The sequence below is a fragment of the Corylus avellana genome, chromosome 1 (genome assembly GCF_965113065.1).
Source record: "Corylus avellana chromosome 1, dhCorAvel1.hap1.2, whole genome shotgun sequence".
NCBI classification, from domain to species: domain Eukaryota; kingdom Viridiplantae; phylum Streptophyta; class Magnoliopsida; order Fagales; family Betulaceae; genus Corylus; species Corylus avellana.
In genome coordinates this window covers 21,183,713-21,327,250 of record NC_142490.1, presented here as the reverse complement: position 1 = coordinate 21,327,250, position 143,538 = coordinate 21,183,713, and the positions used below count along the sequence as shown (strand labels likewise).

Below are 143,538 nucleotides of genomic sequence, written 5' to 3'. Positions count from 1 at the left end.
AAAGAGGCAGACACAGATATTTTGGTTACGAAGAGGAAACCTTTTAGAAACCGATCTAAAAGTAAAACCTCTCCGGGGCAGCCAAACCCAGGAAATCACTATCAAAAGATTATCCAGAGATTACAGACACTAGGAACACTTACAACCCTTTGCAAGACCTTGGCACTGTAAGATCGACAAGCCTACAACTCGTCTCCTTGCTCACAATCTTCTTCAACGTGATTCTCCTGACCCTTCCGATAGACTTTTCAACCGTAGATTTATCAAAGGAATAACTAAAACTCTAAGAGATTTAATTTAACGCTCACCACATATGATCTCTCTTAGCACAGCCTCCGACGAACTTTCTGGGGGTAAAAATTCGTGTCTCTCTCTTCTATATTGATGTATATATACCCCCGACAAAACCCTAGACCTAACCCACTTAAAATCACGTTTTTGGGCCTAAAACTTACGGGGTGTCTGGACATGTTAATGGGCGGTCCGGACACGGCTTTGCGGAGCAAGATTTTAGTTTCTGGAAATGAGGTCCGGACCCGGGGAATTGCGGTCCGGACCCGGCCTGTCCAGTCTTGATCAACAGCTCTGATCGATGGGCGTTTGTGGTCCGATTGAGTTGAAATTTTGCAGTGACGTTCATAACACATGAATCTACATTATGAACGGTGGAGATTGGATTCTGAGCATTCTATATCAGTGTTTGAGCCTGTGAACAGTAGCATCTGCATTTTGGAACTGAATTAAGCCAACACAAGAACTAACAAACTCCCCCTTTGGCAATTCAGTGACAAAACCAAAATGTCGAGCCAATCCCATCATCTCCCCATATTTACTCCCCCTTTTTGTCACAGAATGACAAAAGGTCTTCATGTTTCCTGAAACACTTCACAAAATACATCAAGGCATATGTGGAACAAGAAGACATAAATAAAACTCATGATAAAAAAATGACGTAGAATGCGTGATCATAAAGAAACATCAGCAAAACTCCCCCTCTATATATGACTCAATTAACAACAGGAAACTGGAAATGCAAAGCATGTTTCTCCCCCTTAAAAGTTAAATGAACACACATGATAACACATCAATGACTCATGTATTGCACAATGAATATCCAAACATGCTCCAAATATGCAAAATATACATGAGACTAGAAATGGCTAGAACTCATATTGCTTAACCCAAGCCAAGAAAATGTTTCATTCAGCCTATGCTTGTGTGGTGTGTGGGTAAGCCATCCAAAGAGAAAAATTTTCAATTTCCAAAATGAGGAGAAAGTTTCACCACCATGAGGTTTTGACAAGTATATCAAATCAAAAGTCAAACCTTATCATACTAGGGCCTAGCCACTCTCATCCTATACAATTCTCTTTGTAAAATATTTTGCACAAGTTTGACACAGTGAAATAAATTCCTTTTGGAATATGATCTTTTTATTTTATTTGTTTCATTATTTTGTTTATTTTTCTCCTTGAGAAAGTGTCTTTAGACTTTTGGTGCTTATCACAAAAGAGAAAGCAGAAATTTTTAAGCCTTAGGTTCAACTAGCATCTGGTCAATTTGAAGAATATGACTAGTCAAAAACCTCATATGGTTACCTAACAGACCTCACAAATAAAGTGAAATAAAACCTCAATTTAAGCTTAAATGTGCACAAAAGATAAAGCATAGGCAAAATGTACCACATAAGCTCAGGCTTTAGGTAACTACAAAAACAAGTCCATTGACACAAATTTTCATCTCATGCATATTAAGAACATTCCAAGATGTAAGGAATTAAATCCATAAAAAGCAACATGAGAAATTAATGGACTATCTAGGTGCATAAGACAAAAGAAAGAAAAGGAAACAATCAAAGTAACATATTTTTGTCTTTTTGAAATTTTTCACAAAAGAAATGCACACAAAAGAAAAACAAATGCAAAACAAAGAAAAATGCAATGCAAAACAAAACAACATGCTTGAATTGAGATTACAATAGGCAAGACATGAATGTCCTTTAGTATTAAACTTTCATCACATCTTATAGGTCCCACTACAAAATAATGATTTGGTTTAATAACTACTTCTAGGTCTTCACAAGACATTACACATTCCTGAACATTTGATTAGCAAGTAGACAAAAATCTTGGTGGTCCGCACACAACATCTCATCTATAAGCCTTTCAAAGATCATGATATATGAATTTCTTGAAAAATCCTTTATGAATATGCCTCAAAACATGAATCTCAAAACAATAATGTATATACTCTTCATACAGAAAGTGTAACAACAAAAACAATGCAGTGCATAAACAATAAAGCAAAAACAAAAAAAATGCAATGCAAAAAAAAAAACAACATACTCTAGGATATTACAAAATAAGCAAAACAATTAATCCTAGGCATGTTATTGACTCACCTAACTTTAGGTGAGATCACTACCACTCCCCCTCAATGGGTGAATAGTATCATCCTTCCTAACCCACACTTGAGAAATCTTTGGTCTAGACTTATGACTTTGCTCAAACTTATCTAGCCTAGATAGCACTTCTCTCATCATTATGACCAAACCCTCACTTTCTTTCCTAGAATAAGAATTTTCACTTTTATGCTTATGGGATTTCTAATCAAAACACTTTGGTCGAATATGACCAACCTTTCCACAATGATGACAAGTGGGCACAAACCTTTTAGAAGGTAATTTTCTATGAGGATGCATGACTCTAAGCTTAGGGTAAGATGCATGATGCTTAACATAAATTTTCTTACCTTTCTTACCATGGAGAGTCGGAGCAGCTGCATGATTTTCTTTCTTTGGAGCAGCTTTGAATTTCCAACAGTTTGGTCTAATGTGACCAACAATCCCATAATGATGGCATGTAGGAAAAAACTTACCTTGAGTTTGTTTAACTGAAGGAGTCTTAGACAAATTAGCCTTGGTTTCTTTAACATTCACAGGCTCAACATTCAAGGACTCATTAGAAACATGTGAAGTAGATGCACCAACATTATCAACAATCATACTAGGCTTGTTAGGAACAAATTCTTCAGTACAAATAAAACTTTTCAAATTATCACTAGAGAAATTTCGTGAGAGTTCCTTAGAAACATTCAATTCATTCTCAAGTGATAAAGACTTTTCAACAAGCACAGAAATCTCAGATTTCAAAGAATCAATCAAGATATGTGATTTAGACAAATCATTCGCCAAAGATTCTTTATCAGATTTCAAAGAATCAATTAGGACATGTGATTCAGACAATTCATTAACAATAAATTCATTCACATGTTTAAGATCTTGTAAATCCCCCAAACAATTTGTGTATTGATGTCTCAAAAGAGTGAATTTTTCCAACAAATTGTTGAAGGAGTTTATAAGATCATATTCCCCTTGAGAAGTATTCATAGCAAACAGGAGTCAACAGATCTCACTCAAGAATTTAATCCAAACAGAGTGAACCCGCTCTGATACCAATTGAAAAACACTATGCCGACTCTAAAAACTTGTTTATCACAATTTATGCGGAATTAATATTATGAAGCAATAAACAATTCAATCACCCAAAATATATAAAGCAATAAAGAGGCAGACACAGATATTTTGGTTACGAAGATGAAACCTTTTAGAAACCGATCTAAAAGTAAAACTTCTCCAGGGCAGCCAAACCTAGGAAATCATTATCAAAAGATTATCCACAGATTACAGACACTAGGAACACTTACAACCCTTTGCAAGACCTTGGCTCTGTAAGATCGACAAGCTTACAACTCGTCTCCTTGCTCACAATCTTCTTCAACGTGATTCTCCTTTACCGGACCCTTCCGATAGACTTTTCAACCGTAGATTTATCAAAGGAATAACTAAAACTCTAAGAGATTTAATTTAACGCTCACCACATATGATCTCTCTTAGCACAGCCTCCGACGAACTCTCTGGGGGTAAAAATTCGTGCCTCTCTCTTCTATATTGATGTATATATACCCCCGATAAAACCCTAGACCTAACCCACTTAAAATCACGTTTTTGGGCCTAAAACTTACGGGGTGTCTGGACATGTTAATGGGCGGTCCGGACACGGCTTTGCGGAGCAAGATTTTAGTCTCTGGAAATGAGGTCCGGACCCGGGGAATTGCGGTCCGGACCCGGCCTGTCCAGTCTTGATCAACAGCTCCGATCGATGGGCGTTTGTGGTCCGATTGAGCTGAAATTTTGCAGGGACGTTCATAACACATGAATCTACATTATGAACGGTGGAGATTGGATTCTGAGCATTCTATATCAGTGTTTGAGCCTGTGAACAGTAGCATCTGCATTTTGGAATTGAATTAAGCCAACACAAGAACTAACAAGTTGAATTCCTCCAAAACAAGCTGATCATTTTCATATCGAAAGTGCTCACAATTTTAATACAAATTCTGAAACTAAAATTGCATTAAAGGGTACAAAAGGGAAAATATGAAACATGGGGTTCCTTACTTCTTAGGTCTTAGGAGGATCATTCTGCAAAAATTCCTCTATACTTGAAGGGAACTCCAGGCCTCCAACGCCACAATCAGCACCCTCATAAACAAAAGCAGCCTTACCCAAAAGCAAATATGCCAGTCTCAAAGGCTCCCTCCTCTCCTCCACGCCACACCCATTCATAAAATACTCAATCCACCCCCCCAACCTCTCCACTTCCTTTCTACACTTTGGGCCCTTAAACCCAACAATCTTTGCATAAAACCCATCTTCCCAATCACAAGAATTTCCACCACTGCCATCACCCAAACCACCTCTCTCCCTCTCTGCCTCTTCTTCTTTCTCCTCACAATCTGATAAACCCAAGAGCTGCATTAACCGTTGGATATCGTCAACTGCGTCGTTTTCAGCTTCAACTACGGTTTTGGGGTGGTCTAGGCCGTCGGATTGAAGTTGGGTTTGTGGGGAACTTGAGAGGAATGCTTGAGGGGGTTCACTGTTGTCTTGGAGGGTTGAGGTGTGGGAAGCGGATTGGTCAAAGTGGAGGTATATTGGTGAGCCTAGAGATTTTGTTGACAAGTCTTCAGTCTCTGGTAGTGGGTGTGGTGAGAGGGTGTGGGGTTGTGATGGTTCTTCTAATTTCAATCTCTTCTCAACCTGTGAACTGGGAAACCAATGCAAAGCAAAAGCAGCAAAACTGAGAATATATGTATTTACAAAGCAAATGAGAAAGAAAGAAAGAGATACAGAGAGGGGTGGGTACGATTTACCTGCTTGAGAGAAGAGAAAAAATTGGAGTGAAGAGAAGGTGGTGGTCGCATATTTTTTTTTTTTTCAGTATCGATTGATTACGATGATTGTGGGTTATATAAGAGTATTCAAAATGGGCTCCTTAAATACTATTTTCATTCAAATTTGAGCTAATTTACAAGAAAAATATGTTCCGTTAAGAATAATCATATTCAACCGGCCTGTTAAATCCTGGGTTTCAAGGCCATTGCCCGGATGGGAAGATTCCGGGGAAAAAACAAAACATGGAAACGCGAGGTATCGATCCTCGTTCCTTTCGCTCAGCACTGGCGAAGGCTCTACCAATTGAGCTACGTTCCCATGCAGTGAAAATGGACATGATTATTTTTGAAATAACATTTTCTGGTACTCTCTGCAAAGATAGGTAAAACCTTTTTTTGGCAAATAAAAGAAATCATTCAAATCCACTATGGACAGGTGGCTGAACTTGACCATGTCCAAGGGTTAGATTCTCTCCAAATAACAAATAAAAATATAATATTTACATTACTCAAATTATATATCCACTACCAACCAAATATATATATATATGGGGATAAATGCATAATAAGTCCCTCTTTGTGGTTGGCCTAAATCACAAAAAGTTTCTTATGGTTTTAAAATGAACACAGAGGTCTTTTGAATATGTCAAAAAAACGATTTAGTCCTGGTAGCTAAATTCGGTTCAAAAATTTGACAGATTTCGTTAGTTGTCACATCAGCACTAATGAAATGGTGACAAGTGTTGCTCTTAATAAAATATATATATATATATATATATATAAACAAAAAAATATTTTAAAAAAAAAAAAACTGTATAGTGTTCTCTCCTCCCCCATTTCATCGTTCTCTCCTCCCCGTTTTCATCTCTGTCTCTTCCCCCATTTCATCTCTCTTCCCTCTCCCCTCACCGACGGCCGGCAACAAAGACCATGATGCCGAGCACCGCTAACGACAAGCCAGCCACATCTCCAATGACGAGTTACAACCGCTGACAACTGAAGCAGTGAAGCTCATCAATTCTCATATATTGCCACGAACTAGAACCACTTTTTTTGGATGAATTAAACCCACTTCTTTTCTTCTTTAACAAAGGTGAGAGGATAAGAAGAGTTAAGGAAATTGAACTGGTTGGGCAGCCACCCCTTTGCTTCTTTTTTCTTTTTTTTTTAAAAAAAACAATTTTATATGTTTAATATATTTATATTCTTTTTTATTAAGAGCAACACGTGTCACGATTTTATTGGTGTTTACATGGCAACTAACGGAATCTGTTAAATTTTTTAACGAAATTTGACTACAGGAACTAAATTGTTTTTTTGGCATACCTCAAAGAACTCTAAGTTCATTTTGATACCACATAGAGTGTTTTGTAATTTAGGCCAACTACAAGGATTGATTATGCATTTATCCCTAAAATATAAAACCTATAATATCTTAATGACATATCATGACACCGCCACATAGGGGCAGAATCTGAATAATAAGAGAAAAAACACAATTGGGTATGTTTATTAATGTGTTTTGGGAGCATTTTTTTGTTTTTGGTCTGAAAAAGTGTTAGGACATAACATAAAGACCAAAATTATTTTTTGTTTTTACCAAAGATATTGGAATCATGATAATAAGAGAAAAAATAATAGAAAACTTGATTAAAGAAAAGTTTCTAGAAATCAATTGTTGAACACCAGATTGCTTAAAAGAGATTTACGCAACAATTATTTGCAGAATTAACCTCCTGGCTGAGTAACCTGATATATAAATCTATACAAAGTAAAGTTTGCATCAGTGGTATATAAGGCCAAATGAATTTATATGTAGCATCATCTTATGAACAAAACAAACAAGGAAAAAAAATACTTGCATAACATGTCCTGATCCAAAATTCAACAATCACCATAAGAGTTGAATTCCTCCAAAACAAGCTGATCATTTTCATATCGAAAGTGCTCACAATTTTTATACAAATTCTGAAACTAAAATTGCATTATAGGGTACAAAAGGGAAAATATGAAACATGAGGGTCCTTACTGCTTAGGTCTTAGGAGGATCATTCTGCAAAAATTTTCTTTATAAACGTTGATCTAAGCACAAGGCCTAGCAAGACAATTAACAATCAAACGAAGTCCTTAATTTCAATTGTTTGTCTTTCTTTGAGGAGTAATGTTAAATGACATTCTCATGTCCTCTCAAAATTTATATGACTTTTAAAATTATCGTTAGATTTGTGATATATTACTATTAGATTTTGATCAAATGGTAATTTTAAAAGTCACATTAATTTTGAAAATGTATATGCATGTCTTCCTTTTAACATTACTCCTAGTAAAATTTTAAATACCGCAGCAGCCAACCCTCCTGATTGTTATTCTTACCCATAGCACAACTCAAAAGCCAACCAATCTCTTTAGCTGTCAATTACAATATTTGTTAGACCGAGAGATTAATTCTCGAACTAGGAATTCCGAATCCTGTTAGTATTAGTCGCCTTGAGTTCATTGATGTTCTAATAGGACTGAGTCAAGTTATGGTTCAATCGGACTTAAGGGAACACATGCAGTTCTCACCGTATAGGCCCTTCTTGTACGGTCCCCGTGAGTAGATATTACTTTGGTCATGTACAGGTAAAATAGCTACAGTTTGCTTCCTCTGCCTGCTCTTTTGAATAAAAAAAATGAGAAAGTCCACATACCCCCCTCAAACTGCTATCTAATTGACAATATTCTTTCCAAACACTCAATTGCGACAATGTCCCCTTCAAACTACCAAAAAATTGACAATCAATAACAAAATACCCTTAATAAAATAATAAAACAAATTAAAACAACTTTTTTTTTAAAATACAAAATATAAACTAGGATGTGAAAATTTAAAATTTTCTCATTTTCTTCTTTTTTTTAAAAAAAAAAAAATTATGATCATTTTTATCTTTTTGCTAGTCTTAAGGGAGACATTATCAATTTTTTGGTAGTTTAGGAAGATATTATCATAATTAAAAGTTTAAAAGAAATATTATCAATTAAGTGATAGTTTGAGCGGGTACGTGAACTTTTTGCTTAAAAAAATAAAAAATATATATATAAATTGCAACTTGTTTATGCTAGATTGGTCAAAACCGCGTCGACCACGCCACAGAAAGAAAGTGATAGACTTCCCAGTTCCCACATCTTTTCGTGCTACATTAATCAACCGGTGAATAGCACTAATTCTGGGGCAAAGACGAGGACTTTGTATTTACGTATTGGTGTGCGGGTAGGAAGGCATTTGGATTGCCAATTGGGCAGGGGGAAATTTCCTCCAGTCGAATTTAATAAATTAACTCGTGTCTTTTAAGATATGAGAGATATTTTTAAGGAAAAAATTTACATACTTCAATCAAACTACCACTCAATTAATAATGTCTCCTCAACCTTTCAATTATAATAATATTTTCCAAATTACTAAAAAATTGACAATGTCTCCAAGGCAAAAAAAAAAATAAAAATGTTGTCTCCAAGGGATAACTCAATCGGCTGTGAACCACACCTAATGAAGCGGAGGTCACTAGTTCGAATCCCCTATCTCCCTTCCCTTATGTGGACATGTCAAAAAAAAAAAATGCTAAGTGTTCTTCTAGTTCTAAGTGAATATTATTTTTTAAAAATTGGGTGACAAAAATAAAGAACTGATGGGACCAATTCCTAACTTTTTACTTTTTTATAAAATAATATCCACGTATGACCAGAACAACATCTAACATTCTTAAAATGTAATTATAGCCTACCCGACACATACCCGACACTAAGTTCCAAACAAATTTCTCTCGTAAATACCAGGTTTTGTGGTGGGGTTAGGGACAGTTATGTGATGGCGGGGGTTTAAGGGACCGTTGGAGAGCAAGTTACAGGAGATTTATTTGAACAATTCAACTAAAGTAGTCATTTTGGTAGAAAACGCTTTTGTTGAGATTAAATTCTCAGTCAAAGAAAGAGAGATAAATCTAGGTTTGCTATGTGTTAAAGAAAGAGAAGAAAGATGAACAGATGAGGAAGAAAGAGACTCTTGGACTTTCTCAAACACACAGAATGAATTTTTGACGTTAGTGCAGAAGGATTTAACAGTAAAGGGATTCTGTTAATTCTATTAAAAAACATGTATCTTTCACGAGTAATAATATAAGAAAGATTAGAGTTTTCCTAAAGTCATCCAAATGTGATGTAACATTTAAAATCATCATTCAATTTGAGAAGATCATTATTGAATTTTAATCTATTAGTAATTTTAAATGACACGTCACATTTGGGATGACTCTAGCTCTCCTTATATCATTACTTGTCTTTCACATGATATATAGAGTTTTCTGTCATGACCTCAAAGTCCTTTTTGACCTCAAGTCAAATTAAGATTTCTTGTTATGATTAAAAACAGCAAATTTTTATTCCCTGATATGATAAATTATTGGTAGGATTTTGTTTATAAAATGCACCATTCAATTCAGCAGCACAGCCACCAGTGTCTGGCATTTCTACAACAATGGTAGCTAAAAGAGTCAGTTTGATTGTAGTCATAGTCTGCTCTATCAGAAGAATCGTGCTTAGAAGTTCAGATTGAGACCTTGAAGGCTTTCAATAATTCCACCACAGATGGCCCTTTTGGAGCACTTGCAAATTGGACAGACAGGAACCACCACTGCAACTGGTCTGGTATTTCTTGTGACCCTTTCTCAAATGTCATTTCGATTTCTCTGGTTGACAAGCAGCTCAAAGGTGTAATTACACCGTTTCTTGGAAACCTTTCAAGCCTCCGGGTTCTTGATTTAAGTTTCAACTCGTTCACTGGCCGCATTCCGGCTCAGCTGGGACTTTGCTCTCAGCTCACTGAGCTGACTCTTTATGAAAATTCTCTTTCCGGTCCAATTCCAACAGAACTAGGAAACCTCAAAAAACTGCTGGCACTAGATTTAGGTGATAACTCTTTAAGTGGAAGCATCCCTGAAAGCATTTGCAACTGCACATCATTGTTACAATTTGGTATCGTTTATAACAATCTCACAGGCAGAGTCCCAACAAACATAGGCAATTTAGCTAACCTTCAACTTTTGATAGTGCATGGGAACAATTTGGCAGGTTCTATACCTGTGTCCATTGGTAGGTTGGAATCTTTGCAAGCTTTAGACCTGAGTAAAAACCAACTCTCTGGAGCAATACCTCGACACGTAGGGAACTTGTCAAATTTAGAGTATCTTATCTTGTATGAGAATTCGCTAGTTGGGAGAATACCCTCAGAACTAGGTCGCTGTAACAAGCTTGTATATCTTGAACTAAACAGCAATCAGTTCACTGGAAGCATTCCCTTTGAGCTTGGAAACTTAGTTAACCTAAAACAGTTGCAGTTGTTCAAGAATAGGTTAAATTCTACCATTCCCGCTGCCTTGTTCCAATTGAACTCATTAACCCATCTAGGACTGTCAAGGAATGAGTTAACTGGAACAGTACCCTCTGAGCTAGGATCATTGAGATCATTAGAAGTTTTGACCCTACATTCAAATAAGTTCACCGGGGAGATTCCCTCGTCCTTGACAGACTTGACAAATCTAACTCAGTTGTCAATGAGCTTCAAACTCCTCACAGGGAAGCTTCCATCAGATATTAGTTTGCTTTACAAACTGGAGAACCTAACCATGAACGCCAACCTTCTCGAGGAATCCATTCCCGCTAGCATCACCAATTGCACCCATCTTCTAACCATAAGCTTATCATTTAACAGATTAACAGGCAGAATTCCTCAGGGTTTGGGGCAGTTGCGAAATCTTACTTTCCTATTTCTTGCATCCAATAAAATTTTAGGAGAAATCCCAGACGTCCTCTTCAATTGCTCGAATCTTCGTACTTTAGACTTGTCACAGAACAGTTTTAGTGGAGTGCTAAAGCCTGGTATTGGAAAACTTTCCAGTCTCCAGATTTTGCGAGCCCATACAAATTCATTCGTAGGACCAATTCCTCCTGAGATTGGCAATTTGACCCAACTTATCTCCTTATCACTTGGTAAAAATAGTCTTTCAGGCCATGTTCCATCAGAATTATCTAAACTTTCTCTACTCCAAGGGCTGTACCTGAATGACAATGCTCTAGAGAGTGCAATACCTGAGGAAGTATCTGAACTGAAACAGCTCAGTGAGCTCGCGTTGCAACACAATAGGTTCAAGGGTCCAATTCCAGATGGAGTATCAAAACTCAAGCAACTTTCACATTTAGACCTCCATGGTAACATGCTTAACGGGTCCATTACAAGAAGCATGGGGCATCTTATTCAGCTGATGACCTTGGATCTCTCCCACAACAATCTCACGTGATCAATACCTGCATTTGTGGTCGTAAGTATGAAAAGCATGCAGATATATCTGAGCTTCTCATACAATTTCTTGGCTGGAACTGTTCCAGATGAGCTCGGCATGTTAGAAATGGTACAGGAGATTGACATCTCAAACAATAATCTTACGGGGATCATTCCTGAAACGCTTGGCGGCTGCAGAAATTTGTTCTCTCTTGATCTGTCAGGGAACAAACTTTCTGGTCCAATTCCAGCTGAAGCTCTTACTCAAATGGATATGCTTTCTCTCTTGAATCTTTCAAGGAACAATTTAGATGGTGGGCTCCCTGAAGAACTAGCAAGTCTGAGGCGGCTTAGCTCCCTTGATCTTTCTCAGAATCAGTTGAAGGGCATTATCCCTGAGAGCTTTTCCAATCTTTCCACCTTGAAACGTCTCAACCTTTCTTTCAATCAACTTGAAGGGCATGTTCCAGAGTCAGGCATATTTAGACACATGAACTCATCTAATTTGTTGGGCAACCCAGATCTATGTGGAACTGAATTCCTCAGGCCCTGCAGCAAAAAGAGTTCACATCAGCTATCCAGGAACAAGGTGTTGGTTTTTCTGGTACTTGGATCTATTTTTGTACTTCTATTGCTAGTGTTAGTAAGTGTTATCCTTCACCAGCGTACCAAGTTACGTAAATCAGAAGGGGTTGAGCATCCTGAATCCGATTACACTCTGCCGGCATTGACCCTCAAGAGGTTTGAACCAAACAAACTAGAAAATGCTACAGGTTTCTTCAGCAAAGACAACATTATCGGTGCCAGCAGTTTGAGCACCGTGTATAAGGGCCTACTGGAAGATGGGTAGACCGTAGCTGTAAAATAGTTGAATTTGCATCAGTTCTCTGAAGAGTCTGATAAGTGCTTTAATCGAGAGATCAACACCCTGAAACAACTGAGGCATAGGAATTTGGTGAAGGTTCTTGGGTATGCTTGGGAGAGTAGAAAACTGAAGGCTTTAGTTCTGGAATACATGGAGAATGGGAACTTGGATAGCATTATACATGACCCCGAGGTGGACCAGTCAAGGTGGACATTGTCTGAGAGACTCAAAATTTTCATTTCCATTGCAACTGGGTTGGAGTACTTGCATTCTGGATATGGTTTCCCCATTGTTCATTGTGACATGAAGCCTTCTAACATCCTTCTGGATGAAGACTGGGTGGCTCATGTGAGTGACTTTGGAACAGCTCGAATACTTGGTGTTCATCTTCAAGATGGAAGCAGCCTTTCAGCATCATCAGCATTTGAAGGCACTATTGGCTTCTCGGCACCAGGTAACTCATTACTAGCCCTTCTCAGTTATCAAGTTTATCTCACATAATTCTTGCTGTCTTACTGTCTGTCGAATTTTCACTTTTTCTTTGCCATTTGTCCATCCTCAATGTGCTAAAACATGTTTGTTCTCTTATCAGAGTTTGCATATATGACGAAAATCACAACAAAAGTGGACATATTCAGCTTTGGTACAATAGTCATGGAGTTTCTATCGAAACGAAGGCCAACAGGACTCACAGATCAAAAAGATGGGCTGCCTACCAGTTTGCGTCAACTTGTGGAGAAAGCTCTTGCAAATGGAATGAACAGTCTTCCTCAAATTCTGGACCCTATGCTGGTGCTGAATATCTCCAAGAAGCATGAAGAAGTATTGGAAGAGCTACTAAAACTAGCATTGTTTTGCACCCACCCAAATCGTGAGGATCGACCCGACACAGATGAAGTGTTGTCTGTACTTTTGAAGCTAAGCAAGCGCATATAGTACCAAACTCATGCTATATTTTCCCTCAGCGAAGATTATGGTAATGAGTTATAGCCATACTTTGATGCTGTCGTCGAGATGGGAAAAAGTCTGCAGACTAAATTGATTGTGGGCCAGTGTGCCTATATTGGCATCATAACTTGATCTATGAAATAGTTTGATTTTGTTGGAAACCCTGAAGAATGTTTCGCAGTGACAATCAAATTCTCACTTATTGTTTTTCCATTTCGTTTTACAAAGTTTTGTGTGCATCAACATTTTGAGGGTTTCTCGGAAAGGGCATGAAAATTGAAGAAGCACTCTAGAAAAAGGCAATTGGGTATGTTTGTTAATTTGTTTTGGGAGCATTTTTTTGTTTTTGGTTTGAAAAAGTGTTGTGCCGTAGCATAAAGACGAAAATTATTTTTTGTTTTTACCAAAGAAATTGGAATGAAGATAATAAGAGAAAAAATAATGCAAAACTTGATTAAAGAAAAGTTTCTAGAAATCAATTGTTGAACACCAAATTGCTTAAAAGAGATTTACACAACAATTATTTGCAGAATTAACCTCCTGGCTGAGTAACCTGATATATAAATCTATACAAGTAAAGTTTGCATCAGTGGTATATAAGGCCAAATGAATTTATATGTAGCATCATCTTATGAACAAAACAAACAAGGAAAAAAAATACTTGCATAACATGTCCTGATCCAAAATTCAACAATCACCATAAGAGTTGAATTCCTCCTAAACAAGCTGATCATTTTCATATCGAAAGTGCTCACAATTTTTATAAAAATTCTGAAACTAAAATTGCATTAAAGGGTACAAAAGGGAAAATATGAAACATGGGGTTCCTTACTTCTTAGGTCTTAGGAGGATCATTCTGCAAAAATTCCACTATACTTGAAGGGAACTCCAGGCCTCCAACGCCACAATCAGCACCCTCAGAAACAAAAGCAGCCTTACCCAAAAGCAAATATGCCAATCTCAAAGGCTCCCTCCTCTCCTCCACGCCACACCCATTCATAAAATACTCAATCCACCCCTCCAACCTCTCCACTTCCTTTCTACACTTTGGGCCCTTAAACCCAACAATCTTTGCATAAAACCCATCTTCCCAATCACAAGAATTTCCACCACTGCCATCACCCAAACCTCCTCTCTCCCTCTCTGCCTCTTCTTCTTTCTCCTCACAATCTGATAAATCCAAGAGCTGTATTAACCGTTGGATATCGTCAACGGCGTCGTTTTCAGTTTCAACTACGGTTTTGGGGTGGTCTAGGCCGTCGGGTTGAAGTTGGGTTTGTGGGGAACTTGAGAGGAATGCTTGAGGGGGTTCACTGTTGTCTTGGAGGGTTGAGGTGTGGGAAGCGGATTGATCAAAGTGGAGGTATATGGGTGAGCCTAGAGATTCTGTTGACAAGTCTTCAGTCTCTGGTAGTGGGTGTGGTAAGAGGGTGTGGGGTTGTGATGGTTCTTCTAATTTCAATCTCTTCTCAACCTGTGAATTGTGAAACCAATGCAAAGCAAAAGCAGCAAAACTGAGAATATATGTATTTACAAAACAAATGAGAAAGAAAGAAAGAGATACAGAGAGGGGTGGGTACGATTTACCTGCTTGAGAGAGGAGAAGAAATTGGAGTGAAGAGAAGGTGGTGGTCGCATTTTTTTATTTTATTTTTTTCAGTATCGATTGATTACGATGATTGTGGGTTATATAAGAGTATTCAAAATGGGCTCCTTAAATACTATTTTCAGTCAAATTTGAGCTAATTTACAAAAAAAATATGTTCCGTTAAGAATAATCATATTCAACCTTCCTGTTAAATCCTGGATTTCAAGGCCATTGCCCGGATAGGAAGATTCCGGGAAAAAACAAGACATGGAAACGCGAGGTATCGATCCGCGTTCCTTTCACCCAAGCACTGGTGAAGGCTCTACCAATCCTCTACCAAAAAAAACAAAAAAAATATATATATATATATATATATGCCAAAAAAATAATATAATCCCAATAGTCAAATTCGGTTAAAAAATTAAGCAGATTCTGTTAGTTGCCACTTCAGCACTAATGAAATGATGACACACGTTGTTCTTAATAAAAAAAATATAAATATATAAAAGTAAAAAAAAAAAACTAAAAAATATTTTTTTATATAAAAAATAAAAAAATAAAACTGTATAGTGTTTTCTCTTCCCCCATTTCATCGTTCTCTCCTCCCCGTTTTCATCTCGGTCTCCTCCCTCATTTCATCTCTCTTCTCTCTCCCCTCACCGACGGCCGGCAACAAAGATCACAACGCTAAGCAACGCTGACTATGAGCCAACCACATCTCCGACGATGACTTACAACCGCTGACGACTGAATCATTGAAACTCATCAAAAATAGTTCTTTATTTTTTATATTCAAAAGTTTCATTTATTTTTTCTTCAAAAAAAAAAAAATGGAAACACGAGGTATTGATCCGTGTCCCTTCAACCAAGCACTGGCAAAGGCTCTACCAATTGAACTACATTCCCATGCTGTGAAAGTAGACATGATTACTCAATAAATAATATTTGCTAGTCCTCTTTGCAAAAATAGGTAAAAGTTCTTTTTAGCAAATAAAAGAATTATAAAAATATGATGATTTTTATCCAAATCCACTAGGGACAGGTGGCTGAACTTGACCATGTCCAACTATTAGATTCTCTCCGAATAACAAATAAAAATATAATATTTACATTAATCAAATTATATATCCGCTACCAACAAATATATATATATATATATATATATATATATATATATATATATTGGGATAAATGCATAATCAGTACCTCCTTGTTGTTGGCCTAAATTACAAAAAGTTCCTTGTTGTATCAAAATGAACTCCAGAAGTCTTTTGGGTATGCCAAAAAAACAATTTAGTCTCTGTAGTCAAAATCCGTTAAAAAAAATTGACAAATTCCGTTAGTTGCCACATCAGCACTAACGAAATGGTGACACGTGTTGCTCTTAATAAAAATATATATATAAATATATAAAACTAAAAAATATTTTTTTCTTTTTTTTAAAAAAAAAAAAAAAAAATTGTATAGTGTTCTCTCTTCGCCCATTTCATCGTTCTCTCCTCCTTGTTTTCATCTCGGTCTCTTCCCCCATTTCATCTCTCTTCCCTCTCCCCTCACCAACGGCCAGCAACAAAGACCACAACGCTGAGCACCGCTGACGACGAGCCAGCCACATCTCCAACGATGAGTTACAAACGTTGACGACTGAATTAGTGAAACTCATCAAAAATACTTCTTTATTTTTTTATTCAAAAGTCTCATTTGTTTTTTCTTCAAAAATAAAACAAGCAAAATAAAAAAACATTGAAACGCAAGGTATCAATCCCCATTCCTTTCACAAAGCATCGGTGAAGGCTCTACCAATTGAGCTACGTTCCCATACTGTGAAAGTAGACATGATTATTCAATAAATAACGTTTGCTGGTACTCTCTGCAAAAATAGGTAAAACATCTTTTTGGCAAATAAAAGAATTATAAAAATAGGATAATTTTTATCCAAATCCACTATGGACAAGTGGCTGAACTTGACCATGTCCAAGGGTTAGATTCTCTCCAAATAACAAATAAAAGTAGAATATTTACAATACTCAAATTATATATTCGCTACCAACAAAAAAAAAAAATATATATATATATATATATATATATATATATATAGCGTTACATGCATAATCAGCCCCTCCCTGTAAAAAAAATATAAATATATAAAACTAAAAAATATTTTTTTTGGATTGAAATAATAATAAAAAAAAACTAGAAATTGGTCTCTCTTTCCCCATTTCATCGTTCTCTCCTCCCCGTTTTCATCTCGGTCTTTGCCCCCATTTCATCTCTCCTCGCTCTCCCCTCACCGACGGCCGGCAACAAAGACCATAACGCTGAGCACCGCTGACGACGAGCTAGCCACATCTCCGACGACGAGTTACAACCGTTGACGACTGAATTAGTGAAGCTCATCAAAATACTTCTTTATTTTTTATATTCAAAAGTTTCATTTATTTTTTCTTCAAAAAAAAAAAAAAAAACATGGAAACACGAGGTATCGATCCCCGTTCCTTTCACAAAGCACTGGCAAAGGCTCTACCAATTCAGCTACATTTCCATGCTGTGAAAGTAGACATGATTATTCAATAAATAACATTCGCTGGTACTCTCTGAAAAAATAGGTAAAAGTTCTTTTTGGCAAATAAAAGAATTATAAAAATAGGATGATTTTTATCCAAATCTACTATGGACAGGTGGCTGACCTTGACCATGTCCAAGGGTTAGATTCTCTCCAAATAACAAATAAAAATATAATATTTACATTACTCAAAATATGTATGTGCTACCAACAAAAAAAAATTATATAGGGATAAATGCATAATCAGTCCCTCCCTGTTGTTGGCCTAAATTACAAAAAGTTCATTGTGGTATCAAAATAAACTAAGAGGTCTTTTGGGTATGCCAAAAAAACAATTTAGTCCATGTAGTCGAATTCCGTGAAAAAATTTGACAGATTCTGTTAGTTGCCACATCCAAACTAACGAAATGGTGACATGTGTTACTCTTAATAAAAAAAAATATCAAACTAAAAAATATTTTTTTCCTTTTAAAATTAAAAAAAAAAAAAAAAAAACTATAAATTGTTCTCTATTCCCCCATTTCATCGTTCTCTCCTCCCAGTTTTCATCTCGGTCTTTGCCCCCATTTCATCTCTCATCCCTTTCCCCTCACCGACGGCCAGCAACAAAGATCACAACACTGAGCACCGTTGACGACGAGCCAGCCACATCTCCGACGACAAGTTGCAACCGCTGACAACTGAATTACTGAACCTCATCAAAATACTTCTTTATTTTTTATATTCAAAAGTTTATTTGTTTTTTCTTCAAAAAAAAAGCACTAGCGAAGGCTCTACCAATTGAGCTACGTTCCCATGCTATGAAAGTAGACATGATTATTGAATAAATAAGATTTGCTGGTACTCTCTGCAAAAATAGGTAAAAGTTCTTTTTAGCAAATAAAAGAATAATAAAAATAAGATGATTTTTATCCAAATCCACTATGGAGTATGGACAGGTGGCTAAACTTGACCATGTCCAGGGGTTAGATTCTCTCCAAATAACAAATAAAAATATAATATTTACAATGCTCAAATTATATATCCGCTACGAACAATATATATATATATATATATATAGCGTTAGATGCATAATCAGTCCCTCCCTATTGTTGGCCTAAATTACAAAAAGTTCCTTGTGGTATCAAAATGAATTCCGAAGTCTTTTGGGCATGCCCAAAAAAACAATTTAATCCTTATAGTCAAATTCAGTTAAAAAATTTGGCAGATTCCGATAGTTGCCACATCAGCACTAATGAAATAGTGACATGTGTTGCTCTTAATAAAAAAAAATATAAATATATAAAACTAAAAAAAAAAAAAAAAATTGTTTTAAAATAATAAAAAAAAAACCTATAAATTTTTCTCTCTTTCCCCAATTCATGGTTCTCTCCTCCCTGTTTTCATCTCGGTCTCTTCCCCCATTTCATCTCTCTTTGCTCTCCCCTCACCGACGGCCGGCAATGTAGACCACAACGCTGAGCACCGTTGACGACGAGCCAGCCACATCTCCGACGACGAGTTACAACCACTGACGACTGAATCAATGAAGCTCATCAAAAATACTTCATTATTTTTTATATTCAAAATTTCATTTATTTTTTCTTCAAAAAAAAAAAAAAACATGGAAACGCGAGGTATCGATCCCCGTTCCATTCACAAAGCATCGGTGAAGGCTCTACCAATTGAGCTACGTTCCCATGCTGTGAAAGTAGACATGATTATTCAATAAATAACGTTTGCTGGTACTCTCTGCAAAAATAGGTAAAAGTTCTTTTTAGCAAATAAAAGAATTATAAAAATAGGATGATTTTTATCCAAATCCACTATGGAGTATGGACAGGTGGCTAAACTTGACCATGTCCAAGGGTTAGATTCTCTCCAAATAACAAATAAAAATATAATATTTACAATGCTCAAATTATATATCCGCTACGAACAAAAAATATATATATATATAGCGTTAGATGCATAATCAGTCCCTCCCTATTGTTGGCCTAAATTACAAAAAGTTCCTTGTGGTATCAAAATGAATTCCGAAGTCTTTTGGACATGCCCAAAAAACAATTTAATCCTTATAGTCAAATTCAGTTAAAAAATTTGACAGATTCCGATAGTTGCCACATCAGCACTAATGAAATAGTGACATGTGTTGCTCTTAATAAAAAAAATATAAATATATAAAACTAAAAAAAAAAAAAAAATTGTTTTAAAATAATAAAAAAAAAACCTATAAATTTTTCTCTCTTTCCCCAATTCATGGTTCTCTCCTCCCTGTTTTCATCTCGGTCTCTTCCCCCATTTCATCTCTCTTTGCTCTCCCCTCACCGACGGCCGGCAATGTAGACCACAACGCTGAGCACCGTTGACGACGAGCCAGCCACATCTCCGACGACGAGTTACAACCACTGACGACTGAATCAATGAAGCTCATCAAAAATACTTCATTATTTTTTATATTCAAAATTTCATTTATTTTTTCTTCAAAAAAAAAAAAAACATGGAAACGCGAGGTATCGATCCCCGTTCCTTTCACAAAGCATTGGTGAAGGCTCTACCAATTGAGCTACGTTCCCATGCTGTGAAAGTAGACATGATTATTCAATAAATAACGTTTGCTGGTACTCTCTCCAAAAATAGGTAAAAGTTCTTTTTAGCAAATAAAAGAATTATAAAAATAGGATGATTTTTATCCAAATCCACTATGGAGTATGGACAGGTGGCTAAACTTGACCATGTCCAAGGGTTAGATTCTCTCCAAATAACAAATAAAAATATAATATTTACAATGCTCAAATTATATATCCGATACGAACAAAATATATATATATATATATATATATATATATAGCGTTAGATGCATAATCAGTCCCTCCCTATTGTTGGCCTAAATTACAAAAAGTTCCTTGTGGTATCAAAATGAATTCCGAAGTCTTTTGGGCATGCCCAAAAAACAATTTAATCCTTATAGTCAAATTCAGTTAAAAAATTTGACAGATTCCGATAGTTGCCACATCAGCACTAATGAAATAGTGACATGTGTTGCTCTTAATAAAAAAAATATAAATATATAAAACTAAAAAAAAAAAAAAAAATTGTTTTAAAATAATAAAAAAAAAACCTATAAATTTTTCTCTCTTTCCCCAATTCATGGTTCTCTCCTCCCTGTTTTCATCTCGGTCTCTTCCCCCATTTCATCTCTCTTTGCTCTCCCCTCACCGACGGCCGGCAATGTAGACCACAACGCTGAGCACCGTTGACGACGAGCCAGCCACATCTCCGACGACGAGTTACAACCACTGACGACTGAATCAATGAAGCTCATCAAAAAATACTTCATTATTTTTTATATTCAAAATTTCATTTATTTTTTCTTCAAAAAAAAAAAAACATGGAAACGCGAGGTATCGATCCCCGTTCCTTTCACAAAGCATTGGTGAAGGCTCTACCAATTGAGCTACGTTCCCATGCTGTGAAAGTAGACATGATTATTCAATAAATAACGTTTGCTGGTACTCTCTCCAAAAATAGGTAAAAGTTCTTTTTAGCAAATAAAAGAATTATAAAAATAGGATGATTTTTATCCAAATCCACTATGGAGTATGGACAGGTGGCTAAACTTGACCATGTCCAAGGGTTAGATTCTCTCCAAATAACAAATAAAAATATAATATTTACAATGCTCAAATTATATATCCGCTACGAACAAAAAATATATATATATATATATAGCGTTAGATGCATAATCAGTCCCTCCCTATTGTTGGCCTAAATTACAAAAAGTTCCTTGTGGTATCAAAATGAATTCCGAAGTCTTTTGGGCATGCCCAAAAAACAATTTAATCCTTATAGTCAAATTCAGTTAAAAAATTTGACAGATTCCGATAGTTGCCACATCAGCACTAATGAAATAGTGACATGTGTTGCTCTTAATAAAAAAAATATAAATATATAAAACTAAAAAAAAAAAAATTGTTTTAAAATAATAAAAAAAAAACCTATAAATTTTTCTCTCTTTCCCCAATTCATGGTTCTCTCCTCCCTGTTTTCATCTCGGTCTCTTCCCCCATTTCATCTCTCTTTGATCTCCCATCACCGACGGCCGGCAATGTAGACCACAACGCTGAGCACCGTTGACGACGAGCCAGCCACATCTCCGACGACGAGTTACAACCACTGACGACTGAATCAATGAAGCTCATCAAAAATACTTCATTATTTTTTATATTCAAAATTTCATTTATTTTTTCTTCAAAAAAGAAAAAACATGGAAACGCGAGATATCGATCCCCGTTCCTTTCACAAAGCATTGGTGAAGGCTCTACCAATTGATCTACGTTCCCATGCTGTGAAAGTAGACATGATTATTCAATAAATAACGTTTGCTGGTACTCTCTCCAAAAATAGGTAAAAGTTCTTTTTAGCAAAAAAGAATTATAAAAATAGGATGATTTTTATCCAAATCCATTATGGAGTATGGACAGGTGGCTAAACTTGACCATGTCCAAGGGTTAGATTCTCTCCAAATAACAAATAAAAATATAATATTTACAATGCTCAAATTATATATCCGCTACGAACAAAAAATATATATATATATAGCGTTAGATGCATAATCAGTCCCTCCCTATTGTTGGCCTAAATTACAAAAAGTTCCTTGTGGTATCAAAATGAATTCCGAAGTCTTTTGGGCATGCCCAAAAAACAATTTAATCCTTATAGTCAAATTCAGTTAAAAAATTTGACAGATTCCGATAGTTGCCACATCAGCACTAATGAAATAGTGACATGTGTTGCTCTTAATAAAAAAAATATAAATATATAAAACTAAAAAAAAAAAAAAAAAATTGTTTTAAAATAATAAAAAAAAAACCTATAAATTTTTCTCTCTTTCCCCAATTCAAGGTTCTCTCCTCCCTGTTTTCATCTCGGTCTCTTCCCCCATTTCATCTCTCTTTGCTCTCCTCTCACCGACGGCCGGCAATGTAGACCACAACGCTGAGCACCGTTGACGACGAGCCAGCCACATCTCCGACGACGAGTTACAACCACTGACGACTGAATCAATGAAGCTCATCAAAAAATACTTCATTATTTTTTATATTCAAAATTTCATTTATTTTTTCTTCAAAAAAAAAAAACATGGAAACGCGAGGTATCGATCCCCGTTCCTTTCACAAAGCATTGGTGAAGGCTCTACCAATTGAGCTACGTTCCCATGCTGTGAAAGTAGACATGATTATTCAATAAATAACGTTTGCTGGTACTCTCTCCAAAAATAGGTAAAAGTTCTTTTTACCAAATAAAAGAATTATAAAAATAGGATGATTTTTATCCAAATCCACTATGGAGTATGGACAGGTGGCTAAACTTGACCATGTCCAAGGGTTAGATTCTCTCCAAATAACAAATAAAAATATAATATTTACAATGCTCAAATTATATATCCGCTACGAACAAAAAATATATATATATATATAGCGTTAGATGCATAATCAGTCCCTCCCTATTGTTGGCCTAAATTACAAAAAGTTCCTTGTGGTATCAAAATGAATTCCGAAGTCTTTTGGGCATGCCCAAAAAACAATTTAATCCTTATAGTCAAATTCAGTTAAAAAATTTGACAGATTCCGATAGTTGCCACATCAGCACTAATGAAATAGTGACATGTGTTGCTCTTAATAAAAAAAATATAAATATATAAAACTAAAAAAAAAAAAATTGTTTTAAAATAATAAAAAAAAAACCTATAAATTTTTCTCTCTTTCCCCAATTCATGGTTCTCTCCTCCCTGTTTTCATCTCGGTCTCTTCCCCCATTTCATCTCTCTTTGATCTCCCCTCACCGACGGCCGGCAATGTAGACCACAACGCTGAGCACCGTTGACGACGAGCCAGCCACATCTCCGACGACGAGTTACAACCACTGACGACTGAATCAATGAAGCTCATCAAAAATACTTCATTATTTTTTATATTCAAAATTTCATTTATTTTTTCTTCAAAAAAGAAAAAACATGGAAACGCGAGGTATCGATCCCCGTTCCTTTCACAAAGCATTGGTGAAGGCTCTACCAATTGATCTACGTTCCCATGCTGTGAAAGTAGACATGATTATTCAATAAATAACGTTTGCTGGTACTCTCTCCAAAAATAGGTAAAAGTTCTTTTTAGCAAAAAAGAATTATAAAAATAGGATGATTTTTATCCAAATCCATTATGGAGTATGGACAGGTGGCTAAACTTGACCATGTCCAAGGGTTAGATTCTCTCCAAATAACAAATAAAAATATAATATTTACAATGCTCAAATTATATATCCGCTACGAACAAAAAATATATATATATATAGCGTTAGATGCATAATCAGTCCCTCCCTATTGTTGGCCTAAATTACAAAAAGTTCCTTGTGGTATCAAAATGAATTCCGAAGTCTTTTGGGCATGCCCAAAAAACAATTTAATCCTTATAGTCAAATTCAGTTAAAAAATTTGACAGATTCCGATAGTTGCCACATCAGCACTAATGAAATAGTGACATGTGTTGCTCTTAATAAAAAAAATATAAATATATAAAACTAAAAAAAAAAAAAAAAAAATTGTTTTAAAATAATAAAAAAAAAACCTATAAATTTTTCTCTCTTTCCCCAATTCAAGGTTCTCTCCTCCCTGTTTTCATCTCGGTCTCTTCCCCCATTTCATCTCTCTTTGCTCTCCCCTCACCGACGGCCGGCAATGTAGACCACAACGCTGAGCACCGTTGACGACGAGCCAGCCACATCTCCGACGACGAGTTACAACCACTGACGACTGAATCAATGAAGCTCATCAAAAATACTTCATTATTTTTTATATTCAAAATTTCATTTATTTTTTCTTCAAAAAAGAAAAAACATGGAAACGCGAGGTATCGATCCCCGTTCCTTTCACAAAGCATTGGTGAAGGCTCTACCAATTGATCTACGTTCCCATGCTATGAAAGTAGACATGATTATTCAATAAATAACGTTTGCTGGTACTCTCTCCAAAAATAGGTAAAAGTTCTTTTTAGCAAAAAAGAATTATAAAAATAGGATGATTTTTATCCAAATCCATTATGGAGTATGGACAGGTGGCTAAACTTGACCATGTCCAAGGGTTAGATTCTCTCCAAATAACAAATAAAAATATAATATTTACAATGCTCAAATTATATATTCGCTACGAACAAAAAATATATATATATATAGCGTTAGATGCATAATCAGTCCCTCCCTATTGTTGGCCTAAATTACAAAAAGTTCCTTGTGGTATCAAAATGAATTCCGAAGTCTTTTGGGCATGCCCAAAAAACAATTTAATCCTTATAGTCAAATTCAGTTAAAAAATTTGACAGATTCCGATAGTTGCCACATCAGCACTAATGAAATAGTGACATGTGTTGCTCTTAATAAAAAAAATATAAATATATAAAACTAAAAAAAAAAAAAAAAAAAAAAAATTGTTTTAAAATAATAAAAAAAAAACCTATAAATTTTTCTCTCTTTCCCCAATTCAAGGTTCTCTCCTCCCTGTTTTCATCTCGGTCTCTTCCCCCATTTCATCTCTCTTTGCTCTCCCCTCACCGACGGCCGGCAATGTAGACCCCAACGCTGAGCACCGTTGACGACGAGCCAGCCACATCTCCGACGACGAGTTACAACCACTGACGACTGAATCAATGAAGCTCATCAAAAATACTTCATTATTTTTTATATTCAAAATTTCATTTATTTTTTCTTCAAAAAAAAAAAAACATGGAAACGCGAGGTATCGATCCCCGTTCCTTTCACAAAGCATTGGTGAAGGCTCTACCAATTGAGCTACGTTCCCATGCTGTGAAAGTAGACATGATTATTCAATAAATAACGTTTGCTGGTACTCTCTCCAAAAATAGGTAAAAGTTCTTTTTAGCAAAAAAGAATTATAAAAATAGGATGATTTTTATCCAAATCCATTATGGAGTATGGACAGGTGGCTAAACTTGACCATGTCCAAGGGTTAGATTCTCTCCAAATAACAAATAAAAATATAATATTTACAATGCTCAAATTATATATCCGCTACCAACAAAAAATATATATATCTATAGCGTTACATGCATAATCAGCCCCTCCCTGTAAAAAAAATATAAATATATAAAACTAAAAAATATTTTTTTTTGGATTGAAATAATAATAAAAAAAAAACTATAAATTGGTCTGTCTTTCCCCATTTCATCGTTCTCTCCTCCCCGTGAGCACCGCTGACGACGAGCTAGCCACATCTCCGACAACGAGTTACAATCGTTGACGACTGAATTAGTGAAGCTCATCAAAATACTTCTTTATTTTTTATATTCAAAAGTTTCATTTATTTTTTCTTGAAAAAAAAAAAAAAAAAAAAAACATGGAAACACGAGGTATCGATCCCCGTTCCTTTCACAAAGCACTGGCAAAGGCTCTACCAATTCAACTACATTTCCATGCTGTGAAAGTAGACATGATTATTCAATAAAAAACATTTGCTGGTACTCTCTGAAAAAATAGGTAAAAGTTCTTTTTGGCAAATAAAAGAATTATAAAAATAGGAAGATTTTTATCCAAATCTACTATGGACAGGTGGCTGAACTTGACCATGTCCAAGGGTTAGATTCTCTCCAAATAACAAATAAAAATATAATATTCACATTACTCAAAATATATATTCGCTACCAACAAATATATATATATATAGCGTTAGATGCATAATTAGTCCCTCCCTGTTGTTGGCCTAAATTACAAAAAGTTCCTTGTGGTATCAAAATGAACTCTGAGGTCTTTTGAGTATGTACAAAAAACAATTTAGTCCCGATAGTCAAATTCAGTTAAAAAATTTGAAAGATTTCGTCAGTTGCCACATCAGCACTAATGAAATGGTGACATGTGTTGCTCTTAATACAAAAAATATAAATATATAAAACTAAAAAATATTTTTTTGTTTTAAAATAATAAAAAAAAACTTTAAATTTTTCTCTCTTTCTCCATTTCATGGTTCTCTCCTCCCCGTTTTCATCTCGGTCTCTTCCCCCATTTCATCTCTCTTCGCTCTCCCCTCACCGATGGCTGGCAACGTAGACCACAACGCTGGGCACCGTTGACGACGAGCCAGCCACATCTCCGACGACGAGTTACAACCGCTGACGACTGAATCGGTGAAGCTCATCAAAAATACTTCTTTATTTTTTATATTCAAAAGTTTCATTAATTTTTTCTTAAAAAAAACAACAAAAAAACAAAACAAAACATGGAAACGCAAGGTATCGATTCCCGTTCCTTTCACAAAGCACTGGTGAAAGCTCTACCAATTGAGCTACGTTCCCATTTTATGAAGTAGACATGATTATTCAATAAATAACATTTGCAGGTAGTCTCTGCAAAAATAGATAAAATTTCTTTTTGGCAAATAAAAGAATTATAAAAATAGGATGATTTTTATCCAAATCCACTATGGACAGGTGGCTGAACTTGACCATGTCCAAGGGTTAGATTTTCTCCAAATAACAAATAAAAATATAATATTTACATTACTCAAAATATATATCCGCTACCAACAAAAAAAAATATATATATAGGGATAAATGCATAATCAATCCCTCCCTACTGTTGGCCTAAATTACAAAAAGTACATTGTGGTATCAAAATGAACTCAGAGGTCTTTTGGGTATGCCAAAAAACCAATTTAGTCTCTCTAGTCAAATTCCGTAAAAAAATTTTACAGATTCCGTTAGTTGCCCCATCAGCACTAATGAAATGGTGACATGTGTTGCTCTGAATCAAAAAAAATATAAATATATAAAACTAAAAAATATTTTTTTGTTTTAAAAAAAAAAAAAAACTGTAAATTGTTCTCTCTTCCCCCATTTCATCGTTCTCTCCTCCCTGTTTTCATCTCGGTCCCTTCCCCCATTGCATCTCTCATCCCCCTCCCCTCACTGGCGGCTGGCAACAAAGACCACAACGCTGAGCATCGCTGACGACGACCCAGCCACATCTCCGATGACGAGTTACAACCGCTGACGACTGAATCAGTGAAGCTCATCAAAAATACTTCTTTATTTTTTATATTCAAAAGTTTCATTTACTTTTTCTTGAAAAAAAAAGACAAAAACATGGGGACGCGAGGTATTAAACCCCGTTCCTTTCACAAAGCATTGGCAAAGGCTCTAGCAGTTGAGCTATGTTCCCATGTTGTGAAAGTAGACATGATTATTCAATAAATAACATTTGCTGGTACTCTATGCAAAAATAGGATAAAGTTCTTTTTGGCAAATAAAAGAATTATAAAAATATGATGATTTTTATCCAAATCCATTATGGACAGGTGGTTGAACTTGACCATGTCTAAGGGTTAGATTCTCTCCAAATAACAAATAAAAATATAATATTTACATTACTCAAATTATATATCCGTTGCCAAAAAAAAAAAAAAAAATAGCGTTAAATGCATAATCAGTCCCTCCCTGTTTTTGGCCTAAATTACAAAAAGTTCCTTGTGGTATCAAAATGAACTCAGAGGTGTTTTGGGTATACCCAAAAAACTATTTAGTCCCTATAGTCAAATTCAGTGTAAAAATTTGACAGATTCTATTAGTTGCCACTTCAGCACTAATGAAATAGTGACATGTGTTGCTCTTAATAAAAAAAATATAAATATATAAAACTAAAAAATATTTTTTTGGTTTTTTTTTGTTTTAAAAAAAAAAACTATAAATTGTTCTCTCTTCCACCATTTCATTGTTCTCTCCTCCCCGCTTTCATCTCGGTCTCTTCCCCCATTTCATCTCTCTCCCCTTTCCCCTTACTGATGGCCGGCAACAAAGACCACAACGCTGAGCACCGTTGAGGACGAGCCAGCCACATTTCCGACGACAAGTTACAACCACTGACGATTGAATCAGTGAATCTCATCAAAAATACTTCCTTATTTTTTATATTCAAAAGTTTCATTTCTTTTTTCTTCAATTTTTTTTTTTTTTTTATAAAAAAAAACATGGAAACGCGAGGTATAAATCCTTGTTACTTTCACAAAGCACTGGTGAAGGCTCTACTAATTGAGCTACATTCCCATGTTGTGAAAGTAGACATGATTACTCAATAAATAACATTTGCTGGTACTCTCTGCAAAATAGGTAAAAGTTCTTTTTGGCAAATAAAGGAATTATAAAAATAGGATGATTTCTATCCAAATCCACTATGGACAGGTGGCTGAACTTGACCAGGTCCAAGGGTTAGATTCTCTCCAAATAACAAATAAAAATATAATAATTACATTACTCAAATTATATATCCGCTACCAACAAAAGAAAAAAATATAGTGATAAATGCATAATCAGTCCCTCCCTGTTGTTGGCCTAAATTACAAAAAGTTCATTGTGATATCAAAATAAACTCATAGGTCTATTGGGTATGCCAAAAAAACAATTTAGTCCCTGTAGTCAAATTCCATTAAAAAATTTGACAGATTCCGTTAGTTGCCACATCAACACTAATGAAATGGTGACACGTGTTGCTCTTAATAAAAAAAATATAAATAGATAAAACTAAAAAATAATTTTTTGTTTAAATTAAAAAAAAAAAAAAAAAAAACTGTAAAGTGTTCTCTCTTCCCCCATTTCATCGTTCTCTCCTCCCCGTTTTCATCTCGGTCTCTTCCCCCATTTCATCTCTCTTCCCTCTCCCCTTACCGATGGCCGGCAACAAAGACCACAACGCTAAGCACCGTTGACGACGAGCCAGCCACATCTCCGGCGACGAGTTACAACCGCTGACGACTGAATCAGTGAAGCTCATCAAAAATACTTCTTTATTTTTTATATTCAAAAGTTTCATTTATTTTTTCTTCAAAAAAAAGAAAAACCTAGAAACGCAAGGTATCTATCACTGTTCGTTTTAGGAAAGCACTGGCAAAGGCTCTACCAATTGAGCTACGTTCTCATATTGTAAAAGTAGACATGATTATTCAATTAATAACATTTGCTGGTACTCTCTGCAAAAATAGGTAAAAGTTCTTTTTGGCAAATAAAGGAATTATAAAAATAGGATTATTTTTATCCAAATCCACTATGGACAGGTGGCTGAACTTGACCATGTCCAAGGGTTAGATTCTCTCCAAATAACAAATAAAAATATAATATTTACATTACTCAAATTATATATCCGCTACCAACAATATATATATATAGCGTTAAATGCATAATCAGTCCCTCCCTATTTTTTGCCTAAATTACAAAAAGCTCATTGTGGTATCAAAATGAACTTAGAGTTCTTTTAGGTATGCCCAAAAAACAATTTAGTCCCTGTAGTTAAATTCGGTTAAAAAATTTGACAAATTCCGTTAGTTGCCACATCAGCACAAATGAAATGGTGACACATGTTGCTCTTAATAAAAAAATTTAAATATATAAAACTAAAAAATAAAAAAAAACGAAAAAAACTGTATAGTGTTCTCTCTTCCCCTATTTCATCGTTCTCTCCTCCCCATTTTCATCTCGGTCTCTTCCCCCATTTCATTTCTCTTCCCTCTCCCCTCACCGACAACCAGCAACAAAGACCACGACGCCGAACACCGCTGACAATGAGCCAGCCACATCTCCAATGACGAGTTACAACCGTTGATGACTGAAGCAGTGAAGCTCATCAATTCTCATATATTGCCACGAACTAAAACCACTTTTTTTGGATGATTTAAACCCACTTCTTTTCTTCTTCAACAAAGGTGAGAGGATAAGAAGAGCTAAGGAAATTGAACCGGTTGGGCTGCCATCCCTTCGCTTCTTTTTCTTTTTTTAAAAAATTTATTTTTATTTTATATATTTAATATATTTATATTTTTTTATTAAGAGTAACACATGTCAACATTTCATTGGTGTTGACGTGACAACTAACGGAATCTGTTAAATTTTTTAACGGAATTTGAATACAGGGACTAAATCCTTTTTTTGGCAGACCCCAATGACCTTTATGTTCATTTTGATATCACAGAGAGCGTTTTGTAATTTAGGCCAATCACAAGGACTGATTTTGCATTTATCCCTAAAATATAAGACCTATAATATCTAAATGACATATCATGACACCGCCACATTGGGGCAGAGTCCGAAATTTTTGTTACACACTCGTTTTACAACAATACACTTCTTTCTTTCAACTCTAGATATTGCCGCAACACACTCTAAAACTAATAAAATATAAAAGAAACTTCACTTAACCCCGAATTGTCACACATTTTGCAATGTCCTCCTTAAAGTTTAAAACTTCTCAATTTAGTGTATTGAATTTTTATTTTTTTTCAATGTCCCCCTCCATTAACTTTCCCAATTTCCTAAAATAAATGAGGGTATTTTGAAAAAGTTAACAGAGGGGGACTTTAATTTTTTTCAATGTCCCCCTCCGTTAACTTTCCCAAAATACCCCCATTTATTTTAGAAAAAAAACCGCTTTGCTCCGCTCTGAGAACTGGCCAACCATTCTAGTATTGCAGTATTAGATTCTGTGCCTAAGAGAATATGAACCACTTGTTCCAACAAGTAGATGGATGTGTACTTGTTTGTTGATGAGATCATATAGGAGTATATTTTTATGATTGCTTTTGTGAATAATTGTTTAAATAGTTAACTCACACAAAAAAAAAAAATGTTTAAATACTTTTCGTGTGTTCTACCCCGCAATTTCCCAGGTGATATGCGTGTTTTTAAAGAAAATCATAGAGAAGCGTAATGATATAAGGAGGACTAAAATTTTCTCAAATGTGATGTGTTATTTAAAATCACCAAAATATCAAAATTCAATAATAATCATCTGAAATTCAAAGGCAATATTAAAAGTCATGTCACATTTGGGAGAACTCTAGTGCTCTTTATATCATTACTCTATGGAGAATGGTCTATTTAGGAGGTAGTTAGCATTTTGAAAAGATGCTCTATTTAAGACTTTAATCCTCTTTATATCATGAAGAATATGACCTTTAGGAGTTAGTTAGCATTTTGAAAAAAAAAACAAAAAAAAAATCTACGTTTTGGCACTACTGACAAGTTTAAAGGTCGAATCGCTATTTTACCAAACATTAGCGTTTAAATGCGTTTTCCAAAACCATATCTTAAAATCGTTATGTTTTTAAGAGTAATTCAAGAAACAACACTTTTATCCCACAATGTTGACTTGACCATCTTAAGTATCTCTTAAATATTATTTTAAAAAACAAAAATTAATGTAATGAGTCAAATCAACATCCTAAAATAATTACGAAATGAAAATATAATTTATATCTTTACACTTTTTTCAAGCCAGCACTAAACGGCTGCAAAATTCATTCGACAAAACACATGAGTGTGGTCTGTTTACTGTTTAGAGGTTAAGAAAGCTCAATTAGCTTTTGTTATGGAATTACTGACTGAGAAGCATAAATGTGATGGCACTAAGTAAATAAGAACCAGCTGTGCTTCTAGACGGATTTTTAGTATCTTTTAGAGAATTGCTCAACCAAACAAAATCAAATTTGAATTCAACACATGAGGATCTACTAAAAAGAACAGGATGATAATAAAATAATGAGCTTTGAAAATCCAAAAAATAATGGCATTCAATGATCAGAGATTCAGAGGAGAAGTACTACAGGTAATTCACATTTTGTGCAATTTTGAGGAGAAAAGCTTCACGGGGTCTCAATATCTCCGGCTCACTTTCCGGGGACGAAGTTTGTGGCGTAAGCCCAGGCATTGTTGTTTACTGGGTCGGCAAGGTGGTCAGCGAGGTTCTCCAATGGCCCCTTTCCAGTCACAATGGCCTGAACAAAGAAGCCAAACATAGAGAACATAGCCAATCTTCCATTCTTGAGCTCCTTCACCTTAAGCTCAGCAAAAGCTTCCGGGTCATCAGCAAGACCCAATGGGTCAAAGCTTCCACCTGGGTAGATGGGGTCCGTCACCTCACCGAGTGGCCCACCGGCAATACGGTAACCCTCAACGGCACCCATCAAGATGACCTGAGTTGCCCAGATGGCCAGAATGCTTTGCGCGTGGACCAAGCTCGGGTTGCCCAAGTAGTCAAGACCGCCTTCGCTGAAGATCTGAGCTCCGGCCTTGAACCACACGGCCTCGCCGAACTTGACGCCGTTCCGGGACAAGAGCTCCGGGAAGACGCACCCGAGGGCTCCGAGCATGGCCCATCTGGAGTGGATGACTTCAAGCTCACGGTTCTTGGCAAAGGTCTCTGGGTCGGCTGAAAGCCCTGCAGTGTCCCAGCCATAGTCACCGGGGAATTCTCCAGTAAGGTAAGATGGGGGCTCACCGGAGAATGGTCCCAAGTACTTGACACGGTCGGGGCCGTACCATGGGCTGCCGGAGGAAGCCCGCCTGGAGCCTGTTTTCCTCATGGAGACACGTCCAACACCGAGCTCCGGAGTTGACGGAGCAACCTGCACTGCCTTGCCGGCAAATGATGGGGAAGAGAGAGCCATTGTTGAAGCAGCCATTGAGGTTAGAATAGTGAAAGAGACAGCAATGCAAGGGAAGGAGTGATCGATGGGTGTTTGTGTTACGGCCTCACAGGCTTCATAAATAGGAGTTGGAGGAAAGGGTCCTTATCTTCGGAGATCAATACCTCTACTCCTATTGGTCGTGACATTTGAGGATTTTGATTTTCTCTGTCGACGTGGCAGTTTCTGTACCACTTATCTCTCCATTGATTATTTGTGGACCAAACGTCATAAAATGTCCGGCTGTGCTGTGAGCAGCTTATCCCTCCAATGAAGGATTGCCACCTGTGCCACCGGATATCAGCATATCTGATTGCTAAAAAAGTGTACACGATGGCATGCTCCATGGTACAAGGGTGGGAGTCCTTGTGCATGACACGTCCTGCAGAACGTAAGAAACTGAAGTCATCCATGATTATTACACTATTAGAACAATTTTTTCAAATAAAAAGAATCAGCTAAAAAATATTATAAAACTGAGCCTATGTTTTTAAAATAATTTCATATTTGTTAGGGCAATTTCTGTGTTGAAACAAACTACTGCAATAGCTACTCCATGTTTGGACTAAGACAAGGTCCATTTGGTGTAAGAATGGTAGTGCCTAAAAAATATAGAAGGCGTAAGAGGTTCTCAGCCAAAGCCGAAGACACTACAATGCTTAAATTAACATACGTGTTTTGAAGTGTGAAAAAATGACTTGAGTCGTTCTTGAGATAATTAGCCTTTGTAGAGCTAGAATGAGAGAGCTACATGTCAATTCAAAAAGATCTCCCTTAAAAAGAGAGAGACCCCTTAAAAATTGCTCATAAAGAAAAACAAAGTATCGAAATTTATAGTATCTTGAAATTTGATGTGCTTATCCCATAAAATCTGGGGTTGTACTCGTATTTGCCGAATTGACTAGAGCGACCCATGTAGACACTTTATCCCTAATAGATGTGGCGCTAGGAGGGTTCAAGTTCGAACCTTACGAGTAACGTCAGAGGGGCCTTTGGCATGCCTAATTGGACCCCTGGGGATATTTTATCCCCTACAATATTAAAGTTCTACCCTATTCATCTATTCTTTCTTTAATTTACTTAACATTAATAACAATAATTTCATAAGAGTAACAATGATCATAACCTTCGTGGATGGCCGGTTAGGCTATGCTTAATTTAATTTCACTTATTTTTGTTACAATGTCCAAAATACCTTTTTTTATAAAAATATAAAAATAAAAAACTGGAAGATATTGGACATTTTAACCAAAAAAATATATATGAGTGAAATTAAAAGTATTTGAAATATAGGATATCGACATTGCAAAACTATGAATTAACCTTAACCTATTTAATTAGGATTACACCCTCATGGATTCCTCCACAACTTGCTCTTGCCAACCTTACCAAACTACCCTTGATTAGGTCCAACAATTTCATGTGGTTACAACCCCATGATAATCATATTCTCAACATTAATCAATTTCCTAACTCTAGGGTCACCTCAACACATAACAAAAGCACAACTTCCCTTACCTTTATCAAAATCTTCCTATAGCCAAGACCTCATATAGGGGTATACTAGCGAGACGATTATTAACCGCTAGTAATTTGTTACACGTACAGTGATGGAGTCAAGTGGAGATGGGCCACGGTTTTCCTTTTTTTTTTTTTTTTTTTTTTTTTTGATATTTTTATACTTTTAATAATTTACTGATATTAAAAAAATTATCGTTACCAAAAAAAAAAAAAAAATCTATTAAATTTTTGTTATACGTCATTAATGTAAGCATAAACGTAGACAATTAATAATTCGCATAATTGCCGGTTGCGATTACGGTTAGGAGGGAATAACCGCAACCGTCTCATCTTGTTGCTTTTCTTAGGTACATAAGTTATAATCCTCGTAGCATCCAACTCCTCCATATATAAGCTATTCAAAATGCATAAATTAAACAACTTCAAGATCAACAAGGCAGTGGCCGATTGGCATGTATTTTGAAGATTAAATTAACTAATGGCTCCTGCACTGATGATACAAGTTGAAGTCAGGCTAAATAGAACATGGGGCAAGTTATAGTGAAGCAATTCAGATGTCTCCCACCACTCACTGAAAATCCGAAATGTCAAGGCACTAAGAACCCACTGTGCTTTTAGATGGATTTTTAGTATGAAGCAATATCTTTTAGAATATGTCTCCACCGTACCAAACAAAATCAAATTCAACAAATGATGATAAAGTAATGATCTTTGAAAACCCAAAAATAATAACATTCAATGATCAGAGGAGCAGTACTGCAGGTAATGCATATTCTGTGCACAAATCCATACCCAATATACATCACCCAATAATAATATGATCAATCTTAAATTCACACTCAATTTTGAGGAGAAAAGCTTCATGGTGTCTTAACATCTCCGACTCACTTTCCGGGGACGAAGTTTGTTGCGTAAGCCCAGGCATTGTTGTTTACTGGGTCGGCAAGGTGGTCGGCCAAGTTCTCCAATGGCCCCTTTCCAGTCACAATGGCCTGAACAAAGAAGCCAAACATAGAGAACATAGCCAATCTTCCATTCTTGAGCTCCTTCACCTTAAGCTCAGCAAAAGCTTCCGGGTCATCAGCAAGACCCAATGGGTCAAAGCTTCCACCCGGGTAGATGGGGTCCGTCACCTCACCGAGTGGCCCACCGGCAATACGGTAACCCTCAACGGCACCCATCAAGATGACCTGAGTTGCCCAGATGGCTAGAATGCTTTGCGCGTGGACCAAGCTCGGGTTGCCCAAGTAGTCAAGACCGCCTTCGCTGAAGATCTGAGCTCCGGCCTTGAACCACACGGCCTCGCCGAACTTGACGCCGTTCCGGGACAAGAGCTCCGGGAAGACGCACCCGAGGGCTCCAAGCATGGCCCATCTGGAGTGGATGACTTCAAGCTCACGGTTCTTGGCAAAGGTCTCTGGGTCGGCTGAAAGCCCTGCAGTGTCCCAGCCATAGTCACCGGGGAATTCTCCAGTAAGGTAAGATGGGGGCTCACCGGAGAATGGTCCCAAGTACTTGACACGGTCGGGGCCGTACCATGGGCTGCCGGAGGAAGCCTGCCTGGAGCCTGTTTTCCTCATGGAGACACGTCCAACACCGAGCTCCGGAGTTGACGGAGCAACCTGCACTGCCTTGCCGGCAAATGATGGGGAAGAGAGAGCCATTGTTGAAGCAGCCATTGTAGAATTAAGCTTGGACTAGTGGAAGAGATGAAATGCAAGGGAAGGAGTGATGGATGCTTGTGTTTAGGCTTCACGTGGAGGCTTCATAAATAGAAGTGGGACGAAAGGGTCTTCAATTATCTTAGGAGATCAGCATCTGTACTGGTATTGGCTATGACATTTTAGGATTTTGATTTTCTCTGTACACTTGGCAGTTGCTGAACCGCTATCTGCTTTGATCATTTGTGGACCAACGTAAATAAAATTTCTGGCTATGCTGTGACTGTGAGCACTCTGACCTTCCAATAAAGGATTGCCACTTGTGCTACGGGATAGCAGCATATCTGCATGGAAAAAGTGTACACTATAGCGCGGGTGCATGATGGCGTAATCCATGTTACAAGCAAATATTCGTTATGTTTTTGAAATAATTTCATATTAAAGTTCCACCCTATTCATCTACTCTTTCTTTAATTTACTTAACATTAATTGCAATAATTTCTTTCAGAAGATTGACAATGATCGTAAACCTTCATGGCGGCTATGTGATTAGTTTACTTCTCTTTCTCATGGTCATGTTATTTTCCTCTATTAATTGAAGCATCAAGAAAATATTTGTGATATATATATATATATGTGTGTGTTAATGCATTTTCAAGGATTTTTTTTTTTTTTTAATTTATTAAAGTGTTCTAATTTTAACATAAAGATGAAAACTATTTTTGTTTTAAATATTTGTAGATTGTGATAAAAAAAAATGTGGTTAAGTGGCTCAATATAGCAAATTAAGGCTTCTTCTAATGAACTTAGGGTGAGGGGTTTAAGACCCTTTACCCACATAAGTGCCCATTTTTTTGCTTTCTTAGAAACTTATTGGGCTTGAGCAGTTAATAAAAGTTAACTGTGTGGGTGTAGCTATGAGGGGTCGAACCAATGTCTTTCCCCTTATGAGAGACACCTTTGAATCTCTAAACTATTAGGCCAACAGCAAACACAGTGTCTTTCAACTTAGGGCATGTTTGTGTGTGAGTTTGAGATACCTAAAAATGCGTTTAACACTCAAAATGTCCGTTTCAAGAAAAAAAGTATATGTTTGGTAAAAAAATTAAAAGTGCTTTTAAGGGTCCAAAAAACCTAAAAATTATAAGTGTCAACTCGGTCCAGTTTCTCGGTTTTTGGCAAAAACCGGGACCGGAACCGGGGTACCCCAGTTCTTGGATTTGGGAAATCGGAACCGGGAACCGGGTCCCGATTACCGGCCGGTTTCGGTTTTTTTTTTTTTTTTTTTTGAAACCTCATGAAAAAATTGTTTTCAGAAATGAAACCTCATGAAAAAATCATAAGGTTTCATTTCAGAACCATTTAATCACCTTAATATCAAATTGACAAATACCCAAAACTTAAAGGAAAGAGAAATTTACTTTTGAAGAACTGTCAATTCATTCGGCCAAACTCACTAATACAAAACTCACCAAGAAAATCATCAAGCACAAAAAACAAATCTTCAAAAAATGAAGCACACAAAAGTAAACTAACCAAAAAAAATCCCTACCATATACAAAAAGTGGAGAGGAAGAAAAGAAACAGAGGAAAGATGAGAAGAAGAGGGAAAAAAGAAAAAAAAAGAAAAAAGAAAAAAGAAAAGAAATGATGAGAAGACACAAATAACCATCTTAACTTAATTATGACAAAGAAAGAATAAGGCTTAACCGTAAATCTACACCATCATACAAAAAGTAAGTGAGGTGAAATATCCCAAAACCCGGTCAAACTAATTCAAATCTATTATTTCCTTACCAAAGGGCAAAATAATAATTTGGCGCCATCAAAGAAAAATCACTGTTATAGAGGCATTGGCTCTTTTGTGTATATATATATTAAATGCACCTGGTTCTGGTTTTCCGGTTTTTACCGGGTGCCCAAAACCGGGACCGGAACTGGGGTCTTCGGTTTTTTTTGTTGTTGTTTTTTTGCAACCGACTCCCCGATTTCCCGGTTTCGGTTTCGGTTCTCCTGTAATTTTTGACACTCCTACTAAAAATGGCAAAAACACACTTTGGCAAAAACTTTAAAATGAAACTTTTGCAAAAAAAAAAAAAAAAACTTTTTGACTTAAAAACTTTATTTCTCAAACATGCTCTTAAAAGAGACACCTCTGAACCATTAGGCCAATCGCAAACACGAACCAACAAAATTCTTAATACTTAACCGTTTGCAAGCTTTAAAAAGTTGCAATCTTTTATAAGCAACCCTTCAAAATATAAACATGAGGGATCTATCCTACGAATTTTCTATCTTAATTTCTCTCATTCTTTCAAGCCAAATACAGAATTTTCTAGAGAAAACTTTGAAGAACAAATTTTAGAATTGTTGTATGTAACCGGTGAATTTATTGTATTTTGGAGGTGAATTGCATGTAACTTGGTAGAAAACGTTTTTCGAGTTGGGGCAATTATCACCTTAAATATAATATGCACACATGCCTCAAAGTTTCTTTGATTTTTCCATTCAATTTTCTCAACAATTTTAAGGTGATAATTGCAATGGCGTCAAAATTTGATATGACGACTTTCAAAATGATGAATCAAGACTTTGTGAAACGATAGATTTGATGTGACATGTTACACTCACCGGAAGGACAAGTTGATGTTCTTACTTACGGCGTTGAAGATTTCATATGTTTTGGATCCAGATCGGCCAAAATTTCAAGAAGCCACGCCTGATGATTAAGGCAGAAAATAAGAGAAGTGAAGAAGATGAAGTGGTTTGTACGTAGAGGACACATTCTAAACACACTCTTTGATTGGAGTGTACAAGCGGGATAGTTATTAACTGCTAATTAATCATATGACTGTATAACTGCAAATAATCACAATCGGAGAATCGTATAACCGCTTAGGCTGGTTGCGGTTACCGATTATAGGAATTGAGAAAAGTGATTAATAACTGGATATTTTCTCAATTCCTATAATCAATAACCACAACCAGCCTAAGCGGTTATACGATTTTTCAATTGTGATTATTTGCAGTTATGCAGTCATTTGATTAATTACCAGTTAATAACTATCCCGCTTGTACACTCCAATCAAAGAGTGTGTTTAGAATGTGTACAAACCACTTCATCTTCTTCACTTTTCTTATTTTCTGCCTTAATCATCAGGCGTGGCTTCTTGAAATTTTGGCAGATCTTGATCCAAAACATAAGAAATCTTCAACGCCGTAAGTAAGAACATCAACTTGTCCTTCCGGTGAGTGTAACATGTCACATCAAATCTATCATTTCACAAAGTCTTGACTCATCATATATATATATATATATATATATATATATAAATTAAAATTAATAATAATTACTTTTTATTATTATTCTTTAAAGAAGATTCTCTTTGCAATCTTTTTATTTAATAGGTGGACTTGATTGTGAGCTCATTGAGCTTCATGATGATAAATTGATGTAATTACTAGCTAACACCATCCTTCTAAACCAAGGATTGTTTGATTTTATGTGGATTTATGTTTATTTCAATCTGCGGTTATAAAAAATAAAAATAATAAATAATAAAAAATAAAAAACTGAAATAGTGCAACAATTTATGGCTAAAAAAAGAAAAAGAAAAAAAAAAGTGTGTTAAATTTTTATGAAAATCGGTTACCAGTTTATAACTTGCCTTCCATAATTGCATAACTTCAATTTTTATGTGGTTGCAGTTATTTAAAAAACAATAATCGCTTAAACAGGTTGTAGTTGCGGTTATAAGGGAATAACTGTAACCTCATTTGGTTGTACACTCTTACTCTCTTATTGTCTCTTTAACCCATTCACTTCAATCGAGTCATCAAAAGAAATCTGAGAGGTTCTGAAATTGAAGTATAAAATTGAAAAATAAGGTATGATAGATAAATTCCTTATTTTGAAGTATTGTGAATTTACAATGTTTGATATATTTGTGTGATCGACCAAGTCCATGAATCGCAAAAGTTTTAGTGAATAAACTTTTTGAGCCTTATGATTGAAGTCTATGAACCTTGCAAGTCGATGAATATATCCTTTATTTAAGTCGATATATTTGTCACTTGTCCAAGTCTAGATAATTATCATCTGTAAAATTATCATTTCTCCATGTCCATGGATTGTCAACAATTGTTTTTATTAGAAACTAGATCCGATAGATTATCATATTGAGAAATGCTAGAGGTACTAACTCTTACTAACATATATGTATTAACATGATGTGAAGTTTATTCTTGGTATTCGTAGCATTTTTCTTTATTAATTATTTTGATCATCTATTCATCTCCAATGAATAAGCTCTACATCATGTTAATGCCCATCTATTAATAACATAGTTAGTACTTAGTACCCAGAGCATTTCTCTATCATATTTCTACAATTCAATTATATTAGATGTTGTAGAGCGGCAATAAGGGTGACTTATCTATAAACTTTTCCTTTTCCACTATCAGCCCTCAAAAAACAAACTCTGCCATATATAAAGTCATAGGAATGGAGACCTTTCAATAGAGTGAAGGGGAACTCCCTATAATCCTTAACACCAATTTCCAAACCAAGGAATATACACTTTCTTAACTTTGTACATTAATGTATGCAGGACAACTAAACATTTTCAAAATTGAATAATCAATCGATTTATTTTACCATACTTCTTCTAGAACCTTGAAATCAATTGTTGGTGACGAAACATGCATAACTAACTGCCTCAGTCCAAAAACTCTTCGACAATCTTGCATTCAACAAAGTGCATCTTGGCTTTTTCAACAATATAGTTATCCTTTCAGCAACTTCATTCTATTGTGAAGTCCTTTTAACTGTGAAGTGGCGAGTAATGCCTTATGTTTTGAAGAAGTATAAGAATTCAATATCCATGTACTCCAATTCTTTATTGGATCTTAAATACTTCACTTTTCTTTTAGTTTGAATTTTCAAATACACTTTTCACTACTTTAAGATGGTAAAAACCTTTGACTTGTGCTTTAGAAAAGAAACTCAAACCTTTGTTAAAGAATTATAATATAAAAAATAAAAAATAAATAAAAATAGACAAAATAACACTCACCTCAATTTGAAGATATAGTCAATGATCCCCAAACATTTTAATGAACATAGTCAAGAATACCTTTACTTTACTTGTATAAACAGCTACCTTAAAACTAACTATTCTTTGCTTCTCATCCACACTATATGTCTAGAATCCCAACATAAATGACTTGACACCATTCATCAAATTATGCTTGTGAAGCTCAAACATATTACCCTTGTCTAAATGGCCAAGTTGCATATGCAACAAAACTGTATCATCATTATTTGATTATGCCGAAATGGATGTTGTAATACCACTTGGAACTATCTTGTTGAGTAACTCCTAAATTTTTTTACTTTCTCACCTTTATTACCACTAAATCAACTTTAACTATTTTCATAATCTAGATCGACTAAAGACAACATGATGATAAAAATAATGAGCTTTGGAAATATTCCAAAAGTAATGACACTCACTAAGAAAAAGCACTACATTTAATTCAAATTTTGTGCACAACTCCACGCCATTATTTATATATCACTCAATATCACTCCTACATTCACACTCAATTTTGAGGAGAAAAGCTTCATGGTGTCTCAACATCTCCAGCTCACTTTCCGGGGACGAAGTTTGTGGCGTAAGCCCAGGCATTGTTGTTTACAGGGTCGGCAAGGTGGTCGGCCAAGTTCTCCAACGGTCCTTTTCCGGTGACAATGGCCTGAACAAAGAAGCCAAACATGGAGAACATAGCCAATCTTCCATTCTTGAGCTCCTTCACCTTAAGCTCAGCAAAAGCCTCCGGGTCATCAGCAAGGCCCAATGGGTCAAAGCTTCCACCCGGGTAAATTGGGTCAGTCACCTCACCGAGTGGCCCACCAGCAATACGGTAACCCTCAACGGCACCCATCAAGATGACCTGAGTTGCCCAGATGGCCAGAATGCTTTGTGCGTGGACCAAGCTCGGGTTGCCCAAATAGTCAAGCCCGCCTTCGCTGAAGATCTGGGCTCCGGCCTTGAACCACACGGCCTCGCCGAACTTGACGCCGTTCCGGGACAAGAGCTCCGGGAAGACGCACCCGAGGGCTCCAAGCATGGCCCATCTGGAGTGGATGACTTCCAGCTCACGGTTCTTTGCAAAGGTCTCTGGGTCAGCGGAAAGCCCAGCAGTGTCCCAGCCATAGTCACCGGGGAATTCTCCGGTAAGGTAGGATGGGGGCTCACCGGAGAATGGGCCCAAGTACTTGACACGGTCAGGGCCGTACCATGGGCTGCCGGAGGAAGCCTGCTTGAAGGCTGTTTTCCTCATGGAGACACGTCCAACACCAAGCTCCGGGGTTGACGGAGCAACCTGCACCGCCTTGCCGGCAAATGATGGGGAAGAGAGAGCCATTGTTGAAGCAGCCATTGTAGAATTGAGGTTAGAATAGAGAAAGAGACAGCAATGCAAGGGAAGGAGTGATCGATGGGTGTTTGTGTTAAGACTTCACAGGCTTCATAAATAGGAGAGGGTCCTTATCTTAGGAGATCAATATCTGTACTCGTATTGGCTGTGAGATTTTAGGATTTTAATTTTATTTGTCCACTTGGAAGTTGCTGTACCACTCGCATCTCCACTTGGCAGTTGCTGTACATAAAATCTCTGGCCAGGCTGTGAGCACGTGGTCCCTCCAATAAGGGATTGCCACCTGTTCAAGCTACCGGATAGCATCATCTGTGACGGCATACTACTCTAATGTACAACCTCCATGCTACAAGCAAGTGGGTGGGAAATGGGAATCCTCGTGAAGGATATCAAGAGTAATGATACAATGCACGCCAGGAACAAAATTTTTTTTTTTATTATTATTTTATTATTTTTTTTATAAAAAAAAATTTGCTGCACAGGCGTGCTACGCACGCCGCGTGCAGTGAATCACGACTCGAATATCAATTATGTAAAATAGGAACAAGATTGAGTGATTAATTTTTTTTTTATCGATTTAGATTTTTGTTTTGGTCAAATAGTTATTAATCATATATATATATTTTTTTGAAATAATCAATGTTGTATATATCAATAAATCAATAAGATAGAAAAGATTATTCTAACCTAATAATATCCGAGATACAATCAGAAATTTCTTCCAACTATGTCTAATCAAAACCCAAACGTGCCACCAACTTTGCAAGACCATGCACTGCAAAATTAGTTTTTCATGTCCTACATAGCGAACCGCTCAGTGTGTGAACGTGCTTAACAACATTCTCAAATCCCTCACCAAATCGCCGATCCTACTCCAGTTTAGCTCTCCTGAATTCAACGTGTCCACCACTATTTTTACGTCACCCTCCAGGCAAAGATTCATCATAGTATTAGAACATCACTTAAAGTTAAGAGGAGTCTTAGAATAAAAACAAGATAATTAAATATAGAATAATGGTAAGATAATTAACTTCACAATGGGCAATCAATTTAAACTCTTTAGAATAAGAAATAATTTGTTTTATTCTTCCATCTCTCATATTTGCCAGGGAAATTAATATTTTTTTCTTTTCTAAAAATTTAAATTTCCAATTATTTAGAGCAATCGGTACTCTAGTGTAACAAGGAATTTGATTTGGGAAAAATCTACAAGTTATACAGTAATTTAATTTTTGTGTAATATTGCCGTTTATCCATCCCTGAGTACATGAACAGAATCTTATATATAGTCCTTTGGAAGTGGGCAGCAATGGAAAATTTGCATACATTATGCACTAATTTAATTTTAGGGGAAAATGCACATATGGTCCTTATGGTTCGAGATTTTGACAAGTAGCTTTCTATGGTTTAAAAAGTGACAAAACGCTCTTTAAGAATTTTCCCTTAAAAAAAAAAGGGGGGGGGGGGGGGGGGGACAAAATCTATTATGCGACACATTAGCATCAATCATATTATAACACGAATCACTTATAATAAATAAAAAATTCGAGGCACCCTTGGTTAATGAAAGTCGTTGAACACCCTTTGGATGGTATTTTTGGTTGATTCTCTAAAGGAGTGGTTAGTTTTGCTAGGATCGCATTCAGTTGGGTTCAAGACTTGGGTTCGACCCAATTGTCTTGAGCTTGTCGTGATACGTCAAAACTTGGGTTCAAGACTTATGTGATACGACAACATCAATCATGTTATAACATGAATCACTTGTAATAAAAAAGGAATAGTCAAGCCATCCTTAGTTACTAATGGTTGATTCTCTAAAGGAGTGGTTAGTTTTGCTATTCAGTTGAGTTCAAGACTTGGGGTTGATCCAATTGTATTGAGCTTGTCGTACAGTGAAAAATGGATTGGCGCCGGACTGTTAATCTCCTTTTCGCCAATTTCAATGGCACTAACTCCAAGAAGATTCTTCTTGATCGAGTGAATGATTTTTTTTTTAATTTTTTATAAGTGACACATGTCACAATATAATTAATTCTAACGTGACATATAACGAATTCTGTCACTTATTTATCTTTTAGATTAGGGACCTATTTGTTGTTTTTGCTTACTCCATTGAACGTTTTGTCACTTTTTAAATTTGTGACAACCCTAAACTACATGGACCAAAAATGTATTGTTTTCCTTAATTTTATTTCTTATTCAGATTTAAAAGTATAAGCAGAAAACAAAACAATTAATAGAAAAATAAGACAAATTGAATTAATATAATAGTAGAACTAAACAGCCCACATCTATGCCTGAAGAGGAATTCATTTGAGTTTTGACCTATTCGTTATAGCACGTGCTGCCATCTTAGACTATTATTGTTTTCTTCTGCAGATATTTTACACCAAAACTCCTAGCAGCCACTAAAAACATTTCCTTTTACTTTTTTAATTTGAAAATTATTTGATGGACACATTTGGTATTAATTCGTGTTTGCATGTCGAATTAAGATTGTGTGGAGACACGTATTTAAATTTTTTAATTTTAACTTACTAATTTTATGTTGAATTTTTGTCGAGTTTGCACGTTTTGTCAAACATTGTCATGCTTAAATGTCTCGTGTCAAGTTCAATTCATATAGTATCGAGACATGAAGCGAGCTTGCCATTAAAACTTGATTATTTTTGTTTTATGTAATTTAAATTTAGGAAAATGCTATATATTTTTTTAGTGTTTTTCTGGTAATTGTGATGTAATTTTTAAGATTACCGTTCAATTTGAAATTATCATTATTAACTTTTAATCTATTGATAATTTTAAAAGTCACGTCACAATTAAGAGAACATGAAAAAAAAACACTAAAAAAACACTTCACATTTCCCTTAAATTTACATGGTTCTCCTTGGTTGTCCATTCCTACCCACGTGAACATCACATCTTTCACAAAAATCTCTGTGGATGTGAAAAATCTCATTGCGTATATATCATATATGATATGAATTCGTCCTTATCAATAATTTTGCAGGCGTTTAATACTTTTCAACTGTACGTGTCAATAATCTACTGCTTTTGATCGGAAATATTCAGTTAGTCAAAAATCCAAATGGTGGTTGAGTTTTGCAATCTGAAATCCATACGTGGAATGTCTAGATTGGTTAGAATCTAGAAAGGAATCTGGGGAATTGGTGGATTGGAGAGGGCCACGCGGACAAATGAAGACAAATGCAAAATCTTGAACGCCCAATTGGATTCAAGATATAGATATGATCGGATAAGGAACCGAGCTCATAATCCAGTATAAAGTACCCGATTCCACCATCACCACCACAGAAAGAAGTCTAGCAACCGAGCTCACTCATTCATTCAACAATGGCAGCCTCAACCATGGCTCTCTCCTCCCCATCATTGGCCGGAAAGGCGGTGAAACTCTCCCCCTCCACCCCGGAGCTCGGCGTTGGACGTATCTCCATGAGGAAAACATCCTTCAAGCAGGCTTCCGGCAGCCCATGGTACGGCCCAGACCGTGTCAAGTACTTGGGCCCATTCTCCGGTGAGCCTCCATCCTATCTCACCGGAGAATTCCCCGGTGACTATGGCTGGGACACTGCTGGGCTTTCAGCTGACCCAGAGACCTTCGCCAAGAACCGTGAGCTTGAAGTCATCCACTCCAGATGGGCCATGCTCGGAGCCCTCGGGTGCGTCTTCCCGGAGCTCTTGTCCCGGAACGGCGTCAAGTTCGGCGAGGCCGTGTGGTTCAAGGCCGGAGCTCAGATCTTCAGCGAAGGCGGGCTTGACTACTTGGGCAACCCGAGCTTGGTCCACGCACAAAGCATTCTGGCAATCTGGGCCACACAAGTCATCTTGATGGGGGCTGTTGAGGGTTACCGTATTGCTGGTGGGCCACTCGGTGAGGTGACCGACCCAATTTACCCAGGTGGAAGCTTTGACCCATTGGGACTTGCTGATGACCCGGAGGCTTTTGCTGAGCTTAAGGTGAAGGAGCTCAAGAATGGAAGATTGGCTATGTTCTCTATGTTTGGGTTCTTTGTTCAGGCCATTGTGACTGGAAAGGGACCATTGGAGAACCTGGCTGACCACCTTGCTGACCCAGTGAACAACAATGCTTGGGCCTATGCCACAAACTTTGTCCCTGGAAAGTGAGCTCAGAAACAATGTGAATTTTCCTTTCAGATTTGATGTTTGTGATGTAAATTGTTTGGGAGATTAATGGAAACCATTATATGAGTTTTGTGTTCTAATTCCTGCACCTTGTTACTTTGACAATCTTGATAATAATAGCCAGGCTTAATAAGGTTCAGAAAAATAAGAGAAAAGAAAGGCCACAATTTTTATCTTATTTTATTAATGCGACATTGTCAAGCAGCTTTTAGATGAACCTTTAATTTAAATTTTTTTTTAAAAAAAAAAAATTCAAGAACCAAGTGACAGTATTACATCATTAAAATATAGGGAGAAAGATGTGGGATTTTTCTGTTTTGGTCTAGATGGGAAAAGTGTGGTAAAGAGGGGGAAGAACCTTTAAGAGGAAACTATAAACACATAAGATTGACAATAAATTTCTCAAATATGCATACCCAGAACATAATTTCATATTATTTTCCACAATAAATAATCTTGTGTAAAGCATTCATACATTTACCTCCTGTGATAAGCAGGTACACATCAAAAGTCAATCTAAAAGAATTAGAGAACATAATATACATCAACCATAACATGAAGGTTGCTTTTATGATAAATGAATGGTGTAAAAAGAGTGTAAGAAGAAGCTGGGGAAGCCGCAAGGAATGTGAAATCCACCAATAATGCAGCTTTACTTTAGCCTTCATCAAAATCATAATACTCTGTTTAATATCTCATGCTGTACACCTGCTTGCTAGCCGGGGTTTCCCACTTTAAACATATCTCTGCTCCACGTCTATATAGTGTTTGTTCCACAAGGCAAGCTTGCATGGAGAAGCGTCTTTTAGCTAAGACTAATGCTAGAAATCACATTTTTATTTTACAACTATCCCACAATGTTAACGTGCCAATCCTAACCAGCTGTTGGATTTTTATTTTATTTTTCTTTAACAAGGATTGGTTCAAGAATTAGTTGGAATTGGCATGTTGTAGGATAAAAATATAATTTTTAGCATTACCCGTTAGCCGAGGCAAAGTGAAAGATTATCGGCAGGCAAACTTAGGTCCGACTTGCAGCCCTTGCTCTGGCCACCGACTTCAGGTAAAGTTCCTCGTAGTGTGCTGATGAAGATTCCCAACTGAAATCCATATTCATGTCCTTCAGGACAAGCTGCTGCCAACTCTCGGGGTTATTAATGTAGAGGTTAAATGCACGTTCCAAAGCATTGTTAACTCCCTGTCAAAATAAGGATGCATTAGAACTAGTACCTGTAAAAGGAACATTTTTACTGAAGTGGACAACAATCCAGACAAGCGGAGGGAGGCAAAACCAAGCCTCTACCAGACTGGAGAAGCAAATTGCCAGCTCAAAGCCTCAAATATGGATGCCAGATTAAAGTACATAAAACACACATATACATACACAATACTACTCAAGTGCATGCCCATTATTCCACTCACTTACCTGTTCATCAGGAGTTGAAAATGTGAATCCGTTTCGAAACGCATGAGGTATCGTATCATCATCAACATCAAAAACACTGCAGAAGAAGAATATGACGGTTCAAATAAGAGTTTTCTGAAAGGAATAACCCTCAAATCACAATATGGTGACGTTATATTCAAGGAAGCACTGAGTAGCCCACCTGTCATTCAGACCACCAGTTTTTCTTACAATGGGTATAGAACCATATCTCATGGCTATCATCTGAGAAAATTTACAAGAATTTTTTGGGTAAGTAAATTTACAAGGAATTAATACAGCAAAAAAGTTCAATAACATATTAGGATTTGGACTCGGAGCCAGTACATTGAAATAACGTGTTTAGCTAGATATTTCTATGCCACAGAATGAGAATAGAGAAGAAATAGGTAAAAGTAACATCATCCATCCATTTTGAGAACCATCTTTCCAAGTTTCTGTTTTAAAATGAGAAGTACAGGGCTGTGCAACCTCTTGAGTTTTTCTCCATTCAGTACAATTTTATGAGAGAGTAATATGCTCAGGCTGTTTGCTGTTCAAGAAGTCTAGATTAGGAATGAGTGCGGATTTTACCTGTGTAAGGCCACAGGGTTCAAAGATAGATGGGATGATGAACATGTCGGATGCTGCATATATGGAATGGGAAAGGGATTCGTCATACTTCAATATCAACCGAATGTGATCATGATTCCGAAAATGGTTTGCAATACCCTCGAATTCCCTCTACAAAATTAAAAATTAATAAACAGAGAATAAGAAAAACATCTTTGTCAGTATAAAATTAAATGACTAAGTTGACTTATCAAACAGAGAAAGTGCACCAAAGGGAAAGAAGTCTTGAGCTTCTAATAAACAAATCAGTAGGTACAAAGAATACTTATAACCATCATGTGGAAGAAGCAGCAATTAAACTTCAATAGACAAGATAAATTCATTACCACATGGCAATGATATAGACATGGCAACTGAACCATTGGCTTTAAGTTTTGACAAAGTAAATACATATAACTTAAATGGATATTGAGACTAAGAGCGAACTATACCATGATACCCATTTTCAAAACAAAACTAAATCAGTTCACTCTGTATACTAATCAACTAAGATACATCAAAATGATGAGGAAAAACTGCAAGGTAATTGCCTGTCATGGGGTGCATCTTTACGACGCATACTTGATAACAGTTTCTTTATGTGCTACATGAACATGGACCAGTACTATGGATTTATTGGTGTATACTATAGAGTTATCTACAATGCTGTCTAGTGCCTACATGCACAGACAGCTGCACTTATTATAACGATCTTCAGAATTTAAAAAAGAAAAACAGTTTTCAGACCAACAAAACAAAGCAAAAAAAAAAAAAAAAAACCCAAAAAAGCCGCAAAGGAACTGCAAAAAAAAGGCGTTGGGGGGGGGGGGGGGGGGGGGGGGGGGGGTTGGGGGGGGTGTGGTGTGAGGGCATCCAGCCCACCTCCTCTCCCTGGCACCTTTTGTCGGTTTGCAGAGCTAGGGGCACAAGGGGTGGGTTTTCCCTCCTCCCGGGATATTCCCTACTCAGGAGGATAGCAAGTGGCTGATCAGCAAGCAACTTGTCACCTCCTCCCTAGAGCCCAAAACGGCGACGTTCACCATAACGGTGGACATTCCATGAACCTCCTCCAAGCCAATGGTCATCATCTAGCTCATGCATTCCTACCCTTGCCACCCACCATGCATATACGCCAACTCCATGCGTGACATGGTCAATGGTCATCTAGCGTGGGTCCCCATGTCAACCCCTTCGGCCTCAGTCTCTATCCCCTACCTCCACAACTAGATCCATCCAAGCTCCAATCTCATCGATTTGGTCCATAGTCTCAACCTTTGAGATTCAATCACAAACGAAGTCCAATTTTCAACACCTTGCGAAGGGGATGGGTCTCTAACCCCTATTCACCCGGAGATCCATCTGCAAGGGTGGATCACCGGTGGGGGAACACCAAGCCTCCCCCTTTCCGTCTTGTGGTAGAGTAGTGGGTCTCTCCCTACATTCCCTTTCTTTTTTTGTCCTTTTTAAAAAAAAAAAATTTATTTTATGTCAACTTGTTTTTACTCATGCATCCAACACACAACTTACTATTTTTCGTTTTCAAAACCAATTACCAAACGTTTTTTTCAAGGAAAAAAAAAAAAAAACAAATCTTCGAAAACCAATTCCCAGGTGTTTTGTTTTCGTCCCCAAAATTTCGAAAACAAGTTTTTGAATGCATAAAAACCAAAAAATAATAATCCAAACAAGCGCAAGTTCTCATCCAATTTTTGAGTGGAAGGAAGCTCCCGACTTGTAGTATAATTCTGAATTTTTCTTAAATACTTGATGGTCTTCATCCTGATTTTCCCCATAGTTAATTTTAAACTTGGATAAACAGTGTTAGAAGAACAAATAAAATATAACCAGGATTAAGCTCTCAAAGCTAGAAAAATAAGTCCTTCCTCTCCCTCAATTTTCTTTTGGGAGGAAGGAGTGGGGTAAAGGCAAATTGCAAATAATATGTAAAAAAAATTTAATAATAGAAGAAAAGTAAAACACACCTGAATATGTGTGACTGGGCTTGAGCCAAGAAGTACAAATTGTCCTCCCAACTCCAACGTTCGATATATTGCATGTCTAATAAGATGTACACCTTTCTGTGGCACCAATCTTGTTATGCAGCCTACCTATTAAATAACAGATTCAACAGAATCAAGTAAGAATTTGAGAAGCTTGACCAACTATAATCAACAATAAATAAAGAAATCATAGCCAATGTCTGTTTTTTTTTTTTTATTCTTCTAATTATCCAGTGGCAATATTAGACTACACAGTGGGAGGTAGCCTTCTCCCTCCCAAACCCTTCTCCATGTATTGAATCCAAGACCTTCCTTACAAGCCCAGTGGAAATTTCATTTCCTCAAAACGTAAAGATGATGCTACATGACAGTATATCGCCAAATAAGAGTATAACATACACACAGCATGGTCAGAAGAGACCTTTTTAGGTAATTAGTATGATATCTCAACCACTCCCCACAATAAAAGGAGAATTTAAATGCCTTATTAGTTATATAGAACAGACTTCTCTCTGTCAAATCATCACCATGGGTAATTGTTGCTTATTCATTCTTTTACTTATTTTTTGGTAAGCATTAACAGGGATTCTATAAAACCACATATAGGATCCTTAAATACAGTAACTTAACAGCAAAGATTTTGGGAGTGGAATCAATTTTATTCGTAAGTATATTGATAAGGAGCTGTTTATAAAGTAACTAAAAAGAAAGAAAATAAAATAGGAGAAGTTTCCCAGTCTAAGATATCCCAACAGCATTTCCAAAGCTTTTAGCTATTAATTTCAAATGGAACTTTCTGTCCTGATACCAAAATCAACTAAAAGCAGGGCATATATGGATACAGGCACATGTCTTAAGCCTCCGTGCTAGCAATGCTTGAGTATGCATGAATATAAAGATTAAAGGAAAGCTAGAAGGTTTATCCAGGATATAATACTTCTATAGGTGGCGAGGTGTATCATAAAACCACAGTTTTGGTGGGTCAAAATATAACTTTTTCAAAGGGTAACATATTATTGTTCCCATATTAGTGCTGAATATTAAAATTTAACAAATCTGAAATCTAGCCAAATGTGAAGACTTAATGTGACATGACGATGTCTTCTCATCATAAAACTAACCATTTGATAAAATAAAATTACCAGTGGTTTCCTGACAGCTGCAGAAGAAAGCCCTAGATGCCTTCTCATAGCTTCCTTATTTTCTGCTTTCCCTTGAAGATCATTGGCAGTGTACTGGATTTTGAGATATGTATCAGTGGCAGGATTCCATGTATCAGTATCGATTCCATTTAGAATTCCTATGAACTTTTTAGAGTGCAAATTAAGTGTTGAATGGAGACCTCTTCCTTCCTGTAAAACATAAGATAACACATAAGGCCTTCATGAACAATCAAGGATATTTAACCATGAAAAGCAATGAGAGTGATTTTGACACTAGCTTAAACAACATCTAGGCTGTTTTGTGTAAGACTCTCCATCCTAGTTATCTTGAATAAATTCGAAGCCGCAAACACAAATGCCACTCCATCATGTTATATAATACATAGCTTATTTCATTAGCTGATGTTAATGAAAAATAGATACGTTCTTTTTCCTCCTAAGCTTCTCAGCTGGGAGCCTAATTGTAATTATGACTATAGAAGCAATTTTTAAGTATTCTTAAAGAGAGTGAACATTTAAAGTAAATGCAGCAAAACCAATGTAAAGGAAAAAGTCATACCTCAGCAGTCCGCACCTCTTGTGCATAAGTAGGTGATACTGTTGTAACAATATTAGAAAATACAACTCCACCCTGAAAAATAGAATCTGTAAGAGGTAATGAAATAGTTGCATGTCTTGATAAATGAGATCAGTAAAATAAATACCTTAACAGGATTGACCCTATCATGTGCAGAGTGGTCCTGCATTCTATCTGGTCTATTAAGCTGATGGACATCAAGACCACAATATGCCAATTCTGAAGCAGGAGCAGTCCCTTGGTATTCAAAGTTGTGGCATGTAAAACATATTCTAGCTGAATTCAATCCTTTAGGGGCATATAAATCCCAATAAAGTGGTGCCTAAGAAAGCAAAACCAAAATCAATAATTCAATTAAAATAAATAAATATCTGAATGTGAACATCAGAAGCTCAAAGAAAGCATGAGTTAACAATGAAGATTGAACGAGTCCATACAACAAAAGCTGTCTGCCAATCATGGCAATGAATTATGTCTGGTTTCTTGCCAGCTTGAAGAAGAAACTCAAGTGCCACTCGGCTGAAAAATGAAAAACGTTTGAAATCATCGTGCTCGCCATAAAATTTCCCTCTCCAGAAGTATTTGTCAGGATGATGAGGCTCAATAAAATAAACAGGAAGACCTGCATGGTTAAAACTATAGTAAGTATGCCATGCTAAAATATACAATGCAAACAAAAACTATGAAATCCTTAACCTTCAACAGTGCCGACCCATATTTTGTTTTTGAATAGTCGGCCACCAAAGTATGACTCTACCACCACATCTAGGGCCTGCACAGATAATCAGGTCATTACCATGTTCATCAAAGTCAGGTACTTTCAAAAAATTTGCCCAAATAAAAACTCACCCTCAAATCACGAATTCGGTCGTATTGCATGCAATCATATTTTGGAAGAACAATTTCCACAAGGTGTCCCCTGTTCTGCAAAGCTTTACCAAGACCAGTCACAACATCCCCCAAACCACCAACCTATGAAAAAAACAACAAAGAATCTTGACTAAACAGTAGACTAGCAATAAAAATGAAGAAAAGAAAAAAGCAATATAAAAATTATATATAATAGTTTTTAGATGAGCACGGCAGATAAGATCCAACAGAGAGCATTTCTGGGGCACAAAGATATGAATACAAACAATAGATGGTAAAAGACAATCTAGAAGACCAAATGAAGCCAAAAACCCCCCCAAAAGCAATCACTAAGTATGATATTGTGATGAACCCAATAAAATTTCTATTTACTCCTCCAGATACGTCTATGAGATTTTCTGGGCATTTAGATGTGTGCATAAAATGGAAGTTATGACGTAACTGAGCAAATTGAATCCGCATGATACTGTTGTTCTAGGCAGCATTGCACTATTTCAGTGTAGATGTTTAAGGAAGTAGTGTATTTGATTAATGAGAAAAATTATGTCCAGAAAGTGAAAAACACTGGCGAAAGTGGCATCTTGGAATAATTGCACCAATACATGTTCCAAGCAGGACTTAGAATGGCAAGTGTACTGCAACTTCTTCTTTTACCCAAGGATGTCAACAACAGGCAAGAAGACCAAAGAGAACTAGAGGACACTGTTTTCATTGGTTTGCAAGGCTTCATTCATTATTAAAAAGTAAAATAAAAATCAGAGGCCCGTTCATTGCAGGTCCTTGCGGGACAGTCTCTCCTATCTCACACTGCACAAAACTTCTTACTAAGTAGAGAAGTTGTATCAGCCACACTACCAGGGAGCCAATTCTAGCCAGGCAGCCAGCAATTGAATATGGCATTTCACATCTTTACTTTATGTTGATACAAGAAATTGGTAATTGGATGGTAATTTGTATAGTTTTTTTTTAAAAAAAAAAAAAAAAAAAAAAAAAATTGTGAAAGAAAATTCTATAACCAAAACTGAGCGCAGTCCAGGATCTAAAGCACAGCTTTAAACCATCCAGGAAAAGGCAAATAATAATAATAATAATAATAATAATAATAACAATGATTTTAATAATTTAATAATAATAGTAATAATAAACTTTGAGGCTCTGGTTTAGTGACCAAATTGTTTTCTAGAAGGGGCCACTTAATACTGCTTTTCATAGAAAAGCATAAATAGACAAGGTTCAACCAAAGAGTGCAAACTAACCATTTGTCTAAACAATCACTCGATTACAGAATTCAGCCAGAAAAGAAGACTGCACTTCTGAACCTGAAAGCCATACTACAGGTGACATCATAAGTGCAATTAAGCATCTTATCAAAGAGGCTTAAGTGAAGCTGCAGGTGCTGTTACACACTAAAATAATTTGACATATGATGGCATTTCCAACTCGAGCAAGTTCCTTGAAATGTCCTTCAAATAGATGATACAACATTAGAGAGATTTTTTCCAATAATATGGATATATTTTAATGCTCGCAAATTCCTTCAAGTAATATTGCCTTTCTAAAAAGCAGTAGGTAATGTAATTCTAAATCAACATAAAATGAACTTCACTAATATTTTCATAAAAATCGAGTAAAAGTGACAAAAAGAAAAATGCATTACGCTAAGTTGAGTTCACCTTAGCAACTGGTGCCATCTCTGCTGCAATATGAATAACATATAATCCTGGACTGATCAACAAAGGGAACAAATTAAACAACAGCATAAATATTTGCTGCAAACAGTGTTAAATTATTAATACCATGTTGGCGATGACGACAGCCTGAGGAATGTAGTTATAGCCTCACGTTCATTCTTTTCCTTGCAAGCCATGAACGCATCACGAATTCTTCCATCTCTCTTCCACACCATTTCTCTCAAAAACTTTGCATCATCTGCTAATATTTTTTTCTCAAGCAACCACCCATCAATTATGAGCAATAAACGGCTCCAAAATTCCCGAGGCATGTCATCCACAGGTTCATCTAGTGCTCTTTTCTTGCTTTCTTCTTTCAGATTATTGAGTGTCTCTTGAAATTCCTTCACTGATTCTTGATATAATTGAACATAGGAATTAATTTCTTCATCTGAACTTTGAAGACGGTCCTCCAACAGTTTGATCTTTTGTTGCATTAATTCATAATATTGTTGCAATTTTTCTGACGAAAGCTTATAGACATTAGCTTCTTCAAGGGATTCTTCCAGTTTGTCAACCTTCTTTCGGAGCTCCTGGTTTTGCTGCAATACTATAATAGCCTGATCTGCCTGTGTGGTTGCCTTATCTAGCAAGACTTGTAAATTTTCTACCTTCTCCCACAAGTCCTTGTATTCAACTTTCAGAGTAGAGAGTTTAGAAACATCTTCCTGAGAAACGGACAGTTTAACCTCCAAGTCTTTCAGGGAAGATTCCAACAATAAGCGCTCTCTTTCGAGCATAAACACACGCTCATCTGTGCTTTTGACATCACCAAGCTCAGCCTTGAGTCCTTCTATATCGTTCTTCAGGGAGATATTTTCTTCCCTCAATGAACTAAGCTCCTCGCTAAGAGATTTAACACTATTATCATGTAGTACAGAGGCTTCATGATTCAAAAGTTTTTCATGATTATTGTACAAATCAAGCTCATTTCTTTCAGTAAGACCCCTGTGAGCCAGCTCATTCCGCAGCTTATCTAACTGATCTTCCAGGAGTTCCACACGTATCTTCTCTTGGGCAGCAATTTTGATCCGAGCATCAGTTTCTGCTAGTCTCATCTCCAAATCATTAATCTCTCCCTGAAGTGCCTCCTTCTCAACGACAGTCTTTTCAACATCTTCAAGCGCACGAATCCGAACTTGATTGAGAAGAAGGATATCTATAGCAAGAACAACAGCAGACATGTATTCAACGTAAATTGATACAAAGGCACTAAACTAGAGACACATAGTGAAAGGACTTAAAAGTGTGTAGCAGACATCCTACTTTTCTCTGCATATCTTATCATGCCAACCAAATCCTCAGGTTGAACACCTGAAAGTTGCTCTGCACCATCCACGTTTATAGCCTGTGAGACAACCAAAGGATAATAATAATAATAAATTTCGTCTAATTTTCCAATGATTCCTCAAATTGAATAGCCAATAAGAGGAAAAGAATACAGACTTCATTAAAAAGTACAAACTCGTGATCTAATAGAAATTATAGAAAAAATAACATTGTTATCCACTTGAGAGAGAGCAGCAAACCTTATCAGTTATCCCAACAATTTAAGGCATTTACAATACCCATATTTTCCATCTAGCAATTTATAGACCATAACTTTCAGTGCATATACTCTTTGAATTGGGTAAGTTATCTCAGTATACACATTTGAATATAGACAAGAATGCACAAACAAGAACCGCCAGTACAGCTCTTGTGTTTCCACTTCATTTGTCTCAATTCATTAATTTCAAAAAGAATATGTTGATCACTCCAGTTCTTTCTACGGATATCACCAATGATCAGATAAGTGGGAAAGCATAGTTACTTTTGGGATAATACACCAACTCTCCACGACCTGACACATCTTTCTCACTTACCCCTCCGAACTACCAAGTGTCGCATTTAACCACCTCCAACTATCATTTCTATGCAAAGAGCCCCCTCAGAAAGTGAGGACGTTCTGCCCCACCTAAGTGGTGATTCGGGGGTGGCCAAAGCACCCCCAAATACGATTGGGGGTTGCTGAACCACCTTCGCCACCCCTGAAACCACTTAGAGGTGGATCGGCCACCCTTAAGTGGTGATTCAGGGGTGGCCAAACCACCCTGGTGAAGGGGTGCTTTCATCATTTCAGGTCAAAACAAGCACATGCATGTCATGTGCTCCTTTTCCCATCGTATTTAACATCCTATAATAACGAAGAGGGCTCTTTGCATAAAAATGTGAGTTGAAAGGGTTTAAATGCGACACTTGGTAGTTTGGAGGTATAAGTGAGAAAGGGGTGTCAGTTTGTAGGGGTAACTGTATTTTCCCCTTACTTTTTCCATAATGTTGGGTTAATTTATTAATAGTGAAAGAAGGTTCTGGTTCTTACCCTTTCCTATACCATCCTGTCAACCCAACATGATGTTATAACTCATTCAACGAATTGTAACAATGAAATAGAAATGTACAGTTCTAGAAGTGCAAAGTTGTGCACTGCGATTGAAATTAAAGACTACTAATGCTTCCATGGACTTAACCAGAAAAATCTGTTGAGAGACAGATAAAGCCATCCTGAAACCATAGAGATATAAAAGAGTTACCTAAATTAAACTATACAAGAGAATTGGATACAGCATCCTCATCGAACAGATACAAAGATAAGAATACTTAATAGTGCAGATGCACAATATTGGAGTATTAATTAAATAATTAAATTTACCCGTTCCTATCAACTTTCCATGATAAGTAGTGGTTTAACATAGTATCAAAGCAAATGTTGAATTCGAATCCTAACTTTACAGTTCACCCCCATTTCAATTAAAATATTTCACATGTTGTCTAGTCCTACACGCGATATTGATTAAATTCACTCATTCCTATTAACTTAAGCATTTGGGATAAGTGGTAGTTTAACATATCAAAGCTGAGAAAGCATCACAAACTGAACAAGGCAATGACCAAATCAGGAAGTAATAAACAAAAATTTTCCTGTTACAAACCACAAGTGGAGAGGCACATGATTTGTGCCTGAGCATTATGAGATTATCTATAGGGAAAATTTGTCTTCATAGTTTATAGAGAATATTTGTCTTCATACATAAACATTAGACATAAAAGAACATTTTGCAGGTTCATTTTCTTACCAATTTAGATTGGAGAAAAAAGTCAAATGTAGGATAATGTCAAAAAATATCTATCTTGGAAAGTAGAGCATATTAATCTAGGTATATTTCTATTGAAGTCCAAATATTTGAGTTACCCCCCCCCCCCCCCCCCCCCCCCCACCACACACCAGAAAACCCTATTTGAAAGTGTTGACTACCTCAGCAATGAAAATTTATCAAGGTTGCTCATAGTCCAAATGCTGGGTTGTCAATGAATTAACACTATTTACTCTTTATTTATCTCCAATTAGTTTTCTTAATTCACCAGCAAGAATCCCACCACCTGGTAAAGAAAAGAGAGAGAGAGAGAGAGAGAATATATATGCACACACATAACTGAGCAGTATAGTCCAAACCCAGATTATTAATTTCGTTTTAAAAGTCTTGGTGAAGGACCATACAGATTTTTGTTCATCAGGAACAGTCAGGTCACTCAACTCCTTTTCATCAATATGCTCCACAGCTATGTCCATGTCAACATCATCATCGGAAATGATTTCCTGACTTAAAATTGGGACATTAATTATTGAATCAGCTTCAGATTCAGACTCCTCATCACCATTTAGTGGGAAATCTGCTGTTCTTGGAGGCTGTTCATGAGAGGCTTTCTTCAATTGTTGTGTTTTATGCTGGGAACTGCATGTACGTAAGATATAATCAGGTTAGTGTAAACTTAATATCAAAGTTTAAGGTACAGAATTCGCTATCCAAAGATATGATGGACTCAAGATACATTATACAGGAAAAGAAAAAATAAAAACGTAAAATGAGAAGGCTGTTTTCATTGTCAAATTTACTAATAATATTAAATTAAGGAAAAAGTTCTTTCTTTTAACCAAAAATCAAAATATCATGACCAGAGCTGGAAACTTTGGTGAGAATTTATGAATGCTGTAAAAGAAGCGTCACCCTCATGTTCATAATACAAGAAAATTGATTCAAATTAATGACAAGTTTTCTAGGAATGTCAATCTAGAAAATAGGCACATAGTACGTGCCTCATCAGACAACATTTCCTGATTTTGTTTTCAACTCAAACAAGAAGAGCAGCATTCAAATCAGAAGACATGGCACCCAGCTCATATTATGACCATTGCCACAAAATTCATCAACAATGGATGCTGGGAAGCACCAAGTTCATTCGGTGCTATAATGTTTTCCTAATTGTGCATGAATATTTGTATGTAAGATCATATGCTAAAAGGCAACTTAGAGTTGTATTAATATTCTAGCAATCCTTGAATAAACGTTTATCAATCAGATTTTATCCCATCTTGGTTAAAAACAAGTCAACCTAAGGGTAATAAGAGGACAAACGTTGAGGAGTGTGAGGAGTCTAGTAGAACGGAGAGCTACTCCATCACAACTTATGTGGTGTATTTGGATTGAAAGCAATAAGAGGGCTTTTGAAATATTCCATGGGATATAGTCAGCCTTTCTTAAAGTTCTATTCAGCTGAGTGTCAGTCCATCCGTCACTCTTATAAGACCTCTTTCTTACTTTCTCTTTTTGTCCTTAACTTGGGCATCAAATTGTTTATTTTTATTTTTTATTTTTTTTACTTTAAATGTTTTGGTGATCCCATTTGTATCCTACTTGTGTACTTGGGTTATGCCCCCTTATCCTCTTTTTTTTTTCAATACTTACTTATTACTTATCCAAAATTTTCTTTTTCAAAAATAAAAATAAAAATAAAATAAAATAAAATAAAATAATAAATAAATAAAAGGAAGAAGGGGGTTAAGAGTTTATAACCTAAGGGCAATACAAGCTCATATACCTTGAGATCTAGAAGGCCTTCAATGTACACAATAGCATACAGAAAATTTAAATCTTTGTGGAACAAAATAAGCAGTAATTAGTTTGGATATTGTGATGCATATTGTTTATTAAGCAGGAAAAATAGCTTTAATTCAAAGGAATCCAAATTGATTCAATGCCAAAGAAATAAGACCATATGTAAGCAAGTTCTGAAAATTGAAGATTTTGAAGTTGCCCCATAAGTAACTTATGTCCACTTGACTAAGCAATATCCTTAACTTTTGGTTCAACTATTATACTTTTTCTAGAGTCATAGTTTCAAAATAATGATAGACAATCGATCTTATACCCACTCGGCCACTCCCTATTCTTTCTAGAGTCATATTTTCAAAATAATGATATTTTCCCTTTTCCCCCCTTTCAGCACTTATCCATCTCCGTGAGCATTCTCTGTCCTTATTCTCATTTTGAGCAATCTCTTGTAGCTTATTAAAACATGTCCAGTGCTATTTCTATCTAGCCTTGACACTCATTTACCTCAATCTCTTGACCTAACTACACTCATTTAAAAGCAGTCAAGAACTTAGGTTCCACAAACCCAAAGGTACAATATTTAAAGAAGGAACGCATAGATAATTTTCTAAATTGGCTTTTTTGGATCTAAAATTATATATATATAAAGATATTCATCAAGATTCTTGAGAGGCAATAGCTCTAGCAGTGGCATATCAGCTTCAAAAAGGGGAATTCCGAAATGTATTGTACTTTGCGCTTTCACACACCATCGCCATAATTCTATGGCCAACGAAACAAAGAACAAATAAATCAACCATTATCCAACTATTCATTCAAAACCCACGAAAAAGCACCCAAATCCAATTCCCAAAGAACCATACCCATAAAACAAAAACTCAATTTATAAGACTAAAACTATGATTAAGAATCATCAAGCAACAGAACCAAAATCAAACACGCTTTCAATTACTAAAACCAAAGAGAAAGTACAGTAAAAAACAAGAAAACTGAAGATGACCAATAAGGGGCGAGAGAGAGAACCTGAGATTACGCTTACGCATTTTACAGGAAGCAGGAAGCAACCGCTGAGGCACGAAAAATCGCACGCTCATATGCTTGCAGGTGAGTCCGCTAATTCCGTTGCTCGCAAAAAAAGTTGATAGCTTGGCAGACATTTTCACTCCAATCAAAAACTATCTGTCTGTGCGCGGGTGTGTAAGAGAAAGACTTCGCAGCAAGCAAGAGATAGAACAAATGGTTTCTTCGCCACCACGACTACTCCGCACGGAAAAGGATCCTCTCCATTTGTTTCCTACTCAGCACTGGGCATTGTTACCGTAAAAGTTGGCATATGAGTATATGGTTGATTGTAAGGAGTGTCTGGCATCTTTGAGAATATGTGATCGTACGTGCGGGTCTATGTGTCATCATAACCTTATCTAAATCGAGCGGCTTATGTGACTGTTTTGGGTCGAATGATTCTTTTGTTTTGCTTATTTAGTTTTGATTAGATGAACGGTGATTGATCAACCTCGAAAGACAAGTATAAATGCTATATATTACACAATTATCTCACTCCTAAACTCGTTAGCAGATTAAATATATTAGCCGAGTCGAACCTAAATCTTCTTAATTTCTTTTAAAACGAAGAGAAATTAATCACTTATTTTATAAGGATAGAATGGTCATTTTACTTTTTTTTTTTTTTTTTTTTTTACCATTTTATCCTTGTGAAATGGAGAACCAGCTTCTCTTCATTTCAATTTTGTCACACATGATTATGATTTAGTTAAGATAAAAGTTAAATAAGTCATGAATGAAATATATACGCTTTGGCTATGTTTGGCAATGGCATGTTAGTCCTCACCTGTTATTATAGTAAAAAATAATAATGTTGAGAGTTTAACTCTATGATGAATAGTGAATGGCTTTGGTTTGGCCATTGCCAAACACACCCTTTCAGCTAGATGTTTACTTGATATTTAAGAAGTGATAGACTGCATCCTGAATTCAGCTAGATGAGCATGAGAAAAGATCATAAGAGTGTGTAGGAGAAAACACTTACGTAAAGACAAAGAGTTATGTGTTGTGGCGAAGTGCAACTTGGTTTTCCTAGCTATATAAACATAAATATATGCTTCTCGAGGCTTCATCGCTGCCAAGCTTTACGCTAGAAGCAACCTTTAAAATATTATTATTATTATTTTGAATCATAACAAAATTCTTAAAAGAAATAAATAAATAAAAGCAGCCCAATACGCAGCCGAATGAGGATGTATCAGCCACCTAAAACTAACAAGGAGGTGGCGGGCTCCGAAGCGATTTGACTCATTCCGAATTTTTTAAAATATGAAATTGTCATATTTAAAATTTGAGTAATTAATTACATTTAACAGTATAAAAAAATGTAAATGTTTGTGTGTTATTGAGACAAGTGAGTTTAACATGTTGAAAACTAAAATTACTTGTATTGATAACACAAATTTTTTGCATTTATTTGGACGGTTAGATATAATAAAGGGCTCAAATTTTAAAAGTTAAAGAATTTCATATTTTAAAAAATATGAGGAGATCTCAATCAACTCTCGAGCCACCCCATCCGTCCACCCCTTCCATTTTGATGGTTGAATCACTAACTAGAATTATTTACAAACTAATTTATAGTTAATTCATATAAATCAGCCTAATAAAATGACATATTTTTAAAATATACGAAAAATACATGCTTTTTTATAATGTTATTAAAAAACCATGTAAATTTTGTAATAATATTTTATGTTTTGAAAAGTTATTGAAAAGAGTTTTCATTCATTTGAAAAGTGAAGGAGGTTTTTTGAAATTTTTTCTAAACGGTCGTTAGAAAATTTGGGTACATCCCGATCCGGCAGGGGAGACGCGACGTGAAAAGAAAGCGGCGGACCGTTCACGAGACTACGAGAGATGTAGGACCAAATACGGACGGCCCAGATGTAACCGGACCATCCAAAACAAAAACGGACCCTACCAGAGTGAATATTCGCCCACCAAACGACCCAAATTCCCCCCGACGAGTCCTCCACCAAGAAAATCACAGACGGACTGGCATCCGATTGAATTTTTCAGATTCGCTGTTTTCACTGGTCCTCTGCGATTGTGGATTTGATTCTTTGAATTTCGTGGTATTTTTGTGGAGCGATTTCTAATTTGTTCGCACAATGGACGAAGGCAACGGCTGCTGCTTCTCCATCTTGGCTTCAAAATTCACCGTCACTTTCGTCACGATCAGCCTCACCTTGATACTGATTCGCGTGCTTTACGTTATCTACCGGAGTGGCAAGCCTCTCTTCCGATCCAAAGCTCCGAGAGCTCTCAGAACACTCATTGTTTTAGGCTCAGGTGAGTCAATGGAGCCAGCTTTGATTTCAATTCACAATGGAAATGCTTATTGGCTTGTGTTTTTGCCGTTGTAGGGGGTCACACGGCGGAGATGCTTAACCTGTTGTCGGTGTTGCAAAAGGAGAGGTTTAGCCCCAGATTCTATGTCGCCGCTGCGACCGATAATATGAGCCTCCAAAAAGCTCGCACGCTTGAGACTTCCTTGGCTGATGAGGTACATAGTGATAGATTGCTCTGCACTTTGGTGTTTTTCACTCCTACAGTGCTATGTGTTATCCTGGTATTGAGTCTTTTTCGATAGGGTGTATTAACAGCTGTATTGTAATCTTTTGCTGGATTTGTTGAATGCGTAACACAATCTTGTATCAAAATGGAGATTTCGTGTTGTTATGTGCTTGTGTTTGTAACTTGTATCGTTTTTCATCCAGTGTCTCTAGGGGTTTATAAATCACGACGTTGATTTGCATTTCTTTTCCTTGAAAGTGAAATGTTGTAAAGAAAAAGGAAAAAGGATGAGACTTAAATGAGTTAGAGTGCAGAATCCAAAGGGCATAGTTTGCTAGTGATTCTCCATTATTGCCATAAGGAAGTATGCAAATGCTGTGCTTCTCATCGAGAGTTGGATCCATACTGCATTTGCATTTTAGTTTCGAATGATTGTTGCGGGTTTGTCAATGAAAGTTTCTTTTTTGAATGATTTCTAATGCAGACTGGGGTCAAAGTGGAAGAAACTGCTCAGTTCATGCAGATCTATCGAAGTAGGGAAGTTGGTCAATCATATTTAACCTCTGTTTGGACAACTTTAATTGCTACAGCTCATGCACTCTGGATAATGTTTAAAATCAGACCCCAAGTGGTATTTTCTTTTCCTTTGTTTATACTTCCATACATGTGTGTTTTGGGCACTACATACATTATGAATCTAATTATTAGATCATAATTTGTAATCAACTTTGTATAACCTCAGATTCTCTGCAACGGGCCAGGGACTTGTTTTCCACTATGTGCAATTGCATTCTTTTTCAAGGTGCGGATGCACTCCATTAAGACTTTTCCACTGTTGATTTGCTTGTCTATATTTTTCAATTATTTAAGGTTATATTATAGTTCATCCTTAACCTCAAGTGCAGGTAGTGGGGATTAGATGGTCATCAATTTTCTATGTTGAGAGTATAGCAAGAGTGAGAAGACTTTCATTAAGTGGGTTGCTTCTTTACAAGTTACAAATAGCTGATCAGTTCTTTGTGCAATGGCCACAACTACAGGGACAATATCCACGGGCTCACTATGTTGGTTGTCTCATGTAGTTGATTGAGTTCAGGTGCTGACATTGGTATTTTCGCTTCAACCTCCAAGTTTTTGCAATGCAGTCAACATTGTCAAAGTGTAACTATAGCACAATGTTTTATTTCTCCAAGTACAGTTGCTCATGTGTTACTTAAGCATCCCTTGGTGTAACTATACCTCAATGTTTTAACTATAGCACATTTTAAATTGTGTGGTGAATCCCAGCCATGCAGAAGAGAGAGAACTACTTATCACTGTAAGTTAAGATAAACCTGAGTTTTGATAAATTTATGATTTTGGTTTACATAATGCCAGTCATTTTCGGAAACAAAGAACTATTCTGCCTTGCTTTAGGAATTAATCCAGACGCTCTTTGCTTTAATATAGACTGATTGAAGTAGAGAGTGATGGGGAAATTTTTGTCCAAAATCTAGTCACGTCCTGTTGTTATCACACACAACTTTCATTATTCTCTTCCTTTGGCGATCTGTCTTCCTCTTCTGATGTTACATTTCCCCATGTTTTTGAATAATCTAAGAACGCACCCATATTAAATATCCTGCTGACAGTTTAATTCCTTGCTAATATGAATTTGCTAGTTGAACAAAAGAAAAAAGAATCATTTGGCAGTAGGACATTTAAATAAAATGTGCTTCGGCATCGTAGATCAGATATTTAGGCTGCTGATATCTCAAAACGCCAACATTTTTGTACCGTAGTTGTGTATCAACATGCAAAGTTTGTAGTTACGATAGCACTAGAGTGAAATTGCATCTCTGCCAAAATTTGCGTATCTATTATTGCAATAAACAATTCAAGCTTTTTTTTCTTTCAATTTTCTCAATTGTTTTGATTTAACAAAATTTGACTGAGGTATATGTTTTGAGAGAGGGTGGAAAATACATTTCTGTCAATTAGTCTTTTGTGAGGGGGCTGTATGGTTGTAAATGTGCTTTCATGGTTCTTTCTCTAGTAATTCTTTCTTTGATTTCTTTGATTGTATGGGGAAATCAGTGTAACATATTCTCTTTTTGGTGTTTTTGTCTTCCAACGTTTAAGAAGACTTTGTATATGGCAAAATATTTGTAGTAGTTATCATTTGTGATGAAGAATTTAACAAATTCTTACCTAAGTTTGACTTGAAAATTCTTTTTATTGTTATATTTTACCTTGGGCCATATATGCTATTGCATAATTTTCCATAAACCTATGTCAGTTTTGACTTTCCTTTTGCCCTCTAAGCTTCTTGAACAAAACCATGCTACTCTTTCATGTCATAGTAATTGGCCAATCATCTTGATCTTGTTCATGGTCACCTGCTGTAGAAGAGGAATAGAAAGGAGAGGGGAGGGAGGGGGGTTGGGGGGGGTGGGGTGTTGGGGGGTGTTGTTTAGCTGTTTTGCCAGTTTGATGATTTAACATAGCATCTTTCACAAGGCTGTTTTGCCAGTTTGATGATTTAACATAGCATCTTTCACAAGGCTTGCTATCAATCGCCCTAACATCTATCCAAACTGGGTGACTAGTTTGGAGAGAAATGAGCGCGTTTATATTTACTGGAGTCTTACAATAATTTCGGAGATGAAATAGACAAAATTGTTTTTTACACTTTATGTGGAGAAATAAAATGACTAGGGTTTTACCTACATATTTTGGTGTATGGATTTGTACATTGAAACTTTCCCATTCGTGGCATTGAAATAAAGGAGCGGAAGGACCAAAGTAACTTCAGTGCTCATAAGTTTGGACATTTTCTTCAGTTGAAAGTGGAACTTTTAAGTAGATCTTCTTAAACCCATCTTGTTCATCAATAACCTCTTTCAACAGGGGAAGCATTGAAATTTCTTTGACATCTCTATTTTCAGCCTTGGACTCAGAATCATCGAGATAGTGCTGATAGAAATATGAAATAAAGCCCCAAATAGCCAACACCATGGCAATCACCTTTACCCCATCCATCTCGTCATGGAAGAAGATCACTGCTAGAACTGGAATAACTGGCAAACCCAGAGCACTTATGACATTGGAGAACAGGGAAGACACTTCATGTATCAATCCTACTGTACCAATAGTGAAAATCTGCCAAGCTATAGCTGCCCAAATCAAAGTACTGACATAAAGAAACTTCCCCAGTTCAAAGTCTTCCATCTCTCTCTTTAGACCTTTCCAGTCTCCACTAGCAAAAAGCCCCACCAGGGTAGCACAAGTTGCAACCAGTGACTGATAGATTATCATTTCCAAAACCACTGTAAATGTTTCCCTTTTCAAAACCTTTTGGAAGGAGAGCTGTGTAAGGGAAAGCGTCAATCCATACCCAGCAGATGCACCAACGGTGCATAAGAGTCCAACTTCATACGTTTTGTTAGATTCTCCATTGGGGTTTGTGGAATTGGTTTGAAATACAAGCAAGGTGGAGGAGATGGTGAGAAGGACCAGAGAATTGATTATAAAAGGAGTGAACTTCTGTGAATTAAGGAGGAAAGAGAAGAAAGCATTGAAGGTCAACTGGGATGCACAAATAAGTGCAAATGTAGATACTGAAAGGTACGAAAGCCCAATTGAATACATCATGCTGTCTGCTGCTAGAAATACACCAAAAGAGGCATAAATCAAGGCAAGGACTAAGGCGCATGGCTGGTTCCTCTGGATGCTGCTTGTGGTAGGGCTTTCAGGAAGAGAGATACAATAGTAAGGAATGAGGATTGGAAACCCTGCAACTTGCACAAGTGTTGCCACCCATTTGCTCTTTCCACCTTTGTTGTAGTACAGTCTTCCCAAGAGCATAGCTGCAGATTGGCCAGAGAGGACAAAGAGTGTATAGATAGTTATCCGGAGCCACCACATAAAATTTCTGGATTGAGAGATTGTTGATTGATTGGCAGCATTGATATACTCAGGCGAGGTTGCTTCTTTGGCTTCTTGAACTGGTAAGAACATGTAAAGGGATTACTGCAGGATAGACATTTCTATCTTATGAATTCCTTTTGATCTTATATTGATTTCATCCGAATTAGTTTGTCAACAAGCATACTATTTTTTAGCAGTATCAATAACTATTCACAGTGTTCTTTTTATTCTGAAAAATTGAGGGTCTTCCGCCTAAGTGGATTGCACTTTATTTGCTATCTTAATGTTTCAGTGCTTTACTGGCTAACTGATCTTAATCATAAACATTGATATACATACTATACAAAAATAAATTATTTTGTGGCATTTCAGGTTCTTCAGTTCCCATTTTGTGTACCCCCTTGAGTACTAAGTTTAGCTGTACTACAACTACAAAGCATGAAGCATGAGTAGGGACTGAGAAATTTGGTGCCATATCACCCAAATGCTGATTTTGACGCATTAGTGCCTGTACATATGAATGATTATTTCTGGTTATTAAGCATATATCTGTAAGAAACATGTTAGTATATACACTTCTTATATATTAAAAAAAAAAAAAAATTATTATGAGACGTTTGTTTTCTCTTGATCTAAAATAGAGGCAAATAAAAGGTTATTAAGTTTATTTCTTGTTTCATATATAGGCGATTCTGAGGTGATTCATGTGCTATAATGTTATAGTGGTAGACAGTTTTGATAGTATCCATCTAATTGCTAATACTTTGATTTAAGAACTACTAGGGAAGCCTTTTGTGCTAAAATCATATCAGGGTTCCATATTCAGGTGGGTTTCTTTTCTTCTCTAATCTTTACATGACTAGAAAAATCTGACTTACCCGAAACCTGGAGCTGCAGATTTTGTGCTTGTCCCATGTTGGAGGTGAAGAATTTAAAAGATACAGAGAGAGAGAGAGAGAGAGAGAGGCATATAAATTGCGTTTTAATATATATGGCTGGTGATGGGTGTCCTATTCCAGTGATGTTAGGCCTTATTCCACAAATAACACGTTATTGAATCATTTTAAATATTGACAATTACAATTGCATCATTTATATTTCTTGTTATGACCTCACAATTAATTGGGACAAGGGCATCTGTTACTGCTTGTGTTTGTTAGTTTGTCATTCCCCACAACTAGAGTGCTTGTTTCCTTTCTTTTTTGTTTTTTGTTTTTAATCAAATTAGCTTCAGATTAATTTATTGAAGCCTATCTTGTTCATCCAATTTTGTACCCAAAATAACATAAATCACTCACCATTCAATGCCTAACCTCTTTCAATGTGGGAGCATTAGAAACTTGATTAACATTTCCATCTTTACTCTAGGAATCAAAATCATCGAAGAAGTGTGGATAAGCAAGCCATTTGTTGAGCCATTCACTCAGCCCTTCATAGAACTAAAGCTTCATTCCTGTAAGAATTTTCAATAGGGAGAGGAGCCTCCTGGGGTGGAGTGCTCGAAAGTCCAAAGTAAAAAATTGAATATGAAGAAGAGAAAAAGCCATAGTAGGCCTACTACTTGCTTCTCAAAGAAAGAGATGAGCTGAGGAATTTGAAGCTATCAGCACTATGAAACAGCCACATTTGGAAGAACTAATAGGGTATACCTTTTCACATGGTTTATATGTTGCCACATCATTTGAAATTTAAATGATGTGGCACCATATATTTACTGTTAAATCTTACAAAATAAAATTTTGACCATAAAATGAATTATATGCGACTAGATTAATAGCATGTGGTTCTATTTAAGAGGTCCATTCGCTACAAGAATTTCGGTCTCAAGCGACGACCAAAAGTTGTCGCCATCTAAAAGTTGTCACTAATAAGTTGTCGTAGTTGCTCCATCAAGAAAAGTTATCGGCGACGACTCTGGTGTTGTTACTAATAATATTAGAAGTCGTCGCAAATAGCGTAAAAACCTGACACGTGAAACGAGAACGGGACATGTAGTGCGTTCAAATGAGATCAATCCATATTTGATCTCGGCAGTCCATTTCTATCTCCAAACATACCTCACTGACATGTGGAAGTTTCCTTCTTGTTTAAATGAAAACCAGCCTCATACAAATGAGACACAACAAAATTTGAAACTTTCAAGCTTTTAAACTTCAGAATTTTACCCCTTTTTGGGTCAAACACACCTATAAGCTGATAGTGATATTTTGCGAATACCACCGGTGGCACATTCTACTAACGTCATGAGTGGCGAGGTGGCGCCAATCACGACTACGCTGACGACATAGGTGGCGCAACAAAAAACAGGAATCCTAGTCTATCAACTCATATATTTTTGATGATAGGACAAGAAAACCTTTGTACTCTAATCATATTAATTCTTTTTATATACATAAAAACACATGGTGTCGAAGATATTAAGCTTTTCCAATGTCTGAAATGAAGTTTTTCAAAAAGATTAAAGGAGAGACAGAGAGAGCAGATGAAAATAAAAAACATGTACTCGGATTCCACGCAATATAATGGGGGGTGATGGGTCTGTCTCTTTCTCTCTCTCTCTCTCTCTCTCTCTCTATATATATATATATATATGATGTTGTGTCCTATTCTACATTTATCACGTTATTGTTTAATAATAAATGTTGACAGCTTCCCAAAAAGTTGGGATCCCAATCATTTTGTCACCATGCGCACGCAGTCCAATTTGCTCATAATTGAGTGTTTTTTTTTTTTTTTAGTGTAAGATTCCAAATGCGATTTAACAGGTGGCTACATGGAAAAGAAAGTAATAATTTAACGTACATATAGTAGGGATAAGGACACTCCCACAGCCTTTTTTTTTTTTTTTTTTTTTTTTAAGATTTTTGTTTAAATGCACTACACAATAATTTTTCTATACTATTTAAATATTATTTCAAATCAATATTAAAAAATAAATAAAAAGATAAAAAAGATAAAACAGTTTTTTTTTTTTAATAAAATAAGGATAAAAGAAGCTAAAATGTTCTTTAAATTTTGGGTAGTACTAAAGCTTTCACTTGGTTTAAAAAAGAGAATGAGAATCTCCTACATGTGAGTTTTTGGAGATTTTCTCTACATTTAAGAAAAAAAATGAGGTTCTCATTTACCACTTAGAGTTTGTTTGAGTAGTTGGTTTGAGTTTGCCTCAAAGGGCTAATGGCTTATAAAGTATTTTAGTACCTAAAAAATTGCGCCAAACAAAAAACCTGACATGTTTAATAAAAGATTTCAAAAGTATTTCTTTGACTTTTTACTTTAAAATTATCAAAACGCATTTTTGACAAAAGTTTAAAAATAAAATTTTTGTTAAAAAGCTCGTTTTGACTTTAAAAGTTTTACTTTCTAACATAATTTCAAACATGCTCCTAACCTTTCGGTGCATGTATAAAGTTCTTATCGTGCTTTTCGGCATTGTATTTTGCGTTTTGGGTATATTGTTGGGTAACCTAATTCTTATTAGATTTTTTTTTTTTTGTTTTTTTTAATGTAACAATTTCCCATATTTGATTAGAAAAAATAAAATAATAAAAATCTCATACAATATATTCCAAAAGTAAAATAACCTTTTATTTATCCACAAACGGAAACCTATGGCTGTGGGGAGGCATTGGAATCCTGATTACCGTTTCTATCTTCAGCCTTCGGCTTAATAAAATCGTCGAGATATTGCTGATAGAGATACGACACAAATCCCCAGATAGCCAACACCATGGAAATCACCTTAATTGCTCCAAGCTTGTCGTGGAAGACGATGACAGCAACAACCGGAATTACAGGCAAACCCAGAACGCTAATGGCGTTGGAAAACAGCGAAGACGCCTCAAAAATCAACCCCACGCAGCCAATTGCGAAAACCTGCCACATTATCGCCGTCCAAATCAGCGTCATGAGATAGGAGACTTTTCCCAGCTCAAATTCCTCCATTTCTGTGCTCAAATCTCTCCACTCTCCGCTCGCAAAGAGCCCCACAACGGTGGCTGCCGTGGCAACGAGTGATTGGTACACTATCATGTCCATGACGACTGCAAATGTCTCCCTTTTGATAACCCTCTTGAAGGCTAGCTGTGTGAGGGAGAGCACCAATCCGTATCCTGCAGATGCGGCAATGGTGCATGTAAACCCAATTATATATTTCCCTTTGGAGACAGCCAAAGCAGAGTGCTCTGTTTGAACAACGAGGAGGATGGAGGAGATGGTGAGAAGGACAAGAGAGTTGACTATAAAAGGAGTGAACTTTTGTGCGTTAAGGAAGAAGGAGAAGAAGGCATTGAAGGCCAATTGTGATGAACAAATGAGGGAGTAAGTAGAGACTGGAAGATACATTAACCCAATTGAATATAATAAGCAATCTCCTGCAATAAGTAGGCCAAGGGAGACATAGATTGATGAGAGAATTAAGGTCGAAGGCTGTTTTGATTGGACGATATTGATGGGGTTTTTGGGTGGTGATGAGATGATGATGATGATGACGTAGTAAGGGAGGAGGAGTGGGAAGGCTACGAGCTGCACAAGGGTTCCAAGCCATTTGCTCTTGCCGCCTTTGTCGTAATACAATCTTCCGAGAAGTACTGCTACTGTCTGGCCGGAGATGAGGAAGAGTGTGTAGATGGCCATTCGGAGCCACCGCTTGTAGTTTCTGCCTTGACCGCTTGTCGGTCGGCCGGTGGCGGTGGCATTTATATGCTCTGTTGAGTTTTCTTCTTCGCCCGCTTTACCTGTTAAAGAACACAACGATTGAAAGGATTAGAGTTCGTTTTGTTGAAGTAATGATTAAATTTATCTCATTCTATCGGGTTAAGCATTTGAGATAAATGATGATTTAACACGTTTAAGTATATTAACTATGTACTCTCCCACGTGCCCACTTTATGTGCACTTACAACAAATCTTAACCCTCCACGTGCAAGTTTTTTTCACATTAACCCAATTCTCCCTTACTTGTGAGCTTTTTTACGAATTAAAGAGTGTCACGCGTGCAAGAGTTATACTAATTGTAGACCACAGAGCACAACTCTACTTCAAGAGTCGTCCATACTCTTTACGAGAACCAAACCAAGCGTGTCAAAGACTAAGACACTCGTTTATGAGGAAGCTAACTTGATTCTGATACCAATTGTTAAGGAGAGAATCATCTAGGAAGTTCACCAATAGTACATTAATATACATATTTTGATATCATTTTAGTTCAAAAGTTTAAGCTAATAAGCTTAGGTCTACTTGGGTATATTAACTATTGATTTTATTTATTTATTTTTTTCTCAAATTGACACACAATACTCACACGTACACTAATAACCACAATACTTCCTGATTTGCTAGACCGCGTGCACATGTTAGTCTACCTACAACCCAAAGTCTTTTATCCTTTTTTATAGGAGCAAAGAGATCATAAGCAGGAAAAATTCTTATAGAGTACACAGTTTGGTCGATTCTAGATTTATTATTATTATTATTATTATTATTATTATTATTATAAGTAATGATACAAGTCTCTTTTTATTACTTTTGTGTCCCTCTAAGGACAATGTGGTTCTTAAAATCATCATTAGGCTTGTGATTGATTACTATTAAATTTTGATCAAACTATGATTTTAAAAGTCGCCTCAATTTTTTAGAGACGCAATAAGAACTTCTAAAATTACTCTAAGTTGATCGAGAGTATGAACTTCTTCTCCACTCAGCAAAGGTAGCATCTTCATCAATCTGTTACATATTCAAGCATATATCCATGACTATGACATATGATCTTGGAGATATCTATTTTTGGTACCTCCAGTGATCTACTTACTCCACAAATCAAAGAGAAAAGAAACCATATCTTGATCTTTGAGAATATAAAAATTTCTTCATGTAAAAACCAAAAACTACAGGAATATATTCAACAGGAATATATGCAACAGGAATACATACAACAATACTCCTGTTTACAGTTTATAAGACGTACACCTATGATCAGTTTCTATTATAACTGAAGCAAACTAGAAGTAGATACAAAATAAAAATCATATGAAAAGCTGCATACTGGAAATCCATCACTATATATATATATATATATATATATATATATATATCTTGTACCTGATCATACTAAAAAGAAATCTCTTCCTAATAAACATATGAAAAGGTGACTTACTCATGATGTGGAGCTGCACTTGTTGAGCTTCTCCCATGTCAAAGTTGAAGATGTTCCAAAGATGAGAGAGAGAGAGAGAGAGAGAGAGAGGGTATATGCAATGAAAGTGTCTAACATTTGGCAGTGGATGGGTTAGTCAGTGCAATAAAAGGTATTGTTGCATTATTGTTCTCATTTTTTCGAAAGCGGTTTTTAAAATTATTATTTGATCAAAACTCAGTAATATATAATTTATTACAAATTCAATAGTAATTTTAAAATCACGTCAATTTTAGAGGGACACAAAAAAAACATAAAGACGGCTTTTAACATTACTGAAAAAAATATTACTTCATTTTAACTAAATTAGCCCCACTAGAGGACAACTCTGGCTCCTCCTTTGACAATTGAGAATAACAATCACAGTGGTGAAAGGTCATGATGACCCGATTTTTTTTTTTGTAAACGATGACCCGATTTGATTGCTTCTCCTTATTGCCATCTCTGTTAGCCAAGTTGCTGGGGTTTGCAGAGAGCAATAAAGCAGAAAGATATATACAAATATTTCATGGGATGAGTCCACCTTCTTGTCTTTATCAGATAAACATACACGTTTGGTGGGCCGTACAAGGTGCCGACCTGCACTTGATCATCATCGGATCATGATCAGGTCATCACTATAGACTAGATATTTTAGAGTTCAATTCTTTAAAAGATTGTGAATTTATCTCTAAGTTTTATTAATTTTTTTGCAAGAAAATAATAAAATTAACGATAAAATAGAGGTATATGAAAGGCAAGACAGCAAAGAACCAACAAGAACAAATTGAACAATTATGCCAATTTTTTTTTTTTTTTTTTGACATGTCCACACAAGAGGGGAAGTGAGAATTCGAACTAGTGACCACCATGAGACGTGATCTTTAGCTGATTGAGCTACCTCTCATATAGAACAATTATGCCAATTGAAAGAAAGCAGTACAAATAAAATATTGGGTCAAATATATATCCTATTCAATAAATTTCTTAACCCGAAACCCAAGAAAAGGGTTGCGGATAAAACCAACCGTTTAAAAGCAGAATAGAACAAAAGGATTATGTCCATTTCAAAGGAAATGAAGATGAACCGGTTAAGCAAACAAGAGGGTAAAATGGTCTTAAAAAAATTGAAAATATCATCTTGCCCTTCTATATTGTACCAACACTTTAATGTCGATGATATGCTCATGCTGGCATTGAAAGTGTGAAGCAACAAAATGCCAAATTAGCTAGAAGTCTACAGCTTTTGGTCTGATACGAATTCACAAAGAGTAATCATACCTAACACATTCGTACCAGGGCCGGCTTAATGTATTTGGAGGCTTTAGGCGAAATTTTGAAGTTGAGCTTTATTTTTTTTAATATTTAAATATTAATTAAATAATATTTATTTTAATAATATTATTATATTTTTATAATATTATTATTATTTTCATTCTTATTGTTGTTTCAGGACTTTTAAGTTTAACTTTTAATTAGTTGCCAAAAAAAAAATGATGTGGCATATTTGTTTTTTGGTTAATTGGTCTTATTTTACAATGGGCTTATTATATTGAGGCCTTATTTTAGAGGGCAAAACTTTTTATGAGAAAAAATTTGGGCCTTATTTTAAAAAAAAAAAAAAAAAATTATGCCTTAAGTTAAAATAAAATTAAAAAAAGTTTTAGGCCCTATTAAAAAAAATTTTGGGGCTTATTAAAAAAAAAATTGAGCCTTCATAACTGGGGGCCCTAGGCGACCGCCTCAATGGCCTAGCCATTGAGCCGGCCCTGATTCGTATCACACTCTCACCTAAAACATTTCACGGCTTAAATTTTTGGAACAAATGATGATTCAATGTGGGAGATTCACCACAATTTAGAAGAAATATTTATTTCAAGATTTTTCAAGATGCTTTTTTTTTTTTTTTTTTTTAACATTTTCATGCAAGGAGAGGGGGAGAATCGAATTAGTGACTTTTACTTCATGAGGTGTGGTCCCTAGCTGATTGAGTCATCCCTTGAAGACAAGATGCTTTGTTTTCATCACTTTTGACAACCTATAACTAATAGGGTACTTTAATGTCAATGACATTCTCATGGTAGCGTTTAAAGTGTGAAGCAACAGAATGCCGAATTGGGTAGAAGTCTACGGCTTTTGGTCCAATTGAAATTCACAAAGAGTAATGCTACCTAACACATTTGTATTACATTCTCATCTTAGAGCATTTACAACATATTAGGTCAAATGTAAATATTAGTTAAATTTAGTTAATATACTCACTTTTTCACCTCCATAACATCAGTTAGAGGTAAGCTAAAATTAGAACTGCCAATTTTTTATATGGCCCATGAACCTGACATAAATCCAACACGAAATAAAAGAGTTACGGTTAAGGAATTTAACCCATTTAATTAAATGGTTCAAGTTAAGGTTGATCTATATAGTTTTATACATATGCTTCGATACAACACGAACCCGACACGCGACATAATGGTAGGCAATTTTTGACCTGACCCATAAATCCGACATGAACCTAATACAAATTAGAAGGTTATGGTTGAAGGGTTAAACATGTTTAATTTAATGAGTTGGGTTAAGGTTATAGTTCTTATACACATGCATTGATACGACCCGAACCCGACACCCAAACACGAATTGCCACACCTAGCTAAAATACATATGGTGCTATAGCGAATAGCAACTTGTAGTACAATGTTCAAATAAAAAATTGTTTCTCACCATCCCTCTCTTCCTCTCTCACCATTCCAAATGAAAATATGAGAAATATAATATAATTTAAAAAGTAGGAGAAATAATATTTAAAAACAAGTAGATAATAAAATAGATAATCTGTTGGAGTGCGTATAAAAAAAATAGTAGCTAAAATAGAGAATTACATTTTTTCACTAGATATTTCATTATTGTTGGAGTTGCTCATCAATCATTGATTTTTTTTTTTTTTTTTTTTTTTTTTTTAACAAGAGCTAATTCAAGGATTAAAAGACACTACCACATCACTTACAATAAAAAATAAAAAAAATTAAAAAAAAAATTAAAAAAACAAACTACCACATCAACGTATTAAGATAGAAGTGCGATATTAGTAAATATGTAACATTACTCATTTACAGCCATGGTTATAAAGAAGTTTTCATGTTTCATAAGTTCCTACCAAGTAGAGAATATGATAATATATTGGAGTTTATATAGAAAAGGTAGTAGCTAAAATAAAGAGTTTCACTTTTCACTATATTTTAGCTACTATCATTAGAGTTGCTCTTATTGGATTGATGTAGTAGAGCCCATCAATCATTGATTTTTCTTTTTCTTTTTTTTTTGGAAAAAAAATAAAATAAATGATGATTTAAGGATTAATAAACATTACCACATCAACCTATAGGTTCTTTATAGTCATGCTTCATGAATGAGTAATGTGACATATTATAATTTTATTCCACTTCTATCTTATTAATCATTGTTACTTCATTTCAACGTTTCTTTCTTAATTAAAGTTTCAATTTGACACTTTAATAGATCACCAACCACATGGAAATTCATAAAGTTAGTGGGGTCACCAACTAGTGGGAAGACTGACCACAATTTAAGAGAGACATTTATTTCTTGACTTTTCAAGTTGTTGTGTTTTCACCACTTTTGGCAACATGTAAGTAGATGATATGTGTATTCAAAAAAAAAAAAAAAAAGTAGATGATATGTGAATAAATCTATATAAAATTCAAATCTTAACTATCATAATTTTTATAAGAAAAATGCTACATGCACTTTTAAGTGAAAATTATCATTAATTTTTTAATGAATCATCATTAAATTTTGGATCACATAGTGATTTTTACTATCATGTTAGAGATTGTGCTTTTGGAAATGCATATAGCATTTCTCCTTTCACAATAAACTAATAAAAGAACACACCATAATCCATTGAAACAAAATCTTGATTTGAAAGTATAAACACCTGAAAACAGTTTCTTTTTCTTGACCCTCTTTAGGTTACACTAAACTGATGAATAACGTTTAAAGTAGAGGGCGGACCAATTTCTTTGTTCAACTACAACTCCACTACCCATCGAAGTTTCTAATAGTTTCTCATATGAGTCATGTGATGTGAGACATTAAATTCTTATATCTAATTCGTGTTTCGGGTAAAGTTAGACTCACATTGACCTAAATCTATCTTGTCTATTGTTGTAGCCAAAAGTAGGCTAATTAACATTATTCATCCAATATTGGAAACTTCATTACAGTTTGTATCTTCAGGCTTGGGGGTAAAATCATTCAGATATTGCTGATAGACATAGGAAACAAAGCCCCAAACAGCCAACACCATGGAGATAACCTTTATTCCTCCAAGTTTGTCATGGAAAAATATCACAGCTAGAACTGGAACAATAGGCACACCCAACCTGCCTATGGCATTTGAGAAAAGTGAAGAAGCCTCAAAAATCAATCCTACACAACCAATGGTGAAAACTTGCCATATTATGGCTGTCCAAATCAAAGTCATGAGATAAGAGGCTTTCCCCAGCTCAAACTCCTCCATTTCTCTGTTCAAAAATCTCCACTCTCCACTACCAAAAAGTCCCACCACAGTAGCTAGAGTTGATATCAATGATGGATTCACTATCATGTCAATGACATCTGCAAATCTCTCCCTTTCCAAAACCTTCCTGAAAGCAAAATGTGTAAGAGAAAGCACCAATCCACCTCCAGCAGATGCAGCAACAGTGCATATGAAGCGAATTGCATGCTTTGCTTTTGAGACTCCAATGGTGCATGCACAATCTGTTTTTTATTTTTTTTAAGGGTAGGCCGGGGAGATCAATTGTGGCTATCCTACTTGGATGTGACTATAGTAGCACCTACCCGCTGAGAGCCGCACAGGAGGGGCCTAGACGGTGGGAACCGCAAGTGCTTCCTCAAGTTCAACTGAGCTATAGCCTAATCCCCAGGGCATCAATGAGAACCAAGGTGGCTAATACAAATCAAGCATATGTGGGGATTCTCTATTACGGATATTCGAACCCACGCCCTAGTACATGCCTAACTACTTTGGAGATTTCCTTAGGTCATTGAACCACTACCCCTGATGATGTCTGCAGAATTTGTTTGATAAAGAACAAGGAGGATGGAGGATATGGTGAGAAGAACAAGAGAATTGGCTATGAAAGGAGTGATCTTTTGTGAGCTAATGAAGAAGGAGAAAAGGGTGATGAAGGCCAACCCTGATAAAGAAATAAGGGATAAAGTAGATGTTAGAAGATATATATATAGGAAAAATGTATAATAAATCTCTGAGTCAACCCTCCAAAATTTAAAACTCTTTGAGTTTTTTTTTTTTTTTTTTTTTTTTCAAAAATTTACTTCCTAGGTCAATTGAAATGACAATAAAATCTTTGCTGTCAAAAATTTTTAACAGCCATTAGGGCTACTCAAAACACACCATTTTACCTGATTAAAATATAATTTTTTATTAATTTAATTTAAAAAATTAAATTTAAATTTAAAAAATAAAAATAAAATTGAAGGTCCCCAAGGGTGGTTTCCCACCCCTGTGGTGGCTTGCGGCCACCCCCCAGGGGTTTGGGGTGGCCTCCAAACCCCCTGGGGTGGCTTGTGACTGCCAACTATGGCCACCCTTCAATTTTTTTTTTAATTTTTAGATTTAATTTTTTAAATTAAATTAATAAAAAATTAATATTTTAATTAGGTAAAACGGTGCATTTTGAGTGACTCTAATGGCTGTTAAAAAATTTTGAGGCAGGAATTTTATTGACATTTCAATTGACCCAGTGAGTACTAAATTTTCGAGAAAAAAAAAAACTTAGGGAGTTTTAAATTTTGAAGGGTTGACTCAGGGACTTATTGTACATTTTCTCATATATATATATATATATATATATATATATATATACTCTCTCGTTCGTTTGAATATTTAAAAAATAAAAATAGAAAACTTCTCTCTAATTGCAAAAATTGACACGCCACCAATTGGTGACGTGCCAATTTTCTGCACATCACTGAACTTTAGTGACTTTTTTGGGCCTTAAAACATTCACTAAAAAATAAGTTTTCTGTAGTATGCTACGTATGAAAAGATGGCTTACTCATGATGTGGAGCTGCACTTCGATCTCCAGCTTCTGCCCTGAAAATTAAGGTTGTCGAAGTTCCAAAGATGAATGAGAGAGATAGAGAAAGAGAAGTCGATACCTATAAGCGATGAAGTGAAGCATGCAAATTATATATATATATATATATATATAAACATTTTTGTATTATATATTGTGAGCATTTCGTTGGTGGCAGGCATTAGACATCAACATAAATATACGCAATATTGAAATTGATAGTGTACATGCATATATATATATATATATATATGCATGCATATTTAACTTGCAATTTTGACTGCTGATGGATTTGTCGGTCAGTGCATTGCATTTCCTCTTTAACGTAAACTTTTCACACTCTTTTCAAAAGTGTAGAAGCCAAGTGACTCAGTGGAAGCCATTAGTTTCAAAAGAAGGTTTGCGATGTTATAAATATGCTGTACGTAGTTTCAGTGGATGCAACTATTGTTAAGATCTTACTTTTAGACTTTTTAAGTCTTCATTAATATTTGGATTGAGATTCTCTCAGATTTTTATTTAACGGTTCAAACAAATGTAGAGGCTTATCCGCTTGTTCCTTATCAAGGTAAATAATTTAGTTTTTCAACATACCAAACCCACTTGTCTTGGTAATACACAAACATCTGCATTTATTTGGACCGTTAGATATAATAAAGGGCTCGAATTTTAAAATCTAAAAATCTTATATATATTTAAAAAAAATTTGAGGAGATACGAATCCATTGATTTTCTATGTTGGGTCAACATTTCTAATTAATGCGTATCTTCTTGTTGATCTCACTTGTAGCATCAAGTCACGCGGGCTCCCTCCAATGTTGAATTTCTTGTTTTGTTGTTAGTAGTTTCTTGTTGGGTGTCTTGCGATGAGTAATGTTAGAAGTTCGTCATATGTTTTTCTTGTGTCATTCTAAAAATGATATGGCTTTTAAAATTATTATTGGGACGCTTGTAATTGATTATTATTGAATTTGATAATCATTTTTAAAATAATACAAGAGGAACACAAAAATAATTTCCAACATTACTCAAAAATAATCTGCAATAATCATTTTTGAAATTTTATTGGATAAGCAAAACTAACAAATAAAACTTTGCTCTCAACTTTTGTCTAAAAGTTTAATGAAAATCATCAGCGTGTCATATCAATACCACTTATATTGTGACACGTGTGTTCCCACAACAAAAAATATATATAAAAACAAAAAAAATTGGGGGTTGGTTCGACCAATTATGTTGCAATATAATTGGTGTTGGCGTAACACTCTGATAGGTTTTGTAATTTGGACAGAAGTTAGGTGAAATACGTAACACCTCGCCTAAATACGTGACAATTACTTTAAAAAATTAATAAAACTTTACAAACCCGGAGACCTTTAAATATTTTAAAGATTATTTATGAGTAAAATTCTCATCAAAATATTTATAATATACATGTATGGACAAAATGCTCCATAAATTGTATTAGAACATGTTTCAACAAAATAAATATTTAAAATGAATTTGTGTTTCGAACTATCGATCCCACATCCAACGGTTGAGGTACAATATTGTTATCGATCAATCGATCCCCAAGCTCGAAAGTTCGAGTACAGCTAGCATGCAATAAAATTATGTGGTTCTGGTTGTCACAACATTTGGGGCCCCTTTATATTCATCCATCCTTAAGTCCCATTTTCGCCCCATTCCATTTGGTGGAGTAAATCTACACATCATCGATCTCTTCATCCCCCTCTCATTCTCCCCAATCTTATGTGGTTCTGGTCCCACAACATTTGATGCATGGGATTGGTTTAATGTTGTGGGGACCACAATCACATAGGATTGGGGAAGATGAGAGGGCGACTGGGGGATGATTTATAAATTTACTCAATTTGCTAAGACCCACCCTAGAAAGAGAGAGAGAGAGAATGATTTTACAAAGTATCTTGTATTTTATTATGCTTAGATACTTTTTATAACTTCATGATCATGATGTTAAAGTTAGTATTTTACTTTAAAAAAGTAGATTCCAAAATGGAAACTATAGATTTAAATTTTAATATTGGTTCTCTTTTTAAGTGACTGAGTATTGAAATACACATCACACCAAATGTGTTGTGATTGCTTGAAATGGGTTAGAATCTTTTATATCTTTAACATTGCTTGTAACCCCCCCCCTAAATATCTACCATGTTATACATGATTGTTAGGAGTATAACTTCTATAAGGAGGTATTGTAAACTATTTTTTTTGTGCCCACCAATAAGAAGCTACCACTTAGGATTATTGTACAAACCCAAATAAAAACAAAAACACCAAATTATTTAGGTTTATTCTTTCTTTTTTTTTTTTAATTTCTTTTAAGAATATTTGCAGCCGCCACCCCCAGCCCATCTGGGGGGGAGGCACCCCATGGGCGGAGGTGGCCGCGCAGGCCACATCCAGCCCATCTGGGATGGTCGGCGAGCCACCCCCCAGTGACCTCAAGTGGGGGATAGGGTGGCCACCCAGCCACCCAATCAATTTTTAAATTTTTTTTTTTTTTTTTAAAAAAAAAAAGGGTTGATTTTTTAGGGTTTAGTTGGAATAATCTAGTATGATATTGTTTTTTCCTTAAATTAGGTTTATTCTAAAATGCTGAGGTGTCACTTGATGAGTGGTAGACACAAAGTGGTGGGTTTACATCACTTCCTTATAGAATAGAAGTCATTTTATATAACTTTTAAGACTATATTTAATGGTCTACATAACTTCACATTATATATATATCCTACAATTAAATTGGTCTATAAAGGGAGTACATTAAATGTAATAATTATTGTCCTAGCCGACTTTGGCTTTTCTTTAAGCCAACTCTATGGAGCTTTCTAAGCCGACCTTGTGTTTAACTGACTTTAGGAGCCAAGCATTATGTATAAAGAAAAACTTTATAAGGACTTGGCATAAACCAAATTCCTGTCAATTAAGAGGATTAAGGTCCTCTTCATTTCATTAAGATTGTCTCCGAGAATATTTAATTGAGCGGCAAGCTACAAATATTTCATGGGATATTGGATAAGAACAGCTGCTAATTGTCTTCATCAGATAGCCGTAGTGTCAAGCATACCTTGTCTGGTGGTCCCACGAGGTGGCTGTAATTGAATTTTGTTTGGCTTTGGGGGATGTAATGTGCCTGCTAGTTGCAACCAAATAAAATATAAGGGTTTAGATACTTGCCGGCGTGGACTCCATTACAGTGATCATCATCGGATGAGCTCATCACTATTGTGACTAGATATTTTAAGACTTCAATTCTTTCAAAAAAAATGTTAATGGTTTGTGAGAGACTTTTGTGGATAATGTCATCTCAAAGTGTAAATACTTCACGCTCATGTAGGATCTAAGAATTTTTTAAGAGCCTACAACATAGAGAGGTTCGAATAAACTTACCTCTAGTCAACCGAAGAAGCCTAAGACCCAACGGACCTAGAGCTATGACCCCTTCAGCACACTCCAAAAGACTCTATAATGCTTTACATGCTTGTATATAAGGCATAAGGTACAAAATTTCATTACTTTACACAGAATCATTAATACATTCTCCTTACCAGAGAGCTATATTTCTCGCCTACTATTGACATGGGCATCGGAGTCCCTCCAATAGGGGTGTCAAAAAATATTGGAAAACCAGAGCCGGAACCAAGAAACCGGGAAACCGAGAAGCTGGTTCCGGTTCCGATTGCACAAAAAAAAAAAAAAAAAATTGGAGACCCCGGTTCCGGTCCTGGTTTTTGGCACCCGGGAAACCGGAACCGGGTGATATATATATAAAAAATAATATATTTTCATATTTTAATAATATATTTTCATATTTTAATAACATATTCTCTTGACTCTCACCTTTTTTTTCTGCATATTCTCACTCTTTCCTATGCGTTTCAGCTGCTGCACACTTCACATTGTTCACAATCATCCACACCACACATAAGTTTAGGTCTAAGGTTCACACAAGTAAAAAAACGCAAATCTCTCTTCTTCTAGCATCTTCTTCTACTTCGTTGGCTCTCTCACTTCCACCTCTCTCATTCTATTCGAGTATTTTCACATTTTCTAAGGAAGAAGTGGCTGATTGAAAGGAAGAAATCACAGGCAGAAAAGTATTGCATATCATAATTTCGTGTTCTTCCAAAGAAGTATGTCAACAAATTGCAAAATCAACCCAACTTATAATATGAAGCAGATCTCTTTGGTGTTTATATTTGTTTGGTTGATGAGAAAATGTAGAAACAATAGGCACACCCAACATGCCTATGGCATGTTGGGAAATCGGAACCAGCCAGTAACCGGGACCCGGTTCCTGGTTCTGGTTTCCCAAAACCAACAACCGGGGTACCTCGGTTCCGGTCCCCGGTTTTGGCCAAAAACCGAGAAACCGAACCAGGTTGACACTCCTACCTTCCGGTCCTCTAGGGCTGGTGGGCTCCTAACATCTTTTACCTCTTTTGTAGATGAACCTCCTTCCTGAAAGGCGGCTTGAGGCCATTGCTAGTTTTGTATACCAACAGTTGGTGCTGTATGTTGGTGTACAAAACCAACAATAGCCTCATCGGTGCCTTTCAGGGAGAAGCTCTGTCTGCAAAAAGAGGTAAAAGACATCAAAAACACGCTAGTCCCAAAGGGTTAAAGGGACTTTGATGCCCAAGTCAGTGGGGCGAGAGGGAGAACTCTCTTGGGTAAGGAAAGCATTATTGATAGTGTGTGTGGAATGTATGAGATTGTGTACCTTAGGCCTTATATATAAGCATATAGAACATTCTAGAGTCTTATGGAATCTGCTGGAAGGGTCATGGCTCTAGGTTTGTTGGGTCTTAGGTTCTTTCAATGGGCTGGAGGTAAATCTATTTGGGTCATTTCTATGTCGTAGGCTTTAGGCAATTCTTAGGTTCTACAGAAGTCTCCAATTCCCTTGGATGATTAGTGAATCTATCTATGGGAATTTTTAGAAATGTGTTGAGAGTTGATGGTAGGCTTTAGCTTGTTGAGTCGGTCCATCTTTGTGACCCTTTATGGGGCAGTGGGCCATATACGATTCCTAGGTCTTACAAGTAATTTGGATTTGGTTCAAGTTAGAAATGAATCGTTGGGGTTAGTTTATTGGAATACGTGTTTCATAATAGGACACTAAGGACACGTATTCAAATTTCAACACGTCCAATTTTAATCCTAATCAAATTAGTAAAACCTTTAAGCATTCATTCTCCAAACCTAAAACTCTATCAAGTTAAATCACTATTTATTCTAAAAGTTTTAAGTTAATAAAAAAAATGAATAAATAAAGTAATATTCTAATAAGTTTAACATCTCATAAAATTGTTGGCGTCATCACAAGAATTTATAGAGTACTTTTCTATTTGTTTTCTTCTTCTTCTTTTTTTCTTTTTTTTTCTTTTTTTAATGGGACAAGCTCCTTCTGGTCAGTCAAAAAGTTCACAGGAATGCCTATCAGGATTTCTTTCCTGGTATAGTTTTATTTTACTTTCTATTCATCTATATTAATTGTCTGATTTTGACTCTAGTTGTATTTTCCTATTCTATCAATCTCACTCTAAAGCCTGGTCCCTGACACCCTGTATAGTTTTCAACGCAGAAATATGTAGTTCACTTTTCTTAAGATCTTTCTACATAGTTCTCTCCCCATAAACAAAAATTAAATAAAAAGAAAGCATTAGCAGATTAAGAAGTATACTGATGCAGGATTGTATGGAACAATATCTCACATTAAAATTTCAATTGAATACACCAAGTTTGTATGTGATCCACTCATGTAAAAATACAAATTGACAAAATTACATTGATAACGAATCTTGAATTTCTTTAATGCCAAACAAGTAATCTAATGTCTCAGGAACCTACATTCTCTTTGATGATTTGAAAAAAAAAAAAAAAAAAAAAAAGGAGAGAGAAAGAATTGATACGTGGCAATCTGCAATATTACAAAAAATATTATATATTTCCTGCCCTGCATATAGAACTTCTGTTACGGCTCTGATGCAACAATGAGGGCGAGTCTCTTCCGCACCATTGGAATATTTGCTTTATGCGATATTTGCAAGCACCATCTTCCAAAATCCCCTTATTTAACTCCCCCGTTTATATATATTTTTTTTTTTGCACATACAACAGGAAACATCTATGGAACTCTTTCTAGGTATTGACTTGTCAGGCCTGTAAGAGTAATTTGAATCACTAATCATCATATGCAGATAAGAAGAGTTTTTTTTTTTTTTTTCTTTTTCCCAAATATATGTATGTGTGCGTGCATGTATAGTATAATAGAATCTGTGACTCAATTTCGACAAAAGCCCTTCACAAATCCAAACTATGAAAAAAGTTTCTCTCAAAAACAGTTAAGTGGAGCAAGGGGATTACCGGTGAATGAGGGATCTGAAGAAGAATGAGTGAGAATAAGTACAAACACACAGAAATGGCAGCCCCGCCAACAAAATTATACAGCAGCCGTCGGTTGTCTTTTGTGGGTACGAAAGCTGTCTTCAGTGTATTGGTTAATTCAAAAAGACGAAGCGATACCTGCATAAGCAAGTTCAGGGGGCATCAAAATGCAACAAAAAACAGGACAAAGTTAGTACTGGGGGCTTCCATATAATTCAAGGGTCAACAAGAAATATACTTACAAGGGTATAAATGGCGGTAGTGAGCATGAAATTAAGCATGGGATATTCTGGGATAACAGAAAGAAGCCACTTAGGCTGCCCATTAGGCGTGTTTGATCTGCAGATACATATTGGGAAGTTATAAACGCATTTAAGAGTTAACACAGTCTTTCTTTTTGGGTGCTTTTTTTTATATTCTCTCGTATTTTGCCTCTTTTATCTCTATCAATGTTTTTCACTGTGCATTGGCATTTTTGTTACTACTATTTCCTGCAAGTGTCAGAGGAAGAGAGAAAGGGACTACCTATACTTTAATATGAATTTAGATGATGAGAAAAAAAAATTCTATGATCTCTTGGACATCTTCAAAGAAAGCCTAGATACCTCATCCACCGAGCAAAAATATGGAAATGCTTTTGATATCATGGTATCAATTCACTTCCACAAAGGGTTGCATGAGATTAAAATTTTATTCGAGGCAACATGAAAGAGTTAAAAATGACAGATACTATGCTTATTGTAAAGATGCTCTCAAAATAAATAAATAAAGATGTAATAAAATGGCTATATAACACAACACTAGGCAAATTAGTGAAAGAATAAATGAAATATGAGTAAGTTTACACACCTCAACCAGATATGGAACTGAGAAATATAGGTCTCCAAAGTTATCTTGCCGAGAAACCTAGTAATTCCAAGAAGAACAATAAAGTACCCTCAAAATATGGTAGCGGAATATATTTAAAATACATAGAAAAAAGTCATTCATTAACCCCATAGAGGGGTAGGGTAGTTCAAGGATTGAATCGAAAACTTACGCAAAGAGAGTTAAAGAGAAACTCCGTAACTGATGAGTGAAATTCCGCAAGCAAATATAAACACTGGAATCACAAAGAAGGTGATAGTAAGATGCTGGAAAATGAACAAAAAAACTATAATTGATCTAACATTCTGCATTGCAAAGTCATAATATTCCCTTAAATTACAACCAATAAAAAGCACTAATCAATACGCACGTTATGGGAATCCATGATGTATAGGGATGGAGTTTGTTGTATGCAACTTTGTCCAGCTTGTAGATATATTCATACCACAAATAGCCAACCTAGAAAAAATAATAAAAATGAAATTGAAATATGAGAAAATTCAAAATAGATCATCAAAATCTAGAAACAAATAATAGATATGCTGTGGCCACAAAATCATAGCAACTTACAAATATAGAAATCGCAGCAATGCTTGCTTTTATTGAGACTTTCCTCTTGGTTTCACATTCCTCCAATTTCTCCATCCATTTCTCAACCTAACACATCAAATATTTGACAATTTTAGAAGTTGTCGCACCAAGAGAGCAAGACCTACCAGATGATCAAACATTCAAGAGATTACAGTGGGGTGGTAATACGCATATATCATCCCAATGATCCATATATAGCGGTCAAGTCCAGATCTGAAATGCCACTCATGCAGTCGAGGGAGATCTGGTTTTGCAGGATCAGTATATCCTGTCATAAAAACTAACTGTTATGCAAATGCATAAGCCAGTTGGTATACGCATATTTGAAGAAAAAAAAAAAAAGAACCTGAAAGTCTGCCACTAGAGGAAGTTCAATGCCAGCCAAATTAATATATTGAAATCTTACATTGTGTACACCATAATAATAAAAGCACAAGGTATTACTTTCTTTTATAAATAAAAGTTGCATTATGAGGAAATGGTGGGTGAAAATAAAAGTTCAAGTGAGATAAACAAACAGAAAAGAGAAGACCTAATTGAGGCCAGGAGAAAAAGATAAAATAACAAATCATACCATAACAAAAACCCAATGAAAAAGTATGAGAACTACTAAAAAACTCCGAAACCAGAAGCCCATAAAAACAAATTTAGACTTCAAGTGCAAGTTGAGTGCTCTCAAATTTCTGCTTAGTTCACTTAGAGTTGAAAACAAGCAAATCAAACCAGCTGAGCTATAGATTGACTAACTAACTTTCTACTGAATGTAGCAGCAAGTCCAAACCAATGCACAAAAGGAAAAATAAGGTAGGTTACTAACCTAAAATGAAAGCTAGTGGACGCCAGAATACATAAAAAACTCCAGGAATTTCCCAAATCAAGATAACCACAAGAAAGCATGAAAGAATCTTCACAGCCATCACTGAGCTGTTCTCATTATACTTGCTAAAAATCCCGAGGGCTCCATACACCATTACAGTGAAAAGCGTGTGCATTGGGCAGATATAGTACAGCATATAGTCATTGTTCAGAACAATGCAGCAAAATGCCACAAAGAAATTTAGCCGCCACATCATCTGCATCATATAACAAGGATTGACGAGATCTTAGATTAAAAAAATATATGGGGGGAAAAAAACAAAGAATAAAAAAAAAAAAATGAGTCAAATACTTGTGTGAGTAAATTGATTATACAGTTTACATCAATTACCTGTGCAAAGCGTGCTAGGCTAAAATCCTTTCTAATGTAATAATAGGAGAAGTTGCCAAATCCAGTCATCCAAACATATGCAGCAATAAAGACACGTATTGCATTGTATATCTCCGTTGCAGCAAAGTAATGGTACATTAGAAACAGGACCTGTCAAAAAAAAAAAAGAAGAAAAATTAGCACAGTAAAGCAAATTACATAAACAATGAGCATAGTAAGTTACTGACAAATGTAGCCTAACTGTGCGCACAAGCAGTTTCAGATATTAAACTAATATATCAGCAAAGGTTTTTGCAGTCTCAAATATTTAACATTCCAATAAATGAAAACCAGAAATCACAAGTTATGAGCTTTGGAAGGAGTACATGCCTGCATCCATCCTTTCCACTCTTCAGTTTGATGCCGATTAAGGTAAAGTATGGATTTTCCAGAGAATGCTGACACATCAGTATGTTTCTTCAAAGAAGTCATTGCTGAAACTATGATCAAAAGAATGTAGAGAAAGAGGAAAAGATCGCGATTGTAATTCTGCCCAAAGAAAGAAACGCCAAAAATTGATTAACTGTCAGTAACAAATTACATCCAATTGTGTGTATCAAAATGTGTATTTAAAGCATGAATCCAACACCTACATCCATTAGCTTGAAATAAATTGTTCGTTTAGGACAAAAAGAAGTCAGAAAAAGATACATCTCATATGGCGGCATGGTTGTTATTCCAGTCTCTTGTATCAATAGCATGGCACATTTGACTATAAATTAAATGCTGGATAAAGATTATGATATCTAGCCCAACAAAAAAATAAAAAAAAAAGAAAGAGAAATGCTATTTTTCCATATCCCATCCATCTCCATTCATATTTTTTTTCAAATCCACCATTGAATTTGTTAGACCTACATGTGGGTCCTACAGATTCAATGGTAAATTTGAAAAAAAAAAAATGGATGGAAGATGGAAGGGTAGCATGTCTCAAGAAGAAACAAAAGAGAAAAAATATTAGAAGGCTTCCACCAGCAGTGTGAAAAGAAAAATTGAAAGTTTCTACTTTCCTAACCTGAAAGAAGATCATAGATTGCACATAATCCTGTATCAATTCTATAAAATCTTGGAATAGTGGTTTTAAAAGGAGAAGAAGAAGTTAGCATAGAAAAGTGGAAGGTATTCTTTCCAACAAAAACAAATAAAAAAAATAAAAATAAAAGGAGAAGGGGATAATATTCCACAATTACGTGATTTTTTGACAAATAAAAGTTCATATCATAAAAATGTAAGATTATGCATGACATGTAGATGGACAGTATGAGGCAGCACTAGAATCAGGAAGAAAAAGAATAAACGTCCAGAATTAAATAGAAAAGGGTCCCTTGTGGAGATCAGCAAGGATCATAATATCTTGGGTAGCATCTTAGCGCAAAACCATCATAAATGGGATTATGGACAGGATTAGAGAAACATAATCAAGAAGCAGGCAAAAGCACCTTTGTAGACTCTCCCAGTATATTTGTGCGATCACATATGTAGAAATACAGCAGAATTGCCCCAAACTCAGACCTACATGAGTGTAATATGATATAAGCAAGAATGAGGACTAAGTTTTGCATCCCAATCAAAAAGATAATGACTTACATTGCTCTCAAAGTTGCTCTATTTTCTAGCAAGAAAGTGTCATCCATGGTCAGAAACCTAGAAACATTTGGAGCAGAAGGTAAGACCACTTAAAGACACAATCCAAATGAAACTCCATAAAGATATATCATTGCAAGTGACCTAATTAAATTCGTTTTAATGGATGAACTATGAAACTTTGCAGATGCTGATCTTGCGAGGCCTCCTTCCAGCAAAGCAGCCCGATCATCTTCTTTGACTGTCTCCTTTCCAAGTTCAACCAGATTAATGTCTGAATGACTGCAACCCAGAAAACATGGCATCAGATAATATTATCAAAAAAAGTCATATATTATTCCCTGTCATTTTCATAAATAACAATCTTCTCAATTTTGAAAAATATATCAAACACAAGATGGTAGACTTAAGTGCATCTGTGCTCAAAAGAAAAAAAATGAGACATTTTAATTTATTATTAAATTACGTATTAGGAAATAAAATTTCAATATAATTTAAGAATTGCAGCATCAAATGGAGATCACAAATTCATAAAAGAGACTCATTGTATAAATGGTAAAATTAGTAGAATCAGTAGCCCGTAGGCCATTGAAAATTTCTAGTGTTTAATAGATGTTATAGTAGTGCTAATGATAACAACCACACGCTTACTATTATTAGCTTAATATCAACCCACCAACCACAATATCATTCAAACTTGCACAAATACACACACATATTATATATAATGCATGTATAGCATAAAGCACATATGATAGCTCTAAAGAGCTTACTTGGTGTTCCTTACCTTAAAGTCTTTGAATGACAGAACCAAAATAGAGATCTCCTCATCCTACGCTCTCGTGTTTCTTGGATGGCAACAACCCCACTTAAGCAGCTCTCAATCCTAATGGGCAGGTCAGGAATACGCATATGGGATTTGAGTTGGCTTTGCATGTGAAGGCAATCAAGAACCGACCAGGTTTAAGATAGGTTTGGGATCAAGATGTAAGGTTCCAAATCCTTCCCCAAGTAATCAGACTAAATTAATCTCATTCCAATGGCCAAAACATAATAATAATGAACAATTCACCAATTTAGCCCCCAATATTCCTCTTAATTTGGTGCGGTGTTACTCTAGGGTTTCATCAAGTGTTGCCTCAGTCACCATTCCTCTAAATAAATGTCCATACCAATGGCCAAAAGATAACAACAATTCTAACATATGACCCTGCCTATTTTTGTATTCCTTCAATTATCTTGAACTGTATAGTGCCCCAATTTAGCCCCCACTCTTCGTCCAAATTTGGTGTTGTGTAACTTTACAGTTTCATCAAGTGTTGCCTTAGTCGCCATTCCTCTTTGGGGTGCTATGTCACCTGAATCTAAAAGAGGCCCAAGGAGCAACGTGCAATTAAAAGAAAAGCGAATTCTAGTTTAACACTTTTTCTTTTAAAAATCAGTTTTGTCAATCGTTTTACCCTTTGAAAGGCAAATGCTTACTAACGTAAGCAACCTCCACACCCTTGCATACTTATAACTAGTCTCAAAATAGTAATAAGACAAGTTGAGATTTATCAGCAAGTAAAAGAAAGGAAGCAAATCCATAATTGGTTAAAACAGGTACATGATACAAGCAAGTGGATGTCATCAATACTACCAAAGATTCAAAATAAGACCAACTCATGTTGACAGAAGGAACTTACACTTTAGAATGATGTGAAGATCTCTGATATTCAAGGAACTCTGAATATATCCATGCGACAAATATTGGGATTATTCCAAGCAAAAACGACACCTGGGACATATTAAGGGAAACTCCATTAAGTATTACATAAAATCTAGTCAAAGAAAAAAGAGCAGAGATGAACAAACAGAACAAGAAAGAAATCCAGAAGATGCAGCTCTAAATTGATTGCCATTTAGCTTGATGTTGTACAAGAGAATATAGTTCTTCAATCAAATCCAAACAAATAATACGGAAAAAAAAAACAAAAAAAGTGATTCTTTTTTTATTATTATTGGTGAAGTTACACACCCAAGTGGGACATGAATCCATGATCTCACCCTCCACCTTCCTAGTACCATTTGAGCTAAAGTTCATTAGATGTTCAATTGAGTTAAGAAAAGCCAAATGCATACCTTCTTAGGAAAAATAATTATTTTCCTTTTTTCTCTTTTGGTATTCTCGTGAAAAGAAAAATGTCCAAGTTATGAACCCAAATTGAGTTTCCAATAATGGGTATTGGTTTCATACATTGTATATATCCTTATTATGCACCAGTTGCAGTGGGCTTTTCCCAAAAGAGGATTGTTCAAGGTCAATTCCTTCTATTTCTCTCTGGCTTCACCTGTAGGTAGCCACTTCCCCTGGGAGAGTGTATGGTGGACTCAGGCTCCTTCAAGGGCGGCATTCTTTGCGCAGTCGGCAGCTCTAAGCAAGATCCTCACCTTGGATAATCTTAGGAGGCAGCACATGATCGTGATGGATAGATGTTGCATATGCAAGAGGAATGGGAAGTTTGTGGATCACCTTCTCCATTGCGATGTGGCATCCGCCAGTTGGAGTGTTTTTTTTCAGTGGTTTTGGGTCGTGTTGTAGACTTATTCACTTGTAGGTGGTCCTAGGGCAGGCCTAGAAGTGATGCAAAGTGGAAAATAGGGCCTATGTGCCTCTTTTGGTGTATATGGAAGAAAAGGAACGATAGACTTTTTTAGGACAGTGAGAGGACGTTGGGGAAAATTTTATCTTTGATCTATGAAACTTTGTATCTATGGACGGTAACGTATGTGTCTACTTTGCCGATTAGTTATAGTGGCTTCCTTGTTCGTTTTTCCCTTGCTAGTTAGATGGTCCTTTTGTATACTTTTTGCTAGAGGCGCCTTAATGCTTTTAATGAGATTGGTTTATTGCTTATCTAAAAAGAATATCCTTATTATGCTTTTTGTTAAAAATGATTCTTTTTCCCATATTTAAACAGATAATTATGTCCTGCCCCGTATCATAGATGCAAGCAGACAGCATGTTAGGCGGTCAAATGTGTATAGTCCAGGTACAAAGAGAATTGTGTACAGCATGACGTCAAGTAGAAAAATGGCTCTTTTAAGAGTAGTTGAGGTGCAGAGTCCTCATATCAATGGCAACATAAATAAGATACTTCACACTTTGAGTTAAACATGAGAGAAAACAAAAGTCACTAATGAAATTCTTAATTACTTTCAAATCTTACTATCTTGATTGAAGAAGAGTTAGTAAATATTGGGACTGTACCTCGAGCGGGCAAAGGTTTTTGATTCAATACTAGATACACAGTCACATGAATTAGTCAATTCAAATGATTTAGAGCCCCTCTGCAAGCCCTTATTGCAGTTTGCGTGTAAGCAATTACCAGCACTGAATCTAATTGCTTCACTAGGTGGGCTAGGCTTAGAATGAACAAAGTATATTGAGCAAGGGTGGTGACGTTGCTTCTCTCACAAAAAGAACCACTAAATTAACAAGCACTTTATATGGGCAGAAAGAGATTAATGCCAAATAACAATGGAAAAATGTGAACTGTGAATATTTCTAGTTCATAAATAAATTAAAAAAATAAAACCACGAACACCAATTTAAAGTTGTTGCAGAGATTTATTTATTCCTTAAAAATTCTTTCAATGGGATCATAATATAACATATTAAGATACCACTCAACCCAAAAGCTTAAGCTAGTGGATTTGGGCTCAATTATGTTATATTAACCACTCATTCTTAGATAATTTCAATGTGGAACTTAGTTGTTTTTCACTCACATGTGTATACTCAACAGAAGTTTGCAGAAAATGCATCAAGAAAAACAATTTGCTACATTGAACCAACAGCATGAGACTTTTGGCAGCGAAAGATGAATTTCTTTAGGAGAAGCGATCCCCACAAAAAATTCGGCAAACCCGGATAACCCATGCATGACAATCCTATGCATGAGCTAACGCATCAACATTACATACTAAATGGAATCCTCTTCACACCAAGTGCTCACTAATTTCACAAAACAAAAAAGATCTTCGCGCCCAATTCACTATCCAATCAAGCAAGCGAAAATCTCCCAGCATTCACTCAAAATAAGCAGACAAATACATGCATAACTGATAACACCGTACCTGCCCCGGCGTGATCGGCTCGGAAACCGCCATTTATGGTCCCCCCCAAAAATAGGCTAAAAACTGCGAAAATCCAAATAAAAACTCAACCACATCAACGAATAAGAAACCAATAATGCTGCGCTCATCACAATCACATCAAAATAACACAGAAACATAATTAGAATTGCAAAATTTTGAAAAAACGTGGATGGAGCGGTGGAGAAGTACCTGTCAAGCTCTATGCGTGAAAGGGAGAGCGATTGGCTCTCTAGCACATTGAAATCATATATATGAGAAATGAGAGCGAGAGATAGACAGAGAAAACCCTAGCTATGGATCGAAAATTCACAGACACAGAGAGAGAGAGAGATCTGAATAGAAGAAAAAGAAGAAGAAAGCCTTTGCTTAAAGAATAGAGAAAATGTCGGAGGGTACGTCCCTCTCACCCCCTCCCCCTCTCTCTCTCTCTCTCAGCGTAGCGGTTGATAATAGCTGTTGTGGTGGGTTGGGTTGTAGTTGCGCTTTTCTTTTCTCACGACGACCCAGTAATGAATAGTCTTCTTTTTTTTTTTGGAAATTTGTGTTTATATTAATTAGAGAATCAATAATTATTAATTATTGTTTAGTTAGATTCTAGACTTGTATAATAAAAATTTATGACTAATCGGATCGGAATCTACAGCAATTAGCTGCCTAAAAATTGTTAAAATTTATTTACTCAACCAAATTTTGAATTATTTCTACGAGTTTTATCATAATAACTATTCAAATTATTAGCAGTTTAGGCCATTAATTGCTGTGAGTTTGGTGTTTGCATCAATTGCACGGATGTGGTGTACTTGCTTTCCACCTTGGACGGAAATTTTCTTCAAATGAGTATGAATAAAATATTCTTTAATTCATTTAAAATACACATTAAATTTAGTCTAAGTTAATAAACTGTTATTAATGACATTAAGAATTTAATGTGTCTTTTAAATGTTTATAGATACTTGGCACTATTTTAAATTGGTTTGAGAATATTTTCTTCAAACTGATTTGGAGAAAATTTCTGTCATTCCATCTTATACTTGTAATTATTGTTTAGTTATTCTAGATATGGATAATAAGAATTTATGATGGATCAGAATCTTTTTTGAAGTGATGATGGATCAGGATCTACAACAATTAGTTGCCTAAAAATTGTTAAAATCTATCTACTTATCATAATAACTGTTCAAATTATTAACAGTTTGGGCCATTAATTGTTATGAATCCCAATAGAATCATTTTGAAAACTTGTGTTTATATTAGGGAAGCAAGAGTTTGGTGTTTACTTGTAATTATTGTTTAGTTAGATTCTACACATGGATAATAAGAACTTAAAACGGATTAGAATCTACAACAATTAGCTTCGACTTAACTAAATTTTGAATGGTTCAACAATCTATTTAAACATCTTCTGTTATATTAACAGTTCAAATTATTGGCAGTTGGATCCATTAATTTGTGTGAGTCCCAATAGAATCATTTCGAAAAGTTGTGTTTATAGTAGGGAATCGAAGCAAGAGTTTGGTGTTTGCATGTGATGTGTACTTGCTTTCCATCTTATACTTGTAATTATTGTTTAATTAAATTATTTCCATGAATAATAAGAATTTAGTGGTGGGAATAGATTATTATTAAATATTTTGCAAGTTAGGTGATCAGGTATATAAAATTGGATTTTGTTTGGTGATTTTGAGTGTAATTGTCACTTTTAGGTACTCTTGTCTTCATTTAGCTTCCGACTGAAGAAAACTAGAGGAAAAAAAAAACATTTAAAAAAAAAAAAAAAAACTTTTTATTTCATGATCCAAATTTTATTGTGTTACATGTAAATTATATACATAGTGTCAAATCATTTAAATAAATTAAAATGATATTATAACATATTCACTTAAAATTGAGAGGATCCTAATAAAAAAACGGGTATTTTGTATTTTATATTTATCTTTTTTTTTTTTCAATGCTTAAGTTTATATACAAAATAATGTGTTAATAGGATTTAAATTGTTAAGAGACCAGTTTTTGTGTATCATGGAGAAGGTTGTGACGGGTAATGTTTCAAAGAGTGTGTTTAATATTGCAATTTTATATATAAAAAAGAGTGATTTTAAATCAATTCGTAGAAAATTGATTGTTTGAGATTGCATTTTTTAAAAATTGAGATTCGAAAACATAGAATCTGCGTTTTTAAATCACAGGTAAAGAGGGTACTTTTTTGAAAATGCACAATTTTAAAAGCTAAACTGTGATTTTAACACTTAAACAATGCCAAACACTTGGCACTATTTTAAATCACATTTTAAATCGCATATTTTAAAATCACACCATTTAAAATTTAAAACCCAAACGGACCATAATAATAACTATTTGTGTTGTTAATGACTTTTCAGTATAACATTATAAATGACAGAAATTTCCTTCAAACCCATTTAAAATAGCATCATCTGTCTATAAAAGACACATTAAATTATTAACGTCATTAATAGCAATTTATTAACTTAAACTAAATTTAATGTGTCTTTTAAATATTTATAGACACATGACATTATATTAAGTGAGTTTGAAGATATTTTTTCTAAACTGATTTGGAGAAAATTTATGTTCCATTATAAACGGTCCGCACCATGGACCAACAAATTTTTTTGTGAGGCTGAGAACGTTTGGTGATGTCATAGAAAGGAGCAACAAAGACTACGAGAAAACGTAAAGGACCCGCATAATAAAGGTTTATTGTTTAATATTCTTTTAGGATTAAATGGCCCCATTAATATTTTTCTTTGTAAGTACTCGAGTAGCATATAAATTATAACCTTTCATAATACATAGTTTGTTGATGATCCATTAAGGTTAGACTTGAGACAATTTTTTGATTAGGAGGATAAAGTTTTTCTTCAAATTAGGATGAAGAATTTCTTATAATTCAATAAAAATGTATGTTGTTAAAGCAAATTTTCAGACAGTCAAACTGGCAACAGGCCACTTTATTTAATAAGAGAAAAGTCATAAAAAACTGCGGGTTTTCAAAGAAGTAGGAGAATCTTCGATGCCTAAGTTAATAAAAGTCAAAGGAAGAAGATAAAGTTGCAAAATATAGGTAAAACTAGTTTGTAGCTAATTTTTCAGTGTGGTCCTATAAATGTTTTAAAGCATAATTAAGTGGGGAGGAGGGGATTCAGTGTGTTGTGCCCGTGTTCAAGGGCCTATCATGGGCCGAGACTGTGGGCTTTCTGTATTTGACTAATGCTAGCGGGCCAAATGGGCCATTAGTAAGTACGTACTTCTTTTTCCGTGCAGAGACTATTGAATAAGCCTATTTATATTCGCTTCACATAAAAAATTACATATAATTGAAAACATGTCAATTTAATAGATTAAATGAACCATACAGAGGGGGTATCTTGTAGCTTAATCTTGCATAAGTGCAAATGAAGAAACCACTTAATTAATTAATGGAATTATTTTCACACTTTTGGTTATAAAATAAAAACTAATCACTTGCTTCATTGAGACGAAAACTAACTAATTCAAAGTGTTTTTTGGGTAATTACAAGAGCATGATTTGGTTATGACAGCTTGACATATTAACAAAAAGAACAAAACTACAAAAAAACAGCAAAGAGAATACTGAAAATGACACATATATACCTTTCCCAAAATTTTGCAAATTCCACCACATACCCTCAGATTCATTCAATATTTCAAACCAAAAAACTTTCCAAGTTTGTAATAGTAGCACTTAGGACTAACAATTAGTGGGACGCGTTATCTCTATTAAAAAAAGTCGGTTAGCCTACCACAAATAAGAGTAATATTAGAAATAATATTTTTATCTCATTACTATCACTTTTTATTAATGCAGTAGTGTCAATCGGTCAATTTTTTTTTTTTTTTGGTTTACAAAAGGGTTGATCGAATAACTGATTGACACTGTCATGTCAATAGAGTGAGATACCGATAAGAAAAAAATATGTTCACACACAAAGTGATCAACACTTGACAATTCTGAAATATGTCCAAAAACATACACAAAACAAAACAACACACCTATAAAACACAAAGAGATCAAGAGTTGCAAACTGTACACATACACAAAACAACATGATCAAGAGTAGTTACAAACTTTACACATACAAAACAGCCATAACTTAACAAAATTAAAATATGTCCCATGACTAGATTCCCATGTCCCACACTCCTCCCCAATACAGCCATATGATCAATAGTTGCAACATTACACATACACTAAACAACATTTAGTTAAATTCAACATAGCATTTTCAATTTGGTTTCTTCTTCTTCTTTTTATCTTAGATTTCATAAGCAGAATTGCCTTTTTCACAGTTGGTACAACACGTTTGCCATTGGTAGCAGCTCCTGATGAAGATGCAGCTAATGCAGCACCTCTCCATTTTCCTCCCAAGAGCTATAATAACTCTGCTGTTCTAGTGGTATTATTTGCAGATGTATTATGTACGTGCTCTTTTCTCCAGATCGCCTTTGTTAGCACCACCGTCCTAATTGTACTTACACCACCATTAACAGAAACATTTCTTAGGGTTTGTTTGGGATTGCGGTTTCAATAAGTGCGTTTTTAAAATTGCTACTTTTTTAAATTACAAAAGCGTTTGGTAAAACATGTTAAAAAGTAATTTTTTTTCATCAAATATTTGTTATACGAAATCGTAATTTTGGTTAAAATTCGCATTTTTTTTTTTCAAATAAACACCCTCTACTTTGCTTATAGAAATCACAGATTGTTTTTCTTCTTCATTTTTTAAATAAGGGGAATGCTAAATGCTTTCCTGATGTTCTTCTAGTGTTATTCGCGTCCTATGTAGATATTATTTTTTTAAAACAAAGTGAGAGAAATAAGGGAAGTTTATTTTTTTCTTTTTTAGAAAATAATATTCACCTAGGACTAAGAGAGTACTAGGAAAAAATTAAGTGTTTTTTACATCGCAATAACAAACGCCTTACGTTTTACAATATCTTTTAAAAATACAGATTATTCTTTTCCAAACACACCCTTAAAAAATCTATTATTGCGATTGCAATGTCCAATGACCTATCTATAAATTCAATGACGAACTTGATTACTTTCTAAAACCCAAAAAAGCATATTGATATACATAAGAATCACATAGACCATTTTTTAAGTTAACAGCTACTTTATTAAAGAAAAATACAATAAATTATAAAAATATAGAAGCACGTTTTTGCACTTGTCTTGTTCTATACGGCTTGCCTACGCCTTCTTCATCATGTGTACACGTACTAGTGCCATCTCCTATATATTATTCAAAAAAGCATAATTGTTGTCAAAGTGAGCCCTATAAGTCACCTACATATACGTGGCTAAACATTATTCAAGGTTTGAATGATTGGCCACTTAAGCAGCCGTATACCTTTAGCCTATTACTTGATGCTCCCGGCACACACCTATGCCCACTATTTTTATAGCCTAGTTCTTAGTTCTTTTGGGTTATGTGTATAATTAATGAGTTCTCTCATGAGGACCCAATAATTGGTTTTATATTAACAAGTGCGTCTTCCTTTCTCGGAGGTTTATCTAAATCATGGCCGATAATTTTTTATACGATTTATGATTCTAACACGAATTCAATATCAAATTTAAAGGTTAGGGTTGAGAGGTTCGAACTTGACACGTGACATTAAGGCTGGAAATTTATAACATGATTTTTGAACTCGATACAAACCTAACACGAAATTAACGAATTAGAGATCGAAAGGTCTTACCCATTTTGTTAAATTGGACGGATTAAGATTAACTTATATAGCCTTATATATACTCATACCTTCATCCTCTTTCTTTTCTTTTAAACAACATCAAGAAAACTTCAAGAGGAGGGAAGATCTAGATCTAGATATTTCCTCCTCCCTTTTCACGATTGCAGTGCTCGGTGTCTTCTCTGTAAGCTCTACCGGTCTCCGTTTCTGGCGGATTGCTTTAGATCTAGTTTGTAGATCTGATCGTCTTCTTTGGTCAAGGCGTATCTTCCGAAAGGATGTCTACGATGTTGTACTTCTCCACTGTTGCTTGTGGCATTTTTATTTTTTATTTTTTATTTTGTTTGTCCTGGCCTTTGGGTTGAGGATGAATTTGTTGTCCTGTCCTTCGGGTTGAGAATGGAGTAAATCGGTGTGGGAGCTTAACTCTCACGGCCGGTTTTTTAGTTTCTAGTGGTTTTTTATTTTTGTTTTATATTTGGGCTACCCATATCTTAGATCTAATTTGCACGAAGTAGATATGTTCCTTAAATGTAATTGTACATGGGTTAGCGGAAGCTTGAAGTCATTTTTATGACTTTGTAACCTTCATAGCTTTTGACTATAATTTTTCAGAACTGTATGCTCTGTGATGTAAGAACTTTATGCTTATGAAATTTCATCGGTGGAAGTTCCATATTTTTCAAATATATATATATAGCTCAACACAACGCAAGTAACACAAATTTCCACCGCTAATCTAAAAATATGGTTCAAACTGCATTTTCTGTTCTCATATATACATATGCACGTTGGATGTCTTGCGGGAATATTGTATTATTGCATTTGTACTTCACATTTTCGCATGCGCATGATAGTCGAGAAGAAATTAAGAATAAGGGTGAACACTAAATATATAAGAAATTAATATATAGAATGAGCATAAGTACGTAGTTTTTTAAGAGTAAAATTGAATACCTTATATCACTTATATATTAAAGTTTTTATTCTCAATATCTTATTTAAGTTTAATTTTTAATTTGTCTAAATGTCAACCCAGCTGACCATATTATATGTCAAGGTTTTTTTCCAAAACATCCTAGTATTTACTAGAAACTTTTTCATTTTAAAATTAGTGGATATGCACTCGATCTAACAAATAACTAGGTATTAAATTTTTATTTTCTTCATTTTTGAATTTTCAAGTAATTTTATATTTTCTAAATATATTGCTGTAATTTTTTTTTTTCATTGTCTTTTAACCAATTCTCTTGGTTTTTTTTCTTCCCCATTTTTTAGTTATCATCAAAACTAATTTGCAATATTGAACAAAGAAAGAAGGAAAAAAAAAAAAATTATGTATTTTGTTAATACAGTGACTACACACACCTAGTCCTTAATATGTGAATCTTACAAATAACCAAAGGTCAGAGTGGCATGTCGTTGGTGGTGGTGGCGTTACCTTTGATGCTTAAATCAGTAATGGTATGGATGTAAGGTGATAAGAAAATAAAAGAGATAGAAATTATGGCATGAGAGTATACCTAGATTTAGACTTCAATTAGCCTTATATAAGCTAAGTACCGTTTTGATCATGTACCTTCATAAGGAAATTGTCATCAATCAGCCATTGATTTGGTCTTCGATCATGATAGAGATCATGATCCACCTTCCTTTCGGGGTTTTCTTTTCTGAGTGAGTGCACACGTTGCTTTTCACATAGAGTGGTTTCATGATATGGCCAAATCTTCCCTCCAAGAGGTGTGTTTCACACAAAATTGAGTTTTGGAGAACCAGTTGGCCATGTGTTTGGGCTGGCCGGTTTGGCACAACTAGGGAGGGAAAGTTTGGGCTAGTTTCACTTGTTGCGCCTCATTTATTAAGGGAGAATTTGAACCTACACGTAAAGGAAATGTTAGAATATTAATTCAGGGAAATGCTATGTGCTTTCCTAGGTAAATATTATTATTATTTTTAATTGAGTGAGAGAAATAAGGGCCACTTTCTTTTAAAAAAAATAATATCCACCTAGGAATACTAGGAAAACACCAAAAGAGCACCTAGCATTAGCCATTAATTAATGATTAAATTCATCATTTTCCATCAACTTAATATATAACTTTTGAAAAAAGTAGCGATTTATAATACTCAATCAAGTTAGCATATTTTCCCATGCATAACATTATGCATGATATATACATCATATATGTATGTATGTATGTTCTAATAGCAAGATATACATGACAATAAAATGTAATAAAAAAATTGAAAGAAGCCAATTCTATAATACCTACTCACTACCTAAATTTGGTTTGCGTCAATCACCAGCCAAATTGGTAGGGCTCGGCACCTTAATTGGCATTATACTATCCGTATTAATTGGGCAGGAAACCTGCTTATCATTTACGCTTCAAAACCAGCAACCAGTACTCTTATTTGGGTCCCAATTAAATCAACCCATTTTTGAAAGTGATTCAACCTTTCGACACAGATAGGGCTAATGAAGTTAACCTTTTCTTGCTGTTGTTAGATCTTGACCCTTGTGGTACAAACTTGCCCACCCCACCGGTGGTGGAGCCAGACAATTCATATTGGGAGTGCAGCTAAAATTTTTTTGGCGTCCTAAAAATTTTCTCTACCCTAAAAATTTGGTAATTCACACAATATATGCATCACAAAAAAATATCTATAAAAATTCATTATTAATATATTAGAAATGTAATATATCGACACTATATCAAAAAGACAGAACTACAAAAAAAAAAAAGTGTCTGAAACTACACTTTACAGTCTCTTAGAAGTACAAAATCATCAAAAATAATATATATATATATATATATTGTAAGTAGGAGAGAAGAATTTTTTTAGGAAAACAGCAAAAAAAACAAAACACAAATGGCACCCCCCAAAGCCTCACGTGGCTCCGCCACTTACCCCACCCTTCTTCTAGTAAATAACAAGCTCTCTCTCCTTCTTATCTCCTTTGAAAAATTCAACTCTTGAAAATTCATACACAAAAGGGTTGATCATTTCTGCCACATCAACGTGTCAAGTTGTATGGATATAGATATAAGACTACATAAACGAGTCAAAAACATAAAACGGTTGATAATTTGATCTGCAGTGTTAAACGTGCCAAGACGTACAAATTAATGTGGCAAACTGTGTTGAAGTATAAATACGTATCAAACTGTATAAATTAACCATAATTTAACCCGTTTAATTTAACGGGTCAAACCTTATATACCATTCAAAGGATACAAGCTCTGATTGGACTGAAAATATATATAAATATATATAGGTAGTACAAGCAAGTCTCTTTCTTCTAAAACCACTACTTAACTACACTACCAAACCTCATCTGCTTCCACACATTTCATTTCCCATCGATGGTGGAGATTCAAGCAGATTAATTACCTTCAAACTAAAGATTTCAAGTACTTCAATTCACTTCCAAAGAACAAGAAGCGAAGAAAAATATGATGTTATTTCGATCTAGGAATTAAGTCAGGAAGATAGTAACTGTATATACAATGAGAGATGGATGGATTCTATCTCATGGCTCTTGTTTAAAGAACATAGCAGGAATTATGTCTTGTAAAAGTCCATAGTCAGGAAGTTGATGATGATGATGGTGATGATATTGCTGGTTCTGCTGCGAATACATGTTGGATCCTGCACTGCCACCTTGGCTGTTCATCATTTGGAAGAGGTCTTGATGATGAGGAAACGGCGTCGCTCCACCTGTCGGCGGTGTGAACATGGAAGGTGGGAAAATTCCTGCCGCATTTCCTCTCAGCGTTGCGGGAACTGGGTGGTTGTGTTGACCTTCGTACGTTGTAATCACAACCGATGGATCTTGGAATGATCGCTCTACGCGTTTTTTCACGCCGCACTTCTGTGTGGTGCATCGATAATAGCTCCTGGTTTTGAAAAAAAAAACACAAATAAAAGTATTTGTCGGATCAGATTCTTGGAGATCAAGAAAGAGAGTACTTATAATATATGATCTTAATTCTTGCTCCTTTTGGTTGCCCCAAAAGATGAAAAAAATAAAATTATGTGCCTATATTAATTATTTGCTTGTATATATATATATATATATATATATATATATATATAGCTTATAGCCTTATACATAATGTTATTCTCGACATGATATCAGAGCTATTAGATCGCCAAAAAGACTAGTGGCACCAGAAAAGATGTCGGAAAGAATGGTGGAGAGCTATATATCAGAGTTATGATCATCATGCTCCGATCCTTTTGGTTGCCACACACACCCAAAAAAAAAAAAAAAATCTCACATTGGTAATTTGTGTGTATATCTATATTATTGCCATGTATATATAACCATTTAAGTGTGATTCAATAAATAACCTTATTCTTAGTATGATATATATCAAGCTACTAGATGACGGAAAAGACGGGTGGCGTCGGAGAGGATACCCAAAAAATGCAGAAGAGAGAAGAAAAATGTGGGGTTAGGGTTTCGTTTCCTGCCTTAGTTACGTGGGTGCAAAATACACCACTTGAGGGGAATCTTAAGAGGACACAGCCGGGCCAAACATCATCTTAGTAGTACATATAATTTCAAGTTTTTCTCTTCTTTTTCCAGGTCTTTTTTTTATTTTGATTTTGATTTTTTGGGAAATTACAAGGGGGGCACAAGGATTTAATTAACACAAGAGGACAAGCAGATCAACCAAATTGTATGTATGAAAATTCCAAAAAAAAAAAAGGTTGTATGTATGAACACATGTACGGGGTTTGAACAAATCAAAGGAGATTTTTTTATTTTATTTTTATTTATTTTTCTTTCTGTGGGTGCTCTTGTTTGCGTGCAAGAAATGAGAAACATACCTTGGATAAGGGCTGTTTTTGACAGCCTTCTGTCCATATTTTCTCCATCTATATCCATCTTCCAAATGATCAACCTCACTCTTGGTCATGAAGGCAAACCGTGGCTCCCTTAGCTTTTTCTCTCCTTTCTTCTTTCCTTTCCCCCTGTTGATTGAACCATGCATCAATATATATCAATTGCACCCACACACACACAAAAAAAGAAAAAAAATCGTCAAAAAAGTTAACCTACATAGAAGAATTCATCAAAACTTACACTTTCTTAGAGCTTTCCCCTCCATCTTCTACTTCTTTTGACAGCCTATCTTTCTTACTCTTGCCGGAATCTTCCTCTGCGCCAATCTCAGTTGAAGAGGAAGAGATGGAAGAGTTGGGAGTACTCACCACCGGAATATCACTACCACCACCACCTCCACCACCACCGCCACCTAAATCTGCAACTTCCGCCGTCGTCGGCTTATAATTCGGGTTGCTTTCTATAGAAGAAAATACTTCTGACGAAGGCGGCGACAAGCCGAAGGCACTTGCCAATGAGTTGTAGTCCATGGGTGCTTGCAAGCTCTCAGTGAAGCTTATGTAGGAAGAGGGATCAAATCCCTGCAAATTGTATGCTGATGAACCAGCAATATTATTGGAAGCAGGCTTTTGATTATCATGGAAAAGATCATGGTAGTAAACATGATGATCTCTATGTTCATCAGACATGGAGGAAGAAGATTGAAAAAAAATATCTGCTTAATTTGTTCTAAAGGGTTGCTAGTCTGTTCTTATCTCTGTTAAATGTAATTTGATGAGATTTATATATAGAGAGAGAGAAGGAGGGAGAGGGAGTCTTCATGTTTGAATGAGACTTTTTATCATCACTTTATAAAGGAGGTTGACAAAACACCTTCCAATGGGAAGACCAAAAAGTGCCCTCTCAGATGGAAACATTTCCCGGTCCATGCTTATATATAATCTCATCCATATATATTAATTAATACTAAAAACAAAGTCTTGTTTAATTACTTAATACATTGGCCTTCAAATACAAATTAAATAGATTTTTGCTTTATTCTTTGAGTAATAAATAAATAAAAGAGAATAAGACAATAGCTAGACCTCTAGTCTAATGATTAAGATTCTTTTCCTTCAATTTAAATTTCATTAATTAATTCTCTCACTTCTTTAGAGATGAAACTCATTAGGTACAATACATCTTACTGATAATGCTAAACAAATGGACCACTATATGTCACATACTTTTACTTGATGATCTATAGTAGAAAGATTAGTGTATAATATATGGCTTTCACATTGTTTCAAACCCAACTTTTATTTATTTAAATCATCTATTATATAAAACAAAAAACAAAATTAGGGTTTCGTTATTTTATTAACCGCAATCCCTTAAAAACAAACCATTTTGTTTTTATTCTCTAGTCAAAAACTTTAACAAATAACTTGAAACACTTCTCGAAACTTAAAAATTGTTTTCACATTTATATTACATCCGAACACTTTCTCAAATCAAAAATAAAAAACCATCCCTCAAAAGTCAAAATACATTAATAAACATATTTAGTGTATTAAGGGTTTACGTCAAAATACAAAATACATCCCATTGATGCCCTGGTGGGGCGGACGGTTAAGCTATGGTTCGGTTGATCTTGAGGGTGTGCCTGCGGTTTTCGCCGTTTAGGTTCTTCCTGAGCAGTCCCCCGCGAGTTGATGCTAATATAGTCACGTCCGGGTAGAATAGGCATAATTAGTCGCCCCCTCCAACCTTTTTAATTTATAAAAAAAAAAAAAAAAAAAAAAAAAAACATATTTAGTATAGTTTGATCTCTTAAATTTTATATATATAAAATTAAATTTAAGAGATCAAACTATACTAAATATGTTTTATATATATATATATATATATAAACCAGACACCTTAGAAGAAAGAATATTTGCTATTAGGGTGAAAATATAGGTTTGAAAATGTCAAAGCACATGGGCAGGGGCATGGACAAAGGGAGGAGCGTGAGGGACACGGAGAGTGGGAGGAGCGTGAGAGAGAGAGAGAGTTGGATAAAAGTCAGCGAAGACTAGGGGAACCGGGTTCAGTCAGTCACGGGATTGGCCTTTTGTGAGCGATGATGAGTGTGGGTGGTCAATGATTCAAACTTTTTAACTATTAGATTTCGAGGATATGTCGCTTACACGTGTCCCATGAGGCCACCGGCATTTGACCGTAGCCGACTCACGACCGGGCACGTGGGAGACGCTCTGCGGCTTTTCCTACATGAAAAGATTGCCGACGGATTGAGGATCCAACTTAACGGCACCGTCTCTCCCATTCATTGTCACGACTACTTCTAAATTACCACACCAATTCATACGTAATTTGTAATTTCTTTTTTAACTTTTAACTTTTTCATTATATTTGATTAATTTATCACTTCATAACCACGTGAAGAAAGAAAAACCAACGACGAGAAAACTCAGCTGTTTCTCTTTTCAACTTTATTTTTGGCCGTTTCGTTTTTTTACCTAATTTGTACATCTAAATCTAGTTTTTCAAACTCAGATCTACTCATCTTCATTAACTAAAGTGTATTTTTTCGATAATATCTACAATATCATGCTCCTCCACTGTAGCTTGTACTGAGGATTTTGTTTTTTAAGTTTTAAGTTTTGATTTTTTGTTATTTTTGTCTTGGTCTTTGGGTCAAGGACGTTAGTTGTTTTTTCTGACCTTTTAGGTTGAGGAGGAGTAGATCGGTATGAATGATTATCTCTTACGGTCATACAATAAAAATTGAAAATTTGGGCTACTCATGTCTTAGATCTAGTCTGCCCGAAGTAGATCTGTTTCTTAATCAAATTGTACATGGGTTAGCGAAAGCTAAAGTCATAGATAGTAGTTGATTGTAAGAATTTTCTGATTGTATATATGATTTTTTAACATTGTATTTTTTTTGCTATAATTTATTAGATATTGTAAGTTGGAGAAAGATATTGTAAATTAGGTGATAGTTTTAAAGGGTTAGCTAGTATAGTTTCTCTCTTATTCTATAATTTGCTCATTAAAATAAGAATAATAATACTAATTGACAAGTGATAATAAATTTTTCACATTATTAGTTGAAGTTCAAAATTTTCAAATTTTCAAGTTATATAGGAAGAAAATAATACCATTTTGATGATTATTCTTGGAAATTAAATCAAACTGAGATTTTTTATTTTATCTTTGTCTTGTGCGAAAATCAAGAGATAAGTATATGTTCTAGAAACTTATTAACACTTTCCTAATTAATAATTAATGCTAAAATTTTCTCTTTTCTTGGGTAAAATCAACAAGGAATAATGAGATATTTTTCCTTCTATCTATTTTGTTTCATTTTCCTTTTGTTTATAGGTTTATAGAGATTAAGAAGAGATTTGACTGCCACATATTGGGAGTCGAGCAATCTTTTTTGACATTAATATGTACGTGTATTCACAAGGACACAGGTTGTTCAATATTTAGGAAAATATAGGAAAGTGGAAGACATACGCATCTAATGTCTAACTACCACATTTGTAAGCACCACTTACCTAGTACCCCACTAGGGTAGGGTTCCATAAGAAATGCATGATACACATGTTTCTTCAAATTCTTTCATTTTTCTTGCTGCAAAAAAAAAAAAAAAAAAAAAAAAAAGTGTAATATATGTTCTAAAAATTTATTAGAACTTTTTAATACATTTTTTTTAAAAAAAGTTATATTAGATTTCGCCAATCATCTCAAACGCGGGAGTTGTGCTCAATTTACGACAAAATGGGTCACCTCCAAACTCTATGTATTCTAATCTCTAGGCCTCTTCAATATTCTAGTCGACAACGGAAAGGATCCCTACCCGCTAAGCTTTGTTATGTTGTGTTTGTTTCCTACCAAAAAAAAAAAAGTTCTCTCTATATTTATAGTAAAAGGAGATTATTGTACCATGAGGAGTTAAAGCAATCTTTTTCGACATGTAATTTTGTATACTCATGGGGAGACATGCATGTACAAGTTGCTAGATAAGAAAAAAAATGGAGAAATAAAGGTATACACATTTAATTTATGTGGTCCTCACAAATTAGCATAGGTGTGTTGCTGAAACTTGAACTTATATTATGAGTATTTTCATTTTCTCAAATTGCTTGAAACTTATTATTTTACAGAGAATTGTGGTTACAATTTAAGATTAATACAAAAGAGATGAAAAAAAAAATTAAAATTAAGGACTAAGTAGAGAGTTCTCATTAGATCTCGATCCACCACAAATAATTCCAAGCTTAGGATAATGATGAATATATATTAAATAAAATAAAGTCTAAGGGATTCAAGATAAGTGTCATCTACTTTTTTATTTGTAATTTTCTATAGTGAAGTGCCACTTTAAGTGACATGCATAACATTAACATCGATGTCCATGTCCTAATAAATCATATCATATCAACAAGTGAGATTTCAATACGTACATTATGGTTCAAAGTCAAAATCTCTGCTTTAATACCATATTAAATCATTAATAATTTTAAATTTTTAATCAGATAGAAAATGATCAATTTATTTATTTACTTGAGTTTTTACAAATATAATGTCGATATAATCCAAAAAAAAAAAAAAAATGATCTTACGCCGGAATCACCCCCAGCTTTGGGGGTTTTCGGCCTTCTCGAAATTAAAAATAAAAAAATAAAAAAAAAATAAAAAAAATCACAAAATTTTGAAAAATTATTCTTTTTAAGTATTTTTATGAAATGAACCCCCAAACTTAATTTTTAACCCCAACAATTTTATTTTTTTAGTTCTACCCCTCCTAAAATTCTAGTTCTGCCCCTCCCCCTTCTTTCTCTCTATAATATATGTGTGTGTGGAGTTTTTGGTTGAATCCAAGTCCTAATACCGCCATTAGTTATTATATATAGGGCCCCATAAGCATTGTCTTATTGGTAATGGCCACACCGATGTTGACTAGAAGGGTCCATTCATGAGCACAACGACCCCTACCACGACGGGAAGGCTGATAGCTCTCCAAACATATATATATATATATATATATATATATATAATAAACGAAAGTTTACATTACAAAGCTATTAAATATTGTTAGCTGGTTGATAGCCAAATTTCACCATCAAAATTAACACATGAATGAGCCTCTTCTTCTTGGCAAGCAAGTATAGGGAGTTTTTGGTAGCTAGGCAAGGATCAATGATATGGAAAGGAAACAAATTAACATTACATACAAGGAAAAATTAATTCAAAATTAAGTTATATATATATATATATATATATATATATATATATATATATATATATATTGTAGATTTGTGGTTCAAAATAAGAAAAATGTTATGGGTACTACAAGTTTTTACTAACTGCGGTCCACATTTTCTTTCCATATTTACAAGTTGATGTGTCAGTCGATGCGACCAGTTAACCTAAAAGTTTAAGCTAACAAGAATTGGTAAATTTAATCATTTAGTCAATATTTTAGCACTTGTCCTACTTTTTAATAGGTGAAGCCCAACACGTGAAATATTTATTGAATGGGAGGTGAATAACGGAGATAAGGTTTGAAATTAGAATTACTCGTTAGATCTGATACCAATTTTTTTATTTATTTTTATTTATTTTTTATTTTTATAACACTCTAATACCACTTTAAACCACGTGACACTTACCACATCAGTCACAAAAATGTAGACTGCCTACACCGGCACTCATTAAACATAATTTTTTTTAAATTAAATTATGACAAACCAACTCAATTATGAGATTTGGTCAAAAATAGACTAGCTTGAAAGAATCAAAGGGAAAAAGGTTACTTTTTGTGTTGTCAACAGCCTTATGTTTGTCATTGGAGCAGTCAAAACTATTTGGCGTTCATATGCCAAGGCTGAGGAAGAAAAAACTCCTGGAATGTTAATATAATATAATCGTCCCCTAATCCCTATTGATTAGTTGAATAAAAGTGATTGCTGTTTTGGTCATCATCAAGAAGCAATGGTTTAAAATTTAAATTATTAAAAAGTTGCACTTGAATATTTTACAGACTTCTGTGCCATGCCGTAATTTGTGGCTAATTATTTGCATAACATGATTCTCATGCATCTTTTATTTCAATTATCAATATGATTTTGGTAACTAATTGAACAATTCAACAGCATTAAGAACCACTGATATCCTGATTGGGCTGGGTCCAGCTATGACTCAATTGATTTTAAGGGAGCGTCTGCGATTTCTGTCGTCTAAGTCCCTCCTGAGCAGTTTTCAACAAAAAAGTATTACTATAATTACGCTCAAGTAAATTAGTCGCAATTAGCCGCCCCCTATTGCCCTTTTCTAAAAAATAAAAATAAAAATAAAACCCTTTTTTGTGGTTTATTTGGTACTTATTCATTAATTGCATTTTATCTACTTGTTGTTTGACATCTACCTACCTTCTTCAATTGTTAGTTGTTAAGTAACAAAATTAGCCAACCTTTTGTCCTTACAGAGGACCTGCCTTATTTGAAACCGTGGTCAGATTTTCATGAAAAGACACCCATCAAACTTTTAGGTCTATTAATTAAGTAAAGTAGAAGTAGCTTGGATTAGTTGTTTGTGAACTCCGACATGTGTCCATAACAAAACGTGGACACAAAAACGAGCACACGTTCTAATTCGATTCGAATCTAAAGAATCTTACAAAAATTACATAGATTGTGCAATATCAACATATAACTTCAAAAACCTAGTAAAACAATAAAAATAATGTTGTAGTAGTAGTGATGCATCATGCATGTTATATAACAACTAAATAATAATAAAGTAATGTTTTACGCCACATTTTTATCACACAAAGCTAAACTAATATGGTAGGTTAACATTGTGGAATAGTTGCGGAATACACATAACATTTCTTGTAATTATAACAACAAAGAGAGAAATATAGCATTTAAAAAAATCAATTCCTAGTGAATGTTGAAAAGAATCGAGTGCATTTGACGTTATGACTTTGCAGACAAAAATGTGTTTTTAAACCAAATTGTAGAAAACGTATGGTTTAGGAGTGCGTTTTTAAAAATTTGATATTTGAAAACGTAAAAAAATTTGCGTTTTCGAATCGCAATCAATGACGTGCGTTTTTAAAAACGTAAGACTTTGAACGCGAAACTAAAATTTTAACTGCCAGACTGCGATTTTACCAAACGCTTAACTACATCTTTTAAAAATTACGTTTTAAAATCACAAACCCAAATAAACCTTAACACAATAACAGCAAATTAAATACATCAAAATCAATAATTAATTGCTTCATCTAATAACCTATCAAAACTTAGGATCTTGAAAGATGAATTAGTCATAAAAAAGGACTTTTCTTGGCTTAAATCCTACCACATGAAGACAGAAAATTGAAAAAAAAAAAAAGAAGAAGCATGACGTACAAAAAGCCATACTCCTACGTCATTCATAACATAATAATATATATATATATATATATATATATATATATATATGTAAATTGATCAAATCGTTTGAGATGATTAAGACATTAAATCTAGAAGGCTAAGATCTTTTATCCTGATTGGATGATGTTAAAAGAGTAACACAAAAATCAACTGCGGAAAGCGGATATATATTCCTACTTGATGGAGGTGTGGGATACGGTAGCAAAGGGGCGGTTGCTTAAGGGAGACGACTTTCAATTAATGGTACAGCTAGAATTAAAATTAATTAATTAATTAAATAAAATAAAAGAGCATGAGTTTGTTGACCTTTTTAGTCATGTGTGTGTGTCCATTATATGTGACATAAAGTATGGTTTGGTATTGTTATTGGTATTGGAAGTCCCTGTCGATGTAGAAGAGGGCAGGTTTTTTGTTAGGTGTGCACTAGGAAAAAAAGAATCTCTGTGATGCGGACTTGTGAGGAGAAAGTACCAATTAACCCCTGATTTAAGGCCTAAATAATGATACCCCTTCTTCTCCCGTCACATCCTACCAACGTCACTAGTGTCATTTGCCTAATCCTTTCAACGATGATAATTATTTGAATTAGTAAATGTGATAGAGTTTTTACAAGAGTTTATATGTTTGAGCAAGTTTTAGACATTTCGCCTACGGCTTGGTCAGATAAGTGCTACAGAAGTTCTAACAATTTAAATAGTAAATATAAAAAGTTCTAATAATTTGAATAGTAAATATAAAAGTTTCTATGGGAGTTTATCTCTCCTCTGAGCAAGTTTCAGACAGTCTATTGTCTGCTCAGTCACAATACAAACAGCAAAATTATTGGAGATTCGAATCTCTTTCCAACATAGAAAAAGGAATGAAAGAAAAGTACTTCATGGCTTGTGTGATCCCAACACCCAATGCTAAATAAGAGATGTTATGATGCAACCAATGCCAATGCATTGCTTAAGACATGCTTTGCCTTGGAATGTTGGTCGTGGCTTGTGTCTAACCATTGGCTTAGCTTATCCATTTGTCATATCTAACTAAAATTTCCATACAATTCCCCAAAATTATAAAATTACATTTATACATCCTAACTCTAAAATACTAATGACTTACATTTATTTTTTGCAATGTCTCCTATCTATTAAGATTTATAAAAATTTTCAAAATACCCACATTTTACATTATAAATAATTTGTAAAGATTCGAGGGTTGGTTGGGTTTTAACGAAATTTGTAAAAAATACCCAAATTTTTTCATTAAATCATGTAAAAATTTCCAAAATACCCTTTTTTTTATTATAAAAAATTTGCAAAAATTTAGGAGTTAATCAAGATTTAACGGAATTTGTAAAATAATCATCGCTTAAATCTTTGCAATTTTTTTTAACAATTTTTTTCTAACGAAAATTTAGATAGAATATCTGGAAGCGAATGCGAATATTGATACAAGATTATATAATTATATAGAATTCTACTATTGCTTGACGAGAGAGGGCGTTGAACTTTCTGTCCACAGTAATTGCAAACTCGCGGGGGGAAAAAGTAGTAAAATCCTCCTAACCTTTCTCACTTTACTCCTATTATTGACATTAACACTTTTTTCTCAATGCTAATAAGCAAACCGTATTTGAACATCTATTGTAAAGTTTTGGTAAACATACGTATATGTTTGAAATTAATATAACACATTCATTATTACAAGTGTGCGCACAAATAGGAATTAACTATTTTGTACCAATTATTCAAAACAAAATGTTACACGCATGCTTAGACCGTGAAAGCAAACGTACCAGTACAATAGGTGTATAATGAATATTGGAAGGGAGGCATAGAAAATAAAGACTCTTGATTTCGTCAAAACTAATAAGAAGCATAGAATTCAGCACAACATCATATTACGAGCATAACCTGAGGGGTGGGTATCGGTTCGGTTGGTGTTAGTAGAGATATTTTCGCCTACCGATTTGTAAAAGTCGATTAAGTCAGTTAATTAACTAACTTAATACCCACAATGAATACTTTTGACTTTTTCGATTAATTGGTTAGTCAATTAATAGGTGGTCGGTCAAGTCAGTTACAAGTTTTTAACTTTTTATGTTAAGAGGTATCAACTTCCTTGTAACTATAGAATCAGTAAATCATATGCTTTATAAATGAAAAGAAAAAGTAAATTCATGGAACATGGACCAAAAGGACAATCACAAATCAACTGGCCGAACACAATAAGGAAACCTACTAGATAAAATTCAAAATTTACTTGAAAAATCAATTCATTCGGTTAATTGTCAGTTAACCGACAAAAGAAAATTTCTACCGCCTACCAAACTAAATCGATGTCAAAACAGTAGTTTTATTCCGCCTACCAATCGCCAAAAGTCGGTTGTCGGTCGGTAACAGTTCGGTGGCGGTTGGTAGGCGATAAATGATTAATCTACCCACTCCTACATAAACCATAATTATGTGCCACGCCTGGCCAAGGCCAAGGCCCTATCTCATAAGAAGACAACGCTTGGCTGAGGTAGTATCCACTTAGTGGGCGCAAGTTGGGGACAATACCTGATCAAGGTCATACCCTATCAACGGACAGCATTTGGCCAAGGCCATATCCCGTTAGTAGACACTCCACATAAAAAGAGGGCATGCAACCATTACAGGTACGATTACACTTCCCCACAAATACTCTAGCTCTCTTCATGTGACGTCCCACATCGCCTGGGTATGGAGATGAGCATGTACTTAAATGTATACTACACCCTTAATGACAACAACGCGTTTTAAAGCCGTGATGATCATGATCCCATCAGAACTCCACAGTTAAGCGTGCTTCTGCTGAAGTAGTACCAGGATGGGTGACCTCCTAGGCAGTCTGGTTCGAGGGGAGCCAAAAGTGGACAATATTATGTGTCATTGGGGTGGGATGTTACAATTTGGTATCAGAGTCATTGCCCTGCTTGAGATGGGAGGAGCATGCATAAGCCCATAAAGGTTGCTAGCGGGCGCTCGCTGGGGCGGACGCCAAGAATGGGCTAATCCCATGAGGGTCGCCAGCGAGGACTTTGGGCCCTAAGAAGGGGTGATTGTGACGTCCCACATCGCCTGGGTATGGAGATAAGGATGTGCTTAAATGTATATTGCACCCTTAATGACAACAACGCGTTTTAAAGCCGTGATGATCATGATCCCATCAGAACTCCGCAGTTAAGCATGCTTCTGCTGTAATAGTATCAGGATGGGTGACTTCTTGGGAAGTCTGGTTCGAGGGGAGCCAAAAGCGGACAATATTATGTGTCATTGGGGTGGGATGTTACACTTCTTTAGAGTAACAAATTATTTACCCTTGTTAACATAAGCATTAGACCATTCTCTTGCTGGCAAACCCGACTACCACCAATATTTTTACTCTTTACAGGTGTTTGTTGCTCGAGTCTAATCATGCAATCAATTGCATCATCAAATGTTAATCTAACATTAATTTTTTTTTCTTTCTTTTATCGAAGTTAGAATTGCCAAATTAATGGGGAGTATAGGGAATTATGTTGGTGACCAAATTGCTAGTCTATATGGGGTTTGAGAACTCAATTAGGGTCTGTTTGAATTGTAGCAAATATGTAGAGAGGAAAGAAAATTGCAAAAATGCTAAAATGAAACTTAAATTCCACTATTTTCCTTTCACTTTCTTTTTTCTTTCTTAGATGCATATTGATGAATAATGTGGTCCATGTGGAAAATGGAATTGAGTAGCAATCTTTTGGTTGGAAAAGGATGGGGATTTTATTCCCTACTTGAATTCCACAAATTCAGACAAAGAATAAGAGAGGAGGGCGGGGGCAGGGGGGACCCGAGTGCGGGGGCCGGGGGCCCGAGTGCTTCGAGCAATAGAATTTGAGCAGAAAATTTGAAGAGATTCCAATCCAATGAATAAATGAGTGACCCATTTCACTACCATAACTTTAATCTACTCTAAATCAATCTCTATTTTAGTGGCCAAAAAAAAAAAAAAAAAAAAAATTTGTTTGTACAAACATCTAGGCTGGCATATCACCAATCCACATCACCGAACATTTATGAACAACTTAGTCAATATTGTTTTTTTATTTTTTTCCTCATAACACTATTTTTTTCAATTGACTAGAAAGCGAAAGTCAGCAAGAACCAGACACTATTCACCATCTACTCCACTTGGAATGTTCCAAATAGGTCAATATTTCCAGCCTTATAAAAAAAAACATGATACAATAATTGTGTCGATCATATAGTTGCATATTTAATGACCAAAACACATGTATGTAACCCCATCTAGTCATGTTCAAGCTAGCTAGAACATTAATGTGAAAGGTCTTCTTCTGGTTTGATTCTTTCAGAAGGTCAAGAATTTGTTTGACTGATTCCAAGTCCAACAACTATTAATTCCATATTCGACTTTTTTTACTATTATTAGGGTAATTTGAATTTTCTAACCAGTAAACAAGAAGATAGAGAGGAAGAAAACTTAGAAAAGACCCCCCCTTTTTTTTTCCACCGAATCCTTTGTTTAATATTAGCCATTCATGGAGTCAGCAACGTGTCACAAATCCACAACCGGACGAGTTGACTCAGTCAGTCACTCAACCATGCCAAAACATACATGTAAATTAAGCTTCTTTTTATAATAAAGCAGACTGTAGTCAAGACCACTGGGGACAGTCAACTTGATTAGAATTCAAAAGTTTAGGGTCTCATTCTTCAGTTCACTAAGATTCTAGAAAAGGGTTTGCTTCGATTCTAGCTTTGAATAAGCTTTTCAAGGTAAACTTTCAAGGAAGACATTGATAAGTAAGATGACCCATAATCTTACTTTGACATTAAAGCTTGCTGAGAAAATAATGGATACAAGGAATTTGCCTAAAACGTTTAAAAGACAATACGAGTGTCTAAGGAGAAACACTAAGTAGTTCTCTTAGTGTTCTTTTCGTGTTGTTTCTAAAAATCATGAGAGAGAAATAACTGTCAATTTTTTTTTTGTTTTTAAATAATATATACCTAAGACAAAAAAACAGCAAAAAAAACACTAAGAAAACACTTAGCATTTCTTGTTCCTCATAGTGTGTATGTGTGTGAGAGAGAGAGAGAGAGAGAGCGAGCTTGACTTTGGAAAATGCAAAACTTGTTGGATTTGTTGTCTACCCAAGATGTGATTCGTTTTGGATTTTCTTGCTTTTCCAAGAAATGACCGAGGGCAATGAACAATATTCGGAAAACAAAAAAGAAAGGAAAATCAAAAGCCATACATATCAATCTTTCGGTGAGAACAAACATTAATGCAGTTTCTCTTTCCTCTTGTCTTATAAGACTCTTTTTTTTTTTCTAATCTCTTGTCTTATAACACTTATGTCCCTCTTTTTTTTCTTTCTTTCTTTTCTTTTTCCTATTTTCTACGCATAATGGGAAAAATGATTACGAGGGACCAATGAAATAAAACATCATACCCAAATAGAAAAGATAATGCCAAAAAAAGAAACGGAAAATAGATCATAGATTCATAAATGATCCGAGAGAGACCATAAATGACTTGGTCTTTTGTAGGGATTGCATGAATTGAGATTCCCTAGATTTTTTTAAAAAAATTTGAGATTCTCAAATTTATAAATTTCAGTCGTTCATCTCATCTAAACGTTTAAAATAAGCCATGTTTCAGCATTTAATAAGAAAATATGGTTTATTAAATTCCTTGAGGGTAGCTTCCTCATTAAATTTTTTCATTAAATGCTAAAACATGGCTTGTTTTAGATACTTAGATAAGATGGACGGCTAAAATTTATGAATTTAAAAATCTCAAATTTAAAGGAAATTTTAAGGGATCTCAGAGATAACAATAGGCAAAGGGGCACGGACCTTGAAAGGTTCTTCAACCATTCTCGAACCCCCTCTTGAAAATTGCAATAACCACCGTAAAGAAGGTATTGAGGGGAAACAATGCCAAGCAACGGTCAAGATCCATTGACAAGGAGAAATAAACTCCAGTTACAAAAGTCTCCACAATAATGATGTGAATCAACTAGTAACAAAACATATAAAGGAATAGATCCGCTCATTTGAGGGAGTCGTAACTTCCAATGACTACTTCAAGAGAGCTTTGACCTCCAAAATACAGTAAACTATATTTAAAAACAATATTCAACACATAGTTGTTTATTGATAGCCTTTAAATAGAAGAATAGTTGCATACCAAAATAGAAGACCTAGTTTGACTAGGACCAGGATTCATTTTATTCCATACTAAGTCCTTTCCATATTGGACCATGATTTGTATAGAATTAGAATCGACCTATGACTTGGAGATTTACTCTCCTTATTGGACTTGAAAAATATAATCCTTATTAGACTAGAAAATAAAGGCAAAAAATAAATGGAGATTTACTCCTAATTAATTTCTACTTGACCCCCAAGGCACGAATATATCAAATAATAACAAAGATACAAAGAAAACAGCAAAAACACAACATCCAAAGCGAAGGAAGGCGGCGATGAGGAGACACGATGGGAGCACTAGCGAATGCATGAGATCCACACTTCGGCGCGTGGTGTACGTAAACCAGTGCGGAGGACGACTAAGAAAAGTTACGAGGCCAAAGAAGACAATGGTGAAGCGTGTGGGTGGGCAAGATTGACAAAGGAGGACAAATTTGGCTTGGAAGGACCATGATCTAGGCTCCTTGTTTGACCTATGTGCAAACCACCTAGAGGGAGCGGCGCTGAGGTAGTGAGTGGAGACTGGAGGAGGCGACACGCGAGGCAATGGTGGAGGGACTGATGCGATTTAGGGAGGAAGAGGGGGAAAAAAAGGGTAAAAACATGGAGAGAAGACTCATAAAGAAAATGAAGAAGGGGAGAAGGGAGGAAAAATGATCAATCACTTCTCTCATAGGACACTCGCAGTAGGTGATGAAGAATCTCACAAAGAGGAGGGAAAGCTTCTACTTCCTAGAGAGAAGGGGGGGCCTCTCTTTCTCTCTAGACCAGAGAGCAGCTTACACTTGTTTCACTCTTGAATGATGTTATACAAGTCATTAGGTGACTGACATGAAAAATCACTTAAAATATGTCACATTAGTCGCAATGAAATATTTGTGATAAATAACATTACTCCTATGGTAATGTTACTCTATACTTATTTATCGTACTTATTTCACATCGACTGATGTGACATGTTCTAAATGGTTAACATTTTTTTTTTTTTAAGTGATTGTTTGGTTGACATGAAAAATCACTTAAAATATGTGTGATAAATTAGTATAAAGAGTAGCATTACTCTTACTCTTAATAGTCCAATCCCTCTTAGACTCTCATACCTTTGAGTTACCAACTTCATTTTACTTTCGATCATCAATCAAAAAGTTGCAAAAAAAATATTCATCACCAAATTGTTCAAATCAGGTGGGACATTTCCACTCATGAAATGTCGAGGTATCTTCCTTGCATATTTCATGTTCACATGTGGACATATACCCTGCTATTGATTCAAAAGTCTTAAGACTCTGGGATATTGATTTAGTTAAACCTTTAACCCTTAAGATTATAACATTCCATTATTCACTCAACTATCAATATTCAATAATTATGTACATACATAATATCAGGACATTTTAATCCAACTTATAGGTTGTTTCGAACTCGAAACGTGATGCTTTGATATCAAGTGTTAAGGGCCAAACCATTTACCCAAAAAAAACTCTAAAACTATTTAATACTAATTTGATTAAACTTTTAACCCTTAAGATCGTAATATACCCTCTTGTCAGAAAGATCTGGCGTAAAATTGGTGACTCACTTGTCCGTTTGAAGAATAAGGGCTTTTTCGCATAATGCCTAATTAGCCGCTTTCTTTGAAAGTCTTCTAATTGCAAGCTGTCAAAGTACTAAACATTGGATTATTGGTGAGTAATGCAGCTAATCTTGGAAATTGAAAAGGGTTTTGGACTATGAGTCATATAGCATTTGAGCAAAAACAAAATGATCAAAATCCTCTGTTGACTGACGTAGTTGCTGACCAATAGTTAGGATTGTTTACACTCAACAATGAATTCCTCACTAGAAAATCCAAACTATAAACGTGTGGTAATACTAATTGAAATATCAAGATAAGATGCTTTGCTTTTCAAGAGAAATCCCAGAAAGGCATTCACACTTTCACAGCTCACTATGAAAAGGCTAGTGGAAAGGAGGTCATCAGATCGAGATCTTCAGCGATTTTACTGTCTCAATTACTAACAATTCGGATAGTAAATGTAAGAATCCATCTGCCCAAACAAATTTTGGGCATGAACGTTGTAATAATTTATGCAACAAATTACTAGAGATTCGGATCCGTAGATGTCATGCCTCAAACCCGAAACAGGTGGATATGATGCATGTTATTTAATCACATTTCCACGAAATTTTAATGAAAACCCATGGGAATCCGAGGTTGTCAAGGTCAAAACTAAATGTGTGGTAATCACGTTTTCTTTCTTGAAACGTGGAAGCATGAAACCTGCATAAACAAGAGATTCTTAAGTAGAAAAGTAATAACCAATCATGAAATCCTGACAATTTCTAGAGAAACAAATGGGAAACCCATCAGGATTCCATGAACAAAACGAGTCCAACTTTTCACCCTCCCCTTAAAATGCACCGAACTGGCTTATTGTCTACACAAATCATCCCCTGCCAAGTTGACCCAAAAATATTGTAAATACTACTCAATAAGTTATGAGTAACACTATTCTTTATACCCATTTATTACACCTATTTCACACATCGATTGATGTGACGTATTTTAAGCGACTTCTCATGTCAGCCACTTAAATTAACGCTATATTAGTCGGTGTGAAAGGAGTGTAAAGAATAACATTACTTATAAGTTATAATCAACCAGACTGAAATAGATGGTAAGAGCAACTAGTCCAAAACACCATTAACAATATTGCAACTTGAAGCTCAGTGCTCCAGAAAAGAACCTATGGGGTAGTGGTATCACCAAATTAGTACATGATCTGCTTTCAGGCAAGGTAGATCATAATTCCATACTTTCTACTTCAATAAAATGTACTAGTAAATTACTTTATATTCAGAACATTTTAGAAATAAGGGAAGGGGCAGTATATGAGTGATCAAATCATACATTAATTATAGAAGCCTCAAACGCCAGGAAAATGCTATGAGGTGTTAGAAAACGTTTGAAGTACGTACTTGCATAGGAGGATCACCTCCCTAAAAAACACTCTCTTTAGAGCATTCACATTGGGTTAGCCAAAATAACCAAAAGATTATTTTGCCATTTTGGCTAGCCCTATAGCGAAAAATAGCGAAAAACTTCCCATCCAGCTAATCACTTTGGCTATAAGGAATTTGCTTCCTGCTACAGTGCTCATCAAATTTCCTAAGCATTGTAGCTTAACCATGCATCAAAAAAATAAAAACAATTTGATTCTCTCTTCCTCCTGAGCATTCACATTGCCCTCGACATATTAGCTTTTTGGCTATTTTAACTAGCAATGTAAAAAAAAATACTTCACATCCGACTCAATAAAATGACTAAAGATTTGTTAAGCTGCTACAGAGCTCAACAAATTTGTTGAGCATTGTACCTCAACAAATCCTTATTTATATTAATAATAAAAGTAATCTTGCTCTCTCAATTTCTTTGGAATCTGAAAAGTAGATAAATAAATAATATTTTAAATAGAAAAGTGAAAGTGAATAGCGAAAATGTTGAGCTGAATGTAGGTGATTTGAAAAAGTGGATAGCTAAAATAGAAAAATGTGTTTTTTAGCTAAAACAATTTGTTGAGCCAGATGCGAATGCTCTAGGAATAGTGATATATATATATATATTCTATTAAATAATAAAAGTGGATAACTAAAATGCTAAAATAGAGAGGACGAAAAAAAAGGGTGCTTGTACTTACAAGTGTTACAAGAAGAATGATCACTAGCTTTCAAGTGCTCAGAAAAGAGAACATGTAATCAACTCTGATCGTATCTTTGTCAGCTGTCAAACCATTTTCAGTTTGTGTCACTACTAACCACTAAGATTTGCTCCCACCCTACCACAAAGACCCCTTCTCTCCATCCGAACCTAACACATACATGCACACAGAAAAGAGTGCTCTAAGAACCAAGACAAATTTGAATTACACATCCAGATACCTTCCACTAAATGCAGCAAAAATCTTTGAAATCCCAAAAGAAAACCCTAGGGTGCTCTGTTATGGTCAATAACAATGCAGTGCTTCAATTTTATGTATCATAGCATATTATGACAAAAAGTATACAACTGAACATGCAATGATAAACTATGGATGCAATGGAACTCAAGCAGTTGGTGCACAGAGACAGAGGAGGAGAGATTTTATAGGCTGCATAATCACAACAAAACAATGTCATGGGGGAACACATGGGGGAACACCAAACCCCCCATGTGTGTGCGTGTGAGAGAGAGAGAGAGAGAGAGAGATCAAAGAGCCTCACTTTTATTTAACCATTTTACAAACATTTACATTGTAGAGCCCCAAAAAAGAAAAAGAGAAGAGCTCAGAAGCAAAAGCTAGAGGCCATAATAAATTTTATAATTATTAAGCTTGCTCTTTTATAGTCAGGTCTCCGCAAAAGAATTAATCCTAACCTTTGTACAAAATACTCGCTAACAAAACTTTGTACAAAAGCAAAAATACCTTCCAGCAGTAAATTGTTCCACATATCGAAACTCCTGATCTACCACTCATATCATGATGGGTAAGAGCTAGTTGGAACATGCAGTGACCTTCATCGTCTAAACTGGTTGGTAAAATCAAGTGGGAAACAAAACCATGGGAGTTTTTCACGCACTTGTATCAATCATGCTTCATCCACTGTTCTTGTGTATCAATGATAATTCTCCATGAGATCAGCAAGAGTTATCTTTCCACAGTTTCCAGTGTCTAGTCTATCAAATTTGTTGCAGATCTGCATAATGTCTTTCTCCGATACCTTTCCCATCTCCTTGAGCTTGTATATTACGTATTCCGATTTACTGCATACATAAAACAAGCATAAATACTTAACCTAACTGTTTGGATTGGCTTCAACTCAAGGTAAATGAAGATAATATAAATCATTGAGAATAAAAAAGAATGAAAATTGATGTTAATATCACAAAGCAAAATGAGAGTAAAGTAGGAAGTATGAGACATTAAAGCAAGTTATATAGCTAGGATCTACAAGAAAAAATTCAATCAGAACGAAGATGATACATCTGGGCCTTTTACCACCACTGTTGCATTGCTAAAGGCATCTGCATTCAAGTCAAAATCGGTGTAGATAGAAAACAAGCAGTCCCAAACATGGAAAGCAGGGAATTGGATTCTTTATCATCAGCAAGATGCCACATTACAGCCTGCCTTCCATTCAGTAATAAATCAGAAGTTACTCTAACTATTGCCACAAAAATAACTTACCACGTTTTTTCCTCGGCACAGAAATTAATTTTATCAAATAATCACTACATTTCAAGAGAGATCCTACATATAGAAGAAATAAACAATGGAAGCAAAATCATAGGCTACAAAAGCAAAAATAATCAACAGCCATTTGCCTGTCTTTTGATGCACAGATCTAGGCAGAAAATCATCCATACCCATTGCTGTGATGCACCACTAGAAGATTTCATTTTCTGTGCAGCAACTCACAACACCACAACTACAAAATACTAAAACCCTGGCATTCACAATAATTGCATTCATAATCACCACGTAATCTTAAACTTTTTGTGTAGCCTTTTCTTCTTTTATGAAAAGATGATAAAATAGTATGATACATTTATTGAGTCAAGGGTATATTTCTAATTTAAATAGTCAGTGGGCAGTAGCAGAACATAGCTCTTACTTTATCAGCTTGTTTATTGGTCAAATATCTTAAATTAGTAAGTCCTATACCTACTAGAATAAGGAAATGTTGCAAACCTATAAATATCCGAGTATCCTCCAAAGAATATTTACAGTAATCAATGAGAATTTTAAGTATTTTGGATACTTGGAAGGCATGTTTATCTAGCTACTTTTTTCTCCCTCTTCTTTCTTTTCCTCCTCTTCCCTGTGATTTTCTGCACATTCATCACCCATTTAAACCTGGAACCAGACCCTCCCATGACTCGTTTGTTCTTGATATCGTAATTTGATAACCCAAACCTCTCCACTATCAAACGTTAGTCCTGATAACCACAAACCATAAAAGGACCACATTTCCTGTTCTCAGTTAACTGCTCACAGCCTCAAATCAGGCCCAAGCTTTACCCTTTTCGTGCCTCTTTACAACCCTAAACCATACCATTCTCTCACACCCTTCCGCGCCCTAAAATCCTGAAGTTCTCCCTGAGCTTTAATCATTAATTATTCCATCAAAAGCAACCTGAAAAATCTATGTCATCGCTGCTGTCCAGAAGACTCTGCAACTGGTTTTCCCATTATTTTTCAACATTTTCTGCCAAAACCCATTACACACCAACTCTGTTCAAACTAAAAGCCTTAATACTTCTTTCACTTAAGTATTTCCAAACCCTAAGAGCCACATGTAATAGAAGAGTTATGAAAGTACATGGCATGAGTAACCAATTTTAGTTATCAGCAAAGCCAGTCAATTGAATGCAGTACCTTAACATTTGATTGAGGCCTTTAAGAAGTCAATATAGTTTCCAGGTATCTGATATATAGAACATACAACTCATATGCAGTTTTGGGCCCAAAAAAAAGTTAGAAGCTCCATATTCTGGCGAAAAGCCAAGAATGAAATAAACAGGCTCCAATTCAATTTAGATCACTAAATCAAATAAATGCCTATCACCAAGTCTCATGCCTAGATGCGTCCAAATGCATTACATCGAACTGTTTCACAGCTGGTCCAAGTGATCAATTAGCTTCAAACACTGCAAACTAGTATAAGCAACATCTTCTACTTTTCCTACAAAATGTAAGTAAAACAAATATATAAGCGGGTTAATCCTATAAGACTTTCACAATTGAAGACGCTACATCCTTGAGACAAAGCTGTCAAAGTTCTAGTTCATTTCACCAATTATACACCAAAGTATAACTGGCATTGTACACCAAAAACTTCCTAGATCAATTGATGCCTATGAGATATTTGATTAAGTATTTTACAACTTCTCACAGTTCATTAGAATCCCAAAAACAAGAGAAGTTCACCTAAACCTTCAATACTAACCACCCTAAGAGGTCTAAAGCATTTCCAAACTCGAACCATCTATGTTATAAGAAAAAAAAGATCTTTTTCTTTTTTTTTTTTGATAAGTAAAGTAGTTCATAAAAAGAACGCAAGGGGCGCAACCCAAGTGCATAGAATATACAATAGAAAACACTCTACAAAGTCAAGAACAAGAAAGGAGACATGAAAGTGTACAAAATTAGAGATGTTGAGAAATGCGTTTGCATAGATCCGTTCAAACAATTATTTAAGAAAACAAAGTTATAGGTCCGAGCTCGTCTTCTCGCAATCTTCAAAACTTTGAGCATTCCTTACTCTCCAAATGCACCCTATTAAACATGAAGGGATTAAATTCCAAACAATTTCAAGGTCTCTCCAATTGATCCTTCTTTTCCAACAAGCCAAGAGATGCACTACCCCATCTAGGCATAACTGACTCTACTCCAAACATCTAAAAGACCAAGTTCCACAAGTCTCTCACGATATCACAGTAAAGAAGGAGATGATCGGTAGTTTCCCTACTTTTTTTGTATATACAACACCACTCCATAATATAATGTGATGTTCGCGAAGATTATCCTGAGTGAGGATTTGCTGTCCAAGAGAAGAAGGCCACCCTCAAAGGAGCCTTAATCCTCCAAATGCTCTCTTCCAAGGTAAGGAGGAGTCGGCATTAGAAATGAGGACTTTGTAAAAAGTTATAACCTCAAAGAATTGTCCTTTCAAAGGAATCCAACAAAACTTATCTTCACCTCTCAAACCCATCCTACAAGAATACAAAGTATTGAGGAAAGAAGTAACGGAGTCTGCCTCCCGGTCATGCACCAATTTCATGAAAATGAAATTCACTTGTTTTTTATTTCATTCTTCAAGTAATAAACATAGGTTGCAAATAATTACATTACTTTCAAATGATATCTAGCATTTGAGCTTATATAAAATGCCGATATATAAACCACAAAATCAATTTAAAAAAAAAAAAAAAAAAAAAAAAAAAAAAAAAAATTGCAAGCATCTAGTATATGGATACAACTTCTCAAAGCCTCAGGCCAATCCCAAACAAGATTAGAGCAGGGAAGAGGAACAAAAATTAATTAAGCTAAAAAAAGTTCAAAAGTTAATCAAGACCAAGATGTACCTGACAAAGCCATTGTTGTCAATGTCAGCAGCAAGAAACTCGGAGACAGTCATATCCTGACCAAGAATCCACTTTGCCATCCTCCTATGCCGCTTATCTACTCTCGCCTCCGCCAGATACAGAAAAGCTCGAGCAACCGCCAGTGTCGATACAAGCAACCAAATGGAAGCAAAAATCCGACCCGGCAAAGACTGAAATGCCCGGTCACCATACCCGACTGTCGTAACCGACATAACCGAAAGATAAAACGCATCCAACCACTCAAGCTTCTCCACAAAATGCATTACACCCATACCAATCCCAATACAAAGAACCACAACCCCCAATGCCAAAGCCACCTTCATCCTAATTCTCATCCTCCCCTTCTTCACATCCACTAAATACGACCTCGCCGTATCCTTCTCACCCCTACCCTTCACAGTCTTCAACAAATAACTCTCCTGCAAATCAAGCACATAGCTCACCATCCCAGTAAGCAGAATATCAATAAAACCAAACCCCACCAACACAAACATTATGGAAAACAACTTGGTTGCTGTGCTAGCCGGTGTAATATCACCATAACCAATTGTGCACATTGTCACAATGCAAAAATACAGAGCATCCACAACTGGGTGCGTCTCAGTCGCCGTGAAATTGTCCCTGTTAAACCAATATATAACCACTCCCATGGATAAATACAAAATAAGAAGCACACACGCTTGGCCCACAATCGATTGGGAGCCGAGTTGCGGTCTAGGCGAAGAAGGGTTGTTAATTTCGTTGATAACCGCCATAGCTGGCGCTGTTTTGGAGCGGTGGAGATTGGTCTTGGTCCATGAATAATTGGGGTCGATGAGCCAAGCTTGTGAAGACTGTAACAGAGATTGTGATTGAGGGTCTAGCAGGGTAGTGGTGTCTAAAGAAGATGAAGAAGAAGAAGGAGAGGGTCTTGGGGAGCTGAGAGAAAGGGTCAAGGCATCAACAATTGGGGAGGATTCTTGTGGGGAAGATGAAGGGCCAAAGATGAGGCGGTCTTTGAGCGCAGAAGGGGTTAGAGGGAGAGAGATCTCGTTGTCTTCAGGGAGTGGCGCTAGCACCGATGGTGGTCTTTTTCTTGGGCTTAGATACGGTAGCAGAGGCTCTTTCTCCATCTTGGTCTCCCAGAATACCAATTTGGAAGCTGCCGGAAAACCAGGAACCAAGTTTCGTAACAGAAATTAAGAATGTTTTCGCGGAAGTGGTTTTGCCAGAAAAGACTGTTACAATCAAACATATGAAACAATGAAAGAACACGCACTTCTTAGAGAGAGGGAGATTGATTCGGTCTGTTTGTTTTGTTTTGTTTCGAGAAGCCTTGGAAAGCGGCGAGGCAAACGGCAGTTGAGACTCGGAGAGGTAGAGAGAGAGAGAGAGAAAGAGCGAGCGAGAAGTTGCTAGATTCGGTGTGTGCAGAAGGAATATGCTGGGGGAACGCGCTTGTGGGGCGCGTGGGAGTTGTGGGAGAGCCCATAAAGAGTAGGGTTACTATTAAGATTTGGGTCACTCCCAGGAGGTTTGCTGTAGTTGGAAAATGGGTTTCGTTTTTCTTTGGAAAGGGCTTAGGTGGCTTTTCAACTTTCCAATGAAATGGAAATATGGGCCATGGTGCTTAGTGGTGGGCTGTCACTTTCACTCTTGCTCAGGAGTCAGGACAAACTTCTTTTTCCCTATCATTTCTCATCAAGTACCCCAAAAAGAAAGTATACTTTATATATAAAATGTTGTTCATAATGAATTCTGACCAAAAATTCTGTTGTTGGATTAGGGGTGACAATTCTGGCAATATATAATTAGTAGATTAAGATTGAAAGGTTTAATTAATTTACTTAAATTGATCAGATTAGAGTTAACCTATATAGTCTTATATATATGCCTCGACACGATTCAAATTCAACATACGACATAAAAACTAGCAAGCTTTTATATAATTTGCAAACTCAATACGAACCAACACAAAATTAACATGCTAAGATTGAAGAGTCTTAACCAATTTAATTAAATTGGTTGAACTATGATTGACATACATTATCTTATATACATGATTTGAACCCAACATATGAACACAAACTGCCACCCCTAATTGGGATCTTGTTATTATCTATGCTCCTAAGGTCCCACCCGCCCAAGCAACTCCCCTACAATATTTCCTGCCTACCTCTTTGGGCAGAAGATTGTAGGGAATCCAAATCCCTAGTTTTGAGGCCTACAAGTTAATGTTGCACAATAAGGGTTCAAGATGAATTGAGTATGACTTCATATGATTAATAAAAATAATTTAAAAAAGGCACTCAAGCACAAAAATGATTGGGTGACTTGAATTTCAAACCTCTTAACTGCACAAAGGAGAAGATATTGGCAGAATTGTTGTTTAAGAATATATTAGCCATGGGATAATTTTCAATCTGCATCAATAGCAGGGCAACTTTAATGAGTAGGATGGCCATCTAATTAATAATTATGCTATATAAGAGGGACCATCTAATTATGCATCCCATTAAAAGAAAAACTATTCATTTAATAAGCATTCACAAAAGATACAGCAATAAACCATAACCCCCAAAAGACATAATATCAAAACCACAACTCCAAAAGCTTTTTCAATCGGACACTGCGTGAAGGATAATACAGTTGAGAACTTCATTAATATACAACCAACAAAGCATCGTATCATTAATCTGTCACACTCAATAAAGCACAATATTAATAATTCAGCACTCTTTCCAGATAAGATCTAATCATCGTCTTCGAGAACACTCCGACGCCTCTGGATCTGAAAAATAAAGCAAGTATAAGACAACAATTGACAAAAGATTTTGCAAGTTATGCACTCATGCATAAAGAGTAATGTTATTTAGTAGATTATTATACAACTATGATAATATAGCAGTGATCGAATGGCTGAATTTCACTGTTATATCATTTAATTGTATTACAAATAGCATTACTCATGCAGAAAGGACATTCATTATCTAATAATATACTTACTGTGACCCTGGTTTGTTTAGTCGTTTGGGTGTTAATTTGTTCCAGCAATGATATGAGCCTCTCTTCAGAAACCTACATACAAAATGTGAAGCGTCTAATTATCAGATACTTGATTTTTTGTATTTGGTATTTGGATAGACATCCCACTAACATGAAGTGCCATGCAAAATATTGCACCGAGACACAAGGTTTATTCCATGTACCTTCTCAGCTATCTGACCCCTTTGAGCAGCATTTAGTATAACATCTTCAACACCTCTTGCTTTCTCAGGTTTCACCAAAGCAATTCGAGCAACTACACATACAGCAAAGCAGCAGACATTAGACGTGCTGCAAATCATATTAAACTGAATGCAATTGGTCTAATGAAACAAAAGGACTGCTTCAGACTTATTCCATCATACAGCTGCGTTGCAAAGAGATCTACCGTTATTATTAGCTTGTGTTTGCCCTCTTTCAGTTTGAGTTCTCGGTAGCTATTAGAAAGTTTAGACTTGCTAAGTATGAGTCTCCTCAGGAAGTTTCTACATCGTCTTTGGTTTTGCTTCTAAAGTCCAGTCTTATTAGAAAGTTTCAACTTGGCTAAGCAAGAGTTTCCAACGTAAGAATCTGTATTTTGTCTGAGTTTTTGCTTCTTATCAGCAAGTCTTGTAGGGACATCGAAACAAGTTTAAGGCCGCATTTGTTTTGAAGTAAAATAGTTTATGAGGAAAAATATCTTCCGAGTAAAATTATTGATTTTTCATTGTTTGGTTAAGACCTTGAAAATAAAATCAAAAATGTTTTCCATTGTTTGGTTGGATCAATTCCAACAAAGCTATAGCCTGTTGTAAGGTTCATAGCCTTTATAATGAGCACCTGGTCAGTGGCATACTTTTCATTGTTTGGTTAAGACCTTGAAAATAAAATTAAAAATGTTTTCCGTTGTTTGGTTGGAACGAAAATATTTTTCCACTACAACTAAAAATTAATCAGAAATGACTCAAAATTGTTACACAACACCAAATATCGCCATCAACAATTATAAAAATTTTAAAAAAATAAAATAAAATACAAAAGCCCACAAAAAGAGGGGGGGCTATGACAAGGAATGAAAGTTTTTTTTTTTTAAAAAAAAAAAGGGGAATTGCAGGTGAAGGGGGAGAAGTAGTTTTTGGGAGCTACAACGCAGAGGAATAGGGGCAATTGAAAGGGTCATGATGGGGTAAGGCAGATGGGATAGGGGGAGGAGGGACGACTGGGTTTCTCTTCAGGGTGAGGGTCACCATAGGGTGGGGGATTGGGACTGGATAGGGGGATGGCGAGCAAGAGATGGAGCGAAGTGGTGTCAGCAAGGGAGGTGGGTGGGGGATTGGGACTGGATAGTTTTACCTACAGGGAGTAGGACATCAAACATAAAACTAAACCAATAATAGAATAAGTTGCCTTTTTGACATGCAGGAACTAAGAGTACGCTTCAGGTAAATGAAATGGCTGATAAGCGTATGAAGGTATGATTATATACCAAGCAACAACAAATAATGATCTTAATATTAATATATGCTTCAACTGCTAATTTCAGATTTGAACTTATTGAACTTACGCCTTTCTCGTGCTTCAGCTGACAAAATCTGACTAAGCATCATTTGCCTCCCTTCCTCAGCCTCCCTAAATTAATTGCTCATTCAGATCAATAATGTACTTAAAAAATAAAAATAAAAATAAAAACTGCCTTTATAGTAAAAACCCTACAACTGACAGAACATTTGTGGCATAATGGTACAAGTCCATAACTAGATTCGAAAACAAACCTCTTGGCATCATCCTGAGCCTTCTGCTGTTCAGGATTTTGTTGATTTCCCTATATATCAATAAATGTGATAAGATATCAACATCAAAGCGCAAGAAGCAAGCTTAAATTCTGTAATGCAAAAGAATTCATATGAATTCAAAGACATGATTGCTTACCATGCTATGTTGACCCATAAGCTCCTGCATTCTTCTTCGTCTGATTGCTTCTAACTCAGGATCAGCCTAAATAAAAACAATGGTAAAAATAGAAATCCAAATAATTATTCCAGGAAGTAATAATAATAAATAAAGGGCAGTGGAAAGGAAAAAATAATTGAAACTTAGATAACCTTGCTCTAGGGTTGGGCTGTAATCAGCTTAGGAAAAAATATTTACATAGGCTCGAGCTCGAATCAAACTTTAAGAACATTCTTTTTTTTTTATTATTTTATTTGGCACTGGGTATCCGGAGCTTTGCTCCGACTAATCCCGGGGGTGCACAAGCCCCCGGCAAAGAGTTTCCTACAAGTACACCTCGGTTACTTCAAGGCGCAAACCCCCAGTCCGATGGCCCCAAGAAGCAGTTTGCACTCGGTGGGTTTCGAACCTAAGACCTTGAGGAACATACTCAAAGTCTCAGGTTGTCCAACCACTGAGCCAACCCATTGGGGTTAAACTTTAAGAACATTCTTGAACTTGGCTCGATAGAAATCAATCAAGCTCAAGCTCGAGCTCGAACTCTAGAGCTTGAGCTCAAGACAAATTCCTTTTTTTTTATTGGCCAAATTAACATTGATTCTACGCCATAAAATTGTTAAGCCGAACACTATAAAAATTACATTAATTACTATATATATTATTCTACAACTAACATATATACACACACACATGTAGTAACATTGTTAACATTATAACATGTATATTAACATTCATTAACATATACGTTAGTCTGTGTATATATATTACACAAATATTAATATTTTTTATAACTAAATTAAGTTTAATAAATGAGCATAATAGGTGCAACCCAAATACACAGAGAGTATACAAAATAAAACACCCAACAAAATCAAGAACAAGAGAAGAAAACACAGAAATCTACAAGGTTAAAGATATTGAGAAAGGCTTTTGCAGATATCCACCCAAATAATGATTTAAAAAAACAAAGTTGTAGCTTTGAACTCATCTTCTTGGAATCATTGAAACTTCAAGCATTCCTTTCTCTCCAAATGCACCACATTAAACAAGAGGGGGTTAAATTCCAAACAATTTTAAGATCACTTTGACCAACCCTTCCTTTCCGACAAACCAAAAGATCCACCACCCTCTAGGCATAACCCACTCTAATCCAAACATCCAAAAAACCAAGTTCCACAAATTTCTCCAGACATTTCAGTAAAGAAAGAAATGATCAAGAGTTCCCCCACTCTTTTGCACATACAACACCAATCCATCACAATAATGTGACACTTGTGAAAATTATCCTGAGTGAGAATATTTGTGTATATGTATATGTTAATATAGTAGTATTATGTTATTATATACATATTAGTCTACATTTTGTTTTTATAAGTCATTGAAATATTATTAAAAAGGTGAATCGGCACAACCGTTGCGGTCTTCAAAACTTCTTTCATTCATTTTCCTCCGAAGACACCACAAAAGGCAAGACGGCACCATCTTCCACATTGTTGCACTCTTAGGACTACCATATAACCCTCTCCAACATGCGAAAAGGTCTACCACTTGACTAAGAATAACCCAAGACTACCCACGGTGACTGAAAATAATGTTCATAAGGCACTAGTGACCTCACAATGAAGAAGAGGGTGATCCACAGACTCTCCGCTACTCTTACACATATAACACCAATCGACCACCAAGACATGATGCTTCCTAAGATTATCCAAAGTAAAGATCTTTTCTACGGTGGCCGACCAAGCAAAGAAAGCCGCTTTTAAAGGAACCTTACTCTACCAAATACACCTCCAAAAGAAATGAAAGCCATCAAGAGGGACGAGAACGTTGTATAACGATCTAACGTCGAACGCGCCTCTCTTGGAGGGGGTACCAAAGCTTATTCTCACCTCCCCGGCTCAATCTAAAGGAGTACAAAAAATTTATAAAAATAAATAAATAAATAAAATAAAAACAAGGACAATCATCTTCCAATCATGAGCTGCTCTAGTAAAGCTTACATTCCAATGAAGGGAACCACTAGAAATCTCCAAATGATTGGCCACAAAAGCATCCTTAGCCAGAGCATTACTAAACAAATGCAAAAAAGCTAGTCCTCACCACAGGTCAGGCCAAAATCTGGTATGACTAGAGAACTCCCCCAACCCCTCCTGGTATTTTTCCATAAACCCACCCCATATGACTCATGAACCTCATTAGCACACCACCTACCTCAGGAGTTGCCATATTTAGACTCCACTACAATTCTCTACAAAGCCTCTCTCTCAAGCATATAGCGTCAAAGCCACTTTCTCAAAAGAGCATGGTTCAACAAAAGCAAGTTTCGGACCCCCAACCCTCCCTCAGATATCGGAAAACATATGTATATGAATATGTACAGATGCTATTATGTTAGTGTATATGCATACACTAAAATATTTTAGTTATATATTATGTTAGTATTTTGTTATTAAGTTAATATTGTAGTGTATATATATGTATATGTGTATATGTGTAAATGATCTTAATGAGCTAGGTTGAGTTTCATTTATCCAAGTTCAACTCGTTTAATACTTGAGCAATAATTATTGTTCGAATTCGACTCATTTATTAAACAATCCGAACTCGAGCCGAGCTCCAGCTATGATTTATTTACAACCCTACCCAAAGGCACCATATTTTAAGAATCGAAAATATGTGACTACCAAATCATATCAGTTGAAGTGGTGCTAGAGTTTAGCATTTATTACGTATATTGCACTAAGAAGTCTGTAACATCCATCAATGACATCATAGTCAAATATCACATGCTGATCCAGCACAATCATTGAATACAAACTGTAGGAAAACGAGCAGCATCATGAGAGCGTGAATGCACAAAAGAGATAAAAAAGAGACTAGTGACTGCAGTAGAACATCCACCATGTGTCTATACAAGACAATTACGAAAACATCATAAACCTTACTTTCCATTCGCAGATGGATCGCAATGAAAGTTAGGAACCGTGCAAATGTATGGCTTGCACGACCTCATCAAATTTAAAGGCTCCCATCTATAGTTTCAAAGTGAAACTCTACTTTAAACTACATATTGAATTGGAGTTTCTCTTCAAGATCATGTCTAACTCATACAACTTCTCTTGCACTCAAAGTTGCTAGCAGACTATCCTCACTACTTGCAAGCACTCTTTGTAAAGCACATCTCATGTGATTCTTGTGAGTGTCAGCTCTTGAGAAAATAGAAGGGCGCAGAAAAAAAAAGTTCACCCACCACCACATAGTTAGGTGGGATGAAGTTCCATTTGACCCAAAGGCTGTTGGCAAGTTGATAGATGACTTAGCTCCATTGGTTTTCCATTTTCAGGTAGGCTTTATTTAGCAGATTATCATTGGACATTGAACCTTCTTGCATGGTGATTATAGACATCACTTATCCTCTATCCTTTATGCAACTAGATTTTTGGTTTGAAACCCCATTAAAAACAATTAACATATTACCAACTCTAAGGAATTAACCAATTTGCTTCATAAATCCTATTTCATTACTCGAGCTCAATGTCTATTCTTCTAAACACCACTATTAGCAAAGTTAACTTATTGTTCTCACCCTAACAATGTAGTCCTATTTCATATGTTATATTACACACTGTTTTCTATTTGCCTCATTCTCATGTTGCAGAATTAACCACACATTTAAATTTTAGAATCATCTAGTCAGAGTATCCAACAGTCACCAAGTACATAACATTAAGTATCTTCAGCGACCAAGCAAACCCACTTATGCACATACCCCCAGTGAGCTTCAGGAAACAAATAATGAGTTTTCACTACCTATTGCTTAGCCATTCATACATTATCAAAATCAGAACAAACACATTTCCAAGCTGTGAAGAAACACACATCAAGCAAAAGCTAATATGCACAAAATCTAGGAACTGAAACAGTGTATAGGACATTCAGCTCATAAATCAAAGCAAGAACGATGAAATATGAGAAAATTTAAGCGAATCTGTCACTGATTAACGGCGACAAGAGGAATCCAAAACCTAAGCTCTGTTTGGTTGGTGAGAAAAATGATTGAAACCCAAAATGGGAAAAGGAGAATAGAGGAAAAAAAAAAAAAAAAAAAGAGAGAGTCGAAAATTTCAGACGCACCATTGATTGATTGATATCAGTAGAAGCGAAAATGAACGAACAGTGTCGTTTTGTTGTGAATCTTCTTCTACTCTTCCTCTGCCTGCTCCCAGCAACAAAAGTTTGGGGGATTTCACGGGCGTCGCGTTTCAAATACGCAATTCAACTCCCTCGACGCGGGCCGCAGGCCCACTAGGACCTATTGCAATTTTTTTCTTTTCTTTTCTTTTTTCCTATGTTTATCCAAGTATAAAATGGTATTGAGGAGAAACGTTTCTATAAAATATTATTTTTCCATTATTATTTAAAGAAAATAATAGCAAAAATAAATTTATGTGTTTTTATATTTTATTGGGAAAAAAAAATTATTGCAATTTAAACTAACTAAAAACCACTCAAAATTGTTGAAAAATGCCAACAATTCATTAAAAAAATACTCCACAAAAACATACAGATGGGAATTAGAGATTGTGAAGGTGAATGATTTGCTTTTTTTTTGTTTTTTTGTTTTTTTAAAGAGAAAAAGACACAACAAGGGGATAGTAGGCAATACAATAGTAATAATAATATAAGGAGGACTAAAGTCTTTTTAAAATCTTCCTAAATGTGATATAATTTTTAAAATTATTAATTTAATAATAATTTTAAAAATCACATCACATTTGAAATGATCATAAAAAGATTTTAAACTTCCTTATTACATTACTCCACAGGTTGAGTCTTTTTTTAAGCAAGGCCTCTTTTCTTTTTCTTTTTTCTTTTTTCCAAGTAAGAACATTCATCAAGACATAGTGACGTTCATATGATCTCAGACATTATTCTAAAGCATAGAAATATATACACTCTGCATGAAAGTGTTTTAAAAAAGATCAAATGGGTGCGAAATTCACGTGCCACTTTAACGTTGTTTGCATTAATTAATTTTTCCCCTTTATTAGGGCTGGGCAAAAACCCGCCCAACCCGCAAACCCGCCCCGCCCCGTGCGGATTTTGAGTGTATTTTTGCGGGTACGGGTGGATTTTCCCCAACCCGCGCGGGGCGGGGCGGGTCGCGGGTTTTGAAATATTTTTCTTGCGAGTACCCGCCCCGCCCAACCCCACATAGGTATAAAACATAAAAAACCCTAACCCTAACATATTTTTCTAGCTAGCGCCGTTTCTAACTCTCTCCTCTCTCTCGTCTCTCACGCTTCTATCTTCTCTCTTGCTCTCTCTCCATCTCTCATCTCCTTCTCTTTTCGTCTACGCCGCCACTCGACATCCTCCGGCCATAGGCTACTGCGCCGCTCCCACCTCGAGACCACGATCCAGGTTTTTTTCTCTCTCTCAAGAGATCTCAAGTTTTTAGACTAGATTTCAAATTATTTTTCTCCCTTGTCCAGATTTAATTCCAAGTTCTTTGGTTTAGGTTTGATTCAAGGGTTCTGATGTAGGTTGTGTAACTTGGGTTTGTTTAGGAGGAGAAGAAATTTGCAGAAGAGATGAAACGAAAAAGAGAGAAAGAAAGAAGACAAGCCGGCGGAGGAAAGAAAGGAGAGGATCTGAGGAAGAGAGAACCCAACCCGCACAACCCGCAAAACCCGCCCCGATCTACCCCGCCCCGCAACACCCGAACCCGCGCGGATTTTCTTGCTTGTGCTTGGGTGGCGGGTTGGAATTTGCAGAACCCGCACTGTGCGGGGCGGGTGAGAAAAATGAGGATACCCGCCCCGCCCCGACCTGTGCCTACCCCTACCCTTTATTTATCTTTTCATTATAATATTTATGAGTCCTAATGGCCGACCCATGCAACCGGATTGAGATTCCATAGAATTCTTCTTGATCGGATTGAGATTCCCTATAATTCATTTCAAATTTGAGATTCTCCAATTCATAAATATCAGTCATTCATCTCATTTAAGCATCTAAAATAAGCCATGTTTCAAAATTTAATGAAGAATGTACCTTATTAAATTTTTGTCACTTAGTAGCTTCCTCATTAAATTTCAAAATATGTCTTATTTTAGACGCTTAGATGAGATGTACGACTGAAATTTATGAATTTGAGAATCTTAAATTTGTAAGAAATTCTCGAGGATCTCAATCTTACGAAGGAGCTTGGAAGACATACTGCTCCTTCACGGCACTTCTCTTTTGCCAAATCTATAAATAAAGTAGAACCCAACGCCTTAGCCCCCAACGTTGTCGATGAATGTACGTAATTAGTCTCTGTAATGGAAAAAAGCAGGGTTGAGGGACGCCATGCACTTTATGAATGACGTGAACCTCCGCTTCCGCCATGAGGATGGTGTCTTCAAGTGCTTCTTCAAAGCCATCGACCTGTATAGAAAGGGTATTGTGGGCATGGACTACCTTCGCCATGAGGATGGTGTCTTCAAGTGCTTCTTCGAAGCCATCGATCTGTATGGAAAGGGGATTGTGGACATGGACTACCTTCGCCATATGGTTGGTGCTCTTTTTGAGTGCCATCTGGATTTGCTTGACTGGTTCTTGATCTTTGCGTCGAATCCCATATCGAAGAAGAAGGAGGAGGAGATGGAGGAGAAGTCTACTGCCTCGATCTTTGCAGCGATCGAGAAACATCGCTTAAAGGGTGTGTTCTACCTAGAGGACTTGTTGCTTAGGAAGATCGCCAAGGTTTTGGGTTAGTCTACATTGAGGGAGATATTTGTCCATTGTCGCCGTTACACTTCTAGAGAGATTAAGAAAAGTGATTTGAGCCTTCTGGCCCCCGATGTTCTTCGATGCTGTCCAGGGATTCTAAAAGAGTTTGATGATTTCTTGGATTATCGTGAGGATGCTGATGGGTTTCTTGGTGTTGCCTTGGCCAACAAGTCACCCGGTACAAAGAAAAGAAAAAGGTCTCCTTTTTGTGAGAAAGAATCAAATTGCCTATACGACAAGCTTGATTTCTCTAGTGTCAACGGGTTACTCCCAGTTATTACGTATGGCCTCCCAAAGACCAGACACCAAATCTTGATCAAGAAGATCGCTTATTGAATAACTATTTGAGGATCTCTGGGAATTTGACTAGGAGTGGTGACTCCTCACGAGGGAGGACAACAAGTGAAGAGGAACAACTTCGAGATAATTATGAAGATAAGAGACACGAGTTAGATATGTTGGTGGCGTCAATGACTTTAGCAATAAAGGCTGAGGAGAGGCTGATGAATTCAGAGAATCCAATAAAATGGTATTGAGGACAAACGTTCTGTATGGAAAGGGGATTGTGGACATAGACTACCTCCGGCATGAGGATGGTGTTTTCAAGTGCTTCTTCGAAGCCATCAATCTGTACGGAAAGGGGATTGTCAACATGGACTACCTTCGCCATCTGGTCTGTGCTCTTTTTCAACGCCCTAAAGTAGAACCCAACGCCTCAACCACCAACGTTGTCGGTGAATGTACGTAATTGGTGTCTATCATGGAAAAACCAAGGCTGAGAGACGCCATGCACTTCATGAACGACGTGAACCTCAACTTCCGCCATGAGGATGGTGTCTTCAAGTGCTTCTTCGAAGCCATCAATCTGTACGGAAAGGGGATTATGGACATGGACTACCTCCGCCATGAGGATGTTGTCCTCAAGTACTTCTTCGAAGCCATCAATCTGTATGGAAAGGGGATTATAGACATGGACTACCTTCACCATCTGGTTGGTGCTCTTTTTCAGCTGTAACGCCCCGAAAATTAATTAACTAGTAATTAACTCCATGGTTCTTCTTTCAGCCTTATCTCTCGCGGAACAAGAATCAGGGACCTCTACTCCTTGAAAATAGAGGATGCTAAGCAGCAAAAAGTAATAAAATTTTATAAACGTAATCAACCAGAGCATCTACCAAGGATCATCAAAGTAGCTGAAATTACGCTATACAAGTCATCTTTACAAGGGATCTATGCTCTACCTTAATATGCAAGCATACATCAAGGCTCCTGAGTCTACAGCATAACTCAAAAGTACTAGTTACCATGAGTTTCCACATAAGCTTGCAATAAGTTCTCAAACATCTTCTGGATCGAATCCTCCACAATAATCGGATGCTTCGCGGTATTCATCTTTGCTAAACTATCTATAACCGTATAGTTATACATATGGAGAAAAAGGAAAATAATACAAGGGTAAGTCCGGCGACTTAGTAAGTATAAATGCACATGACGTACCCGTCATTAAATAATGAACTCAGTTGTTTATAAAACACATGCAACATTATGAGATGATATTTTATCAAGAATGCAATATAGATATAATATATGCTTATAATATAAGTAACAGTAATAGTTCAAAATTATGGTCTACCTGAGATATTACCCCTTCTCAGCAGGGTTGGCATTGTCCCGAGAGACCTGTTACAATACCGGTGCCCTAGATATTGTACGCTACTGTACATAACATTAGTGGCACGACCGAGTCCGACTTCGGGTGGCGCACACCACTAATGATGTATGTCTTGTAGTGACCAAGCCATTAGGGAATGACTGTCCCTGATCACGAAACCATTGGATCCAAAGCCCACACACACACACACATCTGACCATAAAGCTAACATGTATAGTAAGTCCATGGTCATTATACTGCACGTACCTGTGTACCATGTCATATGATGTAATTTATCTTATCCGTATTTTACATGCATGCTTTTACAAGTTTCACTTTCATTAACATGTTAAGTACCACGTTGTCCACAAAAAGATAGAGTTCATGTACAACAAGTATATATATTGTGAGAGTTATAAATATGCATGTTTTGGTACACAAAATAGACGTGCTCATTTGAAAAAATAAATGGCAAGCATTATGTGAATTAAAACTCACCTAGGTCGTAAGGCTCCTCCATAAAGTTCCCTTGAGGCTCCATAACCTCGAATGTTGAGAAAATGCCTATCATCGGTTCTAAATTCAACTAAAACGAACCTAGAATATGAAAACAGAGGCTATTGGACGACTGGCCAAAGTGGTGTTCCCTGGAACGCTTCTGACCGTACGTCCGGGCTCGAGGCCATACGTCCGCCTAGAGAGTTTCAGGTAGAACCTCATTTGCTTCAACCGTCCTCCTATCCTCCCAAACTAGTTCTAAAGCAACCAAAAGAATTCTTAGGACCTCCTATCTCAAAACAACACTTTCATGCAAAATAAAATATGTTCAACAAGAATTAAATGCTAACCCATGCTTAAACCAAGATTAAGAGTAAGAACATAACTAAAAGGTACAAACTGCCAACTAAGTTAACCATGAAAAGCACTTAAACATCATAATGACTAAGTAACAAGTTAGACCTAGAAGGTTACCTCCTTGAAGCCAAAAACCTCCAAGAATCACCTCTCCTTCTCCAAAAATCACTCAAACTCACAAGAACACACTCACACAGGGTTTCAGAGAGTCTGGGGGCGAGAATGGGCGTGGAAAGGGGTGAGGAGTATGGGTATTTATAGGTGAAAAAAAATAGAAGCGCAACCAACTATTCTGAAAAGTAGCGTATGTCCGGTACTATTGCCCAGCAGTCCAAACGCTGTAGCATATGTCTAGGTATTATCCAGGAATTTTTCAAAAAGCAACGTACGTCCGGGTGGTCCCAAAGCATATGCCCTTGTACTATTGTCAATGTCCATGTACTATTTGCAAGCGTATGTACGGTGGTCCCCTTGCATACGTTCATACTAAAAACAAGAGCGTACATATGATGGCCCCCAAGGGTACATTCGGTCCGAAAGTTCAAAATTCTCAAAATGCCCTTCCAGCTGTCCCTAGTGAGTAGTGACACAAAGTCCAAATTAACCTTCTAACTAAGTTATTTAAGCTTAGTTAATTATTTGAGTCACTACACAACGCCATCCGGATGTACTCAATTGGTTCTCGATCTTTACATCGGATCACATATTGAAGAAGGAGGAGGAAGAGGAGAAGAAGTCTATTGCCACGATATTTGAGGCGATCAAGAAACATGGCTTAAAGGGTGCGTTCCACCGAGGGAACTTGTTGCTTAGGAAGATCGCCAAGGTTTTGGGTCAGTCTGAGTTGAGGGAGATATTTGTCCATTGTCGCTGTTACGCATCGGTTGAGATTGAGAAGAGTGATTTGAGCCTTCTGGCCGCCGATGTTCTTTGACGCCGTCTAGGACTTATGGAAGAGTTTGATGATTTCTTGGATTGTCGTGAGGACGCTGATGGGTTTCTTGGCGGTGCCTTGGCCAACAAGTTACCTGGTACAAAGAAAAGAAAAAGGTCTCCTTTTGGTGAGGAAGAATCAGGTTGCGTATACGACAAGCTTGATTTCTCTATATGTCAACGGGTTACTCCCAGTTATTACGTATGGCCTCCCAAAGACCAAAGACCAAATCTTGATTAAAAAGATCACTTGTTGAATAACTATTTGAGGATCTCGGGGAATTTGACTGGGAGTGGTGACTCCTCATGAGGGAGGACAAAAAGCGAAGAGGAAAAACTTTGAGATGATTATGAAGATAAGAGACACGAGTTGGATATGTTGGTGGCGTCAATGGCTTCAGCAACAGAGGTTGCGAAGAGGCTGATGACTTCAGAGAATCCAATAAAATGGTATTGAGGAGAAACATTCTGTACGGAAAGGGGATTGTGGACATGGACTATCTCCACCATAAGGATGGTGTCTTCAAGTGCTTCTTCAAATCTATCAATATATGTGTAAGGGGGATTGTGAACATTGACTACCTTCGCCATCTGGTTGGTGCTCTTTTTCAGCACCATCCGGATGTGCTTGATTGGTTCTCGATCATTACATCGGATTCCATATCGAAGAAGAAGGAGGTGGAGGAGGAGAAATCTGCTGCCTCGATCTTTGAGGTGATCGAGAAACATGGCTTAAACGGTGCGTTCCATAGAGGGGACTTGTTGCTCGGGAAGATCACCAAGGTTTTGGGTCGATTTGCGTTGAGGGAGATATTTGTCCATTGTCGCCGTCATGCTTCCATAGAGATTGAGAAGAGTGATTTGAGCCTTCTGGCTGCATATGTTCTTCGATGCCATCCAGGGCTTCTGGAAGAGTTTGATGATTTCTTGGATTGTCGTCAAGACACTAATGGGTTTCTTGGCAGTGCCATGGCCAACAAGTCACTCGGTATAAAGAAAAGAAAAAGGTATCATGTTGGTGAGGAAGAATTAGATTGCCTATACGACAAGTTTGATTTCTCTAAGTGTCAATGGTTTACTTCTAGTTATTACGTATGACCTCTTAAAGATCAGTCACCAAATCTTGATCAAGAAGATTTCTTGTTGAATAACTGTTTGAGAATCTCGGGGAATTTGACTGGGAGTGGTGACTCCTCACAAAGGAGAACAAAAAGTGAAGAGGAAAAACTTCGAGATGATTATAAAGATAAGAGACACG

At 35.8% G+C, this 143,538-nt stretch overlaps 13 protein-coding genes and 3 pseudogenes across 17 annotated transcripts; 3 read left to right on the top strand and 13 right to left on the bottom strand.

Moving 5' to 3' along the window:
* Positions 1-4,347: 4,347 nt before the first annotated feature.
* On the bottom strand, positions 4,348-5,573 carry LOC148588109 (uncharacterized). Its single transcript, XM_088514094.1, has 2 exons — positions 5,479-5,573; positions 4,348-5,141 (listed from the first exon to the last, which is right to left on the bottom strand). The coding sequence occupies exons 1-2, from the start codon at positions 5,571-5,573 to the stop codon at positions 4,463-4,465; spliced, it is 774 nt and encodes a 257-aa protein (XP_088370220.1). The 3' UTR covers positions 4,348-4,462.
* Positions 5,574-9,679: 4,106 nt separating this feature from the next.
* On the top strand, positions 9,680-13,695 carry LOC132171355 (uncharacterized; annotated as a pseudogene).
* A 246-nt stretch (positions 13,696-13,941) lies between these two features.
* On the bottom strand, positions 13,942-15,175 carry LOC132172347 (uncharacterized). Its single transcript, XM_059583831.2, has 2 exons — positions 14,946-15,175; positions 13,942-14,832 (listed from the first exon to the last, which is right to left on the bottom strand). Exons 1-2 carry the CDS (start codon positions 14,994-14,996, stop codon positions 14,194-14,196), a joined length of 690 nt encoding a protein of 229 aa, XP_059439814.2. The 5' UTR covers positions 14,997-15,175; the 3' UTR covers positions 13,942-14,193.
* A 16,823-nt stretch (positions 15,176-31,998) lies between these two features.
* On the bottom strand, positions 31,999-33,063 carry LOC132169410 (chlorophyll a-b binding protein, chloroplastic-like). The gene has a single exon (XM_088517430.1). It carries the CDS (start codon positions 32,991-32,993, stop codon positions 32,199-32,201), a length of 795 nt encoding a protein of 264 aa, XP_088373556.1. The 5' UTR covers positions 32,994-33,063; the 3' UTR covers positions 31,999-32,198.
* A 2,120-nt stretch (positions 33,064-35,183) lies between these two features.
* Positions 35,184-36,260, bottom strand: LOC148588108 (chlorophyll a-b binding protein, chloroplastic-like). Its single transcript, XM_088512511.1, has one exon. The coding sequence runs from the start codon at positions 36,194-36,196 to the stop codon at positions 35,402-35,404; it is 795 nt and encodes a 264-aa protein (XP_088368637.1). The 5' UTR covers positions 36,197-36,260; the 3' UTR covers positions 35,184-35,401.
* Positions 36,261-41,693: 5,433 nt separating this feature from the next.
* LOC132168857 (chlorophyll a-b binding protein, chloroplastic) lies at positions 41,694-42,702 on the bottom strand. The gene has a single exon (XM_059579923.2). It carries the CDS (start codon positions 42,620-42,622, stop codon positions 41,828-41,830), a length of 795 nt encoding a protein of 264 aa, XP_059435906.2. The 5' UTR covers positions 42,623-42,702; the 3' UTR covers positions 41,694-41,827.
* A 3,222-nt stretch (positions 42,703-45,924) lies between these two features.
* Positions 45,925-46,849, top strand: LOC132171420 (chlorophyll a-b binding protein, chloroplastic). The gene has a single exon (XM_059582731.2). It carries the CDS (start codon positions 45,974-45,976, stop codon positions 46,763-46,765), a length of 792 nt encoding a protein of 263 aa, XP_059438714.1. The 5' UTR covers positions 45,925-45,973; the 3' UTR covers positions 46,766-46,849.
* A 328-nt stretch (positions 46,850-47,177) lies between these two features.
* On the bottom strand, positions 47,178-61,423 carry SS4 (starch synthase 4). 3 transcript variants are annotated; one of them, XM_059579921.2, is made up of 17 exons: positions 61,113-61,423; positions 58,697-58,931; positions 56,425-56,506; positions 55,225-56,317; positions 55,102-55,153; positions 53,408-53,530; positions 53,255-53,330; positions 52,996-53,180; positions 52,686-52,880; positions 52,541-52,612; positions 51,961-52,170; positions 50,801-50,926; positions 48,801-48,950; positions 48,391-48,452; positions 48,210-48,285; positions 47,764-47,981; positions 47,178-47,568 (listed from the first exon to the last, which is right to left on the bottom strand). In XM_059579921.2, exons 1-16 carry the CDS (start codon positions 61,244-61,246, stop codon positions 47,805-47,807), a joined length of 3,048 nt encoding a protein of 1,015 aa, XP_059435904.2. In that variant the 5' UTR covers positions 61,247-61,423; the 3' UTR covers positions 47,178-47,568; positions 47,764-47,804. The 3 variants fall into 3 exon arrangements, with proteins under 3 accessions (XP_059435904.2, XP_059435903.2, XP_059435905.2); XM_059579920.2 differs by having other exon boundaries at positions 47,178-47,981; XM_059579922.2 differs by lacking the exon at positions 61,113-61,423 and having other exon boundaries at positions 47,178-47,981; positions 56,425-56,484; positions 58,697-58,761.
* A 1,494-nt stretch (positions 61,424-62,917) lies between these two features.
* On the top strand, positions 62,918-65,042 carry LOC132171132 (UDP-N-acetylglucosamine transferase subunit ALG14-like protein). Its single transcript, XM_059582368.2, has 5 exons — positions 62,918-63,446; positions 63,521-63,660; positions 64,156-64,302; positions 64,414-64,473; positions 64,577-65,042. The coding sequence occupies exons 1-5, from the start codon at positions 63,266-63,268 to the stop codon at positions 64,751-64,753; spliced, it is 705 nt and encodes a 234-aa protein (XP_059438351.1). The 5' UTR covers positions 62,918-63,265; the 3' UTR covers positions 64,754-65,042.
* A 1,088-nt stretch (positions 65,043-66,130) lies between these two features.
* Positions 66,131-67,940, bottom strand: LOC132171509 (purine permease 21 pseudogene; annotated as a pseudogene).
* A 3,249-nt stretch (positions 67,941-71,189) lies between these two features.
* LOC132168550 (putative purine permease 10) lies at positions 71,190-73,843 on the bottom strand. The gene is made up of 2 exons (XM_059579546.2): positions 73,735-73,843; positions 71,190-72,316 (listed from the first exon to the last, which is right to left on the bottom strand). The coding sequence occupies exons 1-2, from the start codon at positions 73,769-73,771 to the stop codon at positions 71,190-71,192; spliced, it is 1,164 nt and encodes a 387-aa protein (XP_059435529.2). The 5' UTR covers positions 73,772-73,843.
* Positions 73,844-77,968: 4,125 nt separating this feature from the next.
* On the bottom strand, positions 77,969-84,382 carry LOC132169409 (purine permease 21 pseudogene; annotated as a pseudogene).
* Positions 84,383-85,668: 1,286 nt separating this feature from the next.
* RWA4 (O-acetyltransferase family protein) lies at positions 85,669-95,183 on the bottom strand. Its single transcript, XM_059581958.2, has 17 exons — positions 94,907-95,183; positions 94,697-94,759; positions 92,263-92,354; positions 90,722-90,859; positions 90,581-90,637; positions 90,433-90,505; positions 89,324-89,482; positions 88,955-89,104; positions 88,565-88,820; positions 87,900-88,015; positions 87,727-87,813; positions 87,527-87,615; positions 87,329-87,391; positions 87,139-87,195; positions 86,532-86,628; positions 86,269-86,427; positions 85,669-86,064 (listed from the first exon to the last, which is right to left on the bottom strand). The coding sequence occupies exons 2-17, from the start codon at positions 94,727-94,729 to the stop codon at positions 86,059-86,061; spliced, it is 1,632 nt and encodes a 543-aa protein (XP_059437941.2). The 5' UTR covers positions 94,730-94,759; positions 94,907-95,183; the 3' UTR covers positions 85,669-86,058.
* Positions 95,184-103,702: 8,519 nt separating this feature from the next.
* Positions 103,703-106,137, bottom strand: LOC132171212 (WRKY transcription factor 71). The gene is made up of 3 exons (XM_059582471.2): positions 105,552-106,137; positions 105,296-105,439; positions 103,703-104,355 (listed from the first exon to the last, which is right to left on the bottom strand). Exons 1-3 carry the CDS (start codon positions 105,998-106,000, stop codon positions 103,989-103,991), a joined length of 960 nt encoding a protein of 319 aa, XP_059438454.1. The 5' UTR covers positions 106,001-106,137; the 3' UTR covers positions 103,703-103,988.
* A 14,798-nt stretch (positions 106,138-120,935) lies between these two features.
* LOC132168548 (two-pore potassium channel 3) lies at positions 120,936-128,610 on the bottom strand. Of its 3 annotated transcripts, none has more exons than XR_009438889.2 (4): positions 127,091-128,610; positions 123,429-123,766; positions 122,664-122,833; positions 120,936-121,419 (listed from the first exon to the last, which is right to left on the bottom strand). XR_009438889.2 is itself a non-coding variant. In XM_059579545.2 (2 exons), the coding sequence occupies exons 1-2, from the start codon at positions 128,221-128,223 to the stop codon at positions 123,619-123,621; spliced, it is 1,281 nt and encodes a 426-aa protein (XP_059435528.2). In that variant the 5' UTR covers positions 128,224-128,610; the 3' UTR covers positions 123,207-123,618. The 3 variants fall into 3 exon arrangements, 1 of the variants encoding a protein (XP_059435528.2); XR_009438888.2 differs by having other exon boundaries at positions 120,936-121,246; XM_059579545.2 differs by lacking the exons at positions 120,936-121,419; positions 122,664-122,833 and having other exon boundaries at positions 123,207-123,766.
* A 944-nt stretch (positions 128,611-129,554) lies between these two features.
* Positions 129,555-136,331, bottom strand: LOC132171627 (double-stranded DNA-binding family protein). The gene is made up of 7 exons (XM_059582997.2): positions 136,199-136,331; positions 132,044-132,109; positions 131,887-131,936; positions 131,679-131,743; positions 130,300-130,391; positions 130,097-130,168; positions 129,555-129,881 (listed from the first exon to the last, which is right to left on the bottom strand). Exons 1-7 carry the CDS (start codon positions 136,199-136,201, stop codon positions 129,843-129,845), a joined length of 387 nt encoding a protein of 128 aa, XP_059438980.1. The 5' UTR covers positions 136,202-136,331; the 3' UTR covers positions 129,555-129,842.
* Positions 136,332-143,538: the final 7,207 nt, after the last annotated feature.

What these genes read in the sequence shown, in the direction of transcription:
- SS4 (XM_059579920.2), bottom strand. Translation starts at nt 61,246, where the DNA reads ATGTCTGCCAAGCTATCAACTTTTTTTGCGAGCAACGGAATTAGCGGA. An exon ending in AGATGGCACCAGTTGCTAAG is followed by an intron (nt 53,531 to 55,101) that starts GTGAACTCAACT and finishes TTTTTTTCATAG; the next exon opens with GTTGGTGGTTTGGGGGATGT. An exon ending in ACTGGTGGTCTGAATGACAG is followed by an intron (nt 48,286 to 48,390) that starts GTGGGCTACTCA and finishes CTTCTTCTGCAG; the next exon opens with TGTTTTTGATGTTGATGATG.
- LOC132171420 (XM_059582731.2), top strand. Translation starts at nt 45,974, where the DNA reads ATGGCAGCCTCAACCATGGCTCTCTCCTCCCCATCATTGGCCGGAAAG.
- LOC132168548 (XM_059579545.2), bottom strand. Translation starts at nt 128,223, where the DNA reads ATGGAGAAAGAGCCTCTGCTACCGTATCTAAGCCCAAGAAAAAGACCA. An exon ending in GACAACAATGGCTTTGTCAG is followed by an intron (nt 123,767 to 127,090) that starts GTACATCTTGGT and finishes TTATGTATGCAG; the next exon opens with TAAATCGGAATACGTAATAT.
- RWA4 (XM_059581958.2), bottom strand. Translation starts at nt 94,729, where the DNA reads ATGGCGGTTTCCGAGCCGATCACGCCGGGGCAG. An exon ending in ATGCGTATTACCACCCCACT is followed by an intron (nt 87,814 to 87,899) that starts GTAATCTCTTGA and finishes TTGATGTGTTAG; the next exon opens with GTTGAGAAATGGATGGAGAA. An exon ending in CAGTTCCATATCTGGTTGAG is followed by an intron (nt 86,629 to 87,138) that starts GTGTGTAAACTT and finishes ATGTATCTGCAG; the next exon opens with ATCAAACACGCCTAATGGGC.
- LOC148588109 (XM_088514094.1), bottom strand. Translation starts at nt 5,573, where the DNA reads ATGTCCATTTTCACTGCATGGGAACGTAGCTCAATTGGTAGAGCCTTC. An exon ending in TCGATACCTCGCGTTTCCAT is followed by an intron (nt 5,142 to 5,478) that starts GTTTTGTTTTTT and finishes ATATATTCTCAG; the next exon opens with TTTTGCTGCTTTTGCTTTGC.
- LOC132169410 (XM_088517430.1), bottom strand. Translation starts at nt 32,993, where the DNA reads ATGGCTGCTTCAACAATGGCTCTCTCTTCCCCATCATTTGCCGGCAAG.
- LOC132171212 (XM_059582471.2), bottom strand. Translation starts at nt 106,000, where the DNA reads ATGTCTGATGAACATAGAGATCATCATGTTTACTACCATGATCTTTTC. An exon ending in GGGGAAAGCTCTAAGAAAGT is followed by an intron (nt 105,440 to 105,551) that starts GTAAGTTTTGAT and finishes TTCAATCAACAG; the next exon opens with GGGGAAAGGAAAGAAGAAAG. An exon ending in AAAAACAGCCCTTATCCAAG is followed by an intron (nt 104,356 to 105,295) that starts GTATGTTTCTCA and finishes TTTCAAAACCAG; the next exon opens with GAGCTATTATCGATGCACCA.
- LOC132172347 (XM_059583831.2), bottom strand. Translation starts at nt 14,996, where the DNA reads ATGCGACCACCACCTTCTCTTCACTCCAATTTCTTCTCCTCTCTCAAG. An exon ending in TCTTCTCCTCTCTCAAGCAG is followed by an intron (nt 14,833 to 14,945) that starts GTAAATCGTACC and finishes CACAATTCACAG; the next exon opens with GTTGAGAAGAGATTGAAATT.
- LOC132171627 (XM_059582997.2), bottom strand. An exon ending in GGGGTCAGATAGCTGAGAAG is followed by an intron (nt 130,169 to 130,299) that starts GTACATGGAATA and finishes TTTTGTATGTAG; the next exon opens with GTTTCTGAAGAGAGGCTCAT. An exon ending in CTAAACAAACCAGGGTCACA is followed by an intron (nt 129,882 to 130,096) that starts GTAAGTATATTA and finishes TTTATTTTTCAG; the next exon opens with ATCCAGAGGCGTCGGAGTGT.
- LOC132168550 (XM_059579546.2), bottom strand. Translation starts at nt 73,771, where the DNA reads ATGGGAGAAGCTCAACAAGTGCAGCTCCACATCATGA. An exon ending in AGTGCAGCTCCACATCATGA is followed by an intron (nt 72,317 to 73,734) that starts GTAAGTCACCTT and finishes GTTCTTTAACAG; the next exon opens with GTAAAGCGGGCGAAGAAGAA.
- LOC148588108 (XM_088512511.1), bottom strand. Translation starts at nt 36,196, where the DNA reads ATGGCTGCTTCAACAATGGCTCTCTCTTCCCCATCATTTGCCGGCAAG.
- LOC132168857 (XM_059579923.2), bottom strand. Translation starts at nt 42,622, where the DNA reads ATGGCTGCTTCAACAATGGCTCTCTCTTCCCCATCATTTGCCGGCAAG.
- LOC132171132 (XM_059582368.2), top strand. Translation starts at nt 63,266, where the DNA reads ATGGACGAAGGCAACGGCTGCTGCTTCTCCATCTTGGCTTCAAAATTC. An exon ending in TTAAAATCAGACCCCAAGTG is followed by an intron (nt 64,303 to 64,413) that starts GTATTTTCTTTT and finishes GTATAACCTCAG; the next exon opens with ATTCTCTGCAACGGGCCAGG. An exon ending in CAATTGCATTCTTTTTCAAG is followed by an intron (nt 64,474 to 64,576) that starts GTGCGGATGCAC and finishes CCTCAAGTGCAG; the next exon opens with GTAGTGGGGATTAGATGGTC.